Source organism: Phyllostomus discolor, chromosome 1, assembly GCF_004126475.2.
Source record: "Phyllostomus discolor isolate MPI-MPIP mPhyDis1 chromosome 1, mPhyDis1.pri.v3, whole genome shotgun sequence".
Lineage (NCBI taxonomy): Eukaryota > Metazoa > Chordata > Mammalia > Chiroptera > Phyllostomidae > Phyllostomus > Phyllostomus discolor.
Window position 1 is genome coordinate 201,821,084 of NC_040903.2, and position 121,896 is coordinate 201,942,979.

General features: G+C 39.4%; 2 protein-coding genes, 1 non-coding gene and 1 pseudogene across 6 annotated transcripts in view; 2 read left to right on the top strand and 2 right to left on the bottom strand.

The window, feature by feature from the left end:
* The window catches only part of TSHR (thyroid stimulating hormone receptor), a 92,253-nt gene extending 57,563 nt beyond the window's left edge, over positions 1–34,690 (top strand). For all 4 annotated transcript variants that reach the window (XM_036012807.1, XM_036012814.1, XM_028507167.2 and 1 more), the window contains 5 exons: positions 2,228–2,305; positions 5,867–5,935; positions 15,989–16,066; positions 30,534–30,722; positions 32,703–34,690. In XM_036012807.1, coding sequence (XP_035868700.1) covers positions 2,228–2,305; positions 5,867–5,935; positions 15,989–16,066; positions 30,534–30,722; positions 32,703–34,110 — 1,822 coding nt within the window. In that variant the 3' untranslated portion in view covers positions 34,111–34,690. The remainder of the gene's footprint in view (positions 1–2,227; positions 2,306–5,866; positions 5,936–15,988; positions 16,067–30,533; positions 30,723–32,702) is intronic.
* Positions 34,691–62,586: 27,896 nt separating this feature from the next.
* Positions 62,587–110,217, bottom strand: GTF2A1 (general transcription factor IIA subunit 1). The gene is made up of 9 exons (XM_028505582.2): positions 109,721–110,217; positions 105,168–105,269; positions 96,745–96,949; positions 92,800–92,864; positions 89,993–90,068; positions 88,538–88,671; positions 86,103–86,423; positions 80,310–80,399; positions 62,587–66,774 (listed from the first exon to the last, which is right to left on the bottom strand). The coding sequence occupies exons 1-9, from the start codon at positions 109,748–109,750 to the stop codon at positions 66,667–66,669; spliced, it is 1,131 nt and encodes a 376-aa protein (XP_028361383.1). The 5' UTR covers positions 109,751–110,217; the 3' UTR covers positions 62,587–66,666.
* Positions 95,356–95,499, bottom strand: LOC114493725. The gene has a single exon (XR_003684327.1). It is a non-coding gene; the product is annotated as a small nucleolar RNA SNORA79 (small nucleolar RNA).
* Positions 110,218–111,860: 1,643 nt separating the features above from the next.
* Positions 111,861–121,597, top strand: LOC114492142 (annotated as a pseudogene).
* The last annotated feature ends 299 nt before the right edge of the window (positions 121,598–121,896 follow it).

The following is a 121,896-nucleotide window of genomic DNA, read 5'->3' on the forward strand; positions in this document are numbered from 1 at the left end:
AAATGAGGAAACGGGAGAATAGAAAACCTAAGGATTTTGCTTGAGCAGAGTCCCAAGGAGCAGTCCCTAGAGGTGCTCAACCTACTTCCTATGGCTTCTGATCAGCTATGTACTCTTTACCAAAACCTGTGACGTGGTAATGTATCCTACCTAGATGTACAGAAGTGAAAGGATGCAGCAGCGATCACTGACTGGACAAGCCTCCACAACCGCTGGTGCTTCTACACACCCTTCCAGGGACCAGAGCACATCACCATCCCCTCCTGAGAACTTATAAAAAATTAAGTGGATGCACCAAGACAAAGAAACATGGCCCAAATGAAAGAACAGACCAAAACTCCAGAAAAGCAACTAAGTGACAAGGAGATAGCCAACCTATCAGATGCAGAGTTCAAAACACTGGCAATCAGGATGTTCACAGAAACTATTGAGTTCAGTCACAAAATGAAAGAAGAAATGAAGGCTATGCAAAGAGAAATAAAGGAACATACAGGGAACCAACAGTGAAGGGAAGGAAACCAGGACTCAAATCAACGATTTGGGAAAAAAGGAAGAAATGGTTTCATCCAAACTGGAACAGAATAAAGAAACAAGAACTTAACAAAATGAGGAGAGGCTGAGGAACCTCTGGGATAACTTTAAATATTCCAACATCTGACTCATGGGAGTGCCAGAAAAAGAAGAGGAAGAGCAAGAAATTGAAAACTTATTTGAACAAATAATCCAGGAAAACATCCCTAATCTGGTAAAGGAAATAGACATGCAAGTCCAGGATGCTCAGAGAGTCCCAAAGAAGTTGGATCCAAGAATCAACACACCAAGACACATCATCATTACATTACCCAATATTAAAGATAAGGAGAGGATCTTAAAATCAGCAAGAGAAAAGGAGACAGTTGCCTACAAAGGACTTCCCGTAAGACTATCAGCCAATTCCTCAAAAGACATCTTACAAGCAAGAAGGGGCTGGAAAGAAGTATTCAAGGTCATGAGAGGCAAGGACCTACATCCAAGATTACTCTATCCAGCAAAGCTATCATTTAGAATGGAAGGACAGATAAAGTTCTTCCCAGATAAGGTCAAGTTAAAGGAGTTCATCATCACCAAGCCCTTATTATATGAAATATTAAAGGGACTTATCTGAGGAAAAGAAGATAAAAAACTATGAACAGTAAAATAACAACAAACTCACAGCTATCAACAACTGAACCTGAAAAAACAAAAACAAAAACTAAGCAAACAACTAGAACAGGAACAGAATCACAGAAGTAGAGATCACATACGGTTATCAGTGAGGAGGTGGAGGGGGAGAAGTGGGGGAAAGGTACCAGGAATAAGAAGCATAATTGGTAGGCACAACATAGACAGGGGGTAGGTTAAGAGTAGTGCAGGAAATAGAAAAGCCAAAGAATTTATTTGTACAACCCATGGACATGAACTAAGGGATGGGGGAATTCAGGAGGGTGGGGGGATGCACTGAGGAGGGGGATAAAAGGGAGAAAAAAAATGGGACAACTGTAATAGCATAATCAATAAAATATACTTTGAAAAATTAAGTAGATATTAAAAAATATGAAAGGATGTATACAAAGAGAGTTACAGGTTGAGTTTAACCTACAGAGTCAGCAGAATGTGGAGTGATAGGATCCAAACTGTTGGGATTTTGCTAGGAAAAAATTGGCCATGCTTCTTTGCTGCAGAAGAGCTCAGTTCAAAACACAGACAGTCTCCCAGCAACTAGATTGGCATAGAAATGTTCTCTGGGAGCACCCTCCTAGCAGTGTTTTCCAAGTGGAGATCACTTACTCATGAAACGAAACCCATTGATCTCATTCTACCGACTCCTTGTAGAAGTGCCATATACTTAGAAAACTCTAGATGATATGGACAGCGTATTTGTCACAGATTCACAAGAAGTCTCTGAGACCCACCTGCTCCCCTTGCAAATAAAAACTGAGTCAGGGACTCCAGCCAAATCCAAAGCTCGCTCACTCGCTGGACATTTGGGGCCCTGCGTGCATATCTGTCCGAGATGGCTCTCATCACCTCACTTGACCTCTGAGCCACCAGCAGCTAAGTCAGTGAAGTACAAAAAGAAGTAAGGTTAAACCAAATTGTGTCAGGTTATTTATACTTAGATGCATATGTGCAGCAAGAGTCCAACTTCAAGAAATAAAAATACAATAAATTACTGTTTTCACCAAATGTTTTTATCTTTCTCTTTCAGGGAAATTACAGACAACCCATACATGACTTCGATCCCTGCAAATGCTTTTCAGGGACTGTGCAATGAAACCCTGACACTGTGAGTATTGTTATAATTTTTCATTCTACAATCGCTAACAACTGAATTTTGATATCCTACTTTCACAGGCCATCTAAGACCCACACTCCCTCAGAGTGAGTGCACTGTGGTCTACCAAGGGTTTTACATAATTAAACAAGAGCATTGCCTTATGGTTTGGTACTCCAAAGACGACAAAATGGCTTCGGTGACAAGACAAGAGGATGTCCTTGTAGAAACAACCAGCACGCTTTATCTATAAAAGGCCACTTAGGTTTTACAGACCACATGGCCTTAGTTGTAATGGCTAAACTACCATTTTAGGGCAAACACAGCCATGAACAATTTATAAACCAATGAGCATGGCTACATTCCAATAAAGTTTTTCTTTAAAGAACAGGCAGTGGGGTAGACTTGGCCTGCAGGTCTTGTAATGTTCCATGTTCTAGTACATTCCCTGTGCAAGGGGAGAACCCATGGCTAAAGCTAGTTTAAGTGACTTTCCCAAGGTCAGTGAGTTAGGAAATGGTGTCCCTGAGGGGTTTTTTACTCTCTGCATTCACACTTTACCACCATCATCACCAACTATTATTAAGCTCTTATAAAGGGATATTGAATAGAAAATACAGTGCTGCTCAACATCCTTTTTAGTTTGAATGGTTTCTACTCTGTCGATGTTCAAAAAGAGATGCTTTATCAGGGAAATTCACAAAATGTTCTAATAAGAAGATCAAACAGAGGTATTAAAAACAAGTTTACTCTCTAGCCTGGTAAAGAATTCCCCTCTTTTACTAAATGAGCCACAAAGTAGGGTTGGGACCATGTGGAAAAGGTCCTTCCTCTCTAGTTGTAGTATCATGCCCAAGTGCAGGCATGGTGGGTGAACTCTCTCAGGTCACACTACAGTTCAGGGACTCTTTATCATATACAGACCTCACTGAATTATTCCTCAGCAGAACTGCTTCAACCTTCCACACAAGTCTTTTAAGGAGCTGTCTCCAGGCCATTCTAAGCCTGTCAGTCTAGGCCCCATGACACTGCTGGGCCTCAACTGCTGGGCCTCCATCCACACTTACCCTTCTCAACTGCTGGGCCTCCATCCACACTTAGCTTTCTCCTTGAAACAGGAGGGCTCTCTTGAAAAGAAGAGACTCCTTCTCCACTGCCACTTCATTTGGCAGCACAGCAAGGACCTGGGGTCTTAGCCTTCTCACCCCCCAGACCTCAGGGTCTTTTACTTCCTCTGTAAAACTTTCCATTGCACCATTTACCACTCATCATACCTAAGAGCCGTTCAGTCTCTTCACAGAATGTTACCTTCCCCTTTGGGCATGTTTTCCCCTAAGGACCCCATATCCCAAGCAGCTCTCTCAAGTGAAGGCAGCTCATTGTCCCACAGCTAGTTTGGGGCCTGGTAGGTGTCTGATAAACATGGAAATGAGGATTTCCTGAAACCTAGAGGTGGGGATATCATGGGCTGTCCATTATCTTTTCAGATGATTATTTCTACATTCCTGCAAAAGTCCTTGCTTCTTTAAAGCTCATGCTCAAGAAACTGTAAACATGAGAGGATATGTGTCCCATGGCAGAGTTTGTGCCCAGATTCCTGGTAGAATAGGGCTTCAATGAAAGTTTGTTATCCTTTACCTTTCCTTATTATTTCTGTTCTTGCACTGTTTTCTCTTTTCAAGACCTACTTGTATAATACTTTCTTTTAATCTCTGAAATGTAATTCCAACAAAGAACATTTTCATCATGTAGGACCCTCAACAAAGTTCGGGTAAATTGAAATATCAAATGTGTCATTCTCACATCTTCATAAAAGAACTAGGGTTCACACACACACACACACACACAAGTAAATATCAGTGCTTTCTCAGCCTCTGTGCCCAGTGTCCCTGGGCATTGAAGTCTTCGCCTAGGATACCTTGGTAGCTGCAATCAGACTCATTGCATAGTTATTTAAAACAAGCAAAGATTACCTCTTAGTTCAACACATAGGATAAATCCAACTTTTCATGGCCATCTACCAAATTTTTCGGACTATAAGATGCACAGGACCATAAGACGCACCTGGGTTTTAGAGGAGGAAAATAGGGAAAAAAAACTTTGAAGCAAAAAATGTGGTAAAATATTTAATAACATAAATAACATAGGCTGCCCCCCCCCACCCAATAGCAAGCAAGATATGCTGTATTTGGACTATAAGATACACCCCCCTTTTCCCTCCCAAATTTGGTGGGCAGGGGGGGGCTGCATCTTATAATCCAAAAAATATGGGTAAGAGTTTCTCACAGTGTTGAACATACAGCTATTTCATTGTCCCAGCAAACTTTTGATTGGGTATTAGTATATTTTTACAGATAAGGAAAGTGAGGATAATAGAGGTTGAGAAATTCTCAGGATCACCTACTATGAAGTGCAGAGCCAGGTGTAATTGCAACTTTGGAGTCTCTTTTTGTACTTCGTGTGTTACCAGAGTGTACAGGTGGGACTACACTGGTGTTCAAAGTTCCCCCACAGCTGCCCCTCGCAGTGCCTGGCTGTGGCCACAGCTGCCTTCTCTTATTGCACAACAGTGTTTCCCAATAACCCCCACGCACCCTCTCACACACCAGACTCCCCACGGCTGGGGCTCCTTCTCCTGCCTGAAGGGTGTGTGTTTCTGCTGACTTGGAAGAATGGCTTTTGAGATCAAAAGTCCTGATTCCTGACAGCTCTGAGGCAGTGTCGTTTGGGCAAATAACCTCCACGTCACAGTACTTTCAGTAGGAAAGAGAGGTGATAACACCTCCGTCCAGCCCTGGAATCATTGTATAAATTAATCAGTTGAAGAAACACGGCAACAAATTAAAACATTAAAATTTCCACAATGACCTATCTACTTTCTTAAATTTACCCTATCTCCTATCTTATATTTGTCTTTCAAGTTCAATTTCGTTCAGCCCACACAATTAATCATTTAATCTGTGGTAAGTCCTGAGATAAAAAATATAGATAAAATACAAATTCAAAATAGCATTTTAAACAGAAAGATATAAAGCCTATGCATTCAGATGAATAATGTCTTTAAAAGTGTTGATCTTGGACAAGGACCATGGTGTGGGGACTGCCTGGGGCAGGGCTGGGAGGAAGCGGGCAAAGGGGAGAAAACTGGGGCAACTGTAATGGCATGAACAATAAAATATTTTTAGAAAAGAAAAAAAGTGTTGACCTTAAGGAACTGCAGTTATTCCTCCATTATTGATATTGGGTTAACTATTAACTAAAACCACTGTTTTTTGAGTGTATGTAAAATATTTTTTTAAATCCTTAATGGTGGCAAATCATCGTTCCTCCAAGTGAATTTGCTTCTGAGAAGCAATGTGAAGTTACTAGAAGCTAAGTCTGAAGAATAGGAATTCAAACTGAGAAGCATGATTCTATGTCCCAAGCAAGACGTATTGTAGTTTTCTTGTGGGCTCAGATGTGGGGCCTGAGAACCTTCGGGCACATTTCTGGCACTGAAGAATTGAAGCCCAACCTCTGAAAAGGGCCAGCACCACCTCTCGTGGGTCACTGATTTCTCCTCTCTGTTTGTAGGAAACTGTACAACAATGGCTTAACTTCAATCCAAGGACATGCTTTCAATGGGACAAAGCTGGATGCTGTGTAAGTCAAGGGTAGCCATGGAAACCACTATGCCCCCCCACAGTGCCGCCCCAAGAAGGCCCTTCCAATGTGTCAGACTTCTTCTTAGAGACAGTTTCTGCCAGAGCATTCCTTAAGTGCGGAGTTAGTAGGACCAAAGCTTGGAGATGACGTTAAGGATCTTGGCAAGAGCCAGCTTTAGTGGACACTTACAGGGACTCCAGTTCTAAATCCCAAAGCTTGCACCCTCATTAAAATGATAGCATTGGGTATGTAAGAGATTTTCATTAAGTAAGTTTTCTGAACTTAATTAAAATACCCCTTTACTTCCTGCACATAGCAGATAAACACTGACACACACACACACACACACACACACACACCTCCAGTTACCTTGTAGGACTGCATGTGTGTGAGGTTCATCTACTAAGTGCAGGAAGTAAAGGAGTATCTCTAATTAAGTCCAAAGCTGTTCTAAAAGTAAGCTTTTCTTTTAGTTTTTTTTTTTTCTGATATATTTTCAGGGAAGGTGTCAGTTTATATTTAATTTACTCAGAAAGAGCTGAGAAACCATACCCAACTTTTGCCTTCCCCGCCAAAAAATAATGCCTAAAACGGAATGTTGGCAAAGAGATAGCCATTGACATGGTTGTCTGTCTTTGCTGTACTTTTCAGTGGGGTCTTTGTGGTCCCCTCTGCCCAGGCCAGGGCCTGCTTTCTGTCTAAGAACTTGTGGGCAGGTTCCGTCACGCCGGTGTGTGTTTCCACCTAATACCTAGCAAATGAAAAATAGCTTTTGTAGAGTATGCTTCCCACAGTATGGTAAACTAGTTAATTTGTACAGCCTTCCTACTACAAAACAGCTAGATCACAAACTTTTTAGAACACAAACATGTTATTTTATAACTTCAAGACAGGCGAACAAAACAAACTAACAAACCAGGAGCTGAAACCAGAGAGGTGAGCATTCACAGAAGGTGTAGCTCCCAACATCAGTTCTGCTAGAAATGGCCATTGCAAAGTCTGAAGGCTTAGGATTCCAGATCTGTTGTGTCATACAGAGCTTCTCAGGCTATAACGAGCATATAAACCATCTTGGGAACCTTGTTAAAAATGGATTCTGATACAGTAGGTCTGGGGAGCCCCGGGGTTCTGCATTGCTAACAAGTTCCCAGGTGACACCTGATGCTTCTCATCTATTGCCACACTTGGAGTAGCAGGGTGAGGTAAATAACCTGCATGACCGCACGCAGGGGCCCTGCATGCAAACAAATGAAAACCCACACATGTAGACCAAATGGCATTGTTCTGGTTTAGGGGTTAAGTGATGGGTTCTGGTATGATTCCGTTTTTAAAGGATAAATGCTCATAAGTCTTGAAGTAATTACACCTCAAGATGGCTTTCTCAGTTCTGTTGGAAGTGGGGTCTTACCTTTGCCTGGCTTTGGGGCTCCCTAACGGTCTTTATCAAATGAAAAGTTACAGTGCCTTTCTCTAGATGGTCTGGTTGTGGACTCATTTAGGTTGATTTGAGTCATTTTTTAAAATACATAATTATAGAGGAAGTCTAAAAAGACTCATCAGAATACTATGAATACTTATATATCAAAATTTATTAACAGTATTGCAGAAATCCTACTTCTAATTTAATTTATGGTACATATCTCACATAATCCTACTTTTACTTCCAACATATTTATTGAGCACCTATAATGAGCCAGGCGCTGTGTTGATCATTGGTGATACAAAGATGAACAAGCTCTCTTCTCCCACTGAATTTTAGTGGGGTCAACTCGAGGGCAGCAGTATCAAGGGTCAAAGCACATTAGGGAGAAATGTACTGAAATCCAGATATGCATTTCATATGAAAAATAACTAAACACTAAATATTCAGTAGCATTGCTTCTTTGCTTGGAGATAATAAATATGATTTTCCATAGACTTATTATGTTTTTTAAATTATTAGCACTTGATTTTGATGTTACATGGATCTAACCAAATATTTTCCTCTTTGACTCAATTATTCCTAGAAAGCCCTGGTCTGAGGGAAATGATCCTCCTAACTCAATTTTTCTATGACAGAAGTAGGGTATTGGAACGTCTCAAAATAATGAAGACAGTTTGTAAATCCTTAGGGTATAAAGATTTCAGAAAACTGTCACGTTGTTCTAGACAGTGGGGACATCAGAAGATTATCGTTAAGGCAGCAGAGAGCCACATTAGCAACGGAAGGGGCAGGAACAGTGAAGAAGCCTTCAACCAGGGCTGATAGCGTGGCTCCTGAGTTCAGTGTCTCCAGCTGACCCTTGTCCGGACCAGCTCTGCCTCTCCAGAGTGCTGGATGAGAAAAAGGGCTTGAAACCAACCTTGGATATAGGATAACTCATTTCTAAAACTTGTTTCCCATAAGCAAAAGATTTTAAACCCAAGATTAGGATCTGTGCTTTAAATTATTTGCTCCTTTACTTTGCCATATTTTATCATTGGAAGGGATCACCCTCGATCATCCTCTGTTATCATTTTTTAAGGACAGACACTTGGGGTATAAAATTCAGGCTTTAAGGTCTACGGAGAAATGGTTCTCAATGCTGGCTGCAAATTCAAATCACCCGCAAAAAAGAATCGGAGGCACTCATGTCTAGGTATTACCAGTGCACATTCTAGTTTAATCAGTCTAGGTGTAGCCGAGGCATGGGGACTTTAAAACCTGCCCCGGGGTGCCCCATGGAAAAAGCCAACACCAAGAGCTGCTGCTATAGAGTACCTGTGTCAGTCTTCTTGCCCAGTGGGCACATTTTACATATGAAGCCCAAAGATGTGGCTTTTTTTTAACATGTTTTTTTTAACATGGCTTTTAAGTTTGATAGAGCTGCCTAGCTGCCAAGCCAAAGCGAAAACTGAGATCTCCTGGTTGAAGACTTTTCTCTGTGTCCTGCTGTGACTCGTCATTGCAGACTTACCAGCCACCACCAAGGCATGGACTCCCAACTCCTCCTCTGACCACTTGTTTCTTCCCTTAGGAGAAGGTTTAGATTTCTTTGCTCAGCCCAGGACAGGCATGAGACACAGAAGCTAAAACATTGTGACATAGGGAAGAGTGGACTCACGTGAGAAAAAGGAGGCTACTCAAGGCTCAAGACACAACCGGAAGTTTCAGAGGCCAGTCATTCCGAGCAATGGGACTATTAGTCAGTGAGGACCTGGCTTCACCCATGCGGCAGTCACCAACTCAGGGAGCTTCCAAATACGGCCTCTCAACCGTGACGAGCATGCTGGCGTGGCCAACTGTCATTAAGTTCAAAGAACTGGGTTTGAAGTTGGGCCACGTAGGCTGACCACTTTGCTTCAAAATCTCTCATACCTGCTCATAAGTGGCCTCTTGGTCATGTTTAGAGAATTCTGCAAAGACTTCGAGAGATTTCCAAAATGTATTTTCTGTAATTAGGAGGCTCTGCTGGGCTAAGTGGATATCAGTGTAACTTTCGTAGCCTACTTATTACTTTATGGCTTTGGCCCTAAAATCAGCTACAAAATATCAAAGGAGTTTAGAGGCATTTTCCCGTGAAAAGAGAAAAACTCGCAAGAGAACAACAATTTCTGTCCCCGATTCTCTCCTTGTGTGGTAAGAGACAGGCTCGGGTGGCAGGGAGTGTTTCCGAACTGTTGTTCCTTGAACTTGCCTTTCACAGTAAATGTATGAGTGTTGCTTTTAGAAAGCTATTCACAACCTTATAAAGTGAAAGTTCCCAGGTGGATGGACTACTCTGGTGTTTTAATAGAGCAAAACTGAGTGAGTCGTACTCGAGAGGGGGATATTGCATACAGAGTTTCCCAGGGAGTTCTTGGTACCAGGACCATTTCTCTCTTCTTTTGGGGTAATGCTACTCAAGAAGATCCTTTTAATACACCACCTTGTTGTGAGGCAGGTAAATTTCATAAGGTGTATTGTAGAGGGGGACTGCTCAGCATCTAGTAAGAGCTCATAAGAGTCTCGGATTATCTGGTGGTCTCTGAAATTAAACCTCTGAAGAGATTATGCAGGGAGACTCAACATTCCCACCCCCTTTCTCCTCAGACCATATGGAGGGCTCTGTGAGAGGCCTGGCTGGTGGCAGGGAGTTATTCCACTGGAGATGGCAGATTTTAACTCAGTGGCTCCCTGGATTACACTCTGTTCTAGTCGTTGTAACTATGCCTCGAAACACAGGAAAGATGTCTTCATCATACTTTCTTAGCGTTTTCCTATAAAATAGTAAAGTTATAGGGAGGTGTTTAACAAATGTGGGAAATATTTCTTAATAAAAAAATCATATGTTTCTTGATTTTGAAAGTCTAGATCAAAGAGTAGCAACCTTGTTCTGGAAAGGGCCAGAGAGCAAATATCTCTGGCTTTGGGGGGCAGCTACTCCACTCTGCCACCCGAGTGTGACAGCAGCCACCGACAATACATAAAAATGTGTGTGGCTGCGTTCCAACAAAACTTTATGCACACAAAGAGTCAGCCAGCACGATTTGACTGAGTGGTCACGGTCTGTGAACCTCTGGTCTAGATAAAGGTATCCAGTGAGAATGGCATTTGTGTGATGAAATATATAGTCCATTTCTCCCAGTTTCTGGTAAAGGTTAATGGGCAGACATGGGATAAAAATAAGAAGTGTCTGGATAAAAATATTTGGGGGGTTGAAAGTTCATATCCAATCATAATAGAAAACAAAGATCTTGTGTTTTTTTTCCCAATCAGTGTTTTGAATCCAAACACTGCTGCTGTTATAAAACAATGTCCCATGTATTCGTCATTCTACCCTAAGTTTCTGATTTCTGGTTGGTAGAAACTTATTTTTTTCTTAGCTTTGAGCACTGCAGCAAGAGGTATCATGTAAATCCAAGGTCAAATCCAGGTGATCATGATAAGGAGGCCTGGGTTAGAGGAAGATACAGGTGGACCTGTAGATGGAGAAAACAGAGGTCAGGTTTCCAAATAGTAATGAGATAGTGTTCATTTTGTGATTTTAACATAGGACAGATGTCTCTGGTCTGAAAGCTAATTATGATTCTGAACTAGTGTAAACACATCAACATCCTATAATTATCCTAATGTTGTTCAGGGATCACACATTTCACGTTAGAAAATTGGTAAATTCTCCAAAAGTATGTTCAAATATCTTTAGGTTCGAATTTAAGCAATATGTTATCAAAAAGAACAATTATTTCCCATCATTCGCCTCATGCCAATTTACTGAAATTAGCAGATCTGGCCTCGTTTAGACCGGTTTTTGTTAGTAAAACTGTAGAATACAATTGTAGCCAAGTTGGACAAATTCCACATTGGGAACTAGCTAGCGCTGATGGCTCCGCAGCAGTTGGGTAATTAGTTAAAAGTTCACGAAAACTATGGCAGATGTGTAAAAGCACGTGGTCCTATGATTTCATGTGGAACCAAGCACACTGTCATCACTCAGATGTGAAATTAATAAAAACACAGCATCCTTTGTTCAACAGAAGTTGAACCGAGTGCAGTCACAAGTCAAGTCACACATTCATTCTATGGAACCTCTTTCCATCCAATCTGGTGTGACAATATATACTGCTTATCTGAAAGTGTCTAATTCTCTGCATTGTATTTTCTAGTGTCAAATTCTAGTAACTAGCTACTATCTGACAGTAAACACTTGGCTGGGGGGGAATATCCTTTTGATATGCTAAGCATGTCCTGAAACGCTAATCATTATGAACAGATAAGTCAACACAATTCATGTCCTAATGAAGATCACATATTAGCTGATTAAAAGCAAAACATGGCATCTTGGGGCACTGGGGAAAGATGATGACAGAGAAGGTTATAGGACTAAGCAGGCCATTATTTCTCAGTAAGTACTTGAACAGCTTGTAGGATATATTCCAAGGCTGGCTTTCTCTGCCTATTGAACCTTGTGCATTTTCTCACCTGAGACCATTGACAGACAGGTAGCCTGATTTCTGCTACCCAAGGATTTCCATACAGCAGGGAGGGCTGGGAAGGAGTTCCCTTTAATTTTCCAAATAACAAATGCTGTGGCAGAGAACCACAGTTTCCCACAGAAGTGTTTCCATGGGGGTCTCACAGCATAAACAGGTGCCAGCCCACGTGTCCCCTAAAGGGATTATGGAGACATAGGCTGCAATTCCATCTTGGAGCTGAAATGCACCTAAAACTGCCCAGAGAGCAAAGCTGAACACCAGCCACAGCTTTCCTTGCCACAGTGTCATACTCCTCCCTCTTCCATGGGCCACCTCCTCATCTGAACGTAATATAGGGGATCCTCTAGCTAGGAATTACCCAGCAATTAGACTTTCATTTATTCATCCTGCATGTTTGCAATGAATGGCTTCTCTGTCCCAAGAATGAGTCCAGTGGGGAAGGATGTGAGCCATAATATTGTATCTGTTGTACTGAGTTCTTCTATTGGGTGTTCTTCCCCAACTCATGCCTGACCGTCTTCATTTTCCTGGCTGCAGGGTTCACATACACAGCACTCAAATCGGGGCACAGTTTCTCAACAACCTGCCACACCATAAAATCTGACTCATCTTTTCTAGGAAGTACTTCATATTTTTCTGAGAAATTCTCAAAGAGGCTTAGGTCCTCCAGAGAATGAAAAGGCATTGAAAACACATATGTAGTGTATCTATCTTATTTTTAAAGGCAATACCAGTTATTTTTCTCATAAGCCCTTCCCAGTATTTATATTCAGAAATCCTCAGTGTCAAGATCTTTCCTTTCAACTCTGACTCTAAGCCTTTCTACTCTGTTTTAAGTTCATTTATGTCCATCGCAAGAAATAGTTGAAATGATCACATACACCCTTATGAAATAATCATTGTCTGGAGTAGCTACCCATAGAGCCTACGAAGATTTGTGATTGATTTACCCTAGCCAGTTTACAGACTGTAGATTCCAGAGAAATCAGGGTAAATCATGGTCAAGGAGTCCCTTTAACTAGACTGACATTCTCAGTAAACATGATGTGATAAACAGTGCTGATGGGAGCACAGCTTTCCTGGCTAGTAAAGCTTCTCTAGATGTTTCCCCATCTCATCCCCTTAGATTCAGATGCAAGGTATATCAGCAATCCAAACCTACGGTTAAAAGCTAAATAAGGTAGCCCTCCGCATTGCTAAAGGCTGGCTGACGGTTTCCATTCCTAAGCACCTAAGAGGTAAAGCGCCCAAGCAACCATGTTGGTTTTAGAGAACACGGCCTCCTCCAAGACCCAGTTCATCTTCGTTCAAGTTGGCTGCGCCCTCTCTCATCCTCCTTCTCCCCTCCTGGACTCTGGCTGGCTTTCCCAGTTTGAAATCTTCTGCAGCGTTTCTGGTAAACTACAAGACTTATCAACTCGCCTCCTTATCCTTGGGGGCATATTGAATATCAGAGAAAACACTGTGGAATTGGACAAGCGATTATTTTGTTCTACAATCACTTCTAATTATTTCCAAGCCGATTTTTGCTTACAGCACTTGGAGGTGATGAGGACAGAATGAGATGAATTCACCAGTTGTTGCTTGATTTTCAGCAGCTTAGGAACAGAATGTGCTCTACAAGCTGCATGGTCCAAAGAATACAAAAAGAGACACAAATCAGGGAGGCGCTTGCGCTGAGCTGAGTTGTCTTTTTACGAAACCATGCTGTTCAAGATCTCTCCAGTCGTTTGCTCCAAGGTGGCTTTTTGCCTTCTCTGTCCCTGAGCAAAGGAACTCTGAGGTCACCGTGAGTTGAAGAAGAGTCAATGACCAAATGAAGCCTGTGGTTGAGAATCTTAGGTAATAGCCATTCATCCAGAAGGCCCATATTGGCTGCTGTAGCATCTTAGTTGGGCCCTATCTTCATATGTGATTAACTGACCACCTTCCATTTCAGACTTAATGCCCTGGAATCTTGGTGTCCATCCACTGCCTGAAGAGGTCATGTCTGAGCCATACCCTTGTGGCATTTGTAAACCAGCTGCCCGGTCACGGCCATCAAGAAAGTCAACTGGCCACCACACCATATGCTGAATCTCCTAATCTTTCATTTTCCATTATTTTTCTCCTAAGGCAACCATATGTATAGCACGAAGAGTTTAGCATCACCCATGTTACTATTTTGAATGACATGTGCATTGATTTTTTTTATTCATCCATTTATACATTCATTCAATAATAGTTATAGAGGCACTGAACTCAGCACTGATGATACAGCAGTCAATAAGACAGAGAGTTTCTATTCTGGTTGGGGAGACAGGTGATGAACAAATAAACAATAAAACATAAGATAGTCAGACATTTTGAAGATGCTATGAAGCAAATAAAGACACCAACAAGAAAAACCCGTGGCAGCTACTTAGCTTGGCAAGTTTACCACCTCAGTTTGAGAGGAAATGGGAAGGAGCACAAAGTCTATACCAGTTTAGGAGACTTTGTGGTCATGGGGTTCATCTCTCATCCTGCCCAGGAGAGGGAGATTTCACAGGTAAAGTTTGGTAAAACTCTTCTTCCGCCAGCTGCTCCAGTGAAGACCCGTGTCTGGCTCTGAGGCTGCCATCTCCTGTTTCAAGGAAGTTCCAGTCTCGACAGAAGACTGCAGCTGCTGGACCAGGAGGGGCTGAGGGCAAGGGCCTCGTGGAAGCTGTTCCTGCCTTTGCCCCTGAACAGTAACACAGGCTGCTCCCCTCGAGTCAGCCACAAATGAAGTCTCCCTCCTTCTCCAGAACTCTGATTCCACAAAAAGAGGAAGAGCCAATTCACCAAGAAGTTTGTCTGTGACGGCTCTGGAAAGGGATCCTCTCGACTGGAAATCCTCCTATCACACTAGTATTATTAGCCATCATCCTTGAGAATGTTCCATCATGAAGAGCAAATACCATAAACAGAATGATGGCAGCATTATCTGTATCGAGGCAGACCTCCTGAGGGCCGCTGCTGCATTCATTCTGCATTGACAGGGGACCGCTCACTAACTCTTCAATTGACTAGGCTATGGGGCATGTTATTCTTTCTAAATGTGTGTAAATTTAGATCACTTATAACAAGGATGGATATATATATATATATATATATATATATGCTTTGTTTCTTTTTAGACAATTTGTCCTCTAAAGAAAACCTAGGGGGAAAAAGCCAGTTTTAAAATCCTTGTAAGCTTTTATCCATTTCGAGGTAACTTTGTGTTTCAAACACACTTTTTGACTTAAATTGCTTCAAAACTATTTTACCCTCCAATGCGCAATGCGTTTTCAAAATAGAAAGATCAATGTGCCCATCAAACCTCTTCCATGAAAGGTACCCTCTGTAATCTGAACTGTATAAGCTAACCCCCCAAAATGGGATTGTTAAAGAAAATACAGGTTACCCAATTAAATTTGCATTTCAGATAAATAACAAATAACTTTTCACATGACTTTCAAAAACTGCACGGGGAATGCTTATGCTAAAAATGCATTCATTGTTCTTCTGGGCTGTATTTTTATTTGTCAAATCTGGCAACCCTGCCACAGAGGAAAGGTCTGACTCCCTGACAGTCCGCATCACCACTCACCGCTTTCACCACCTCCCTTCCATTCCTACTGAAGGCCCGTCTTTTGACTGGGGGTGGTGAACACACAATACGGTGCCCGCAGGTTATGGAATTGCACACCTGGAACCTATATAAGTTTGTTAACCAGTGTCTCCCCAATAAAATCAATAAAAAGGGGGGGAAGGAAATGAGAATATTGAATGATATTGAGAAAAAGTTTAAATCACTTGGTGTTGAAGAGGATTGAAAAACTCAGTTGCCACCGGCTGCATAAACAGGGGATTGAGCAACTCGTGTAAAATCTAAATATACAAACTGGATGATAAACATGCTCACTTTGAAAGATTTCTGCCATAATCAATGTGTATAAACAATTAAAATCTAGAATTTTTTGAGTGCTTAAGCCATAGAAGGTAATTCTTAAATTTCCAGGTTCTCAAAAACCAGTTAATAGCTACAAGAGAACACGCTCACAACTTACTTTGGTACTTCTATTCATTTGCTTAAACCCCACCTAATCTATTTTCTCTCTGTCCCTCTAGTTACCTGAACAAGAATAAATACCTGACAGTTATTGACAAAGATGCATTTGGAGGAGCATACAGTGGACCAACCTTGCTGTGAGTAAGACAAACAAAAGAATACGTAGACTAATTTTTCTTTTACTTCTTTTTCTGGATGGAAAGTAGGCATTAAGGGGAGCAGCCGATGTCATGGTATGGAATATTGTTTGCTTTGGGTAAAGACTTCTGATAGGACTTTTCTGCCCAGCTATACAGGCTACTGATGGAAAAGTCCTTGTTCTTTGAGACTCAGGAGGCCTGGTCGCCCACCATGTCACCATGATGCCCAATCAGGCAGCCACCTTGGTGTGGACGTTCATGGAGGCTCTCTTGTAGAAAAAAAAAAAAAACAGACATTTTTGAACAGTTGCTATTTGCAAAATTCTGAGACATGGGGTCTTGAAACAGGTGGCGAGCACTTCAGTTTGCACAGAAAACTCTGTGAACAATGCCTGGCACAAAGAGGGAAGAGTATAGATGATAGTTGTATTTACATCTGAAAGAACTTATCGTCATTGGGGAAGATGGGATATAAACCTTTTTAAAAACAGCACAGAAAGAAGTATCTACCTGTGCATTTGCTCTTATGTACACCTCCACGTCCAATCAATGATCAAGGTCTGTCAGTTCGGTCTCCCTCCAGCCTCTCTATCAGTGCCGTGTTCTCATCCCCTTGGATTGACCTTAGTTTAGAATCTCATCATTGAGTATCTCAGCCAACCCCTTGCCAGATTGGAGCACAGCATTCCAGGAGAAGCACAAGATAATCCAGTAGCGGCAAAAGGAAATATTAGAGGCTCTATGTATATTTATGCTTTTGAAAATAAGAACAAATTAAGTTTTACTGATATTTTATATACTGATGGCCACTATCACTCACCTGTCAGGTGGGGATGGATGCATCACCTGTCAGGTGGGGAAAGGAAACGGTGGGTGATCCAGTCTCAAGGACTTATCCTCATTCTCACTGTTAATGATTCTACTCTACTTTTGGATGACAGGCACCCACTTACTTGAGTATATGGCCTTATCCTCTTAATACATAGGCTCCATGTAAGAGAGCAGAGTGATCCTGAAAAATTACTCTTTCACATGGAGATTCATTGTAACTCATGGCAACTACTCTAAAATAGTGTTCCTTTTTCTTTTTACAAAAAGACAAGTGGAAAAAAAATGTGTTGACCCTCTCTGTCATTTCTTTAACATGAAATATATTTTTCAAAGACATCTGTACTACTTCAAGATAAAAGTCATAGTTCACCAATGAATAACGAAAATTGTTGCTTTTCTAAAGAAATTTGTGACTTGGAAAGCACCTTTACAAATAGGAATTTGAAAACTTTTCCATTTATGTAATTTTCCTGATGAAAATGGTGAATGTCACTCATAAAAACGGTTTTGTTAAAATCAGAAATTAAATGTTGACCTGGACTTAAACCTTCCCATGAGAGCGAAGTTGCTCAGACTGAGCTGTGTGCTCAGTGAAGTATTTGGCTAACACTCCAGTATGAGCTTCCTACCTAACCAAGGCCTTGAACGAAGCTAACTGCTTCGTACACCACACTTTAAGTAGCACTAGATTGGAGAACAAGAGTCTCCAGGTCTCCCCTTGCCCTCCCTCTTGGTCCCTCTCCATCCCACCAAGAAAGAGAAAAGTGAGGAATTCGGAAGCAGTAATCAACACAGGAGAGAAACAGATGTGATTCCCAGGAGGCCCAAAAAGGGAGGTCCTGAGAATCTTGAAACTAAGACATCTATACCAGAGCTAAGGGATGGAGGGCACCAAGAGAAAGTTCTAGAAATAAAAAGGATTAACAGATTATCTGACAAAGATTGACCATATGAAAAACTGGTCTGAGAGGTTTTTTTACGCAACTTTGGAGCAGGGGCAAGACTAAGCCAGAGGGCCACTCAAACCAAGAGAGGTTAATAAAAAGAGAGACAGACATCTCATAGAGAAACAAAAAAGTTTACAAGAAAGGAAATCAAATTATAATATGCAGAGTTCTATTGTGATAACTGAGGTACTGAATATGGGTTTAAGCAAATATGTCCTCAAACTATTTCAGGGGAGTACAGGGGCTAACAGGTAGGTGTGTGCAGGGTGATGAGAACTGAACCCTCATATCCATAATAGGGAGTTAGTGGGTGGATCAAGAACCAATAAATCAAGGTATATTTACAATTATGGAAAAATACCAGCTGAAAGTGGTTGCTTCTTTAAAAAGCAGAATGCAAGGAGGGGCGGCTCAGGAGGCAAGCTATGTGTGCTATCAAGCTTCCAGTGTAACTTTTTTTAAAAATAGGTCCATGCATAATTTTAATAGAAATAAAAATTAAGTGTAAAAAGAAAGCCACAAGCATAGGAGGAGAGGGCAATGCAGCTGGCAGCATCTGAGAGGCAAAGAGGAAAGTAAGAAATGAACAAAGGGGAGCCCAGAGTTGTCTTAAAATGCATTTGTTAACTAATCATGCACTGATATCACTTTAATTCTTACCTTGAACTTTTGTCAAAATCTTCATTACTTTATTTCCCACATATCTTCTCCTAACTAGATTTTAAGATTCTAGAGGAAATGGGCTACATCATATATTTTTGTAATCTCCCCCCTCCCACACATGCTTCAAAAGGAAAGACAGCATGTACTCAATAAATATTTGATAAATTGTAACTAGACATCAAACAGCCATGATTTGGTTGTGATTTGATGTAAAAGCCAAACTGGGGCAATATTAAACTCCATCTAAGAAGAGAATTGAATGGCATACATATTTCTGTCTCATAAAGCTACTTATGAAAAAATACAGTTGTCTCTAACAGTTGGCAAAAACAAACTTGCCCACTTAGTTTACCACCTTATTGCAGAGTGATTTCTCAAAAAAAAAAGAATCTAATTTTAAATAGGTGCCATGTCTAAAGTGAGATCTTTTCTCCAAACTTTGCTATTTTTAAAATAAGCCTTTTTCATTTTATTTAATGACATTTTATTTATTGAATTTTAATCAAGATATGCAACCTCATTTTCTATTTTTATACTTTCCATTTTTTATTATCTTCTTTTCTTTTCATCTTATTTTGAAAGAGAAGCTCTTGGTGTTTATAATCCCAGTGCAAAGAACACAGTGAAATGTAATGCCTTCCATAATAATCAGAGTTCTCTAAGGCCTAAATTATGTACCACACTGAGAAGCATTAACTTACTACTGGACATGACTATATTATTACAGTCCCCCTTACTATTATTAGTATCTCCTAAGAAGAGGAAATCTCTGTGACAGTATCCTTGTTTACATTATAAGTATCAATGAAAATAAACTTCAAAATTAAATTTTGTTCTTTTAGCTAATCAAACTAATTTTTGACAATCTAAGGGTCACAGCACTGCCAACTTGATTTACAGAAAAAAATAAATCTTCTATTTTTTTTTCTGATGTTTAATGGTTGTCACAAGATCATACTGTTAGATGGCTGGAAAATTGTAACAGGGTTCTCTTGGGTACTCCTAAAGTCCACACCTGTGTTTGAATACATGAGTTTCTAGGTCACTCATTTTATTGAGGTATAATTTATACATAGTAACACACAGAGTTTTCAAGTGTACAGTCTGATAGCAAAACTATCTTACCCTATCCCAGTTGAGGCTTAGAACAGTTTCATAACCCAGAAAGTTCCCTTATGCCCCACTGTTTCACAGACACCTGCATATCTTATCTAGTATGAGACTGTAAGAGAAAAATGACCAGGTCACAGGATAAATATGTATTTAACTTTATAAGAAACAGTGCCAAGCTTTTCCAGGATGGTTGTCCCATTTTCTGTTTGCACCTGTGAGGTACGGGAGTTGCGGGCTGGCCAGCTCTTCCATTTCACTGTCAATCTTCTGAGTCTAGCCATTAATGGGTATAAAGCGGTATATCATGCTGTGGCTTTACCTTGAGTTTCCCTGATTGTTAATGATGTTGAGCATCTTTTCCTGTACTTCGTAGCCATTTGTATATTTTCTTTTGTCAAATGTCTGTTCAGCTATTTTACCCACTTTTAAAATTGGGTCATTTGTCTTTTTATTGAATTGTGACCCTGGGTAAAATTTGTGGCCTAAATAAAATCAGCTTTAGTCCTAACTACCAGCTCTCCCCCCTCCTCTTTCCCTTTTCTCCTCCCTGTCTAAGAAGAAATGGCTAATTTGAAACAAACTCATGCAAGGTGTTCATTTACTCACTTATTCTACAGGCTTTTTACTGAGCACCTACTGAACGCCAGGAAAGTTAACAGGATAAGACACAACCTCTGCTTTTAAAGAGGTTGCAATCAAATTCAGGAGAAATGTGAGTAAGTAACTATACTATAAGCTTCATGTAAAAAGAGCCATAAGAGATATTAGAGAATCAAGATATCACTTCTCGCTAGGGTAACAAGTAAAGGCCTCATTGCAGGAGGTGGTATTGACGTGGTCTTCAGATGAGGGGTAGAATTACAACAGAGATAGAGTCAGGAGTGAAGGAACAAAAGGCGAGTCTGGGGATAATATAGGATGTGTTCAAAGAACAAGAGAGAGAGCGAGAGAACAAAAGAAAAACTGGCAGTGCCAAAGTAGTCACAGGGATGTAAAGTACAGCATAGGGAATATAGTCAATAATATTGCAATAACTGTGTAAGGTGCTCGGTAGACTACATGGGGGAATCACTTCATAAGTTATATTAATGTCTAACCGCTATGCTACATACCTGAAACTAATACAAGATTGAATGTCAACTGTAATTGGAGAAAAAGAAAAAGAAAAACACAGTTTGGGCCAAATGATAGTGTCTAAAAGTGTGTTATGCTGAAATCACACTGTGAGGAATATAACCTGACTCAGTAGGTAAGTTGACCCACTGAGGGTTACTGTGGAAGTATCAGTAATGGTTGCATAATGCACAGTGTGTAGCTCTCTTTGACTCGTCGCTGTGCCTTCTTTCCTTCACCTCCTCCCGCCCTCAGCCCTGACTCTATTAGTCCTGGATACTCGTCCCAGCCGCTGTTCCAGGCCTGCTCCTCTGCCCCTCCTGGCTATTTGGCAGGCACTGGACCTCCCTCAGTGGGAGGGGAATGGAGCCTAGAGACCTAATCAGTCTGGGATTCCTAGTTTTCCTGTGGGTGCTCAGGAGGTTTGTGGGCTAGGCTGCTCTGCTCATGGACAGTGAAGTGAGTGGCAAAGATAAAGAGATTTTGCAGTTCCCCTTCGGGCACCAAGCCACACTCATGCCAAAGGGCCAAGTTGCTGAGGTAGCAACTGAAGCGGGTTGTCCTTCCTAAGTCATACACACCCCCGTCTTCAAAGAAGAAGCCTGTTCCTGTTTGATGGCATCTCTGAGAGCTTCCAGGAGGGTCACAGAAGGATTTGAAGAGAGAAAAAAATGACCTTTCCAGAATTATGTGCATGCTGGTTTCTTGCTGGGAACAAGAGGATGGTCAATTTCAGCCCTAAGACTGTCAGGCCACCGAAGTTGTGTTGACAACTCAAGATAATTGATTTGTCCAAAAATTCAAATTTATTGATCAGTAACATCTTTTACCATAGCCACCAGTATGACAAAAACAATTAATACTCTAATGATAAGGTTTCTTTTTATAACTACTGAGAAATTTGCATAGCATTCCCCAACCAGGGGGCTTGCTCTTGGTGGGAGAGAGGTAATGGAGTTATTGCAAAGATCCTTGAAGTCACGCAAACCTTTGTAATTCTTCAATTGACTGATAGTGTGGCTACTATCATCCTCAAAACTTTTCTTACTTTCAAAAAGGAGATGTTTTCCAAAGCACAGAGAGCCACTGTCCTAGCGCGATGGCCTCAAATGATCACGTGTTTGGCATCAGGGGATTTGGTCTGAGTAAATGTTTTCATACCTATGCCAAGCCAAACAATAAACTAAAATGACTTTTCATCTTTAAAAAGAATAATTCACAAATCCATTCACTGTTTCTTGTGACATGGTTTTGCCCAAGTTAATTGTTTAAGAGCTTTTTGCCTTGATCAAAACTGGCAGAACATAGAGGAATATTTGCTGAATCTGAATCCTAGGAAAATAATATTTGTAAAATTTTCTAAGTGATATAACTTCTGAACAGTTTTATTAACCAATCATCACTCTTTAGCCAGGAACCTGTCAACAGTGATCAATCTTCAAAACAAAAAACAAGTAGGAGCACAATTTTTTTCTTTGCAACTTTAAATATAAAAAGATCTACCTGTTAGTGTATGTCTACTAGGCTCGCCGCTAAACATTTTTATTTACGTTGTTGTGTTTCATCCTATCAATCACAGAGTATTCTGACCTGTCCAACACTACTCCTCTCATAATTTCTATTGATTTCATCATATCAAGCTCTGGTTGTTTGTGTGATGAAAGAAGAGAAATCAGATTACATAGGGCCAAACAGATGAGGCAAAAATCATGTCTACTCTGTTGGGTAGCACGTTTTCCTCGTGACTTCACAATTAACTAAAAGATATGCTAACCAACAGGAGGGGATAAATCAACCTGCCATTACAATTTTCAATAAATAACCGACAATCTAAACACAAGAAGCAGTTTTCAATTTTTCCCAAGTAAAGGTTAGATGAGTACTAACTTCTCTGGTGCCTCTGGGATTTTTACTCTAGGAGCAGGTGGAAGGAAGGAAGGTAGTTAAGGGTTTTCATTCTGACCCACTGGCTCTGCCAAGTCTCTGAAATCCATTTTGTAAATTGTTCTGCTTCTGAGCACTTTTTTTTAAGTGCTGTTTCCATTTCTCACAGAATTGAAGCTGACCCTTTGTCACTATAGTGATGGTCATTTTGTATGTCTGTTGGGGGTGGGAAAGGAGAAGGGAGAGGATGTAACATTGGGGAGGACATACTTCTGTTTCAGCTTCTGACTATTGGTGATAAATTGGCATAGTTTCCTTTCGTCACTGCGTGGAGGAGCTCTGGCCTCACTGAGTTACAGCACACAGCATCCATTATGCTGCGACATTAAATCCCATGAGATTTCCAAATCTGTGATGGAAACTATAGGCTTAAAAGAAGCGTAATTATGCAAACTCAAGAGGGAGAAAAAAAGGGTAACAGTGATTACAAAGCAATCTGAGTAACAAAGCAATTTCATTTGTACACACACAGTTTGCGAAAAGACTCGTAACTTATGATCATCTGAATCTGTAGACAAGTATTTCTAAAAAATTTTAATAGCAGCTATTTTTGAGCTTCAGCTATGTGCTAGGTTTTTTTTTTCACCTCGAGCCTTTTTAACTGTTCAGTAGTGGATGTTATTATCCCTACTTAACAACTGAGAAGACTGAGGTGCACAGGTAACAGCACTGAGGGATCCTTATTTTAAGATGTGCTAATTATCAACTCGGGTCACAGGAGCATAAAATAGGTTCTATGAAATGGAGTTGCATCGGAGGTCCTCCCTCCTCATTGTCACCTTTGGATCATTATCCCTCCCTCCTCCTTGAAACCCTCCCCAACTCTGATCTCATGTCATCAGACAGTACCACTCAAATGTGGTTTTTATTTTGTTACCCATGAACTCCAAAGTAATTTTGTATAATTTCTAAAAGATTTTGGCCATTTATTCATGGTTAGTGACCTTTCTAACACTGCTGCTCCCATAATTTTTGGTGATTTCAATATCCATATGCATCATCTTCCCTATACTTTGGCCTCTGACCTTCATTCATCCAATAAACTTGCCCTCCACTCTCCCTCCAAGTTGCACTTCCACGGTCTGACCCTGGACCTGCTATTACCAGTGACTGTGAACCCTCCATAATCTCAACCTCAGACACCCTGCTGTCTTTCCATCTCTCTCCTTATAATATATCAATTCCTTCCATTTTTTTGTCCCACGAGGATCTACAAGCCATCACTAACACTGCACTACATTTTGCCTCTCTCATATCCTCTTTCCTTCTGAGTGAGCTTGGATTCCATGATCTGTCATTACAAACACTGACATGTACCCACAGCCAACTAACTGAATGCCCCTCTCTTTTATAATTCCTTCCTAGAAAAACACTACATTGGTTAAGTCCACCCACCCACTTTCTATGGGCTTGAACGTTTGCAGGTGGATGTGGCAAGTGGTCTCACTTTCAATCATTCACCCCGCAGGGTCCTCTGTGCCACAGAGCAGCAACATCCCATCTGCCCTCTTGCTCTCCCACTCACCTAGATGAGTTCTCTCTGGTGCTTTTCCCTCTTTCTCACACCCACTGGAGCATCTTGACTTCCATTCCATTGAGAACAAAATGAAAAGGGAATTCCAGATTCCCACCACCATATTCACCCATCTTCCTCCATCTACATCCACGTCCCCTGTCTTCTTGCCTGTGTTCTGAGTCGCTTTTTAAAGCTGGTTCCTTCACCATGACCTCCGTTCCATGCCCTCTTAGCAATTCAAGGGTATTTCTTCAGCGATCCTTGCCTTTCTGTAGTGTAGCACCTATATTTTCTTCTTTACCAGATGATTCCCCATCCGCACTTAAACCTGCTATAGTTTCTGCCATCTTAAAACAGTATTTCTTGAGCCTGTAGATTAAAATACACCTAGACTATATATCGATCAGCTATGACACCTAGGCCTCCTTGGGTCCTGACTCTGGTAAGACAACTCCCTTGTCTCTCTTGGAACACTGACTGAACATTTGATGGCTTTAAAGGGTTATTATTATGTTCAGGTGTTCTTTCATTTTAAAGAGATGATCTAGCCCTGGCTGGCATAGCTCAGTGGATTGAGCGTGGGCTGTGAACCAAAGCATCGCAGGTTCAATTCCCAGTAAGGGTACATGCCTGGGTTGCAGGCCATGACCCCCAGCAACCTCACATTGATGTTTCTCTCTTTCTCTCTTTCTCCCTCCCTTCCCTCTCTAAAAATAAATACTTAAAATCTTTAAAAATTTAAAAAAGAGAGATTACCTTTTAGAGCTACATATTGAAATATTTATAATTTTAAAATATCCCTTCAATTCCATATCTACTTCTGACCTATTTATTTGTGTCCTTTTACAGCAAGATGGCACAGAAAAGTTGGCTAGAGTTCAAATTCCTCTCCCTGCACCTCATGCTCACCCCAGTCAGGTTCTCACCACCCACCATGCTAGTGACACTGTGGACACTGTGGACCCACATAAAATGACCAGTTCTTAGTTGTTATCTCAGAAGCATTTGACTCAGATGACGACTCCAATCTCCTTGGAGTGCCTTCTTCTTTTGGCTTCCAAGACGCCAGTCTCTCGGTCTTTCTTCTTACTTCTGATTGCTCCTTCCCCATCTCCTTTTCTCCTGATCTCTTAATGTTAGAGCACCCCTAGGCTCCATCTTTGGTCTCCTTTTCCTATCTCCATTCACTTCTTTGGTGATCTCATCTTGTCATATGACTTTGCACAATGTCTATGCTACCCAAATAGAATGTTGCCATCCAAACAACTCTCTAAAATTCCAAACTTAAAATACACTCTCTCCTTGACATTGCCCTCTGAATGTCTAATAAGCATCTCAAACTTAATCTGTCTGAAACTGAATCCCCCTGATCATTTCTTCTAAACCTGCCTTGCCTGTGGGCTTCCCCATCTCAGGAAGTGGCAACTACATCCTTTTAACTGCAGACCAGAAATCACGGAGTCATTCTTGACTTTGCTCTTTCTCTCATACCCTATAGCCAAGCCATCAGTGCATCCCACTGGCTCTACCTGTTAAAGCCATACAAACTCCAACAATTCTCAGCATCTCCACTGCTCCCACTCTTGTCCAAGGCACCATCCTCTCTATTGTTGGTATCCTTGTTTCCACTCTGCGCTCCTTGGTTTACTTTCAAAGCAGTAGTCGGATTGATCCTTTTTTCTTATTTTAATTGTTGTTCAAGATTGATCCTTTTGAAATAAGTCAGTTTATACCATTCTGACGGCTTATGGTCCCACTCTGATGAAAAGATAGAGTACTTTTGATGACCTACAAGGCACACATGATATGGCCCCCCACTACCTCTCCGACTTGTCTCCCACATTTCCTATACTCTCACCCACACCCCAGACCACCGCTGTCTCAGCTCTAGACACAGTGGCCTTCTTGAATGCTTAAACACGCCAAGGTCCACTCTCACCTCAGGGCCTTTGCACTGGCTGGTGTCTCTGCTTACAATGCTCTTCCCCAGATATCAGCATGTCTCTCTTGTTCACCCCCTTCAGATCTTTTTGCTCAACTGTCTCTTCAGTGAGGCCTTCCTTGACAGCCTCCCTTACCTCTAATGGTGACCACGCTTCTGGGCTCTGCCTTCCTTCTTCTCTATATTTCTTTTCCCCATGGTCCTAATAGTTATCATCTAACATACTGCAAGTTTTACTTTTATTTTAAATTCTCTCTCTCCTCTAGAATGTAAGCATGAGAAGAACAGGAATTTCTGCCTGTTCAGCTTTCTGCTATAGCCCTAGCATCTAGAATTGTACCCAAGACACAGAAAGAATGAATACACACTTACTGAATAAATGCATATCATGTTTTTAAATTCTTTTAAACAAATAATTAGATAAGCTCCCTGTCTTGAACTTACAGCTTTTACACCCTCAAGTTATTTTTAACTTAATATTAATAAATTAATTAAATTGCCTTTTAAGCAGTATTTCATCTACCAACTTACAGAGTTGGCTACACACTTATAACAGATCAGCCTCTACACAACGACCATTAGAAAACTCACATCATTACAAGCAAACACAACAGAGACTCACATTGCTGCCGAAACATGGACAAGCCAATTAGTGCTTATTTAATTTGTAATTAAATTCATTAAAGGTTCCCTTTAAATAATCATGACAAAATATCTCACAAAAAAAAATGGAAACTGTTCCAATGTTTGGGGCTGCCACTGTACATAATTGCTTCTGAGGAGCAATCTGTTCTTCCTATGACATCAAATATCTATTGGCTCGTTTTTTAATTCCTAGCATCATAAACTCCAGTGATATTCTTGCTTTGTGTAGAACCCTGTGGGACTCACTCTCTCCCAATTCAGGCCCTGTTGCTTTCATCCAACACTTGCCTGGAGATGGTTCCCATGACCTAGGCAATTAGACTTCAGACTGTCTGCCAGGCTCAGCTCAGCTCAGCTGCATTCTGCTTTGTGAGTAAATACATGCTAGAGACAAATTCTCATGGAGCTTAGTGCCCATCGCTTAATGAACGCTTTGTGGAAAGTGCCAGAGTCAATAAGAGAGAGAGAGGCCCTCCAGCTTGTAGCTCTCCAGCCACATGACTCCATTCTCAGATTCAAGATCCCTTCACTGCCGGTAGCTACTCTCTATACTCTTTTCATTCTGAAAACAAAATTTGACTATATTTTGAAGATGTTATTGTATAAAAGAAGGTACATTATTTAGAAATTCTCGATTCAAGGGGTTCTAAAAATTCTAGATGAATGAGAAAAGATGCAGCTTCAAATAACTCAAAATTGTCCCTGCCTTCTTGAAGTTTAGAATTTGCCCAGACTGAGACTCTTCCTCCCGCAGTTCCAGGGTCGGGAGGATGTATAGTGTGGCTCAGTGCTAACCCATGTGACAGTTACGGCTCCACCCGTGGTTTGCTGCATCTCTGGGCAGAACATCCCCTGTTTCTTTGTCTTAACTTTAGCATCCACTTGTTTCATAAAAATGCTGAGAACTCAGATATGATTCTAAATTATCTACAGAGCGTTTTAGATAATGCCAATTCCTGGGTACCCCCATCAGAGATTCTAATTTGGTTGGCTTGGGGCAGCTCAGGAATCTGTATAGCAAGGTGGTTCTCATACTGCTCCTGGGTGGTGTCTGAACCAGAAACACTGATTTACAGAGCAGTGAGCTACCAGTTTTCACCAAATATCTGCCTCAGTGATATCCCCACCACTTGGATCCCTGTGGTGGTGTTAAAATTAGGCACCAAATTCTTTGACACTCCTCCCATTGAGAGATGGGTTCCATGTCCCCGGCCCTTGGATTTACCAGTTCTCTTGAAACACTTGCTCCAGATACTCCCTCTCAGAACCCAGCTGCCATGAGGCGAGAAACCCACGCCACCTGGAGAGCCACAGCAGCGGTCCCAGTTGAGTTCTGCTCTGAATCATCCCAGTGCTGGCACCAGACATTCAAGTGAAGGAGCCTGCAGATAACCCTGCCCCCAGCCACTGAGTCTCCCCAGCTGACCCCCAGACACCACAGAGCAGCGACCAGTCGCCCTCACCATGCGCTGCTCAGATCCCTGACCCATAAAAGCAATTCTGAGAACAAAGGATTGTTGCTTGATGCCACTTAATTTAGGGATGTTTTGCCCTGCAGTTACAGGAATGGTTATGAAAGTGTTTTCTCAAGAAATATCTACTGAATACAGAGAACAGACTGACAGCTGTCAGGGGTGGGTAGCAGAGCTGGGTGCAAAAGGTGAAGGGATTAAGAAGTACACGTAGGTAGTTACAGAATAGTCACAGAGACGTAGATTACAGCAAAGGGAATAGAGTCAGTAACATAGCGGTAACTGTGTGTGGGGGGGGGGCAGACGGGGGCTTCAAACATTAGGGGAACCATTTTGTAAAACACACGATTTGCTAACCACTGCACTGTGCATCTGAAACTAACACGAGAATAATGTTGAATGCAAACTATAACTAAAACATAAAAATTTTTTAAATTTAATTTAAGAAAAGAAAAGAAATACCTAGTAAAACACAAACACAGTACTTGGAAGGATAAACCGTTTCAAAGGAACACACAAGGTCAAGTGCACCCGGCACTGACACAAAGCATCACTGGGTAAAGAGACACACAAGTTGCTTCCAGGAAACTGGAGGCAGAAGGGTGGCCACACCTTGCCTAGGGCATGAGCCAAGAAAAAGGCATGCATCAGACAGACAGATGAGCAGAGCAAAGGCCAGTGTCATTCATTTCACAACTGTGCTTAAGGTTGGCTGCAAAATCCCTCAGCTCTCTCGCTAACTGCAGAGTTACTTGCGTATGACAGTTTTTCCCCCCAAAATGTACTTGCTTCATATTAAAAATCACCTGAGAATCAGACAGCAACAAGCACCAAAGGTAATTCTTACCACTAGGCAAGTGTAGGAAATACTGAATTACAGAAGTTTTAAATTAAATACAAAACAACATAGCAAATGTGGCACCCTTCTCTGAGAATCACAGTTCTATGGTGAATACATGAGCTTGTGTTTATAAAAGTCGTGTAACAAGTTTTTGCAGACTTGAACCCTGAGAATGTTAATCCCAGCGAAGTCCAATTACAGTGATGTACAGGAAGAAGTTGTAAATATTGTAATTCACTTGCTAATCAGACACTACAATTACATTAAATAGTTTAAAATGTAATTGTAAAGAATAGTAAAATATGTAAAATATATGGAATAATTAGCAAATATTTTAATTGATAAAATATAATATTAAGTTAAATATTCATGGTCTCATTCAAGCTATTATTCAATGCAACTGAAAATGATGGAGCAAGATCTGTAACCTGGACCCTCTGGCACTGAGAAAAGGACTGGAAATGTCACGCGGAAAGCCGTGCATTGATTCGGCTTTAGTAACTGACACACTCACATGCACATTGTTCCCAGCTTCCCACCTTCCCCATTGTTTTCAGAGAGACCTGAATCTTACTTCAGATTTTTAATGTAAATACTAGAGTTTTCTTTCCAGGAACACATTTACAGCCTTCTAAAGAAACTGTGGGGAAGCTGTTCTGAGTCATGAATTCCCCATGCGACTGGTATGACGCCCGAGTTCTGCATCTTCAGGAGATTTTCAGGATGCTGGTGTTGATCTGTATCATTGAGGAGTTTATTAACCCCAAAACCCTAGTTCCCACAGAGACTGAGAGCAATCTTGGCCTCTTTGAGCCTGTTCAAACAGATTTCACTCGCCTCTTGAGACACTATTAATAGTTAGAGGTGTAGTTTCCCAGAGTAGAATTGACATCTGTCTCTGACTCCAAGAGTTTGTATGTATTGTGATTGATAAAATAGCCCTGGCTGGTGTGGCTGAATGGATTGAGGGCTGGCCTGCGAACCAAAGGGTCACTGGTTCCATTCCCAGTCAGGGCACCTACCTGGGTTGTGGGCCAGGTCCCCAGTAGGGGGCGCGCAAGAGACAAGCACACATTGATGTTTCCCTCTCTTTCTCCCTCCCTTTCCCTCTCTAAAAGTAAATAAATAAAATCTTTTTAAAATTTTTTAAAAATAAAATAAAATGTCTGCTAAGCAGTTATTTGTATGGATGTTGATGGATATTGGAGCTCTAAGCAATAAAAGCAAGAGTCCCTTGTATCCTATCGTTTAGAAGCCTAATATCCTTTCATAGACCAGTGGCTGTACATAAAGAACTCAGAGTGTGTATTCAGTAGCAGAAAGGAGCCTGTGATCTCTCTGTTAATCTCAGTCCTGTTTGATTTCTGGCCACGAGCTAGAGGCTCTGGCTGCTCACCATGTCTCTATGTTATTCTGTTCTCTCCCCATCCCACCCAGGGACGTCTCGTATACCAGTGTTACTGCCCTGCCATCCAAAGGCCTGGAGCACCTCAGGGAACTGATAGCAAGAAACACTTGGACTCTAAAGAAACTTCCACTTTCCTTGAGCTTCCTTCACCTCACACGGGCTGACCTTTCTTATCCGAGCCACTGCTGTGCTTTTAAGAATCAGAAGAAGATCAGAGGGTAAGTGGCAGGTGTCAGGAATAAGTGACAAAAGGCCTCAGAAAAGGTTGAATTAATTTCTAGGTTTGGAGAAGAAGCTTTGTGGTTTGAAAAGCATGTGGGAAGAATTAGAAGCCTCTATAAGAAACATGAAATGCATGGGACACCATGACTGCAGACTCAAAGTGGTTGCAGGTAAGAAATAAGGCCAAGGTCAATGGACACAGCAGGGGAGGGGAGGAGAACAGAAGATGACGTAGGAAAGACAGGAATAACCTGATCATGTACAATCTTATCAAGATTACGCTACAGGATTCCTGGCCTTCAGATGCAACTCACATTAGATGCCACAGTTATGAAGACAAACTTAGAAACACAAGCAATTGGGTTACCTGGTCAATAAGGGCTTTGCAAAGGTTACAGCTTACTGGTTACATGTGTCTGCTGGGTCTATAGCCCATGTCTGCCTCTTCCTAGCTTCCAGCCTACTTACTTAACCTCCCCAAGCCTCTGTGAATGGAGATCATGATGCTATCATTCACAAAGGTTTTGAGAAGATTACATGCAAAACTGAAAACACCTATCACCTGGAATATTATAAGCCTTCAATGTATATCATGTTGCAATTAGACTGCTTGTGAGACTATAAAGGAGGGATGCCCTTTTTTTTCTCGCCATGCTTTCTCTGAATCTTCTCTTCATCTACACTCTGTCACTCTGCACTATTTCTTTCTGCCTTTGTCTCATGCATTCCGGTTCTCTTAACACCACCACCCATTTATAGCTTATTCACTCTCTCTGTCTCTACATAATACCTACTGGTTAACTTCTGCACTCATACCTGCATTGGGAAATAAAGTGGACCTAGTAGTGGGGCAGAAGCAAATGGGAAAGTTGAGCAGCTGTGCAGAGGCCAACGTGGACATAACACCTGCAAAAAACTAGGAGTGGGGTATGGAGGCGATGACAGTGATGCCATAGGAGAGGGCCAGGAATGTGTAAGAGGCTAAAATGGACCCCAAGGGCAGGGTCCTGATTTCCCATTAACCTCCAAGTGGGCTGGAATAGGCAGCCCACAGGGCATTTTAACGCAGTAGATGGAGCAACATCTGCTCAGCAGCTGCAGCAAGGTAAAGAATCACTTTTGAGGTCAGATGGGAAGGCTAATGGTAAACTAAGTCTCACTCCCATGAGTGTGCCTGCATGATAGTGTCCATTTATTCATTTGTTCAATAAATATTTATTGAAGACCTACTATGTGCCCGGCACTGTCCTATCCATGGCAATGAATAGGACAGACAAGAGTATTTTATTTACATTCTAGTAGGGGAAGTTAGAAAATAAACAAGCAAACAAATAAGGTATTAGATAATGCTATGAAGGAAATAAACACAAGGATAAGACAATTTATTTAAGGAGACCATGGAAGAACCCTCTGACAGAGGGACATGGAGTTTAAAACTGAATAAGGGGCAGAAGTGTGAGATTTTCAGGCAAAGGGAGCATGGCATTCCAAAGCTCTGAAGAGGAATAACAATAACCACACATACATGGCACTAACCACATTCTAGGTGCTGTAGAGGAGCTTGAAAAAGATGAACTCATCTATTTCTTTCATAGTCTTATATGAAATGGATACTTTCATGATTCCATTTTTAAATTGGGAGAAACCAAGGTTCACAGACCCACCCAAGGGGAAGCAGCTGGTAAATAAAAGAGCCACGTCCTAACGGAGGCAGACTGGCTCCAGCATCCACGCCTTTTTTCACACTGCTGTTCTGGAACTGCCTGCAGATGAGAAATTAGGGCCAATGTGACTGGGGCACAGCAGGGAAGGGGAGGGTAATAGGCAATGACATAAGAGAGAGGAGCCTGACCAGATCACGCAGGATCTCATAGAATCATGTAGGTCATAGTAAGCACTTCTCATATTTCACTAAGGGTTGTGGGGGCCCTTAGTGGGTTTTCAGGAAGCAGTGACTTATTTCTGTTGCCTTGCAGGATCCTTGAGTCCTTAATGTGTAACGAGAGCAGTATTCGAAGCCTGCGGCAGAGAAAGTCTGTGAATGCTTTGAATGATCCACTCTACCAGGATTACGAAGAGGATCCAGGTGACCACAGTGCTGGGTACCAGGAAAGCTCCAAGTTCCAGGATACCCACTCTCATTATTATGTCTTCTTTGAGGAACAAGAAGATGAGATCATTGGTTTTGGCCAGAAGCTCAAAAACCCACAGGAAGAGACCCTACAGGCCTTTGATAGCTATTATGACTACACAGTGTGTGGGGGCAATGAAGACATGGTGTGTACCCCCAAGTCAGATGAGTTCAACCCCTGTGAAGACATAATGGGCTACAAGTTCCTGAGAATCGCAGTGTGGTTTGTTAGTCTGCTGGCTCTCCTGGGCAATGTCTTTGTCCTGCTCATCCTCCTCACCAGCCACTACAAACTGACCGTCCCACGTTTTCTCATGTGCAACTTGGCCTTTGCAGACTTCTGCATGGGGATGTATCTACTCCTCATCGCCTCTGTAGACCTCTACACTCACTCTGAGTACTACAACCATGCCATCGACTGGCAGACAGGCCTCGGGTGCAACACAGCTGGTTTCTTCACTGTCTTTGCCAGTGAGTTGTCAGTGTATACACTGACCGTCATCACTTTAGAGCGCTGGTATGCCATCACCTTCGCCATGCGCCTGGACCGGAAAATCCGCCTCAGGCATGCATCTGCCATCATGGTTGGGGGCTGGGTTTGCTGCTTCCTGCTTGCCCTGCTCCCTTTGGTAGGAATAAGCAGCTACACCAAGGTTAGCATCTGCCTGCCCATGGACACCGAGACCCCTCTTGCCCTGGCATATATTATCCTTGTTTTGCTGCTCAACATAGTTGCCTTTTTCATCGTTTGCTTCTGTTACGTGAAGATCTACATCACAGTCCGAAGTCCCCAGTACAACCCAAGGGACAAAGACACCAAAATTGCCAAAAGGATGGCTGTCTTGATCTTCACTGACTTCATGTGCATGGCCCCCATCTCATTTTATGCTCTATCAGCACTTATGAACAAGCCTCTCATCACTGTTTCCAACTCCAAAATTTTGCTGGTTCTCTTCTATCCACTTAACTCATGTGCCAATCCATTCCTCTACGCTATTTTCACCAAGACCTTCCAGCGAGATGTATTTATTCTGCTCAGCAAGTTTGGCATCTGTAAACACCAGGCTCAGGCATACCGGGGCCAGAGGGTTTCTCCAAAGAATAGCACTGGTATTCAAGTCCCAAAGGTCACCCAAGACTTGAGGCAAAATCACCCCAACATGCAAGATGACTATGAACTGCTTGAAAAATCCCATCTAACCCCAAATAAGCAAAGCCAAATCTCAAAAGAGTATAAGCAAACAGTTGTATAAGCAAACAGTTTTGTAAGCTGACCCTACACTCACCACTTGCTGTTGTAGGGGGGCTTAAAACATGCTGGATTCTTGGACATGTATTCCAAACCCTCGACACACACGACAGCTCACTAACTCATGTGCAGGTGACATTTCACTAGGCAAGAATTCATCTCTTGAGAAGAACTAGCATTAACCTAATCATCAACCCCAAGAAGGAAGAGAGGCTACCAGCATGTCTGAACCCCTGGTAATATCAAAATAATCTATACTTTGGAAGGCTTTGCTTGATGCTAAGTGCAGAGATGACATTATGTAAGATGCTCAACAGCTGTCAATTCATCCACATCAACACCGACCTTCTTACTGTTATATGGCATTTCATACAAAAGATTCAGCAAATGGCAAAGGAGTATCTTGGTTGGCAGTCACAAAATAAATCAGCTATATGTTGGCTCAGTCCGAGTTCATGTCCTGATACAACCAAAGAGAGTTTGAGTTCCTTGAAAGTGAAAAGTCAAACAGGACATCACACAAGGAATGGTTATTTTGAGACCTGAATGAAGGAGGGGAAAGGCTTAGCTTTGAGTTGATTTTTTTAGACTCTGAAACTACTTTATTTTATTTAATTTTAATTGTTGTTCAAGTACAGTTTTCTGTCTTTTACTGCCATCCTAGACCACTCCCCCAACCCTCACCACCTCCCTCCCATTTCCACCTGCCCCCCCTAGTTTTTTTCCATGTGTCCTTTATACTTGCTCCTGTAAACCCTTCCCCTTTTCCCCTGAAATTCCCTCCCCTCTCCCCTCTGGTCATTGTCAGCTTGTTCAGTGTCTTTGGTTATATCTTGCTTGTTTGTTTGTTTTGTTGTTTAGGTTCCTGTTAAAGGTGATATCATGTGGTACTTGTCTTTCACTGCCTGGCTTAGTTCACTTAGCATAATACTTTCCAGTCCCATCCAAGCTGTCGCAAAGGGTAGGAGCTCCTTCTTTCTTTCTGCTGCATAGAATTCCATTGTGTAAATGTACCATAGTTTTTTGATCCATTCATTTACTGATGGGCACCTAGGTTGCTTCCAACACTTGGCTATTGTAAATTGTGCTGCTGCTATGAACATCAGGGTACATAGGTTCTTTTGGATTGGTGTTTCAGGGTTCTTAGGATATAATCCTAACAGTGGAATTGCTGGGTCAAAAGGCAGATCCATTTTTAATTTTCTAAGAAAATTCCATGCTGTTTTCAATAGTGGCTGTAACAGTCTGCAATCCCATTAACAGTGCACTAGGGTTCCCTTTTCTCCACAACCTCTCCAACACTTATTGTTTGTTGCTTTGTTTATGATGGCCATTCTGACCAGTGTGAAGTGGTATCTCATTGTGGTTTTAATTTGCATCTCTCTGATAGCTAGCAATACCAAGCATCTTTTCATGTGTCTCTGGATCCTCTATATGACCTGTATTCAGAAAACTACACAACACTGAAAAAAGAAATCAAGGAAGATACAAACAAATGGAAACATATATCATGTTCATGGATTGGAAGAATTAACATCATCAAAATATCCATACTACCCAAAGCAATTTACAGATTCAATGTAATACCTATTAAAGTACCAATGACATATTTCACAGACATAGAACAAACATTTCAAAAATGTATGTGGAACCATAAATGACCCCGAATAGCTGCTGCAATTTTGAGAAAGAAGATCAAAGTAGGAGGGATCACAATACCTGATACCAAACTGTATTACAAAGCCACTGTAATCAAAACAGCCTGGTACTGGCATAAAAACAAGCACATGGACCAATGGAAGAGAACAGAGAGCCCATACACAGAAATAAACCCAAGTCTCTATGGTCAGTTAATATTTGACAAAGGGGGCAGCAACATAAAATGGAGTAAAAATAGCCTCTTCAATAAATGGCGTTGGGAGAACTGGACAGCTATGTGCAAAAGAATGAAACTCAAACACCAACTTACACCATACACAAAAATAAATTCAAGGTGGATAGAAGATTTAAATATAAGCTGTGACACCATTAAAGTCCTAGAGGAGAACATAGGCAGGAAAATCTCAGATATTTAACACAGCAACATTTTTATTGATATGTCCCCTAGAGCAAGGGACATAAAGGAAAGAATAAACAGATTGGATCTCATCAGACTCTGAAACTATTAATCATCTCTTCACAAGGACCTACCTGATGTGACCCAACTGTAATATGCTGCCCAGAAAAACTGGCAGGAGTTCAGCTCATGTGGCCAAGCCAACAAAGAATTGCTCATCTTGGCTAGTCTGGTAGCCTAAACGATATGAACTCAAGAAATGTTTCTAAGTAGCAACAAGTGGGAATTATGAGCAGAGCACACTAAATCACCCACTGATTAATAAGGCAGGCTGGACACCAGGGAACTGTTGAACCTTGGGCAAGTCACTGGGCCTTGGAAGTCTGTAAAATGAAAAACTTGATGGCCTATTCCAGTTTTAAAACTTTACATAGATCTCTTTCCCTAAAAACATATGTTTCCATGACAAAGAGAAAGAAAATCATTAAGGAAACAGATTCTGTTGTTCTCTCCTGTAGGGCTGCTGTGTCCTTCTCTCTGGAGCCAAGACAGATGACCCAGGGAACATTTCATTGGTTTCATTTTTGGTTATGATATCTCTACCAAAAATTCTTTTGAATGATAATATGGGGCTGAATCTGAGTCACTCATCTAATTACTAGGTCTACACAGCTATAATTATCAGGCCAAAAACAGATTGGTATTCATATAATAGAATAAAAGGTAGTTCTGCACATTTTGGTTATTTAGAATTACTCTTTCACTGTGCAGATTCACTTGAAAACATTTAACTTGCCTTCAGGGATTGGTTACTTTACTTAGCTGTTTCCGACCCACAGTACAATACCAAAGCTAACAAGAGAGACTTCTCTCAGAAACTACCAGATCTCTCCAACCTTGTTGATCACTGGACATAGAATTTCTACTCCAACAGCGCTCCCTTACTTAGAATGGTCAGGATCTTTATCTGTGGATGTATTCTCCAAGTTATCTGTCAAGGCAGCCCCTAATTCCATCCCAAGCAGAGATGGCATTTAGTTCTCAGTGTTCACAAACCAACCACCCATGAATTAAAACCACACCATGAATCAAAAGATTTTGTTGTTTTAAGTATGTGGTGTAGGGTTGGTGGGCCCAGTGGGTCCCCTGAGGTGACCCCCCCCAATTCACCTGGAATCTGCAATAGCCATACACACTTCTGATTATCACTGCAACTGGGGTGTCTTCATAGGAATGTCATACATACCTAAAATCATGATTTATCCACCAGTTCACTTGCAACTAATAAAACTAAACAAATATGTTACCTTTTGGCAAGAGACTTCTCACCTGTGACCTTTTAAAATGTTACATCTTGATAAGAAATGTGTTTTATCTTGAGAAGTTGAAATAGGGCTTTGATAACAGTCCTAGAAAAGTAACTTCAACAGAATTGTTACTAAAATTTGCATTAACAACATGAAATAAATTTTCTTCCTAGGAAATGACTGTGTTGGGTCCTAGAGTATTGATTTTTTGGAATTCATGGGCTTTTTTCAGGGTTACCATTATATGTGTTAAAACTAAAAATAGGAAAAGACAATTGGCACATTTACTAATAAATCCACTTTAATAAATAACTTACTAACTATCAATAACTTCATTACAACATTTTATACCGATGATAATGGTCTTTATATGAAAAAAAAAATTATGATATATTGACAGGCAGTGATGGCTAAGGGAAAAATATGACTAGTATTAATGCTAGGAATACAAATAGCACCTAACTGAATATAATAAATCTATAAGACCTGGTCAGAGTTCACTTTATCTGGTGGCTTTTAACTATCTGAAAATAGACCCAAATCGGTGAGGACAAATGAGCTCAGACCTGTCATAACAGATGTCACAAAATGCATGTCCTAAAGTATATGCATCACTCCAAAGAATGTCTCTCAAAACACTCTCAAAGTTTATTGACTCTTGCTTTACAGATAATCTGCTACATACCACCAGCAGCCAGTGGGAGGAAGAGAATGTACTTCAGGGCAGTACTTTGAGAGTAGCAATAAGGTAACTGTGAGGGCCAAAGATGAAAACTATAGTCATGAGAATTCAAAACAACAGCAGTTTGAGAACAAATATTCTTAACTGCTTGAAGTCTTTGGGGGGAAACAATGTATTATAACACAGTAGAGTGATTCTTCTCTAGTCTGATACCTAAGGGGACAAGGAAAACTTGGGGGTAGAAAAGCATTCTGTTTTGAAAGATATAAAAGTTCCATCTCAAAGCAGTGGACTGAGTCCCAGCATCTACCAGCCTTCCTCTTTCAAATTCCTCAGAAGTGACAGTGAAGAAGTACAAAATGGGATCAAGACAAAAGTACGCTCTTTGCAGGGGGAACAGTTCCAACAACAGACTGAAGTCTGTGATGGCCTGAAAGATGGAGAGTCTATGGCGCTGAGTAGATGGATAACTTTGGGCCAAAAAGGCTGCAGCCTAGAACACGCATAGAGTAAGGCTACAGCTGTGGATGGGTCCTCTCTGAAGATTCCCAGAGAAACCCAAGCATGAAAGTCACAAGACTGAGGGGCTAATTAGGGTAAGTACTTACAAGTCTACCTCACTTGGACCCACCCATCCCCTCTCACTCCATTCAGTTAGAACAACTGACACACGTTAGTGTTAGCCCCAGGCTGAAATCAGAAACTGATCTTAAAAACCGGGATGGTTGATGTAGATAGAGCTAAGTTCCTGGTCTGGAGCAGAGGACAGGGGGCAGGAAACCAGCCCACTTTCCCATTTCCTGTTCTCACAACATAAAAGGAGGCCTGGACGCAGGCACAGAGGCATCAGCACCGGCCCCCTGTCAGAAAAGGTGTGCTGGGGGAGAAGGTACACACCATCTGCTCACATTAACCATCCTCATTCTTCACTCACAAATATAAATGAACCACAAGAATTACCAGATACTTGAAGAAAATGAACCTCACATCAAAGGCACACACTAAAAAGAACAACTTGAACAACAGAAAATTTTACCAGAAAAAAAAACATATGGTCCAAAAACAGAGTATTTTTTTTAATTCTAATTAGTAACGTGAGAGAAATTTGAGAAATACTCAGCCCTAAAACAAAAGTGAGCTATTATTTTTTAAAAGTAGTAATCTGTTGGGAACCACATTGCCTGGTTTCAGAAGGTACAACTCCCCCATGGCTAAGGCTGAGTGAGTGACCTTCAGACCATAAGCCACTAAGGAGTCAAAGCTTATCTCCCTGGCAGGGGCACCACCTCTGCTCCTTTTACTTCACCCTGCCTGGCCCCCAGTGCTTGATCTGTTAGTCAATGACAGGTAAGATTCCACAAAGGAGGGACGATCTAAGACAGGCATGATCATGGGGGGGGGGGGCCCAAGGGAAGGACTTGGGGGCTACAGAAAAAGGGGGTGATGGACCCTCGCCCCTGGGCTTTGACATAGCATGAGCCCTCATTCTGTCTGCAAGAAGTCTCCTAATCTCTTGGCTGCCTTACTTCCCCTGCCTGACTTAAGCCTGAAATAATGCCTTAAGCCTGAAACAATGCTGGAGGTGGGTGCCATCTTGTCCTAGAAAGGGCGGGTTCCCTAGGGTGATCAGGCCTAAGAAAGAATGCATAAAATCCTACTATACCTATTTTGCTAATACCCTCAATTTAATGATAAGGGTCCAAGCAGGAAGTGAGTTTGTTCCCCAAAGTTTTATGGACATTTAACTATCTGACCCTGAATAAGCCCTCAGAGTTCTTTGAATGTCATCTATTATTTAATCATTTCTGCCTGACAATGATTGATGAGCTTTACCTATATACCCTGTATTCTTATGCAAATTGAATCCAATAAAAGCCTGTCCAGGTAAGGGTAGGGGCTCTCTCCTCTTGGGAGAGTGGCCGAGGTGCTCTGAGGCTTGCTCTCCCCTTGAGAGAGAAGCCATGCCGTCCCTTTTCCTCCACGAGACTTGGTAGTCCGTGTCAATTTTTCTCGTATCTCATACATAAGGCCACAGACACTGTGGGCTGGTATACGTGTCAATAATCAAAAATGAAATAGAATTTTGGCAAATTTAAAACTGAATTGCCAAAGCAAGAGCTTTAATAGAGGATTGGGAATTAGAGTACAATAAAATAAATCTCCTGGAATGTTGAACAACTAAACAAAGATGTAAATTTGAGATAAAAATGGAAAGATATAGAGGATTATTCTCCAAGTCCATCATCTAGCTAAGGAGTTCTAGAGCAAATGTAGAAAACAATAATCAGGGAAACAGAAAGAAAGACATACTTCTTGAGTTGACAAAGATTGACAGTGTCTCCTGTATGCAAAGGGGAATGAATGAAAAAGACTCACTTGTAAAACAGTTCTTATACCATGGACACAGACTAAAGTGTGGTGGTGGCTGGAGGGAATGAGGAGGAGGTGCTGAGAGGAGGGGTGAAGGGGAGGAAAAGGGGACATCTGCAATAGTGTCAAAAATAAGAATAAAGGAAAAAATAAAAGAGTTCTTAAAAAATGTCAGAACACCAAAAGTAAAGGGAGATCTAAAATGCTAAGAGAGTAGCAAGAGAGAAAGAACACTCAGGTATTGGAAGAGATAAACAAGCAGGTTGATCTATAACTTTGCATTAACAACACCGTACACTAGATGACAATGGAGCACATTTTGAAAGCCTTAGAGAAAGAGTACTATACACACAAGATTCTATACCCAGCCAAATTATCATCCAAGTATAAGGTGAAATAATGACATGTTTATATATGTATGTAAGTACTTGGAAAGCTTACTTTGTCAGACAAATTATTCAAAACTTGGAAATAAGCATAAAGATAACCAGGTGTTTTGTGGGACTGTTGGGCATTTTTTGGTGTGGTGCTGGGCTTGACTTCCTATTGTCTGGGTCACTTTACGACTCTGTAGGAACAGAGGTTAGCTCATCCAGAGGTTGTCTATCTGAGAGAGACTCAAATAACCTCTGCACTGTTTGTGGCCGCATCAGATGCTAACCGGTTTGTATTTAACCCAGCAGTCTACCACTAACACTTGTAAAACTGCGCACCAATACCTAGCTTCTGAAGTGCTCTTGGACCAATTTTGCTGGTTTCTTCATTAAATTATAAGTTAAATAAAATATTTGACAAGTGTTTATTTTATATTTGCATGAGAGTCATTTTTTTAAGTTCCCTATATTCCCCTTTCTGAAAAATTACTTGAAATTCAGCCCTGGCTGCTGTGACTCAGGGGACTGAGGACCAGCCTGTGAACCAAAGTGTACCAGTTCGATTACCAGTCAAGACAAATGCCTGGGTTGTGGGCCGGGTCCCTAGTTGGGGGCACACAAGAGGCAACCACACATTAAAGTTTCTCTCCTTTTCTTTCTAAAAATAAATAAATAAAATCTTTCTAAAAATTACTTGAAATTGTACTTCAGATAAAATGTAATTTCCTTCTCAAAGAATGCTAACATACTACCAGTTCGTATTAATAATATTTGTATGCCACAATACTGCAAATACTGTTGGTCTTTCGTTTTTAAATCAAATCATGTGAGATACCAATACAGTGATATTACAAACCCTAAGAAGTCACACAAGTCAGGAGCAAGAGGGGGGCACAGAGAGGGGCAGAACACGGTCAAGGGGCTAATGTCCTCTCTCACATGGGGGAAGAGAAGGAAGACCACCACAGTTAATGGGATAAAAAATGGAAATTTGTTACCTAAGGTTACAAAGTCAACCAGTAGAAAAAATTAAAATTAATACTGGCAAAAACTTTTAAGCTGGGAGCTAGGAGATAATGTTAAGTTAACTAATTTCCTAGTCATCATTATATGATGCCAAAAGATAAACTGTCTAAATAGCTATAATTCAAAAAATAAGTGCATAAGTGCACAACAGAATTACAGTACAAACCATCACAACTAAAGGCAGAAAACGGCTGAAAGTGGTCTTCTCTGGAGATCAGGACGATGGATTGAGTGGTGTTTTGGACAGAACTGTGTACCAGTCAAACTCACACATTGAAGTCCAAACCTCTAAGGGGACCATATTTGGGGATACGGACTTTACGGAGGTAATTAGGTTCTCATGGTGAGGCCCTAATACCGCAGGACCAATGTCCTTGTAAGAAGAGGAAGAGACACCAGAGACTCTCTCCATACACGCACAGAGAAAGGGTCACGTGAGGATGGACACAGCAAGAAGGTGGCTGTCAGCCAGCTGGCAAGAGTGCCCTTTACCAGAAATTGAATCCGCCAGCACCTCCACGTTGGACCTCCAGCCTCCGGAAATGTGAGAAAACGAGTGTCTGTTGTTTCGATACCACTCGGTCGGTGGTATTATGTTACGGCAGCCCAGGCAGGCTGACACAGATGGAAACTCTTCCAAAGGTGCTCTAATGTACTGGTGCTTTTTTCCATCATGTACATATTTTTTATATATATTCAAATGCAAACTATTCTAATATTAGACTTTAAGATAATTAATAATTACAAATGTGACATTGAAAAAAAGGGAGAGAACAGATCATTTTACCAGGTAACTGACTACTAGGCCTTGGAGTGATAAGAGGGGGAGGCCAATACCACATTGAAGGCAACTTGAACGATTACTTAGCTATTATGACACTGAGATTCTTAGAATGTACTAAATCTAAGCCAGTGAGTTTTAAAGTGCTTACTCTGTTAACAACATCTGGTAAGCTAAACAAAAAGGAAGTAAAATCCCTTTATAATGTATTCTATTTTCCAGCCTAATCATATTAAATCAGAATTTTTGTTTCTTATATACAAGGGAGGGGGGGACAAAAACCTGAAATGTATTTTTTTTTAATTTGTATTTATTCTTATGTGTTTAAACTTTAGTCACCTTCAAAGTATTCTCCATTGATGCAATACACCCACAGAGATATTTTTTCCACTGCTCGAAACAGCTTTTGAACACATCGTTTTTTATGCCTTTTAGTACTTTTGCTGTTTTTGTTTCACCTCTTCCACATCAGCGAAATGTTTCCCTTCGAGGACTTTTTCATCTGGGGAAACAAAGACAGTCACTCCGGGCAAGGTCAGGTGAATAGGGAGGGTGGGGCAAAGGGGTCATGCCGTTTTCGCTCAAAAACTGCTGAACACTGAACATGGTGTGGGCAGGTGCGCTCATAAATCACCCATCACGAAATGGGTGCATTGAGATTCTTCAAAAAAAAATTCAATGGAGCTAAACACAGCATCTCACAATGCCAGCTGGTACACTGGTACGGAGTGGTTCCTAGAACACTCGCCTAGCGAGGGAAGCCTGAACTACAAGGGGCCCGCCCTCCAGAAGGGCATTTTGGGTGTTTTGGGTCTCCCCTAGTATACACTGGGAGACTGCACAATTCACAGTCAAAAACAGCATTACAGATCTGCCCATTACATGGGAAGTAATATTTTGACAAAAGCCTATTTACAAGGTATTCCTGTGACTCAGTTTTCCATCCCTACAGGCGTTGTAACGTAAGGACTAACCCCAAAGGGAGTTGCAAAACGGTCTGAAGGAGCCTGGCTCTCCGGGATGCTTTTCAAGTTTCTCAGTGAGGGCCATATTAAAGAGATGAGGAAAAAGTTTGAGAAAAACAAGACTAGCATAGAGTCATCCCAGGGTTTGGTTTTGTTCTTTTTTTTTTTTTTTAAAGCAAACCCCAGGCTTAAATTTCATTACATGCCACTCGAGTTCTCCAGACAGCGTGTGGAAAACGCTCCTGGAGTGATAGCAGACAAATTTAAATATTGCCAAACTAGATATTGGCAAAGGATTTGTGGATCTGGGAATACAGGGTGCCTAGGGTTTGTGGTGAACGACACATAGAGCCATTTCATTAGTCCCTCTCAGCTCTTTCTCTGACTTCTCGGTATGTTCCTTAAGCAGTCTCACCGAAGAACTAGGGGAAGTATTAATAGCTTCAGCACATGTTGGAGAAACGAGATCCCCTGGCCAAACTGATGCCACTGTCCAGATGAAAGAGGAGATGCCTGACATCATACCTGTTTTCCCCATCTGCGGGCCAGCGGAGAGAGGGAAAAAGTGAGCACACACCTCTGGCTCTCACAGCCCTTCCCAGACATCCAAGTTGCTACTTGATGTCATTTTAATTAGTGCAGCTGAGCCACTAGTGGGAGCACTACTTGGAGGAAGTTAAAAGTATTTTCTTCTGCTTCTTTAACTGACCATCCAGCTTACATGGCACTAATGAGTTGTCTGCATACCCGCGCACCCTGTAGCCACACACTCCCTACCACCTGGAAGACCCTCAACCTACACCAACCCTTCCAACCTATCCTAGTCCCAAAACCCTCTCTCTAAGCATTCATGTTCTTCTCTCTCTCTCTCTGAATCCTAAAAATGACATGACTATTCCCCTCATGCCATCATAAAAAGGGAGAAAGGGGCAGTGTGGTTGATACTGCATCTAGGATATATTCAGAAACTTGTCAAGAACCAGGTTCACAGACCGGCCATGGAAAAGGTGAGAAGGTGCAAAGTATAGTATCAGGAATGGTACAATGGTTCAGGAGTAGAGATGATAATTGTATATGAGAAAGAAAACTGTGGCTAGTGCAACTTATCATGTGCCCCATATAGCTGAAAAGGAAATGCAGGGGCTAATAATTTCACACTTACATGGCTGCCTCTTAGAGTATTAGTATTGTCCACCAAATCTAGGGAAAGATTCTTTAACTTTTGATGTGTTACTAACAACCACAACAAAATCAATGGTTGGAAGATATGTCCAGAAGCATCGAATCCACCTACTTGCTTTAAGGTTTTATTGAATGAACCTTCTCAAAAATGCCTAAATCAACCCTCAGCTTTGTCTTCCACAAAGTACTCTTATTTACTAAGAGACGTCCATATGTAAATGATAATTAATTGAAAGACAAGGATCAATTTGTTCATTTATTCAAAGAATGAGTTTAGGGAGACACCAACAGGCTGGAAAATAAGATTATCTAATGAGCTTAATTCCACGGTGATGTTTGGAAACTAATTTTGATAAATTTCAGCTCATCCTGATAACTGCTTCTGTGACTTTGGCTTTCCAATGACAAAGCTCCCGGAGAGCTGTCCACTAAGTGTTCAATGGAAACTTGGAAGTTGATAACCACTGATTTGTTTTCCTAGTAGACTGTATTTCCTCTAAGTGTGCCTGCTCTGAATTAACTGACAAGGAAGGGGAGGGCAAAGGGAAGAAATTGGTATTGACCTTAACATATAGAAATATTTTTCAGGGAAAGAAACCATCATCAGCTTTGTTGATAATAAAGTTACTGATAAGTAAAGCTAATGATGATAGTTCTATGGTCAGTGAAATAATATCAAATGCTTCTGTTACAGGAAAATTTCACGAAGAGGAAAACTAGGTACCAGCTCAGCTTCTTTAACAAAATTGGGTCATACAATTTATTACAAAAGAAAAAGTTCTAAATTCTAAAGGGGCAAATGAAATAGTCAATTAAACATCAAAAGGTTTTACAGGTAGTTTATTCAACTAACTTAGAGCATTTTCATGTAATCTGTATATTGTAAACCTGGTATAATCACAGACAAGGATGCCAATTTTCTAAGAAATGGAGTATAGATTTTCCTTTTTGAGGTAAATAAAGTTACCATACTTTGGATTCTCCTCTATTGTTAGCTGATCAGCCTAGAAATATGACATTGTTTTTCCCATATTAAAAAAAAAATCTCTTGACTCCACTTCTCCCCCATTTCTTTGGTTCCTTCCGCCCTACCCCATCCCCTCACCTCGGCTCCCTTGTCACAAGACTAGGAAATAAAAGAGTTACCCTTACTCACTGCTGCAAATTGCTTCCCTCCCATTCTCTGTTAAATTCACTCTAACTAGGTTTTCCATCCCACAGCACCATGAAAACTGATTGAACTAAGGTCACGTATGAGCCCATGTTGCTAAATTCAGTGGCCGTATTTCTGTCCTCATCTTACGTGACCTATCAGAAGTACTTGATACATCATTCACTACCAATGGCCTTTCTTCCCTTTGCTTCCAGGGAAAGCACCATAATCACCTCACCGATCGCTCCTTTTCAGTGGCCTTTGCTGCTTTTACTCTTTGTATCAGCCTCTCAATGTTGTGACACCCACAGGTTTAGACTTCAGCTCTTCTGTCTTTTTGATCAACACTTGTTCCCTATATGATTTCATGCAGACTATAAAGGCTGTCTCTTTGTGATCATTCCCCAAAGCATATCTTTATATCAAATGTTTCTCCAAACTCCAAACGTGTATATCCATCTGCCTCCTTACCATCTCTGTTTCGATGTCTCAAAGTCAACATGTCTGCAACTAAACTCCCAACCTTCTACCCCAAAACCCACTTCACCTCCAGCCTTCTCCATCTCATGCTTAAGGCAATGCATCCCACAAGGTGCTCAGACCCAACTTGTGATATTTTCCTTGATTCTTCTCTTTCTCTCACACCCCACATCCAAATCATCAAATCTTTCTGGCTTAACCTGCAAAGTATGTTTAGAATGTGACCGCTCCTTAGACCATTACGGCTGACATCTTGGTCTGGATTATCATCACCTCTCTTCCCTGGGTCACTAAATGGTCTCCATGTTTCTTCTCTTGTCCCCTTACAGTCTATTTAAGGGGGTGACAAACTACTGCCCACTGGCCACATTGAGCCCACCATCAGGTTTTGTGCCTCCTAAGAGCTAAATGATCGAAGAAATCAAAAGAAGAGCATTTTGAGGCACATAAAAATTATACAAAATTCCAATGTTGACATCCATAAAGTTTTAATGAAACACAGCCACACTCGTTTATTTACATATCGTCAGTGGCTACTTTTGCGCTACAACAACAGAGTTGAGTGACTGTGATATAAAGCGCATGGCCCACAGAGCCTAAAATATCTAGTCTTCAGCCCATCATAGAACAATTTGCCAACCCCTGATATATTCTCAACAGACCAGGCTAGAGTGGTCCTTTTAAAACTTAAGTCAGATTAGGTCATTGCTCTGCACAACATCCCTTAAGTGGCTCTCCAGTTGTCTCAAAGCAGAAGCCAAAGTCCTCCCAGTAGCCAACAAGGCCCATATGATCTGGCCCCGATTGCCTCACTGTTTTCATTTCCTACAACTCCCCTCCTGTTGACTTTGTTCCCGCTGCTCTGCCTTCCTGCTACCCCTTAATCACAGCACCAGATTCCCTAACCAGACCCCCGGCATTGGCTCCTCACTGTCTGGGCTGCTTTTCCCCCAGATAGCTCTATGGATAAATCCCTCCCCTCCCTCAGGCCTTTGCCCAAATGGCATCTTTTTAGTGAGTCCTGCACTGACCACCCTACTTAAGATTCTAACCTGTTTCTTGTTGTAAGCTCTTATCCTGCTGTTTTTTTTCTATTGCACTTATCACCTTAAAACACACTGTATAATTTTTTTATCATGTTCTAATAAACATAACAGGACAGACATTTTTCTTGGGTTTATTCACAGAACTATTCCAAAAGTCTAGAACAATCCCTGGCACCTCGTAGATGCTCACTAAATATTTGTTGGATTTAAATTACTTTTCTGATATATTATTGTTCATGTCTATGTCACAGATATATGCTAAGCCCTTAAAATGCATCCTCCCAAATATAATAGCATACCCGTAGTAGCTTAACTATTTGGCAATTACCTGCTTTACGATGTAGTTAGGCATCCTTTTGGTTAAAAATTAGAAATGGCTTTATATATTCTTAGTAACTATGAGAAAAGTTTCCACAACACACCTTTTCCTCTGTAAGAAGTCTATCTTTTGAGGCATCAATCTTACAGGAAGGATGTACTTGTGGTCACAAAGCTAAAAACCCTGAAGATCACTGAGATTCAGTGTAAGCTTCCCTTTTAAAAACCTAGAGTTCTGGTCACCCACATCCAATAAGAAGTGTTTGAATGAAATTTTTTTTTGTTCAACTCATGCAGTTATTGAGTACTGATCACCTGCAAGACATGTACATCAGAGACTTTTTTGTTTGTTTCCAAAAGGTGTTTATTGGGATGGTTCCCCCTCCTTTTGATTTGGGGAGCTTTCAGTGCTGCTTCCTTCTGAAGGAGCACCCTTCTGTAAGCCTTGCTTTTCCTCCTATAGGCCTGTAGGCAGAGGACCATGGAACAGCCAAAACACAAAACTACCTCTATGCATGGCTAAAGATGGTGGCGATTTTATAGCATCCGGGGCATTTCACATCCAGGAAGTAGGAACTGGGGCTCTGCACCAGGCGCTTCTTCTTGTGTTTCCTCTCCCCTCTTCTGGAGAGGGATGAAGGAGGTCCTTATTGAGAGGCATGGTGTCGTGGGGAGGACGCCACCACCAAAAAGGGCAGGGGTTTTTAACTACATCCCAGTCTTTAAAAAACTAAACATCTAGAGAGGGAGACAGGTGTGTTCACAGCAGTATAAAAATTACTACAAAGAATTTCTGAATGTTAGTATAGAACAGTGCTACCCAAAAGGAATATAAGGCAAGTCACCACATCATTGTAAATTTTCCAGTAGCCACATTAAAGAAAGGTAAAGTGGAACAGGTCAAATTACTTTTAATAACATACTTTATTATGTTACTTATTATTATTATACTTAACCTAATATATATATACATATATATATATATAAAATATGGTCATTTTGACACATAATATAAAAATTATTGAGATAGTTTACAGTCTTTTTTCTTATTACTAAGTCTTCAAAAGTCAATGTGTAATTACAACACTTTGAAATTTGGAGACTAAATTTTCTTCAGAAAAAAATTGATCTATATTCGAAGTTCATGAAACGTACAGTTGAAAAACAGATTTGCATGCCCAAGTTGTTCTAAAAGGACTTTTAAAACTTTTCCCATAACCAACTGAATGTTGGTTTTTTAACTTGAAATTCAGTTACTGTATTTTGCCATGTATAATGTACAACCACGTTTTGGGGCACATTATACACAGGATTATTATACCCATGTATAATGCACGTCTTTATTCTTGCCTCAAAAATTTAGGCAAAAACCGGTGCACACCATATATGGCAAAATATGGTAATTAATATTTAAAATTATGGTTTTGAGTGGCACTGGCCACCTTTCACCTGTGCAACAGCCACCTGTGGCTAATGGCTCCGCATTGGACAGGGTTTACAGCAGGGATTGCCGAGCTTTCCTGTGAAGGGTTGGAGAGTAAGTGTGTTAGGTTTTGCTAGACATACATACCCCTGACCTAGAAGGTTAGGTTTGGGGGAGAGAGAAATCTTTAAGAAGGTCAACCTTTACGATGTTCCCTCAATCATACGCATCACTCTGTAAAAAGTCTGTTCATTAAATTCTCAGCTAATCTCTCTGAGTGGGCGTCTGTTTCCTGCCATCACCTTCACTGATTCAGGTGGATTAAAAGCAGATAATGGAGAGTCTTGTGTGCCAGACTGTAACGTTGGACCTCTGTTCAGCAGGTGATGGAGAGCATCAAGGATCTTCACATGGAGTTGTGTGGGTTGTGTGTTGTGCTATACAACCACATGTGGAAGCTCTTCCTCTTTTAAGAAAGGGATGACAGGATTGAGAATACAAAGAAGGAGGTTGGCTGGGGAGGTAGTTCAAGAAGAGAATGAACATGATGAAGTCATCAACAGCCCAGATTAGCATGGGTGCACACTACCACTCCAAGGAGGAGTGAGAGCCCTCTGTCGGTTCTCAGCAGAGACTGTCGAGGCTACTTCACTCTGAGTTAGGCAGTTTGCATTCACTCCCATGTTCCAGAGTTCAGCCCACGGCGGCACTTCTGGCTCATGACTGGTTGTAGCCCAAGCTTCCCACATCACCATTTGCTGATATTAGTCTGTGGTGGTTCTGGGAACCAGGTAACCCAGTATAAGAATGACTAGACATTTCCTTCAAGGTGTTAGTTAAATTCTCATCCTCTGACGAGCGGCACTTTCCAGCAGAGTTCCCCAAATGTGCTCCTGGAACACTGAGAATATAGCTGTACTCCATGCACACTAGCTAAATGGATGAGGCCACTCTCAGCCACAGGCGACTGATACAGAGACTCTGGTTACTCCAGACCCAGCCGGCTTCCCTGAGGGTGAAGTGGTTCAATACAGAGACACAATAGCAGCATGCCTGAGACACACTAGTTGTGCAGCTCTGCTTCAGAGCGCCAACTCCACCTGCACAAGAGTCTCTTCCTCTCGGGGGTCTCTCATGAATTACTGTCAAGCTCATGCAAGGTGCCTGATCTCATCACAGACACAGGACTCCTCCCTTGAACCTCTGAAGCACAGCCGGAGCCACAGCCAGCCCACAGTGGACACTAATGCAAATTAGAAAAAGGTGCCTTTGCCCTGGCAGGACATTGCTGAGCACCAGGGTGTGACAGCAGCCAGTTGAGATCAGGAATATTTAAATAAGGTTTTATTAAAAACTCATGGGATTATAAAAATAAGAAGTGACATCCCTCAGTAACTGGCCTTATGAAATGCTGCTTACTCGTGCTTAACTCAACTTGGGGCCCACAAGAAGTCTTGCCTCCTACCTTGCTGGGGAATTTTCTAGCTCTCCTGCCACTCGCTCTGTCCTTGCGACCCTTTTAGCTAGGAGACTGACTGTTCCTATTGACTGGCTCTTCCCTAGGTAACTTGAACTCCAGTGAAAGCCACATTTGCATAGCAAATATTGTAATATATTTTCAACCTCCAATGTTGTACTGAGCTTTAGGATCTATCTTGACATCCCAAGGACCTCATGGAAGCTGGGCCAGTTATCTGATCTTTCCTGAAGCTGCTACTCCTGTTTCTGAATCTGGGCCACCCAGTAGCTAGGCTAATCCCATTAATCCAATAGTGTAATCCACTAACAATAATGTATAATATCAACTCCTTGATATTATATTTTCCTTTAAGAAAATCAATCATCTGCCATTCAAGATTGGCAATAGAAAAGACAAGGAGAGGAAGAATGGAAGTTGAAGCTTTAGAGTTGAGGTACCCTCTCCCGTGCAAGGTCTTACTCCTTGGCCAACTTGAATTTAGGCTTGATTTTATTAGGAATTGACAGAGAAGTTGAGTTTTTACTTTGTATAAAGTAAGCATAAGAGGGTCTCCCATGAGTCAAATACACACTGGGGTCAAAAGCCCCCTCAACTAGTTACATGTCGGATTTGTGTTCACCTAAGTTCCCACCTGTGTCCTAGGTAACTCCAGTTGCTGGATAGACAGACTCTTCAAGAGCAGCCCAAAATGGATCCAGCAGACCAAGCCGCAGAGAGAAAACGTGGCAAGTAGTGAGCTTTTTTCCAAGTGTGGGGAAGGTTAACTTGACCTAAAAGCAAAGCTCCTCTGTTCCTTGCCAGATATGAACGACCTTTTTGTGAGGAATAAAAGAGAACCTTAGTGAAACATGCCTGCGTCACGACACTCAGCCAGTCTGTCAGTTAGATCAGTGGACGAGGTCAAGAACTTGCCCAACTGAAGGGTCATTGTCAACCAGTGGAACAAAGGAAAGGAGGAGGAGGAGGAAGAAAATGAAGCACTTTGGAGCTGAGACTTGAGGCACAATCTCCTACCTAGAGCTGCTTTAACGTATGCTTCTCTCCTATCCTCTTGCCAAAGAATTGGGGAGGGGGGCCTCTCAATGTACTCACAGCTGACTGGTGTCAGACACCGAATTCTCAGCAGGATAGCACTCCTCCCTCTGAAGGCTGCACCTCGGAGGCACAAGGAAGGCACCACTCCTTGGCTGTCCCCAAGCGTGACTGACAGGAGTCCTGTGCCCCTCACCCTTAGATGTGTTCTCTCAGCCAGCATATTACTGTAAAGGCTAACGGCTCTGCTGCTGATTCATGACCAGGGAGCAGAAAACCACGGCCACACGATGTGTGGGACCGAACTTTGGTTCTGTTCTTTACCTTCTGAAACCTACTTTTTGACATCTGAAATGCATTCCAGTGCTTCAAAATTAAAGGGCCATCCATTTTTTCCCCTATTTCCTAGCCACAGCCCCAACACAGTAGAGGCTGTGACTTCAGTTGTAATAGGGTCACACTCCTAAAAGTGGCTCCCTCGCCCGTCAACGCCTTTAAGGAGATGGCAGCAGTTCAAAGACTCATCATTCCTACATGTGAATTATGCCACGTCCTCCTGCCATCTCCTTTGAAGAACTGAAGACAGTCCATTTTTTGTTTTAATAGCAATGTTTCCCCTCCTGCTGCAGGGAATGAGCCTTGCTCTCCAGTGGAGGTGAGGCCTATTCAAACCGCCAGGCCTGTGCTAAGTGTAGGTAGGGACATTGTGATTGCTATGATTTTTGCCTGGTATTATTCCCGCCCCTTTCCTTTTGGAAATAGTGATTTTTTAAAAAATGGAAATACATCGTGTTATCCTCTGCTTAAAAGTCTCCCACTGTACTCAGAATACAACACAATGTCTTTATCCCCAGGGCCTACTTTCTAGCCCTTTCCTAATTCTCCAACCTCCTCTTCTGTCACTCTTCCTCCTGTTTATGACATTCCAGCCACACCGGTCTTCCTTCAATGCTTTCATTCAAGAAATGTGCATTGAGCCCTGACTGCTGTGGCTCAGTGGGTTAGGCATTATCCGGCAAGCCAAGGGATCACAGGTTCAATTCCCAGTCAGGGCACGTGCCTAGGCTATAGGCCAACACCCTGGGTAGGGACAGGGGTGCAAGAGGAGGTTGATCAATGTTTCTCTCACACATTGATGTTTCTCTCTCTTTTTCTCCCTCCTTCCCCTTTCTAAAATTAAAAAAAAAAAAAAAAAAAAAAAAAAAAAAAAACAAGGTAGAGACCACAGTTTTGCAGCTCTAGGTCAAAAAACGCCTTGAGCCAAGAAAGATTTCTCCCCCTAGCACCTTCAAAAGGAACACAGCCCTGCTAACACCTTGACTTCAAACTCCTCACCTCCAGATCTATGAGGACAAGTTTCTGTTACTTTAACCCACCTGGTTGTTGGTAAATTGCTATGACAGCCCTAGGAGACTAATACACTAGCCCACAGCATGCTTACTCTGTGCCAATACTTGTGCTAGGCACTTTGCATTCATTTTCTCCTTTATTCTTGGGAAAACATCCTTGCAAGGGAGGTACTGCAATCCCCCTTAATGAGACAAAGGGTTTAAATGCCTTGTCCAAAGTCTGCCAAGGAAAGGTGAAGCTATATTCAAATTCAGATCTATCCAACTCTGAAGCCCATGCTCTTTCCACCAAGCCACTACTTCTGCTTTTAATGAAGTGTTTTCGAATCATTAAAGAATAGGGTCTGTCTTGGCTGGTGTAGCTTAGTGGTTCGGGCACAGGCCTGTGAACCAAAGGGTTGCTGGTTCAATTCCCAGTCAGGGCGCATGCCTGGGTTGCGGGCCAGGTCCCCAGTAAGGGGGCACTTGAGAGGCAACCACACATTGATGTTTCTCTCCCTCTCTCCTTCCCTTATCCTCTCTCTAAAAATAAATAAAATAAAATCTTTAAAACAAATTATCTATTTAAAAAGATAGCGTCTGATTCTGCTGTCCTGTTTTGAGCATATTTGACAGACAGAGATTTTCATTTTGTTAACTCCTCCTCCTCCCGTGTGTGACAATTATTTTCAGCAATAGTCACGAAATGAAATTATTGTGTTTATGAACTAAAATTTCCATTTACCAAACAAACGACTGCACTTCGCACTTTGCACCCTTTCACCCTTGTATATTTAAACACAAATAAAAATTCCTAGTGGTCCCATCCAAGGCCATAATTAAATAACTAAATTCTGTACCTTCCAATTGTGCTCCAACTGTATCTTTCTAATCTCTCTTTAAGTGCAGAAATATATACTAGCACAAGAGCTGGATGCATGAGCTGAGCCCTAATATGATGAGCACAATTCTGAACCCATGGGAACTTCCTCTTGAAACAAATGAGTATGGCTGTGACCTGGGTGCCAGGGTCGAACTGTATAACTGAGCGTTGTCCAAATGAATTTCCATACTAAATGCAGTGTGTGCTAGATGATATGTATGCTTTTTTTTTTATCGTGTTAGAAACATACAACATAAAATTTACCTTCTTAACCATGTTTAAGCATACAGTTCAATAATGTTCTATTAGTATATTCATTCACGCTGTTGTGCATCTAAGCTCCAGAACTTTTCATCCTGCAAAACTGAAACTCTCTGTCAATTCAACAATAACTCCCATTTCTCCCGGGCCCCCGGCCTCTGGCAACCACCATTCTGCTTTCTGTTTGTATGAATGGGACTCCTTTTGATACCTTGTATCAGTGGAATCATGAAGTCTTTGCATTTTTGTGATTGCTTTATTTCACTTACATGAAATGTAGAAAATATAAAAATGTTTTTTAAAAATATATGTAGTATAAGTGAAGCTAGCAAACATATTATTATGAAAACTGAACACAAATTGTGGTCTTTAGGCCAATTAGGATTACACCGAAAGTTACCTCTTGTAGGAAGCGTTTTATCGTTGACATTGTTCAGGATTGCTGGCACATGGTAAGAATGGAAACACAGAATTTAATCAGCTTTACTATCGTGTTAAACTCTCTGCCAATAGGTCTCCCCTTTTCGCCTGCTCTGCTGCAAAGTGTGCCAAGGAGCACCGCACCTGACAGCTTTCCCCGGGGACAGTCGGGAAACAAGGGCTTTTATGCCCATATACTTCTTCAATTACAAAATGAAAGTGGGGCTTTTCAAGGATCTCAGGGCATCAGCCCCTGGGTTTCTACTTCCCTGCCGCACCCTGCTGTGAAACTCTCAAAGCCTACTTCAGTTGCATTAGGGAGCTCTCTTAGGAGCAAACTTCCAGAAGACAAGTGGCATGAGCTGAGGAGAGGCAACCCTCCCTCAGGCAAACAAAAAATAATTTTTTTCTGAAAACACACTCTTTTCCTTTCACTCATTTAACTTCACACTCTTAGTAGAAGGGGACGCCAGAACTGACCCCTTTGCGGATGATCCCCAAGCCAGCACCCAATCGCTCACCAGAGTGACTTCACGGTCGGTCGTGCCCCTGGTGGGTGCATTCATCTGTCTCCCTGTCCCTTTAGAGCAGTGAGTGCAGGCAGTGCTGAATCAAGCAGTGTTCCTAGAATGGCTCCTCTGAGCAGAAACAGGAGCCCAGGCTGCTGCGAGTACCATGACCTCTGTCAACAGAGGTGGAGACCATTTGTTCCTGCAATCCGAGGGGAAGGGGAGACCTAGTTCGTCCTAAGTACCACCTTGACTTCATTCTACCAACCAGCCCTAGTTTCACTGCACGATCTTAGGCACATTACCTGACCTCCGTAAAGTGCAGTCAGCCACTGGTAAAAGGAAGATAAAATTAAACACTCTCAAGGCGATTTAAAGAACTGAAAGATCAGGCAAAGCATCTGGCACTCAAGAAACATTTACTCCTAGCCTCTTTCCCTTCACCAAAACCTGTACTTCCAAACTCTTCTTTCTGCCCCACGAAGAGCTGTGGCTATAAAATCTGCCGGACACCTCTGCTTCCATTTTAAATGCCCTCCTTATTTGAGAAGAGAACTCCCCACACCAGGTCTCCTGACTGTGGGAAGTAGAATTCCATGGGGAGGCTGTAGAGTATACAGAACATGTTGAAAAGAGGGTTTTAAAAGCGTGGAAATAACTGCAGTACAAGACACACACTGTTCTTATAATGTAGGACATACAAACTAAGTGCCATCTCAGGACAGGGCACAGGGTGCTGGTATACATACTTTGGGAGCTGAGGGGCCCAATGCAGGCAGACTTGGGGTAGAACAGGCTTGTGGGGGGGGGGGGTATCAGCAGACTATAGGACCTTCAGCTCCTTCAGCTCCTACAAGTGGGCCTCCAGCCGCCTCACCCAGGCAAACCCCAGCCTGACCAACAGGGAGCAGCTATGCTAAGGATGAGGCAGCTTCACCTTGACTCTGCCAACCCTCCCAACCAGTTGCTCCGCCAAGACGGCACTGGGTTAGACTTTGGGTCTAGCTCTCATGGTACTCATAGTAGGTACTCAGTACCTGAGTGCCACAGTAAATAAAGAACTGAAATGTAGTTGAAACTCTATGCTCAAGGATAATTAGTCTTCCAACCACAATTGTAACTAATAAATAATAATAATAATAAATAATAATAATAATAATGTAAAGATACCACTACTTTACGTATCTAGTGAAGATTATAGGCTATTAACTATCTAACAGGAAGAAGGGGTTAAAATGAAGGTAGAAGACTTCCTGCAAGAAACAGGTGATTCTTAAAACATGCCACATTGCTTCCACCATCTTGCTGAATCGAACCTTGTTTACCCTAGCTTCCCAAGAGGTAAGCATGGAAGCCTTTGAATACCATACAGATGTGCAACCAAGGATGAACCTTGCTGTTAAGCCACACAACTGACTGATTTGCATGCTTAATAAAGATTTTCATCTTTATTGCTCAATGCTCAAAGTGGCTCAACCTTAGGTGAACTGAATTGCGCTATCAAGTTCTTGGTTGCAAACCTTTAAACCGCTTTTGGTTAACAAAGACAGAAAAGGAATTGATTGGAAGGGTAGTCTGCCAATCAATGGGAAGCCTAGGAAACCAAGCTCAGGCAGGAATCAAGCAAGGGCAGACAAAACCACAGCCCTGCCCCAGCAGAAGGGTGCCACTGTCACCCCAGCCTAGTCACTGCCACATGCTGGACTTCAACTTCATTGCAACTTCATTCTATGCCCTCAAATTCAAAGTCCTCTGATTTGAAAATTTACTACAAAGATACAATAATTAAAAGTGTGGCATGAAATAAAGACAAAATACATGTATCGGTGGGATAGAGAGTCCAGAAACAAACCCTCACATGTATGGTCATTTTTAAAAATGGTTTTCTTTTATTGATTCCAGAAAGAGGGGAAGGGAGGGGGAAAGAGAAGAGAAACATCAACGTGTGAGAGAAACATCGATCGGTTGTCTCTTCCACGCGCCCCAACCAGGTAGCTGGCCTGTAACACATGCATGTTCCCTGACCAGGAATCGAAGTGGTGATTTTTCACTTTGTGATCAACTGAACCACACCAGTCAGGGCTACAATTTACTCTTATTTTGAAAAGGCAACAAGGCTTTCAGCAGCTTCTCACTGATAAGCAACCCTGTCCTAAAAAACAAACAAACAAAAAAAAAAAAACAAAAAAACCCAACAACCAGAAAGGTCTAGAATTCAAATTGAATGGAATCTTTTTATAAACCATTTTGCCTTTGTTCTTAAAACCAAAAGGAGGAGTTGACCGGCTGCCACATGGGACCGCGGCCTCAGCGCCAAAGAATACATGCAGTTAGCATGAGTATGCAGGCTGGGCGTAGGAAAAGGAGAAGTGCTACCCTTGTGTTGCAACCAAGCATAAAAAACAGCCATTGTGTATGTTAACACAAGTTCAACAAAACATGGCCATGGAACGCACTGCCTGTAGGCTGCCAGTCTTAAGAAATGAGAAGGGAATTCATCCAGGTCTCAGGGACCGTCTGTCTACACCTTTTATTAGTTGCACAGCGTTGGCCAATCCCCATCACTTCTTCGGGCTTTAAAGTCCTCAACTGTGGAATATGAAGGTCAAACCAGAAGACACCTAAGAACTATTTTGCTAACATAGTAAAATATATTCTGAGTTCAGTATGTGCCATACACGCTATACACGCTCTACCTTACCCTAAGCATGCAAGATAACTGTTATTGTATCCATTTTACAGATGAGGGATTTGAGGCTCAGAGAGAGCAGGCACGGCTGGCGCTCACCCCAGCTCAGTCTGGTTTCAAAGCCCGTGCTGCGTCACGCTACACTGTTCCCCACTCGGTGTCTGAGCGCCATGCGGCAGGCCTCTGCAGCTCTAGGGAAGCAGGAGTTTACAGACACAGACTCACAGCCTGGGCCTAAACCAAGCGACCAAATCAGCAGGGAAAAATGCAGAAACTTACAGACAACTAAAAGAAGGCGGAGAGAGTGCAAGAAATAAGAAAAACAAGAGTAAACAGAAAATACAAAATCAATTTCTATGATAAATGAGATAGATTACCTGTTAACAAGACTATTTATAAGATGTCATTAAGGGACCCTGTTTCTTTCCATCTTGTGCTCTGCCTCTTTGTGTCTCCTTTACTACGGGCTTGGTTCTCCCAAGGTCAGAGAATAGTGGCTAAAGCCATAGGAGCTACATACTTCCTCATTCAGTCTGAGGAAGAGATCTTTTGTCTGAGCATCTCAAGTAAGAGTCCTGAAACTCACTGAGTAAGACTTCTTAAGTCACACTCCCACCCGCTCCACCAATGACCATAGCCAGTGAAGTAACTGGCTTAAGCCAACCAGGGCCTAATCCTTACTCAAGTAGCCCTCTTTGACAGCTTCTCCCCTTTCTTCTGACTTCACTGGCCTTGCTTGCTCATTCTCCCTTCCTGATTCCCAAGGCCAGCTTTCAGAGTGTGTGACAAGTGCAGTCAGTCACACAGGGCTCCACTCCTCTGATTAACGGCCTGCTGTCACCATCCTGAAATTCTTGAGTTTGGAACACGGGGCCCCACGTTTTCATTGTGCACTAGGTTCTGTGCAGTCCTGTTAACTACTCCGCTTCCCAATCTTTCTCCGGAGTGAGTGCCTTTACAGTAGGTTCTGGACTTTCTTCCTTTCTCTGTGCTCTTGCTCAGGTGAATCACTTCTATGGCTTTAAATGCTCTCCCTCCAATAATAAATCCTGAAGATGCTCTTCAGCTCAGACATTCCCCGCTGAGCTCCACCCACTCATACTCATCTCGTCACCTTAATACCTCAACCTGGGTGTCTAAAGGGCACCACAAACTTAATATATCAAATATGGATCTTTTTATCTTGTCCCCCAAATATCGGTCCTCTCTCAGGCTCATTCCACTCGAGCCTCTTGGGTAACCTTTGGTATCTTGTGCACACCTTCTCCCTTTCCTGACTTGAAGCATCTGCACTTCTTGTTCCCATGGTCCACCAGGAAGTTTGTATCAGCTTACACTCTAACAAACAACCTAGTGGAAGGCCCATTTACCCACAGCCTACCCATGACGAGGTCTTTTCCCTAGTTATCTGATAGATGGAAAAATGGTTTCTTATGATCTTTTTTTGTATTCCTTCAATTATTAAAAAGGTCAATTATTTGACATTTGCCTTTCTTTTTTGATGAACTGACTTCCTTGTTCTATGGATCCATTTCCCCTAGTGGAATATCTTATTAATTTGTAAGAGTCCACTATATATTAAAAATATCAAACACTAGTCTCAGTAAGTTACCACACACCTGAGACAGGGAAGCAAAAATCACTGAGGGCTCAGTGTGAGATAATCATGGTACAAGCAAGAGAAACGTCCTTGATCTGGGAATATAATGATCTAAAAGGAAAGTACTGCAGGCAAAGGAAAAACTCAGGTGCAAATGCTTTGCTTAGGAACTGAATTTTGGGTGTGTTACCAGGTGGGTGCCTATGTGGTTGCCACTTGTGCACTGTGACTTTGTAAAAAAGTTCACATGGACGTGAGTTAAGAAATGGGCTTCGGGGAGACAAATCTATGAAGGCAGGTCAGCAAAAACAGTCGGGGACTGTCACAGGGAGGCACGCCGTGGCCAGGGACTCTGATGAGCACAGCTGAAATCCAGCTGCGAGAGCCTGCCCCACTGTTTCTCTCTTCACATGAAAGGTCAAGTTTAACAAAGCAGCTCTGTCAGACCGGTTGATGCCGGTCTGGTTTGGGCTTGACCTAGACTAATGAAAATAAATAGAAGTTGTCACAACAGTGTAGTGATCGTGGCAGGGGTTTGGATGGAGGAGGAAGAGGGTATAGGGGGGATAAATGGTAATGGAAAAAATACAGTAAAAATAGTTTAAAAAAATTTTTTTTAAAAGTCAATATATGTAATGTCAGTAGACCCAGCAACACTTGGTGATTGGATGCAGTAAAAATAAGGAACGGAAGGGGAATCAGGGATGACTCCTGGAGCTTGTTTTGAGCATGTGGTAGACAGTGAAGAATTTGACTAGGGCTGGGGAAGACGAGGGAAGCCACAGATTTAGATGACACTAGGCTTCAACTCCCAGTGACTGGGGGAACAGCAGTCACAGCTATGCTAGGTTTAGAAAAGAGAAATAAGGAGTAAATTTTATTTCTATCATATCGTTTAAGAAAGTGGGGTATTCCACAGTGCTCGGGAGGTAACTAGTATTATTTTAAGCCAACAACTTTCAGAAAGGTGAAGTTTGAAGGTAGGTAAAGATTCAGAACATTCTTGATCCAAGAACACAAAATACATCTCAAATGTGAAAATGACAACTACAATGAAGCTTCTAGAATTGTGTTTCCACTAACAAAGTCAGCGCTCTCTATAATCGCTAGTATTAAGTCCTCTGACCCCTCATTTCAATGTGCAGATACACCATCACAGTCTGTGAACCCATCGCTGTTAAGATACAGGAAAACTCAACATAAGCAACCTGGCAAATCTAAGATCTTTTCTGTGACCATCATTCCTAACTAAAATGCATTTACTGATCAGTTACCATGTACCAAGGATTTACCAAATGCAACCTATGCATTATCTCATTATCTTCATGACAATCCTATGAAGTAGGCTGGTTTGGTAAACACACCCAAACACACACTGCTATTAATCCAGTTCTCACTGAGATTAGAACTCAGACAATCAATCTGGCGGCTCCCCCCTCTTTGTATGTATTTAACAGCTGTCACAGAGGAGGGGGAGGTTGGGGGCTGGGTGAGAAGGGTAAAGGGATTAAGCACAGAAAAATAATAAACAAAAAAAAAAAAACAAAAAAAAGGCTCATGGACACTAACTGCTTTTTAAAGACAGCAACTGTCTTATTCACCTCTGGGTCCTCCAACAGCACTAATTACAATTCCTGGCCCAGGGTAGACTGCAGAGTTGAGTTAACACACACTCTGCTCCATTTCCTCTTAACCTAAGAACTGTACTTCAGAACAGAAACTAAGGTAACCAACTACTTCTTTTTGTCTTTTCCTCCTTGGCTGGCGAGGAGGGTTGACACAAAGCCAGCTGCCTCCAGAAAGAAATAGGGCTGCCAACAATCACTAGGATTCAGGTCAGTGCAGAGTGAGGTAACCACGGCTTCAATGTCTTTTAATAACAGCATTTCAACACCTCTGTTTTTCTCCATAAACAAATAGAGAGAACCCATTGATATTTGGGAAAATCCTATAATTATTAAAAGGCTCTAATTCCACAGTTTTAGATTTGGGGAAATTCAACCTATTTTAGGCATACTATAGGAAGTATTTATTTCAGGGGCAAAAGAGCTTCGAGGCTGCTCGCTGGGTTGCATTATCCCCCCGTGCTGCTACAGCCAGATGAACTGCTTCTCTAACTCAACCTCCCAGGCTGTTTGTTTGGTTGTAACCAAACCTTTCACTGACTCTTCTTAACCAGACCACATTCTCCTTTGCTATTTTTGATCATTGAAACTTTTTTCAGTTCCACTAGTTATTTTAAATTATGCAAGTAATTAAGAATTAGTAATTTAATTGTGGCATCTGAGTGCTTAAGTGTATACCAAAAACCATTCTAAGAGCTCTACACATCTTACCTTACTCAATCCTCAAAACCATATACATTACAGATGTAAAAACTGAGGCCAAAAAGGTTAAGATTGTCAACACAGGAGCCTGTATTAAACTGCAAAATGACAAGGTTTTTTCTGGCAATAAAATATCTTTATTACAATTGCTTTAATGGTTAAAATTTGCATGTTTCCTAGATAAAGTAGTCTGTAACAGGATAAAAAATTACAAAAAAGCAAGCTTCTTAACGTTTCATCTGAATTAACTATAAAATTAAAATACTTGCTAATTATTTAATACCTTCAAAAATAACACAAAATATATTCAATATGTAATATAGACCTCAGAAATCCAATTCTCCTATTATGCAATTATTTACAAACTGAACTAAAAGATTTAGCTAACCAGAGAAATTAAAAAACAAGTATGTTCTCAAAAAATTTTATCCTAAGTAATCTATTCTTTGGAGTAGAAATACTCATTTAATACAGTATGTTAATTACATCAATTCTAGTTACACTTTGTTGGTGTCGATTTAGCCCAACTTAAAATTCCTGTGTGCCTGGGCAATACTTTTTTTTTAAAAACTATTAAGAATTCCTAACATGGTTCAATAATTCAGACTGATATCCCACCCCACTTAATTTTAAAGTACAAGAGTATAATGATACCCCCTTTTTGTTTTTGATAAATGGAACTTATTCTCATTAATAGTATATAGCATTTTCCTTTCTAAACTGCATAATTTTATTCAGTTATCTATATAACAATGTTATATATTAGTAAGCAAAGCAAGCAACATTACTTTTTTAAATAACATCTTTAATTAAAGTTTTTGCAAAGGTAAAATATTAAACTTAAAATAGGTCTTAGTACATCAAAATACTAAGTTCTCTAATTGTATTCCAAGATGGTCTTTAAAACATAATATTCCGTATATCACAGAAGAGCGATCTTGATCTGCAATTGTACAGAATGAATTATACAAACATAATAAATATATTTACGCCCTTACACATAACAGTATGTACAACAGCAGTTGACAATAGTAGCTCAGAACAGCAAAAAGGATCAGTCCCACCCCCAAATTGTAGCCCTGGAGCATACTGGACCAATTTAAGGAACCTTAACTGAAAGAGTTACTTACTAATAGCGGTAACTAACTCAATGAGCTCCTCCCTTAAAAGAGAAGGAAAGTTTCTCTTGTTCCTCAAAATAAACAAAAATATTAAGCTTGGTGTGTTCTTCCTTAAGCCATAAAAAATGGAAAATTTAGACTAAGATTTAAAAGGGAAATATAAACTTCAGAATAATTTCCATAGCATAATAGATTAAAATGCAAAACTTTTTAACATAAACCCATGAAGAAATGTATAAAGTAACTATTTTTTTAACCAATGAATTCAACGTCTGAAAGAGCTGATTCAGACAGACAGGTGGAAGACAGACAAATGAAATAAAATGAAAATGTACAAAGATGGAGCAATAAAATATAACATTGCACAAAATCTCAAAAATGTTCAAGATGAAATAATCTGAAAAAATAGGAATTTTCTAAGTGGAAGAAAACGGAGAAAATTATGTCTGTTTTCCTGCACAAGGCATATTTACCTTCTGAAAAAGAATGGTGACATTATTGCTATAAGATAATTAAAAATTACTCTTAAACAACTCTTTCCATTCCTCCATAAGAAGCAAAACCAAATCCTTGATTTTCACTATAGCAAAAGAAAATCTTTATACAAAAGCTATTATATTTTCATGTTCTTGATGTCTAAAACCAGATCTATTAGAATATGCTCTTCAAAAACACATTTTAATCACTATACACACGGCTCAAATATTGATGTATTCCGAGAAGAAAAACATCAAGGTGGCTTTGATTTTAAGATCGGCAACAATATAAACGTGATATTGTGATGGCATTTAATTAACAGAAAGAAACGTGAACATTTAAAAAATATAAAAGCCCAATATAAAGATCCCCCTCATACAACAGACATTTTACTCTAGAAACTAATTGCACATTAAGAGTTGTTTTAGCCAAACATGGCTCTCCACAGAAATTAAACGTGCTCTCAGGCATTCATATGGTATGGTTATCCCAATGACCACCAAAAAAAAGAGTAAATATACTGAAAGGCACACATTTCCACACTTGATATGTCAAGTAATTCTGTGTAAATTTTCCTCAGCACTGTTGATTAACATTAGCTTTCTTTTTAACAAAAGGTGCCATCACCATCTGTGCAAATCTAAATAAATCCTCTTCTGAGTGAAACCTTTACCTATTTTCATAAAAACAAGTCTGAACTATTTTCCCTCTTTGAATAAACATTTTCACTTTAAAATTCTGAAGTGGGAATCCCTGCCTTTTCAAAGGAATGACATGTTTACAGAATCTAAAGAAATGGTTTGTTAAATACGTTAAAAGCATGATTAAGAATTCAAGTACAATAAAAGATAAGCAAGTGGCACTCTTATAGCAAGCCACCATAATACAACTAAAACATGCTATCTGATTAAAAAGGAACACAAATGCAGTAATATATAAGAGCACAATTTGGTATGCAGTGTTGTTTGGACTGGCTTTCAGAATATTCACAGGTAAATGAAAAGCATTTGCCAAGTATACCATAATTAATATGCAATACACAGGTGCAAATACAAATAGTTATCTCCTGCTTCCAAATGACCCTAGTGAATCATTCAGAAAGCAGTGGCTTTTCATGTTTGAAAACATTATAAAAATAGGCCAGTATACAATTCTACTATGAATATGAATGTTTGCGTACATAGAGGGCCCAAACACGAGCTGAGTATATGATAATAATACACGGTCCAGTAGCCTAGGAACTACTAGATAGCCGAAAGGTTTCAATCAACACCGCAGCACTGCTACACTTTCATAGGTAGTTCAGGTCGTTGACTCTTCATTGGGCAAATACACAGCCATCAACTACACTGAAGGACAACTGAAGGACAGGATGTCTGGGATTTCAGTCCTCCTTTCTCATCTCCCAGCCTCAATCAACAACAACAAAAAAACCCTGTGTGTGCTTTGAGAGTAGTGGGGTAAACAAATGAATCTCCCCTCCAAAAAACTAAACTAACATAAAATAAAAACCGTATTACCAGTTATGGCATCTAAATAAAACCTAACTACTAGCATGCTAGAAACCACCACTTACACCCAAGTTCAGAACATAAGTTAAAGGGACCATGTTGGTATGTGGGGTGAGAAGTAGGCAAAAGAAAAAAAAAAAGAGTTAGCCTTTCTGAGAAATTTAAAGATTTGTTAAAAAAAAAGAAAAAAACAATATATAATAAGCTCACAGTTTTTCTTTGCAATGTACTTTAAAGTGTTTCTATGTTACTTCTGGAAACACAAAAACAAAAGGAAGACAAAAATGGAAGACTTAAAAAAATTGATATACAAAAGTAACTTAAACACATGTGAACTCTGTCAATATAAACCACAAAAAGAATTTGCTGTAAAAACACAGGCGAAGACAAGCGTTCCTACAGTTCTCCCAGGCAACTAGTTCGCACTGAACACAGAACTGCCATGTTGTACTTCAGAGCCCCTTAGAGGATACACAGCTATGCATTCTTAATATACATATTAAGTTTCTATTATTTTTAATATAAGTCAAATTTATATGCTTTCTTCCTGATGTGCAAACTGGAGCCCATGTCTACACTACCAATGGCCTGGAAGGACCACCAAATGAAAGAGGTAAATATGTACTTTCAGTGGCCCACCCCCTCTAGCCCCAAAATTGCCTCTCAAATTACAAAGTCGCATTTTTAAAAATTTGTTCAATTAAAATAATGGTTTTAAAATTCTTTACTAAGTAAACACAAGAAACTTTTATAATTACTAAGTTGTTTAATAAAAATCCAGGTCCTCACCACCTGCCCCACGCTTCAGTCAATGCACAGAATGTTACCTTCATGTTTGTTTGGCTTGGAGACTAAACACATATCAGCATACACTTCAGCCCAACAGGAGAAAATCTTTATCTATCTATTCATGTGTATATAATTTCAACTAGATGGTACCTCTGTGAAATGAGCCACTTTGGGGGTTCTTTTTAAAGGTATAGGACTAAAAGAAATAATTACAAATTTTCTGTAAGGAAACTGAAGGTGCCATTTTAATTATGCTCAACTCAGACAAGACCCAAGTTTAATGACTATGAAAATCTAATTAAAATTAAGTGTCCATTCCTGGGTCAAATTCTGTCTCCAAATTGTGACCACTGATTACTTCCCTTAACTCTTAAATAGATGTTTCATAAAGCAGGGAAGAAAAGAGGTATATTTTACTTAGGCAGAATAGCAAGTAAAAATAGTTAAGACCTATTATAAGAGATCTAAATTGTTTCCTTACACAAGTGAATTAAAATTCAACACCATAATTCTTACCCTTTTGTAAAAAGCTCACACGCAATTTTTACCAAATATAACCACATACAATAAGCAGTTTCATTTCAATCTATCAAAAGGGAAATTTCTTCAGTTCATTCTAACAAGTATTTTCTGATTAAAACCAAGTTGAAGGAAGGAATATAGACAAGGCTTTACATGCTAATTACCGGTGGCAGGTACCTGTATTGAAAATGGACAATTAATGGTTTTCCTACACAAAACCCCAAGCCCCCCTCCCCAACAAACCCAGGTGCTACAGTTCCATGGCTTGCCAGTTAGAAGTAGTGTCTAGGTTGTCAAGGTCTCTTTGTTCCAGTAGCTTTGCTTCTACTGCACTTTTTTCTGACATGCAGAAGTTAAGTTTTGGTTGGAGTATTGTCCCAAGTTTCAAACTGTTCACTTTAAATTTTTTAAAAGTCTCTTTTATTTATAAAAGAAAAGAACCAACTCTTCACCATTCTGCATCTCCAATGGCTTTGGAAAATATATAATCTCTTCCATTAAGATTCATAATGCCATCCTTTAGATGAAATTTCCATTTGTTTTTACTTCTGTGTATCTAAATAAACAAATAAAAAAAGAATGTAAGAGATACAATCAGACACAAAGGAAACAATGAAGACCCACTCACACACCAACTTTGTTGTACATTTCTGCATTTACCAATTTGTATTTTATTTTTTATTTCTATTGCTGACACTATTGCAGATGTCCCCCATTTGCCCCACTTTGTGCCCTGCCCCCTCCTCCCAGCCCTTACTCTGGCCATTCCTTCTGGCCATCAGCACACTCTTGTCTGTGTTCGTAAGTTATACACATACATGTTGTTTGGCTAATCTTTTCATCTTCTTCCATCCAGCACCCCCTTTCCAAACCCTCTGACAGCTGTCATTCTGTTTCATCAACACTGTCGCAAAAGATTTCCTTCCTTTTTACAGCTGCATAGTATTCCACTGTGTGCATGTACCACCACTTGTTTTAGATGAGCACCACTCATCTACTGATGTACGTATCTGGGCTGTTTCTAGATCTTTGCTATTGACAATAACGCTGCTACACACATAGTGCATATATTCTTTCAAATTGGTGTTCCAGGATTCTTAGTATATATTCTCGGAAGTGGGATCACTGGGTCACAACATAGCTTCATTTTTTAATTTTCTGAGGAAACTCCATACTGTTTTCCACAGTGGCTGTGCCAGTCTGCACTGCACCAACGGTGCACTGAAGTTACCTTTTCTCCACATCCCCGCCAGCACTTTTTTTTTTAAATCATCTCCCACAGATGTTCATTGATTTTAGAGGAGGAGGAAGGAGGGGGTAAGGGCGGCAGGGGGAGAGTAACATCAATCAGTTTCCTCCCATACATGCCTGGGCCCTAACCAGGAAGCGAACTGGCAACCTTTTGGTGCATATGACAATCCAAATAACTAAGCTGTTGTCTGTTGATTTATTGACGGTAGCCATTTTGGAAGGTGTGAGGTGATATATCCCATTGTAGTTTTAATCTGCACCTCTCTAATCATTAGTGATGTTGAGAATTCTTTCATACATCGTTTGGCCAACTGTATTTTCCTATATGGAAAAGTGTCTATTCAGGTCCTTGACCCACTTTCTAACTGGACCGTTTGCCTTACTGGTACTAAGTTCACATAGTGGGTTCCCTTTTCATTTTGTTGATGGTTTCTTTTCCTGTGCACAAGCTTTTTAGTTTGATATTGTGCTATTTATGATCTCCTTTGTTTCCCTTGCCCTATAAGACATGTCAGCAAAAATACTGCTCTAAGAGATGTCTGAGATTTCACTGCCTATGCTTTCTTGCAGGATTTTTATGGTTTCACAATTTACATTTAAGTCTTTCATCCATTTTGAGTTTATTCCTGTATATGGTATAGTTGGTGGTTTCATTTTTCTCTTGCATGTAACTGCCCAATTTTAAGTTTACTGAATACACTGTATTTACCCCATTGTTACATTCCTGCCTCCTCTGTCAAATATTAATTTACCATATAGGCATGAGTTTATTTCTGGGCTCTCTGCTCTACTCCAGTTATCTATATACTTGTTCTCATGCCAGTACCAGGCTGTTTTGATTACAGTGGCCTTGAAGTACAGTTTGATATCAGGTATTGTGAACCACCAACTTTGTTCTTCTCTTTCAAGATTGCTGAGGATATTTGGGGTCTTTTTGTTTCCACATACATTTTTGGACTATTTGTTCTATATTTATCCTATTAAAATACCAACATGCATTGATATTTTAATAGGAATTGTGTTGAATCTATAGACTACCTTCAATAGTATGGACACTTTCATGATGTTAAATTTTTCCAATCCATGAACACGGTATATACACTTCCACTTATTTTTATCTCCCACAATTTCTTTCTTCAATGTCCTACAGTTTTCTGAGTGTATGTCTTTTACACCTCCTTGGCTAAATTTATTTGTAGTTACCTTCGTTTTTGTCACAATAGTAAATGGGATTGCTTTCTTGGTTTCTCTGAGAGCTCACTGTTCGTGTTCATAAATTTTTTAAGAATATTTTATTGATTATACTATTACAGTTGTCCCATTTTTCTCTCCCCTTTCATTCCCCTGTGCCCTGCACCCCCATTCCCACCAGCATTTCCCCCACACCTTAGTTCATGTCCATGGGACATACATGTAAGTTCTTTGGCTTCTCCATTTCCTGTACTCTTATAATCTCTCCCTATTTTGTGCCTACCAGTTATGCTTTTTATTCCCTGTACCTTTTTACTCCAACCTCCCCACACCCCCTACCTACTGATAACCCTCTATGTAATCTCTATTTCTGTGATTCTGTCCCTGTTCTAGTTGTTTGCTTAGTCTGTTTTGGGGTTTAGTTGTTGACAGTTGTGAGACTGTTGTCATTTTAATATTCAGTTTTTATTTTTTCTTAGATATGTCCCTTTAACATTTCATATAAGAAGAGTTTGGTGATGATGAACTCCTTTAACTTGACCTTATTTGGGAAGCGCTTTACCTGCCCTTCCGTTCTAAAGGATAGCTTTGCTGGGTAGAGTAATCTTGGATGTAGATCCTTGCCTTTTATGACTTTAAATACTTCTTTCCAGTTCCTTCTTGCCTGTAAGGTTTTTTTTTTTTTTTTTTTTTTGAGAAATCAGCTGATAGTCATGGGCGCTCCTTTGTAGGTAACTGTTTAATTTCCTTTTGCTGCTTTTAAGATTCTCTCATCTTTAATCTTAGGTAATATAACCATGATGTGCCTTGGTATATGCTTCCTTGGGTCCAATTTCTTTGGGTCTCTCTGAGCTTCCTGGACTTTCTTGAAGCCTTATATCCTTATATCCTTTGCCAGATTGGGGAAGTTTTTCTTCCTTATTTGTTCAAATAAGTTTTTGATTTCTCGCTCTTCCTCTTCTCCTTCTGGCACCCCCATGATTCGGATGTTGGAATGTTTCAAGTTGTCCTGGAGGTTCCTAAGCCTCTCCTCATTTTTTCGAACTCTTGTCTCTTCACTCTGTTCTGGTTGAATGTTTACTTCTTCTTTCTGCTCGAAATTGTCAATTTGAGTCCGTTTCCTTCCTGTCATTATTGATTCCCTGTATATTTTTCTTTATTTCACTTTTCATAGCCTTCACTTCTTCCTCTATTTTGTGACCATACTCAACCATTTCTGTGAGCATCCTAATTTCCACTGTTTTGAACTCTGCATTTATTGGTTAGCTATCTCTTCATTGCTTAGTTTGTTTTTCTGGAACTTTGATCTGTTCTTTCATTTGGGCCACATTTGTCTTGGTGCTCCTGTTACACTGTAAGGGGCAGAGCCTTCAATATTCAGCAGGGAGGGGCAACCCACGTTGCTGCACTGTGGCACTATGTGTGGGAGAGGACTCAGAGAGGGAACAATGCTGTTCTCAGCTGCCTTACAGTCACTCCCCCTGCTAGCCACAAGTAAACTGGGCCCTTCTGGTGCTGATTCCTGGGTGTGTGGGTCTGTGTACATTCTAGGACCCTGTGGGTCTCTCCAATGAACTCTCCTGTGAGGCTGGGAGTGTCTCCCACTGCCATAACATCTACAGGTTTTTACAGCCAGAGGTTTTGAAGCTTTAGTTTCCCACACCGAAACTCTGAGTTGTATGGTCTTCTTGCTCCCCAGTTGTCCCTCCCAGTCTGCCAGCCACCACCATGCCACACACCCTGTCTGCTCGTCTTCACCCCTCCTATGGGTCTGGGTGAATGTTTCTTCTTTAACTCTTTGATTGTCGGACCTCCATATACAGTTCGATTTTCTAGCAGTTCTGGTTGTTTTTTTGTCTTTAAATTGGTTGTTGTCCTTCTTTTGGTTCTGTGAGGAGGCACAGTGTGTCTGTCCACACCTCCATCTTGGCAGGAAGTCTCTTTTTCTTTTTAACTAAGATAAAACTAAGAATGTTACATTGACATGTTAATGTAACACCTAACATTGATGCACTGTAACATTAACTCATTACATTAGTTAAAATACATGTGATGTAATATGTTACATTAATGTAATGTCACACTGACATGTAACATTCTATTAATTTCAGGTGTACAACATGACTCAATATTTTTATATACTGAGAAATAATCACAATAAGTCTAGTTAACATTCATCACTACACAGTTACAACTTTTTTTCTTGTGATGAGAACTTTTAAGATCTACTGTTAGCAACTTTCAAATATACAGCATAATATTAACTTTAGTCATGATGTTGTATATTATATCCCTTGGCTTATAACTGGAAGTTTGTATCTTTAACCACCTTCACCCATCCCCCACCACTTGCCTCTGGCAATCATCAACCTGTCCTCCATACTATGAGTTTAATTTGTTTTAGATGCCACATATGAGAGAGATCAATGGTGTCTGTCTCTCTTACTTCAGTTAGCATGATACCCTCAAAGCCCATCCATGCAGTCACAAATGGCAAAATTTCATTTTTTTATGGCTGAATAGTATTCCATTTAATATATAGGGTCCAGAAGAGGTATGGCTTGCTTGAGTGTGGTTCGTAGGGTAATAGTATGGGTGTAATAATTTATAGTTTTAATCTGAACATTTCACTTAGAATGTCATATGGTGTGCTTAGGTGCTATATTGTTATGTCACCAAATTACATGCTTATAATTTTGTAATAAAAGAGTTTGCAATAAAAAGGTGCCATTATTTATGCTGGACCCTGTATATGGCGTGTGTGTGTGTGTAAAATAACACTGTTTCTTTATCCATTCCCACATTGATGCACACTTAGGTTACTTTCTGGACTATCATAAATAATGCTGCAGTGAACGTGGGGTTCTATATCCTTTCCAGTGTTTCATTTCCTTTGAATAAATACTCGTAAGTGGAATTGTGCAATATATGTGGTAGTTCTATTTTCAGTTTTCTGAGGAACCTCCATACTGTTTACTGTAGTAGCTGTAAACAGTCCTACCAACCATGCACAAGGGTTCCCTTTCCTCCACATCCTTTCAAACACTTCTTGCTTCTTTTCACCAAATTGATAACAGCTATTCTAACATGTAATATTACTGAGGTAATGCTCACTATGGTTTTGATTTGTATTTCCCTGATAATTAGTCATGTTGAACAGCTTTTTGTATACAGGTTGGCCATTTGTATTTTGTGTATCTTCTTTGAAAATCTGCTTATTGAGATCTTCTGCCCATTTCCAAAATCAGACTGTTTTTTGCTGTTGAATTGTATGAGTTCTTTATATATTTTGGATATTAATCCCTTATCATCTATGGTTTTTAATATTTCTTCCATTCAGTAGGTTGCCTTTTCACTTTGTTGACTGTTTCCTTCACTGTGCAGAAGCTTCTTAGTGTGAAATAGTCCTAACTTGATGAATCTTTTGGCTTTTGTTGTCTATGCTTCTGATGTCAAATTAAAAAAAAAAAAAAATGAGACCAGTGTTCAAGAGCTTACCACCTATGTGTTCTTCCAGGAATTTTACAGCCTCAGGTCTTAACAGTCAAGTCTTCTTTCATTTTGAATTGATTTTTGTGCATAGTGTGACAGTGGTCCAGGTTTCCCAATACCATTTACTGAAGAAATTGTTGTTTACCCATTGTGTATCCTTGGCTCTTTTGTCCTAACATATATGCATGGGTTTATTTCTGGGCTGTCTTTTCTATAATATTGATCTATGTGTCTGTTTACATGGCAATATCATACAGTTTTGATTACTCTGTGTAACATGATTTAAAATCAGGGAGTGTGATGAGAGCAGCTTTGTTGTCCTTTCTCAAGATTGCTTTGGCTGAAGGGTCCTTTGTGGTTCACACAAATTTCAGGTTTGTTTTTTCTATATGTATGAAAAAATGTCACTAAAATTTTAGTAGGAACTGCACTGAACAGTGTGGACTTAGTAACAATATTAATTTTTCCAATCCATAAGCATAAAGTATCTTATTTATTTGTGTCTTCAATTTCTTTCACGAAGTCTTTATAGGTTTGGTGTACAGGTCTTTTATCTCCTTGGTTGAATTTACTCCTTGGTATATTCTTTTTGACGCTATTGTAAATGGGGTTGTTTTCCTAATTCTTTATAACAGTTCATTATTAATGTATAAAAATGTAACCAATTTTTTATTTTGATTTTGTGTCCTGCAACTTTACTAAATTTCATAGGTCTAACAGTATTGTGTGGAGTTTTTAGGGTATTCTATACATGTCATCTGCTAATAGCAACAGTTTTTTTATCTCTTCCTTTCTAATCTGCGTAAGTTTTCTTCTTTCTTGACTAACTGCTTTTGGCTCAGACTTTCCAATGTTATACTGAAAGAAGTGGTGACAGTGGGCATCTGCGTCTTGTTCCTAATCTTAACAGAAAAGCTTTCCGTTGTAGGCTTGTCTTATATGCTCTTTATTTTTAAAGTTGAGGTACCTCTGGACCAACTCTCTAGAGTTTTTATCATAAAGGGACATTGAATTTTGTCAAATGCTTTTTCTGCATCTGTTGAGATAATCATATGCCTTTTTCCCTTCCTTTGTTAATGTGTTGTATTACTTTGATTTATTTGAGAATACTGAACCATCCTTGTATCCCTGAAATAACTCCCACTAAGAGGTATATGATCCTGTTAGTGCATTGCTGAATTCAGTTTGCCAATATCTTATTCAGAATTTTTGAATCTCTGTTCACAAGGGATTTTGGCATGTAACTTTCTTTTCCTGTGGTGTCCTTGTCTAGTTTTATTAAATACGTTTTGACGTATTCCCTTCCATTCTATTATTTTTGGAAGACTTTCAGAAAAATTGGTATTAATTCCACTTTAGATGTTTGGTAGAATTCACCACTGAAGCTGTCTGAACCTAGACTTTTGTTTATTGGGAAGTTCCTAATTACTGGTTCAATCTCCTTTAGGATATCAGTCTGTTCAGATTTTCTATTTCATGATTCAGTTTTCAAAGGCTTTATGTTTCTAGATATTTAATCCATTTCTTCTAGGTTGCCCAATATGTTGGCATGTAATTGTTCACAGTAGTTGCTTATGATCCTTTGTATTTTTGTGTTATCAGTTGTAATTATCTCCTTTCTGGTTTTATTTGATTCCTCTCTCTTCTCTTGGTGAACCACTGGAAGGTTAATCAAGTTATCTTTTCAAGGAACAAGCTCTTAGTTTTATTAATCCTTTCTATTGTCTTTTAATCTCCATTTCATTTATTTCTGCTCTGATCTTTATTATTTCCTTCCATTAACTGGGCTTTATTTGTTCCTCTTTCTAGTTAGTTCCTGGAGATGTAAAGTTAGTTTGAGATCTTTCTTATTTTTTAATGTAGGCATTTATCTTTATGAACTTCTCTCTTAAATTTGCTTTTGCTGCATCCATAACTTTTAGTGTATTTTCATTTGTCAAGGTATTTTTTTTATTGCTGTTCAGATTTCTTCACTGACCCCTTGGTTGTTTGTTCAGTAGCATATTCTTTAATCTCCAAATACTTGTGAATTTTGCAGTTTTCTTCTTGTAACAGATTGCTAATTTTACACCACTGTGGTTGGACATACTGGTTTTTAAATAAAGTTTAATTTAATCTAAAGCAAACAAACTATTCACTCACTAGGTTAATTTAAAAAAATAAATAACCTATAGTATTTTTTTACAACACTTAGTGTTTATATTAAAGCAGTTAGTAGTCTTTTTCTGTAAAATATCTCTACCAGGTTGTATATACATGTGTTCTTTTTTCACAGGAAATTTTATACTGGCAAATACTTAAAACAGGAACACCCCTTATTCTCCCTGATGCTTCTAGATTAGTTTTACCTTTGCTATAAAAATTCCTTTCATGCCTATACCATTCGCTTAACCTTAGGCTTTTCTTCATTCTCTTATCTACTTGTCCCCCAGGACACCACCTTTCTTCAGTATTGGCATTTTATTTACAACCATTTCCTTCCTCTTCCTCACAAATAACAACAACTGCCACAGGCTTGACCCTTCTAAATACCACACCTTCATGGTATCAGTATTCATACTAAATATCAGTATTTTAAACTGCTATTTACTTTATCTCTAATTCTACTTTGTCATCAGCACACCTGGCAACTGTTTTCTCCAAGGCCACCAATAATCTTCTAGTTTCCACATAACAGACTCCTGTCATCTGATTTGTTGCAATAACCATCTGATTTTTATGCCTTCACGCTCCCCTTCCTTCCAATCATCTTATAAACATTGCTGTAAGAAGCACAATTCTAACCAATCACCTCTTCTTGACTATTTCTATTTCTAAATGACCAGGAAATAACTCACCTTTCCAAGGTTACTTCCTACTTTCACGTTACTCAAGGGCTGTTACTTCAAAGGAAGTATCATGCCTTGCTCCCACTTTTACGTTCAATTCTTAGTTCAAGATCCATCTCAAAATACTGTGTTCTCCATAAAGTTTTCCCTAATCTCATCAGCTGAAAGTACTCTTTCCTACTCATTAATTCCCAATGGCATTCCCCAAGACATTTCTAGTATTATTTCTAAAGTATATGCAAGTATGTACTGACTTCTTCTAACAAAATAAAACTCCTTTACAGTTTAGTTTTCAAGACTTAAATACATGGCAGTTTTTAACAAATACAACTGAAGGCATGCTAATCATCCCTTCACTCAATGTACATTTCAAAAACTATATACCTCCTACAGTTAAGACAAAGAAGGGCGGAGTTCAAACTGGACCAGGCCCTGGGCACTCCTAGCTTTGCCTCCATTTACAATTTTTAGTTATTTGCAATTCCAAGGACTTAGGGGGAAAAGAAGCTGTAAAATTTAATGAACTAAAATGACCTTTCTTCGTCTTCCACTAAGCCCCATTCATTATTAAAAGTCCAGTTCAAGCTCTCCCTCCCCTCTCTAAAAATAAATAAATAAAATCTTTAAAAAAGAAAAAAAAAAAGGAATGCACAAATGCTTACTATGTACACATAATTTGATGTCCCATTCCTAAAATTCCAGTCTAACTTCCCAGTGCAACTACTCTCCATGGCATATTCTTGAAAAATTATTCAGTGTTTGCTTTTATTAGTTAAAAGTTCGGGGTAAAGAACTGCAAATTATGTTATTCCTTTCTGGGACAACTTTTATAAGCTTTCACCCTTTACCCCTTTACTGAAATATACTTCCTCCAAACTTGTACTTACTGATCCTAGCTCTGCCTCTTGGGACTTAAATTTTTTTTAAAAGTCAAAGAACATTTCATGTATTTGAAAACAACTCTCATGCTCTTCCTCTAGATCAATGACTACAACTCTGAGTTTATTCAATTTTTCTTATCCATTAAAACAGAATAGAACACACACACAAATTAAAATAGTAGTCTGGAAAGAGAGTCTTACATTAACTGGTCTTCTAGCTCTGGTCTAAATATACTATGTAAACATTAAACTATGTTAAGATGAATGTCTAACAGACATTCCAAACTTAACATGTCCAAAACTGATCTCGTCTCCCGAACCTGATCCATCTTCAGACTCTTCCTTTTCAGTTGATGGCATCTCCATTCTTCTTTCTGGTTACTCATCAAAAGATCTTGGAGCCATTTTTTCATTGAATTTATTGGGGTCACATTGGTTCACAAAACCACACAGGCTTTAAGTGCACAACTCAATAAAACATCACCTGCACACTGCATTGTGCATAGTCATTCTTGATTTCTCTTTTCCTTCTCTATCACACATCTAAAGAAAGTCAAGAATTCCTGCTGATTCTTCTTCAAAACATACCCAAGAGCCAACTACTTTGCACCATTTCCAATATTATCATCCTAGCCTGAGTCAACATTATCTCTCACTTGGATTACTATAATATCCTTCCATCAGTCTCCTTGTTTCAACCTCTGCTTTCTCCACACACTCTAACTTTAACAAAGGAAAAGTAATCCTTTTAAAATTAAAATGTGACATCACATTTGTCTATCTGAAACCTTCCAATAGCTTCCCAATCCACACAAGAGCCCCTGTCCCCACAAAGTTCCACACCCTCTGCCCTCACTTACCCTGGATTAAGTCTACTACTATAGAACACCCCTCCCCACAGCCCAGCCACACTAGCTTTCTTGCTGCCACTCACACATAACAGGTAGCCTCTGCCACCAGATGATGATTGATTGGGTTAACCCTCCTTAAGTCTGTTTAAATGCCATATTCTCAAATGATCTAACATAACTATCCTATTTAAAACTGTAACCTGTCACTTTCCCCCTCTTTATTTTCTGTAACAATTATCAACTTCTAACAAGTTGTATTAATTGTTTTAGCATATGTCTCCCTCCACTGCAGTAAGTTTCCCAATGGCAGGGATTATTTTGTTTGCTCACTAGTGTGTCTGAAGCTCTTAGAACAGTGTCCTGGGACATTATAGACACTCAGTAAGTATTTGTTGCATGAAACAGGTATGAATAGATCTTGACTTCCTCTTTTCTTGTTTGGCACCTTGTAGAGCAAGTATTAACTCTCCTAAAATAGGTATACAAATTTATTTTCCAGCATGAACCAAGTGGATGCAACCTGAAAGACAATGGCATTATATAAACAAGAAAGTGGTAAGTAGCTAGGGAAAAGGAAATTCCACAGGTAAATACAAAAACTCATTGCATTCTGCGGCAACACAAGTTACAAAAATGCAAATGTAGAAAAATTTCATGGACCTAACAGTAGTCCATATATTCAGTATGAAGTCTTACTGGGTAATGAATAATAAATATTTGTATTTAAATAAAATCACAACATACAACCTGAAAAGCAATTATTGGCCCTAAGCTCTTCATGAAGGAATATCCTGAATGCAGGAAAAAGGACTCTTAAATTTCCTAACGACAAACATATTAAGTAAAATTACCTATATATGAGGCTGACGCCTCAATATCCAATGCCATCATACTTATCTACCCATACTTAAGGGAGAAATCTGCCTCTTATTGGGCTGAATCAGATTCTGATCTGATCAGCAACACAAACTTCATTATTCTTTCTATGATCACTTCCAGTACTGACTCATTACTGAAACTCTAAAATCTAGGCTTCAAAAATAAATTCCCAAACTTCAAGTTGGTTCAAAACATACTCAACCCCATTTTAACCAGTCATAGAACACCCTCCCCGCAAAATCAATCCCCTATCACTCCAATCTCCAGAATTCATTTAATTCTAAAACTTAGATTTCTGCAAACTTGAAAACTATTTATCATTCAACACTTATTTATCAACACTATTTATCATTCAAATAAATTAAAATATTATGTGTACAATTTTTACCGAAAGAGAATACATCCGTCCTCTTATAATATGAAAATACTAAAAAGTATATTTTTCAGTCAGGCTAAGGCAAAAGTCCCCCCTTGCCTGAAAAATCTGGTATCTTGTTATCATGAAATTGTGTTCTGGATAATCTGGTTTCAAGAGGTTCCCTTGAGACTTCTTGACAATGAAAGTTTATCGTTATCTCCTGTTTTAACCTAAATATTCTTCTCTACATGAATGCAACAAGAAATTACATCTATCACAATGTGCCTGGTATTGGGTGTTAAGAATACTCACTTGTAAGTCATAATCTACAAAAGTGAATGTTCTCATAACTCTGAATCAATGACCTCACTGAGTTTATTCTGTAATTTCACTGATACATAAATGGCTTGACTTTACCTTTTCTTTAGGAAATGACAAGATCCACTGTCTTGACATTTTCCCTATAGATCTGTTTGCAATAAGCATAGTTATCGATAATATTCATTCCTATAAAAGCAACACAAATTTCAGATTTTCATCATTACTGAAGGAAACTCATTCAGGGAATAAACTTTGTATGATCGTGACAACTGCTCCAGTGCCTGGCAAATGTAGGTGCTTATTAAATATTCATTTACAGAACAAGTAGTACTTACAAACAAAACCCAACTGCTTTTTTTAAAAGAATTTATTTATTTTTAGAGAGAGAGAAAGAGAGGGAGAGAAACATCAATGTGAAAATCAATCTGTTGCCTCTTGCATGCACCCCAACTGGGGACTGAACTGATAACCCAACTGCTGTTTTTAGAGCTTTCAGTATTTGCTAAAGACCTCTGCTACAAGTGAATTATAAATGAAATATAATTTGTAGATTTATTATAAATTTAATTATTGTAGTCAGAGAACAAATTTTAAGTTAACTATTTCAATAAATAACAAAAATCTCAACAGTGCCAATAACTACAACAAAAATACTTGGAAAGTAGCACCCTTTTTAAGAATTAAGAAGAAAAGGATTCAAGAGCTAATTCTCCTAGAACTTAGTTTAAAAATCCCTTAATGATACCAAACTATAGCAAAGGTAAATAATTTAAAAAATAATTTTCATTAAAAATGTATCTGTTAGTTACCAGTCTTATTTATTGCCCTAGTTCTCTCCTTAAGTAATTATAAAAGTTGCAGAGATCCAATTAAACCCTTTTTAGTTTTGAGGTAACTGAGGCTAAAGGAAAGATACGATTATCCCACTAAGTTATTACTGATATTAAAGGATAACTAAAAGGTAGTTGTTTAATTTGTTAACTAGTCAGGACTTAACAACTCTCCTCCCGATTTCATCAATAACTAATTTTTTAAATGTAAAGCTACACAGATTAATTTCTCATTTTATTAAAATAATCTACTAAACTATAACCATGTCTTCATTCACATTATTTATACTAAATAGACGCGTCTCCATAGAGGACATACAGATGGCCAATACACATTTGAAAACATGCTTGATGTCACTAATTATCAGAAAATGCAAATTAAACCTAAAATAAGGTATCTCACACTTGGCAAGGATATGGAAAAAGGGGAACCCTTCTGCACTATTGGTGAGAATGCAGACTGATGTAGCCACTGTGCAAAGCGGTATGGAGATACCTCAGAAAAGTAAAAGGATCTGCCTTTTGACACATCAATCCCATGTGTGGGAATATCCGAAGGAACCCAAAACACTAATTCAAAAGAACGTAAGCACCCCTATCTATCTACACTGCAGTATTACTTACAATCACCAAGATATGGAAGCAGCCCAAGCAGCCCAGTAAGTTAAGTGAATAAAACAACTATGGGGCATTTACACAATGGAATACTATTTGACCATAAAAAAGAAGAAAATTTTACCCTTTGCGACAGTATGGACAGACCTGGAGAACATTATGCTAAGTGAAACAAGCCACTCAGAGAAAGACAAAACCACATGATTTCACTCAAATGTGGAATCTAATGAACAAACTGAACTAACAAGGAAAATGGGGAGAAACTCACAGATGAGAGAGCTGCTGGAGAGACAGAACTAGCAGAGGGCGGAGAAACTCATAGATGAGACGGCTAGTGGACAGGAGACGTGAGGGGGAGAGGGACTAAGCAAAAAGGAAAAAGCATGCATGGGCAGGGACAACAGTGTGGTGATAGATGGAGTGAGGGCAATGTAAGGGGACTAAATGGTAATGGGAAAAAAAACGAATCAAGATTAAATTTTTTTAAAAAGGCACTAATCAGCTGCCCAAATATTTGAACAAGGCAGAAAGGATGTTTTAGAAAAGAAGCTAAAAACAAAAAAAATGCTGGAAATCTGATGATAAAATCCTTACCTTATCATACTGACATACAACAACATTTTCTGTATCAAAGAGTTCTTGTCCTTCCTCATCACTCACATCATCTTCACTGTTGAGGGGCTCCTATAAATAAAAAGGGAGAATTTATTTTTTATGCTTCATGCATTATTAGAAAAGGGCCCTTCTAATAATCAATGAAGATAAACACAATGACCTTGATGTTCTTTAAGAACCAAGGTCCTGATGATACACATATGTTTACCATAAACATACTGGCTGCACTGACTTAGCCAGGGTTACTGAAATTCCAACAAGAAATTAAATACATCAATTACAATAGTTAAGCTATGACCTATAAATCTGAAATGATGTTTAACTTTATTTCCTTTATTCTTTCAGAAGAGCACAGGAAGATAATTCTCAGCAATAACTGTGGAAGATGTCTAGACATAGACCTCTCTTAGGTTGGAAAATGGGAGCATTTAACGACATTATGGTCCCATGCACCACCAAAAGCTGCAGTGTAAAGGGGAAACAATGCTGAAGCAGTAGCAGAAAGTGCTAACACAGGCTAGCAGTCTGGCTTCTCTTAACATTAGGGACTAGGACTCTGACTACCAATTAGCATAATTCCACTGTGACGGTGATGGCTTACAGTATAATTAATTAAGCCATTAGATTTAAAGTGAATGTGCACTCAATGGGGTAGAATAGGGGAGCAGTCTCACCCAAAAAGAATCAAAAACCAACACCATAAAATAACCAATTATGTTAAACTTGACCACAACTGTAGCAGAAAATAAAAGGTATAACTCAGATTTCTAAATAAGATGTTATTAAGTCTGGGCCTGTACCTACTCACACATGTGTATGTATACATGTTCTTTAATTAAAAATAGATGATCAGCCCTGGCTGGTGTGGCTCAGTGGACTGAGCACTGGCCTGGGAACCAAAGGGTCGCAGGCCAGGTCCCCAGTAGAGGGTATGAGAGAGACAACCACACATTGGTATATCTATCTCTCCCTCCCTTCCCCTCTGTCTAAATATAAATAAAATTTTTTTAAAAAGGATGATCACCCATATAAATGTTAAAAATAAGTATAGAAGTAAAATTCACGTGATATAAAACTCACCATTTTAAAGTGTACAATTCAGTTGCAATTCATTACATGTGTAACCACCGCCGCTATCCAGTCCCAGAATCATCTCATCACCTTTACCATTAAGTGGACACTTCCCATACCCACCTCTTCACACCCCTGGCAACCACTAATCTATCTGGTTTCTGTCTCTCTAGATTTACCTACTCTTCTAGACACTTCATGTAAATAGAATGAGACAATACACATATACAATATGTGGTCTGGCTTCTTTAACTTAGCATAATGGTTAAGATTCATTCATATTGTAGCATATCCCAAAACTGTTCCCTTTCATAGCTAAATAATATTCCACTGCACAGACATACCAACTTTTGTTTTTCCATCCACCGATTCATGGGCATTTGGGTTGCTTACATCTTTAAGATTTTGTGAGCAGTGCAGTTATAAACATTCATACACAAGCTCTTGTTTTAACACCTGTTTCAATTCTCTTATACATAGGAGTGAAATTACTAGGTCACATGATTTAATTCCATGCTTAACTTTTTGAGCAACCACCAATTCATTTTCCATAGCAGCTACACCATTTTATATCCCCACCAACAATACAGACTTCCAATTTCTCCACATTCTCACCAATATTTTTTTATGATAGCCATTCTAGTAGATGTGAAGTATCTCTTTGCAGTTTTGATTTGCATTTCTCTAAGTGAATAATGATGTTAAGCATCTTTTCACATGCTTATTGGCTATTTGTATATCTTCTTTAAAGAAATGTCTATTAAGCCCTTTGTCCATTTTTGAATAGGTTGTTTTTTTGGTGAGTTTTAAGAGTTCTCAGTGTAGCCTGGATGTTAATCCCTTATCGCGTATGTGATTTGCAAATATCTTCGCCTATTTTGTAGATTGTGTTTCAGTTGGTATATATTGTCCTCTGAATATGAGTTCACCTTTATGTTTACTTTGATTGCTTGTGCTTTGGTGTCATATCTAAGAAACTAAAGCTAAGTCCAAAATAGTGAAGCTTTTACCCTGTTTTCTTCTAAGAGTTCTAGAGTTTTAGATGTTATATTTAGGTCTCTGATCCATTTTTAGTTAATTTTTGTATATGGTGTGAGGCATGGGTCCAACTTTATTCTTTTGCTCGTGTACGTTCAGTTGTCCAAGAACCATTTGTTGAAAAGACTATTCTTTCCCTACTGAATATCCCTGGCCCATGTAAACATTTTGTAACATGAGAGCATACAGAGCAGTGTTCTGCTCTGCACATAAAAAAGATATATTAAAGCTTAAGAATACACAACATTCGAAAGAGAAAGAGCTACACCAGGCAAATTCTAACTGAAATAAAGCTGGTATGGCCCTGTTAGTATCACACAAAACAAACTTTATGGCAAAAATAAAATAAAATTACTGAAGATAAAGTAGGATACTATTTAATCATAAGTGGTTCAGCTCACTGTGAAAAAAACAATTTTAAGCTTACGTGCACACATTTTCAGGGTCAAAATATAAAAAGCAAAAATGACACACACACAAAAAGAAGTAAATCTACCATTATAGTAAGAGGTTTGAACATATCTCTCTCACTCAGTGAAGTCAAGGATGGAGCAAGCACAGAAAATATATCAATAAGGATATAAACTATTCCCCCCACCCGAATACTGACAATATAACAGATATATATAATGGAACAAAACAAGCACAGAAAACATTCTCTTCAAATACATAGGAAGCATATGTAAGCACTGACCACATAAAGCAATTGTCAAACAATTTCAAAGGATGTACACATCACAGAGATTGTATTCTCTACAAATAAAACAGTGAAGTCAGAACAGAAATTAATAAAATAAGAAAAAACACACTAAAGAGAATAAACAAAGCTGTATGTTGATTCTTTGAAACAATATACAATCAACATACCTCTAGCAATATTAAAAAAGAAAAAAGGAACAAGAAAGCACAGACAGTAATATCAGGAATGAGAAAATAAAAAAAGAAATGACTACAAAATGACTCGACATAAAAAAGAAACAGTATACTTGAACAGAGTAAAGATTACTCCTAGAACCAGGTATTTTTAGCAGCATATTTAGCAAATATTCACAGAAGAATTAAGTATAATCTTAAGAAAAAAAAGAGTCAAATGTAGAGAGAACACTCCCCAAAAATCATTTTATAATACTACTGCTACCATAAACCTGAAAACCCAGTAAGTGTGAGAACAGAAAAATTGTAGATTGTATCATTCATAAATATACACGCAGAAGTCCTGAACAAAGGGAATTTGGCAATTCATAAAAAGGTTAATATATAATGATCAAGTTGTGCATGCCAGAAATACAAAACTGGTTCACAAATAGAAAACCAATTAATGAATGCAATTCATCATAATCAATAGATAAATAATAAAAAATCATCTGATTACCTAATAGCTACAGAAAATGTTTAATAAAATCAACTCATCTATAGTTTAGAAAATAAAGCAAAGCTCTTAGTTTGAATATAAGGGAACTTCCTTAACCTGATAAAGGAACCCCATAAAAATCCTGTAATAAACATTATACTTAAGAGTGAACCATAGCCCTGGCTGGGCGGTTCAGTTGGTTAGAGCGTCATCCTGATACACCAAGGTGGTGGGTTTGATCCCATCAGAGCACATATAAGCATCAACCAATGAATGCAGCAGAACAACAAAAAGTAATGTCTCTCTCTCTCTCTAAAAATCAATAAATTTAAAAAGACAAAAAAGTGATCCATAGAAAGTATTCCTTTCTGATTAACATAGGGGTGACTGCCCTGGCTGGTGGGGCTCAGTTGGTTGGAGCACTGTTCCATAAACCAAAAGGTTGAGGGTTCGGTCCCCGATCAGGGCACATATGAGGCAAATGACTGAAGTTTCTGTCACACTGATGTTTCTCTCCTCTACCTTCCCTCTTTAAAAATCAATAAGCATGTCCCCCGGTGAGGGGGAGAAAAGATAAGGGTGCCTGTTATCATCATTCCTAGTAAATATTATTCTGGAAGGTTAGCCAACAAGTCAAGAAAAATTATCGTTTTTCATTTGATTGTCTACAAAGAACACATGAATGAATTAAAAAGGATACACCTCATTAGTAATCAAGAAAATGCAAATTAAAACCAAAATGAAACACTATTTTCTACCTATCAGACGGGCAAAATAAGAAGTCTGACACAACACTGAGTATGGTGAAGGCATGTAGACATATGTACCATTATATAATGAATTGTAGGAGTTATTAGTAGAATAGTTTGGCATTTTATTGTAAAGTTGAGGATGTTCATACCTTAGGATCCAACAATTCAGTGTTCGGGTATAAAACCTAGATAAACTCTTGCTGTGTGTCCCCAGAAGACACACACGAGAACATTTTAAAACTTTACAGTGAACAAGAAGACACAACTCTAATGCCCATCACATGAAAAGTGGATAAATTATGGTATATTCAACAGTGAAAATAATTACAGGTACGTGAAACAGCTTAGATGAACCTCAGGGAAAAAAACTTTCAGAATAATACATACTTATTCCACTTATGTTATAAATTGGTATGCAAAAGTAAACAATATGCTGTTTAGAAATATACAAGTAAATGCACATGGTAAAACGTAAGGCACATTAACGATAGACACAAAATTTATGAGCATGGTTACTCCGATGGTAAAAGGCACAGGACTAGGGAGAGGCACCCGGGGGACTTTAATTAAGAAATGGAATTTTTTTTAACTAGATATGAACACTGAGGTGTTTCTATTTTAAAATATTTTTATTCATTTGTATCTATTAAATATTTAATTTAAAAGTATATTAAAAATATTACTTAGGTAATTTAGAAGAACTTTGTATTAAGACAACCAAGAAAGTTACATCTTAGGTTGCAGAAGGCAATTAACAATTAAAATTGTGGAACACAAGTAACTAAGCTGACACACAGAAAAAAAAGATTTACATGCTTCCAATGAATAATTAAAAATGGCTCTGGATTGAGCGCGGGCTGAGAACCAAAGTGTCGCAGGTTCAATTCCCAGTCAGGGCACATGCCTGGGTTTCAGGCCACGGCCCCCAGCAACTGCACATTGATGTTTCTCTCTCTCTCTTTCTTCCTCCCTTCCCTCTCTAAAAATAAATAAACAAAATCTTTAAAAAAAATAATTAAAAATGAGTAAGAAAGGATGTTCAACTGAGGATAGACACTAAAAGTAGATAAGGTTGTCAAAGGAAATGGTATGGAACATGGATAAAAAGAAGGTTCTAAAAAAAACCTGCCATATTTAGTTTTTTCCTAGAATATCCTCTCTTCCCAAATGTTGCTGTCCCTTTTTAATTACTGAAGCAAAAGATTAACCACATCTATCTGTTCTTCCAATGTCTTACGATTAAGCTAAATCATGAATGCACAAGCTAAAGAAATAGAATCACTTGCACTATCTCCATCACCTCTATAAATATAATTTAGTATACATTTTTATTAACAGCTATATGAACAATATTTTATGAAGGTAAACAAACTAGAAAAATCTAAAAACCTTACTACGTTAGAACAATCTAACTTTATATTTGAAATCCTACATTGTATGGTACCCTAACAGCCTCTGAAATATAGGATGTAATTCAAATTGGGCACCAAGTAAAAAAAGAAATGATTGAGTAACTTCTCAAGTTTTGTTGTTTTGTTTTGTTTTTTACCAGAAACTTACCTCTTCTACCTGCCCATCTTCAGCTCCATCTTTCTCTTTGTCTTCCTCCTCATCATCATCATAGTCTTCTTCTTCATCTTCATCTTCTTCAGATGATGTATCCCCAGTTCCATCAACTTGTAACACCAATGGAGCTTGCTGTTGAGCAGGCTGGGCCTGTGGCTGCTGCTGGCCAGTTGCAGTTATCTGTGCTTGTGCTGGTGTAGGTGCTGCCACTGTTGTAGGTATAACTTGAGTCTTATTTCCTGTAAATAAGATTTGCTGAGGCTGGATAATGACACCTGTCTGTGGAGAAATCCCTCCAGGAAGAGGAGCCAGTACCTAAGGCAAAGGAAAACCAAATATTAGAAACTAGTTAAAAGGATCAAGTAGTTCAGTTTCATTACCTGGTACACAGAAACAGGCCTGAATGCTGAAGGAACACCAAAAATGGCCATCTCATACAACTTAAAACTATCAAAGCAAAAGAAATGTTTAACTATTGTACTGATTCACTAAATTTCCATTTTACCATTCAAATTTCTAAGAAAAAAAAAAAGACTTTCTAAAGAGAACTCCTCCATTTGTCCAGCATATGCTATGTATATGCTAGACTGCAGGCCAAGTTATGCAAATTAGTAGTTTTTTTTTTAATGTATGGGGAAGTTTAGTAATTTTCCAGACTGTATTCACCAAAAAGCAAAATTTGAACCTAGGCTATCTAATTCTGCTCTTATTTTAATGCTACACTGCCTCCCTATGAGGAACACGGCACTGAAAATCCGAACTTCTAAGTTCTAGTTTTATGTAAGATAATGCATACAGATGTAGCAGAAGCAAACTGTTTAACGTCTCTTGGCTTTGGTCACCTTACTGTTAGACTAGGATCAAGGGCATTCAACACTGGCTACAAGTTATAACCACCTGGTTGCTTAAAAAACACTGACACATAGGGTCAACTCCTAATGTGCTAATTTAATTGGTGGTAAGATGAAATCTTTTCACCTTATCTAAAGCTCCCCATCCGATTCTAATCATGCATCCACAACTGAGAACCACCAGATCAGATGATTTCTAAAGTTCCTCCTAACATCTGTATTCTAGGGTTCTAGGGTAAACCACAACTTAAAAAAATTAACAAATATTAATCATGTTAAAATAAACATACTTGTAACTATAGTTAATAAATAAAAGGCAGATAATAAAAAGCATTGAATGGCAATTACTTGCCGTTAGGTTCAAAGAATGCAAAAATAATGAAATAGTATTTCCTGTAAGTTTACAGATTAGTGGTGCAATGGACAAAAAAAAAAAAAAAAAACCCTCAAAAAGAGAGAAGATGCAATAGAAATATGACAACAGTGTTAGGAGAACACAGAACAGATTACGAAGTTCAGCTTGGGGAACAAGGCATGGTCAAGGAAGCCTTCCTCGTAGATAATACTTGACTGTGTATTTGTGCTTTGGGAGATTAGCCAGGCTTTTCTGTTTGGTTTGTTTGGTGGGAAGTAACAGGCATCACTAGAAGGAAGGCCAAAGGCAGCATTCTAAACTGAAAAATAACATCAACTGAAACCCAGAAGTAACAGCAGGACAAAATTTGGAAAGCTATAAATAGGCTGGATTAACGCTCCCCTCTGATCTGACCTCTATCATGGTACTTTTAGTATTGACACTATGTGTTTATTGTCTCTTTTTTAAAGTATCTACATTCCTTAAGATAATAACCATTTCTCTTTCATCTTTGTCCTAACAGTAATACCAGGAACACAAAAATACCAGGTATTTTTTAACAGCAGCTGAAGCAGCTAACAACTGCAAGTGTGGGAAAAATTAAACCTGAGATCAAAACACAAGATAAAAAAAAAATCTTATAAACCATGCTGAGGAGTTTGTACTTTTCCCAATAGACAATGAAAAGCCATTAAAAGATTTTAAGACTTTTTTTTAGAACAATGACTATAAATATAAAGTAGTAGGGTCAGATTAGGAGGGCACAAGATTGGAGGCAGAGAAATTAAGAGGATAATACAGTATTTTAAGTGAGAAATTATGAGAGCATGAACTAAATAAATAACAGCCTGAGAAAACTAGTTCCAAATATCAAGGACCTATAAATATGTTAAATCTGCAGTCTCAAAAAAGGAACTACAAAGAATTGATACTTCAGATATTGGAGGTAAAGGAAAGAAAGGATTCCACACACCTCCCTCCAGGAAATAACACAGTATCGTGAAACTAGATTCATGCCTGCCTTGTTCACTTTTGTATCTCCAGTCCTTCGCAGAAACCTTAATATATAGCCACAGAGTAAATGCTTGTTGAATGTATGCTGAATAACTAGCTTAGGAGGCTGGCTGGAGACTAGTGAGTAGGGCTAACATCAATTAAGTCTTAAACATATTGAATGTAAATCAAGGTGTGAGTTATACAAGGGTTTATAATGATTCTTTTACCTGCTGTATAACAGGAGCCTGCACTCCACCAGGCTGCATTTGTGGTATAACCTGTTGCTGTAGAACCACTGACTGCTGAGGCTGAAAGATATACTGAGCACCATTGGCTGCTCTGACCACTTGAAGAAGCTGGCCTAAAACAAAAAGGATGTATTGCAAGTTACCATTTTAGCAGTTACCCTTCAAATAAATGAATTCATAGTGAAGGTCTAACCACCGAAGACGATAGAAATTATCACATCAAAAGTCTATGAGTTTTATAGGCTGTCATCCGTATACAGTGAAATACAATCCTTAACTTCTCTGACTTTCATCCATGTTAAAATATATCCTCATTTATCCTTCTTACAAAGCTATTTTCCAACAGAAGTTTTAACAACAGATTATGAAAGGTGATTAAAAGCTTACATTATCTTTGCTAACGTGTTAAGTCATAAGTGAGCAATATGTCAGATTGGGGCTGTTAATTCTTAAATCTTTAATGATGAAAAATATAAAGTTCATTAATACCTTAAACTAAAACACCATAGTCCTTAGCTTCAAAATTGTTTAAAAACTATACAAGTTTACTGAACCAATTGTCACTGACACTTAACATTAATTGTATGACTGATTTATGCAGATAGAACTGAATCCCTCTAATACATTGTTTTAAATGACACAATCCTGAATTAACTAAAAAGTGAACTATTTTATTAAAATATGTAGCAAGATAAGCCCCTAGTTTATTCCTCACAAATTTAGAAATTAACAAAATAACAAGAAATTATATTATTAAGATTACAGAGAAAATACTTAAAAAATCCATATAAATTCTTCAAACATTAATATGCCAAAAACCCAGTAAATTTTGTCATTCTACACAGGTACTATGTGAAATAGAATGCAATAAACTTGCTCTTAAGAAACTATTAAGGACTATTTAGTTTGTATCACAAATTAGTTCAAATGATTCAAGTTTAATTTTGGCAGGTTGAATATGTTTATCAGAAACCTAAGTAGCCCTGGCTGAGTAGCTCAGTTGGTTAGCGGCATCGTCCCAATATACCAAGGGTATGGTTTGATCCCATCAGGGCATATGTAAGAATCAACCAATGAATGCATTAAATAAGTGGAACAAATGGATGTTTCTCTTTCTCTATAAAAAATCAATTTAAAAAAAGTTTTTAAACTAAATAAATAAGCATTTCTATATAATCATAATTCATTCAATAATATAATTCTCATTCGTGGATCAAAAGCTCAAATGTAAGCCTTATCTTCTCTACTGTACCCTTAGCAATTATTATAATTTAATGTGCTACAGCCCTCAAATATTATTTTAATAACCTAAGCCAAATGGGTTAAAAATACATTAATTAAGGTATTCTGTCTTTCAATGAAGACAAAACCAAAGGCTAGATGGTACAATTTTTTTAGTTATATAGGTATAATGGTTCCATTATTTCTAATCACCTGAATTTGTTAATATCTGTTGAACAGGAGTCACACCTGCAGGGAGTGCCAAGGTAGCAGCTGTAGCAGCAGCACTCTGAAAAAACAAAACAAAACAAAACAAATCAAAACCACCTATCTGCATAACACGACCTCAGTTTATCTCTGGCATATTTTAGCAGTATGTGAAGTTCACTGGTTAGTTTATACTAAAATGAAAAGTTCTAACATGAGACTAAATCCCATTTTATAAAGTAGTACAATAAAGACCATCTACTCTAAAATGTCCTACTTAATTATTTCAAGCAATTAAGTTGAAAAATATAATTGGTTTGCTTTTTCCTGGAAAATGTGCTCTAAAAAAATCTTACCCACACTAATAGTACTATACAATATATGAAATATCCATTTCCTTATTTCCTTTCCTACTGATTCTTTACTCCCAAAACCTTATTCTAAATTAACATACTTGAGGCAAAAGTGTAAATATTGTTATTTTAGAAACTTCAGTATGTTTAACTTCACGAGAATCAACAGGTCTCTATACAACATTTATACCAGAAGATTATACTTGGAGTATGACTAGCAATTCTAACATGCCATTAGGTGACACAACACTGGCATTACATCTAGGTAAAACATAGTAATAGTTTTATTAATTTAAAAAACCTTAGCCCTGGCTGGTGTGGCTCAGTGGACTGAGTGCCAGCTTGCGAACCAAAGAGTCGCCAGTTTGATTCCCAGTCAGGGCACATGCCTGGGTTGTGGGCCAAGTCCCCAGTGCGGGAGGCATGTGAGAAGCATATACATTGATGTTTCTCTCCCTCTCCATCCCTTTCTCTAAAAATAAATAAAATATTTTTATAAAATAAAAAAACTTAAAATCTTTTAAAAACCCACAAAGTTTAATTTCTACATTTTAAAAGTTAGTATCTGACATTAAAGTTACAAAAATGTACATAGGATTTTACTCTGGATTTCTTTAAAGCCATAAATTCTTGATTTACTGCTCCTGGAGACTTCTCCCCTCCTTCCAAAAGAATCACACCACATTCTTGCTGTGTTTTAATCTCGTGCTCAAAGCATTTCCATGTATCTCACTATAACTATATATGCCATGTTTTACGGACTTTAAGACCCACTTCCCCACCCGCCCCCACCGCCCAATTTGGGAGGAATAACGGTTGTTAATGCTGCTGTTGTGTTCTGTTTACCTTTACATTGGTGAAATACGTTACTTATGTTATTAAATATTTTACCACATTTTTTGCTTCAAAATTTTTTTCCTATTTCCTTCTAAAACCTAGGTGCGTCTTATGGTCCAAAAATACGGTAGGTAGTTTTCCTCTCCCCTGTCAATCTTTTTTAAGGTACCAAGCCTTCATATAACTCAGTCTAATCTGTACATTTTTTAGAAACACCTCTATTTGAATAAGCTTTAAGAAATAAATATAACTGTGCCTAAGAGATGTTAAGTCAGAAGTCAACAAAACTTGGAAAATTTACTCAAGTACATTAATGATACAACTATGATCTAGTCTAGGCTCTAGGTATAACTTTCCAAGAAAATATGTTTCTTTTGCCACTTGACAAGCCAAAGTAATTTTGATATCTTAAGCCTAAAATTCCCACTTGTCCCCAGAATCCAGCTATAGACCTCCAGGCTCTCTCTATGAAATGCAGAATACCCAACTACTCAATTTCCAATAAACCTAGCCTATAAAGGCAAATAAAAGGTATTATATATTATAAGAACATATTAACAACCACTTATTATTAGGAAATATTATTTAGAAATATTAATTGCCTACAATTCATATTTTATAAGAATATGTCACCATTTACAGGCAAATTGACGTAATAGTTTCTACACACCACATGGCAGAATCACCACCTGCACATGTCTGCACATTCAACCTGCCATTAATATTTGTTGAGTGATTGTGCAATACAGAAGATGTCTTTTATTAACGTCTACTGAAAATAGCCATACCATAAATAATGCATTAGAGTGATTTCATTAAAAAAAAGAAAAAACCATTGCAAAACTGATGTCAGAGCTGAGACATCAGTAACAGTCTACATAACTAGCACACAGAAAAGCTATTTATGTGAAAGTGCTAGACCAACTGTCCTACTGGGTTTTTGTTTTAATCTTTAAGGATATAGGTAAAGATTTTCTAAGAATCTGAAGAGGGTCTTTCGGTTTTACTGTTATATTATACTATATTTGATAGGAAATAATACATTCCTGAAGTAAAATTTGAAAACTTTGCTACTATGAAGTCAATGGACATCCCTTAGAAAAATCTAAAGTATAATATATAATAAATTAAACTGGTTAAATGCATTTTAAATAAAACTTATTAGGCTACGCTACTGTTAAATCTTGGCAAAATTTTTTAAATGTCTGATCTTAAAAACAGTTATCTTGAACTACCTAAAAAGATGTTTGAAGTTTTTAATTTTTAGCACTCCTGATCTCTTTAATTAATGAATCTTAAGGGATATTTTGCAAATAAACTACATTTTTATAATCAGTTTGGTTAAGTCCTCTGTTCCAAAAATACTAAGGACCTAAATAGGTCCCACAAAGCATCATTGTTTTGGTATTTTTAACAGAAAATTGCATAATTTTATGAACCTCAACATCTAAGTGTCAAGCTAAACTTTAGATTTGCTTCTAAATCAATATTCAGGAAAACAAATGTAACCACCATTTGCTCAAGCCTTGCATAAACTTTGCTAATACACAATCTACCCAGGAACAGTCACAATTTGAGTTAGAGTAAGTCGAGCCAAACACACTGCTTTGTCCTGAATCTTACCATGTTTGATGCATTCATATGCTGTATCAACTTAGAATCAGGAACAATAACTTGTGGCGCTGCAGCTATTAAAAATACAAGCACACATGCAAATAAGAAATCATGAGGATATTTTATAATCACAAGAATGGCAGACAATGCTGCAAACGTTTTTCATTTTTTTTTTCACATTTTCTGCATTTAATTGCACTTAACCATTAGATATCCCAGATTATTATAAATTTCTATGGTAAATAACAGCTGTGATAATACCCATCTTCTACTGGAAAACACCATTTTAAAAACGATTTGAGTAACAATACCTAAGGACGCAAGGGAACCCAGGAACAAGAACTACTGAGATACCAACTTCTGGCCAAGATGGTGGTATAAGTAGATACATTTTGCCTCCTCACACAACCAAAAGAAGAACCACCACCAATTTAAAAATAAAAAACAACCAGAACTGCCAGAAAATCAAAGTGGATGGAAGTCTGACAACCACTGAGTTAAAGAAGAAACATTCATTCAGACTGGTAGGAGGGGTGGAGACGGGCAGCAGGGGCAGAGAGGACCCACAGCAAGGTGGAGCTGGAGGGCCCAGTCGGCAAGGCAGTGGCTTGTAGACGGGGCAGTCCCACATTCGTGTACAGAAAAACCAGCAGGAACAACTAGGGAGCGAGACAGACCACATAAACCAGAGTTCTTGTGCAGGAAATAAAGCTACAAAACCTCTGGCTGTAAAAACCTGTGGAAATTGCAGCAGCAAGAGAAGCTCCCAGTCTCACAGGAGAGTTCATTGGAGAGAACCACAAGGTCCTAGAACATATACAAACCCACCCACCCAGGAATCAGCATAAGAAGGGCCCAATTTACTTGTGGGAAGAAGACAAAGTGGCTGAAGGCCTCCCAGAGCCGAGCAGGTGGCATTATTCCCTCCTGGACCTCTCCCCAAATACAGCACTACAATGCAGCACAGAGGGTTGCCCTACCCAGGTGAATACCTAAAGCCCCGCCACTTAGAACGTAAGAGGCACGTAGAGACAAAAAAAAATATGGCCCAAATGAAAGAACAGATCAAAACTCCAGAAAAAATACAACTAAGCAATGAAGAGATAGCCAACCTATCAGATGCACAGTTCAAAACACTGGTAATCAGGATGCTCACAGAAAGGGTTGAGTATGGTCACAAAATAGAGGAAGAAGTGAAGGCTATGAAAAGTAAAATAAAGAAAATATACAGGGAACCAACAGTGAAATGAAGAAAACCAGGTCCCAAATCAACGATTTGGAGCAGAAGGAAGAAGTAAACATTCAGCCAGAACAGAATGAAGAAATAAGAATTCACAAAAATGAGACTTAGGAACCTCTGGGACAACTTAAAACATTCCAACATCCGAATCATAGGGGTGCCAGAAGGAAAAGAGGAAGAGCAAGAAATCAAAAACTTATTTCAACAAATAATGAAGGAAAACTTCCCCAATCTGGCAAAGGATATAAGACTTCAAGGAAGTCCAGGAAGCTCAGAGAGACCCAAAGAAGTTGAACCCAAAGGAAGCATATACCAAGGCACATCATGATTATATTACCCAAGGTTAAAGATAAGGAGAGAATCTTAAAAGCAGCAAGAGGAAATTAAACAGTTACCTACAAAGGAGCGCCCATGACTATCAGATGATTTCTAAAAAAAAAAACAAAACAAACCAAAAACCAAAAACTTACAGGCAAGAAGGGGCTGAAAAGAGGTATTTAAAGTCATAAAAGGCAAGGACCTACATCCAAGATTACTCTACCCAGCAAAGCTATCCTTTAGAATGGAAGGGCAGGTAAAGTGCTTCCCAGATTAAGGTCAAGTTAAAGGAGTTCATCATCACCAAACTCTTCTTATATGAAATGTTAAAGGGACTTCTCCAAGAAAAAGAAGATCAAAACTATGAACAGTAAAAAAAATGACAACAAACACAACTATCAACTGAACCAAAAACAAAAACAAAGCAAGCAACTAGAACAGAAAAAGAACCACAGATATGGAGATCACATGGAGGGTTATCAGAGGGATGGGGAGGGGGAATGGGGGAAAAGGTACAGGGAATAAGAAGCATAAATGGTGGGTATAAAATAAGGGGAGAAAGAACAGCATAGGAAATGGAGAAGCCAAAAAATATACGTGTATGGCCCATGGACATGAACTAAGGGGTGAGGGAAATGCTGGTGGGAGTTGGGGTGCAGGACAGAGGGTAATAAAGAATAATAGAATATCAATAAAATATATTTTTTTAAAAAGTAGTGAGATACCTATCACCTAAACATATACATTTCTGTGCATTCTTAAACTGCAAATTGCCCTGCTCACTTAGCATTAACAAGTTTATTGACATTGTTTTATTTTATTATTACTATTGGAATGAGTTATTAACACATTAAGAGTAAGCTCAAAAAGTTAAAGTTATTTTTTTAATTTATATACTGTAGCCCTTCTCTCTCAATGACACTTGTTAGAATCTTAAATAACTTCCATCAACTTTTTAAGCATACAAGTCAAAAATAATGGCAACATTACTTAAGTGTAAGAGGAATAAGTGTTTGATTCCGCAAATTTCAGAAAATAAACAGATAATCCCATTATCCTAATATTTTCTGAGTGAAGAAAATCAAATTTTATTTTATGATGACCTAAAATCCTAGTGCCAAGCCTGAAGGCAATAGGAGGAACAGTCATCAATACAGACCGAACGGATAATTATTTGATACAAAGTATAGAATAAAAGCAAGTATTAGAAGTCTTGTTAATATAAACAGTAAAATAACCCAAACAGATATTTCTACTATGCATTGCCATCTATATACTCTCAAATGAGACAAATAGATAATTAAGCAGTTACCTTAAAAGAATTGTTTCATTTACCTTCATTGCCCTCTCCAATAACAAGATTCACAAAACTCAAACGCCCAGAAAGAGTTATAACTGAATACAGTAGTCCGCCCTTACTGGCAGGGAATACAGTCTGATAACCAAGAATGCTACTACATACACAGCATATACAGCATGGATCACTGGGCAAAGTAACGATTCACGTCCCAGACAGGACGAAGCTGGACAGCTTGACATTTCATCACGCTACTCAAAGACTTATAAATTATTTATTTCTGGACTTCTCCATTTAATATTTTCAAACCAGAGTTGACCGCAGGTAACTGAAACTGTGGAAAGCAATACTGCTCATAAAGGTAAGGTTACTCTTAATTTGTCATGACAAAACACTTACTATATGTAATGGATCAAACATCTTGGCCTTTTCAGGGCCCAAATATCCCTCAGCTTTGAAATGTTCTAAGAGCTATTCACAAAGCCTTTGTAAGGCTTCGAAGAAACAAAATCTATAAAATGACTTGCAGAATACAAAGCAGTACGAACACAGTTTTTAAATACTTGCTTTTTCTTATCTTAAAACCAAGTAATATAAAGATATATTACATGTTCACTCTTCACTTAAAATAAATCTAATTCAATTTAGAATGACATAAATTACTAGTGAATGGAAATTTCAGACTGCCAAAGTATAGTTACAAAAATTCTCCCATGTTTACGGTATTTTTATACAGATTAAACTCAAATTATGTCTTCAAAGGAATAAATCAGTTTCATAAAGAAAGCAGACAATGATTTTACTATATAAAACAGTGAAATCCTTAGTAAGTAAACCTTTATAGATCTGACTTACTTTAGAAAATCCACCATTATGTAGCCTTTTCCAAAGAAAGTATCAATAGACTTAAGAGTATGTTAGGCTTTCAAGTAATGGCTAACTTGTTTATCATTACTATAATAAACAGAATCCACATTTTATGCAAATTTATATGTTAATACAAACAGAGATACCTTCCTCAAAACCCAGAATATTTCTCTTCTCTGAAAATGACAAACTTGATTTCCAAGTTCTAAACAGGAAAGCGTATCAGTCTTACCTTGCTGTGCGGCAGGAATAAGGACCTGCTGAGTCTGCGCTTGCTGAGGTACCGTAGGCTGTGGCTGAGCTTGCTGGTGGTGATGGTGGTGGTGATGCTGCTGCTGCTGGGTCTGATGCTGCTGCTGAACTTGCAACAAAAGCTGCTGTTCTTCTGAGTGAAATCCGTCTACTGCCCTAGACTGCATTAGTTTATTCTCCCATAACTAAAGCAAAGAACATTTAAAGATTTCTAAGTGAAAGTCAGGGAAGATAACTCTGGGCATATGCATTTAACATTTTGTTCATTAGTCTGATTATAAAATCCATTTTCAAAACTGATACAACCACAAAAATCAACCAATCTCTGATTCTCACACCCAAGTGTATGCAGTAATAAAACCTAATGTTTTTAAGTATCAAATCTCAAAAAAGGTTTAAGTATCAAACCTTGCTACCTTAGAGTACTGAAGAATTTTTTGTTTCTTTTTATATCTTCAACAAACTTTCTACAGTAACTCCTCAGTTACGAAGCAGATTTTTATATCAGCAAATTTTTAGTAATCACAGAAAATCTTTTTTGTAACAAATCTATTATTATTTTTATATAAGTCTTTCCTTAATACAATGTTTTCTAACTTTTTAAATATAACTTTTTTAATTCAAGAAAATACTCATTGATGAGAGAGAGAAACATCGATGTGAGAGAAGAAATATCGACTGGCGCACTCTCCTGCACATGCCCTGACCGGGGATCAAACCCGCAACGTAGGTATGCACCCTGACCACAATCAAACCCGCAGCCTTTTGGTGTACAGGACAAACACTCCAACCAAATGACCCACCTGACCAGGGCCAATGTATTCTGTTAAATGACATACAAAGCATAAATACATCCTCTCTTGATCTGAACAATAAGAAACATTATAGAGGCAAACCTCAAATTAGAAAAACCCAACTTTCAGTCTATCTAATCCTACATAAAAAACAAAAATGCCTAATACTGCCCTGGCCAGCACACAGTACCCAACAGGCACTTAATGTGTTTCATAAAACCTAGTTTTTGTGAACCAAAAATCAATGTGTAAAAAAGAAACAGTTTTTAACCCATAATTTTCTAAATTTAATGCTTCAGTTTTATCACCTCCAACTGGTCTACCCACTGCAATATAACCATCACGTGAAGCATCCATGGAAATGGCAAATTCAAAATGAATACATATTATGTGCTAAGTGCTGGGCACCACCACTTACTTAAGCTTCCAAGTCAATGACCTATGAGTCAGAATCCACCCTAAAACCCATCATCACTGTCAATTTCCATTCCAAAGAATTGTTCCAATTTACCTCTGCTACTATGGCTATTATTCAAGTCCTTTCCTCCCACCAGGACTACTACAAAGTAATGACTGAGCTCACTGAGCTCCCCACATTCTAAAGTCACACATGCTAAAAATAATTACAGAGTATCTCCTATATGCTAGATACTGTAAGTAGCATTGCGAATAGACCGTGAACATATTGAACAAAAATCCTTGTCCTCACTAGACTCTACATTCTTGTGGACATTTGTCCTTCCAGTCGATCCTTGGTCCTCAAAATGCAATCCTGGAGCCAATCGTACCTGAAAACTTGGTAGACATACTAACTCTCAGGTGCCACCCCAGACCTACTGAATCAGCAGCTCTGGGAATGGAGCCAGGAATCTCTTTTAATAATCTGTCCAGGTTATTCTGATGCAAACTAAAGTGAGAACTGCTGTTTTGAAGTCTATGCTTTTCAAACTTCAGATTACACCGCTTTAATGGATTATTAAAAGTCAATTTGGATTTTCTGTTGTTGTTGTAAATTCAAGCAAATAAAAAGAAAATATCAGACTGTACACCCTTACCAAGTCAGACTCTGGAACAGTAGTCCAAAAACCTGCATTTCAACTAGCACCGCAGAAAAATCTTTCTCACTCTAAAGACCAAGTTCCACATGGTATGCATTAACTCTCCGACTGCTACTATAATTTGCATTCTATTTCCTAATGGTGCCACACTACTAGCAATTCCCTGAATATATCTCCTATCCAAACATTAGTAAACTACTCCTTATGACTGACAGTCTTCCCTCATAACGCTCAAAACAATGCAAATGTCAGAGATACATAGCCTCAAAGTAATCTCTCACTGTCTCTATACTTTAGAAATATTTCTCATTTTAAAAAAATACTGTTATACTTTTCAAGTGAAGTCTACCATCTCTATTAAAGAATCCTTCAGGGTAGAGATATGTCTTGCTCAGGAGCTAATAAAATGACCAAGAATTTACCAGACAGTTAATATTAATTCAAAGTAAAGAAAAGAAAACAAATTATTGTTTTTTAGCATAGTGTTTCTCTGTAAGATGCTAATTGACATTTGGAGCAAGACAGTTCTTTACTGTACAGGGCAGAATCGCTGGGAAGTGTACAGAAAATGCAACATTCCTAGCTCTAACCTACTAAATGCCAAAGGTGTCCTGTTGTCTCCTTTTTACAGAAGCAAGAACCCAAGGAACACGAAGTTATGTAAGCTATCCAACATCACCAATAGCACGCAAAACTGGGACACAATTCAGGCAATCTGACTCCACTGTTTGCAGTCAGGGCTGGAGTTGGAGAGTGAAGACTGCAGGTCCTTTAAATTTTGAATCCTAGGCATCTCTCCCTTGCCTCACCCTAATCCCAACTCTGGTTCAAGTCTCTGGTCTCTAAATTGTGCTGATGCTTTCAGGACTGATCTAGTCACAACTCTGGTACCTTTCTCTTTTCTGAGAAATACTGGTAACAAAAGGCCTAAGTTCAACTTTCTATGACTTGCTAAATGACCCTGTCAAAGCATACTCTCTCGGAGTCTGTTTTTTGACCTATTAAAATGTGATTAGATCTATTGCTTCCTGGCAGTATGCTTGGCTAGAAATTCTGAAGGATTCTCCTAATTTCACAAAACATGTAGCTCCTGGATAAAACAGAAAAGAACTCCGTTTCTTGACTCCTTAGAAATGGTGTTTGGGAACACAGCTTTCCCCAAAGGCAAATGAAGCGCAATAGATTATTCAATCTATGGTCCAAGTACTTATACATAACTAGAGTATATTTAGAACAGCGGTTCTCCGTCAGGGATCATTTTGCCCCCCAGGGACACTGGGCAATGTCTGGAGACACTTTTGGTTGTCAGAACTGAGGGGTGCTACTGGCATCTAGTGGACAGAGGCCAGTTATGCTGCTAACATCCTACAACAAATAGAACAGCCCTCTCCAATAAAGAATGAACAAGTTCAAAATGTCAGTAATGTCAAGGTTGAGAAACCTGATCTAGAGGCAGATAAACTGAATTTCAGATTTGTCTGCAACTGAGGAAATACTTCTCACTTTGTTTTACTGAGAAAAAGGGCTATTTATATTTTATATCTTCCATAGTGACTGCTGTTTGGGTATGGGTAGGTCTGACAGAAATCAGGATGATTTTATAATTTACTTTAAACAGGATTTCTACACTACCACTCCCACCCATAGTTACTCAACAATCCAAAACACAATTTACATCCAAATAAAGATTTACTGCAAATGAAAACTATGCTTTATGTCTTTTCTATCTCCCATGCTTCACACACTAAAGTAGGCACACAGTGTTTCAAGAGAAAATGCTGAGACCGAGGCTGAATTTTTTAATTTCCTCCCTTCCTGCATTATCTAGATAAACTTCAAATTACATATACTCTCATTACTCACTTTACTTCATAATCTAATTCACCACTGTATCCTTCAAAGCCACATGGAAGCTTTTGATGAAAGTTCATGAAATGGCCAAAAAGGACAAAGGGGCTGGGGCTAATGACAAAGTCCTTTATAAACCATAAAATATGAAATTAATGTTAGTTTTTAACAGCAAGAATGTCTAAACCTGCAGGGTCCAGGACAGTAGCCACTAACCACACATGGCAATTTAAATTGAAATTAATTATAATTAAATAAAAATTCACTTAGTTCCACTAACCATATTTCAAGTGCTTAAATAGCCACACATGGCTAATAGCCACCATAATGGAGAGCACAAATATAGAACATTACCATCACCACAGAAAGTTCTAATAATGCTGTCAAAATGTTAAAATTAGACCTTCTTACACCACACACAAGAATAAATTCAAAATGGATCAAAGACTTAAAGTGTTAGACCCGAAATCATAAAAATACTAGAAGAAAACATAGGCAGCAAAATCTCAGACATTGTTCGTGGCAATATTTTATCAGATGTATCACCTCAGGCAAAGGAAACAAAAGAAAAAAAATAAATGGGACTGTATCAAACTACGAAGTTTTTGCACAGCAAAGAAAATAATCAACAAAATAAAAAGACAACCCATGGAATAGAAGAACATATTCACCAATACATCTGCTAAGGATTTAATATCGAAAATTTATAAAGAACTTACAAAACACACCAAAAAAAACAACCCAATTAAAAAATGGGTAAAAAACTGGAATAGAACCTCTCCAAAGAGGACATACAGATGGCCAACAGACATATGAAAAGATGCTCAACACCACTTATCATCAGAGAAATTCAAATTAAAACAACAATATATCATTTCACACCTGTCAGAATGGCTATCATCAATAAATCAACAAACAAATGCTGGCCAGGATGTGGAGAAAAGGGAACCCTTTTGCACTCTTGGTGGGAATGCAGACTGATAGCCACTGTAGAAAGCAGTATGGAGATACTAAAAAAATTAAAACTGAATATGCCTTCTGACCCAGTGACCCCACTTCTGGGAATAGACCTAAAGGAACCCAAAACACTAATTTGAAAGAACCTAAGCACCCCTATCTACACTGCAGTGTTACTTACAATCACCAAGATATGGAAGCAGCCCAAGCATCCATCAGCAGATGAGTGAATAAAACAACTATGGGACGTTTACACAATGAAATACTATTTGACCATAAAAAAAGAAGAAAATTTTACCCTTTACACAGCATGGATGGACCTGGAGAATATTATGCTAAGTGAAATAAGCCAGTCAGAGAAAGACAAATATTGTATGATTTCACTCATATGTGGAATCTAATGAATTGAACAAACTGAACAAACAAGGAAAATAGGGACCAACTCATACATGAGAAACCTGGATGACAGCTTGTGGGGGTGGGGGCAGTTACAGAGTGGAGAAATTGAGCAAACATGAAAAAGGACTAGGGGACATATACAACAATGCAGAGAATGCTGTGGAGGAAGGGGATGTAAGGGGACTAAAACGCAATGGAAAAAAAATACAACTAAGACTAAATTAAAAAAGAAAAAAAACTAGGACACATTCTGGAAATTCTAATGAGATCCTGAAGAAATTAGTGCAGAGAATTAAAATAACAACTCATTTTAGTCTAACAGTTTTATTTTTAATCCACTTACAACCCAGAATAGAAAAGTTGTCCCATTTAAAAAACAACAAAAATATTAATCTACTTTGTTGAGTTAGATTCTGGAGTCACATTTGTTATTAAACAGTTGAATTAAATATTCACTGAATACCAATCACATATGCCAGGCACTGTGGTAGAGCTGGAGATTTGAAGTAGAGTAAATCACAATTTGTGTTATTAAAGTAAAACTAACCAATAAACAGAAAATCGGCACATAACCTACAAAATATATACAATTATTTGCATATTATATATTGTATATATAATATACAATATATATATTGTATGTGTGTATGCACCTGTATATATACCATACATATTTTTAAAGTCAAATGTAATAAAAAATGCAGGTAGAGCTATTTTGTCTCAAACACAACTTACTCCCTTTGGAGAAAATGCCTCAATTCCATGGGGACCAGTAGGAGAAATCAATTCCCCAGACTTTGTGAAAAGTTAAGAAGAGACAACAAACAATCTGGATTGACCACTAGTTTGACCTGGGGTAAATTAAAGTCTTTAGAATTAATTTTTCTACACCTAAAAGTGATATACCTTCTACATTAAGGTCACAAACAAGGACAACTTCAAAAATTGTAGAGTAGTAACATAAATTGTAAAATATGTACTCCATGTAACACAAAGGAGTCTAATTAAGGTTATTCTCTTCTTACTCATTTCCCCAAGACACTTTCTGTTACTGAAGCAGTTTCCAGTGTTCTTCCAAATTGTATCTCAAAGTTGGCACTTTTCCATTTTCAGATCCCTACTCTTCAGTTTAAACAACCATTTCTCTCAAGATAATTTAGCTTCATCTCACTTAAACCTATGTATTTTTCTTTTTCTTTCTTCATATGGACAGGTTCTTATTGAAAACTCTATAGAAATTGCCCAGAATAAGTTGCCTAAGCACTCTATCATGTATTTCATCACCACAATAAAGGTGAGATTTGTTTACAAGTTTCTAAATTACAGCCTCTACATTTCCATTGAATGTATTAAAAAGATGACAACAGAGGTTCCTTAGCATTCGTTAACTGTGATAACTTATTTGTACATAGCCCTAAATGAGCTCAATGCCCAATTTCTAAGCCAGCAGTTTTAAAATGTTTTGGTCTCTTTATAACTTTCAAAAATTACTGAGGACCTCAAAAGAAGTTTTATAAAATTGTAACTAAGATCTTTATTTATTTTTATTTTTTTAGAATTTTATTTATTTATCTTTAAAGAGAGGGGAAGGGAGGGGGGAAAGAGAGGGACAGAAACTCAATGTGTACTTGCCTCTCATATGCCCCCAACTGGGGACCTGGCCAGCAACCCAGGCAAGTGGTCTGACTAGGAATCGAACTGGCGACCTTTCAGTTAATCCACTAAGCCACATCAGCCAGGGCTATAACTACGATTTTTTAAAATTTATTAATTCATTTAAAAATAATGTAGCCATTACATGTTGACATAAATAATATATTTTTAATGAAAATAACCATATATGCGAAATAAAATTTAGTGAGAAATGGCTTAAAGGAAAAAAGCTGGAGTTGCGTGTCTGTTTCTGCATTCACTTGGTCATTCTGGTTAACCTGTACGAAGAAAAAAAAATCTGCCTTCCCACACTAAGTAAAAGGGAAAGGGAAAAGTATGTAAGTGACAATTTCTTAAAAGTTAGCTGCAATACAGGATCTGAAACCATATACCAATGAACTTGACGTATTCCTTGATTAAAAATCATTAATTTATCTTTTACTTTGAACAGATTCTGCAATATCATGCATTGGTCATTTGGAAATATGAATTCAGTGAATTATGCAGATATTCCCAGTGTTAACACATTTCATTACAGAATATCAAACACTTGCACTTCTCACTCATCTTGACCCATAAATAGACGTCTTTTTAATATTCAGTACATGAAAATGGGGAGCATCCACAAACAGCCCACTGCATATGGACTAGTTATCTCAAGGAAAAGTACACATGCATTTGACCTGAAAGCTGAACTGATCACTTTTTCACAGAACACCACTTTTACTGAAAATATGACAAAACTGTAAGACTTGGACTTGGGCATTTATTTGGTCAACCTAATGGACCCCTCAAAGAGCTGGTGGGGAAACCCAAAGAGTCCACAGGCCATACATTTAGGACCAATGTCCTGAACAATAAGGCAAAAATATTCCACAATTTATGAGCCACTACACCACCAAAAAACCACAAATAAAAGTATCTAAATATTTCTGCTTAAATCCAAGGAAGTCCAAAAGACAGAAAACTAGCTCCCAAAGTAAAATATATGATAAACCTTATCATTTGGCCAATATAAAGAATCAGATTCAGCCCTGGCTGGCGTAGCTCAGTGGATTGAGCGCGGGCTGGGAACCAAAGAATCAGATTCAAGGACATAAAATTCTTTTTTAGAATATAGTACACTAGGCCCGGCTGGTGGGGCTTAGTGGATTGAGCGCCAATCTGTGAACCAAAGGGTTGCTGGCTTGATTCCCTGTTGGGGCACATGACTAGGCTGGGGGTGTGTGAGAGGCAACCAACCGATGCTTCTCTCTCTCCCTTGCCTTCTCTGTATGTATGTATGTACATATGTATATATAAATAAATAAATAAAGTGTGCTAAGACCATTAAAAAAATAAAGCATAGATATGTCAAATAATTAGACCGTAAATATAGAATATTAATATCCATTAGTAATGGCTGTTATTGCCATTCACTGTGCTAAGCTTTATATATGGTCATTACATTTAACCCTCAAAGCAAACCTGTATAATAAGTACCACTAATGTCCATCTCACATATAAGGAAACTGAAATATAGACAGTTTGCCTAAGAGCAGAAGAAGGAGGATGGTAGAATTAGGATTTAAAACAAGCACTATTCACTTAACTATAGTCCACCTGTAAGAAAGTCCAATGTCCATCTATGGAAAAATTATGGATTTATTTCTGGTTATATAGAATATTTTTAAAAAGGAGGGGAGTAAACTCACAGTTTTTAATTCCATCAGAACTTGTTCATCGACTCCATCATCCAAAAAGATGTCTCTCACATCATTAATAACATCTTCAATCACAGATCTGTATAATTTAGGCTTTAAATGAAAAATAAAACACTGTTGGAAAAATTTATTTTTCACACATTAAAATGTGTAACACATTTTCACAAATCCAGTGGGATACAATAGTAATTTTTCCAACTATCTATACCTTATTTTAGAAAATACAAAGAAATGACCATACTAGAAATATTACTTGCCTTAGTTAAATTGAGTTATTTGATGACTACCTATTTTGGTTAAATTTTTAAGACTATTTAGTGCAATTCATATACAGAAAAGGTTCTTGTTCATACAAGGATGTACAATTTCCAGCTATAATTCCCTATGTTGTTGAAGTCAAAACACCTAATGTGATCCAATGTTTTATGGGTTCCTATTACTCCTTACTTGGTTTGACCCCTATTATATCTCATAACCTTGTTACCAAGCCTTAGACTTTAGAGAACCTTATACACTACAGTCATTTGCCTGGATATAATCTGAACCCAGTGAATACTCAAAGTTTAAAATCACCTAACTTCTATTTGTTACCCAGTCTTTACTTTTAAGATTATTCCATTAAACTGTTCATATACCCACAATAACAGGCCTCAAAATCCCAGAGGAACAAGGCACGCTGATCTTGTTCCCAAAATTTCTCCCATTCCACTGCTGCTCAGTTAATGCTATGGAACAGAACCATGAATAACCTTGATATTTAGTCTTTAAATTATTATCGTTACTATTTTATTGTTGGTATTGGAGGGAGAAGCTGGCTTCTAGAAGGTTGCCAGAAGGCTAAAATGAGAATAATGTGAAAACACTTTCAAAAGCGTAATGTACAGCAGGCTCCCTTATCCACTGGGGATATGATCCAAGACCCCCCACTGAATGCCGAAGATTGTGGATAATACTTAATCCTACATGTACTATGTATTCTCCTGCACATACATACCTATGATGAAGTTTAATACATACTATATTTTGCCAGGTATAATGCGCTCCCGTGAATAATGCACACCCATGTTTTTGTGCGCATTATACATAGAATCATCGTACCCATGTTACGTAATTATTATAACCATGTATAATGTGCATCCTTATTTTTCCCTCAAAAATTTGGGCAAAAAGGTGTGCATTATACACAGCAAAATATGGTGAGTTAGGGGAAGAGATTAACTAACAATAAAATAATACAATTACAATATACTATAATGAAACATGAATGTGACCTCTCTCCCCCCGAAATTTTGAAAATTTTCCCAAAAATTTCATCCACAAATTTGATGCCTTTTCCATCTTCACTACGTACTCATCACGTACTGTGGCAGTAACTTTTGCAGTCTGAGGTACAACAGCAAAACTAGCACAAATTTCTTTTTCCATCTCCAGAATTTCAGGGAGAAGATTCATTCTTACCATACATAGGTCTTGGCAACCTTGCCATACAATTTTTTTTCTTGAGAACTTTCACCTTTTCACTAAAGGAAGCACTTTGCAACTTCTCTTTGGCATGTCAAAGCTGCCCACAGCACTCTTCTTTCATTTTATGGCCATTAGTAAAATGAGGGTTACTTAAACACAAGTACTGCGATACTGGGCCAGTCAATAATGGGAGGGTTGTGTACACAGCATGGATACTGGACGATGGGATGATGCATATCTCTGGCAGGGCAGAGTGGCAGGAGATTTCAACCTTATTAATTGTTGATTTCTAAAATTTTCCAGTTAATTATTTTGAACTAGATTGACCACTGGTAACAGAAATCAAAGATGGGGGAGTGGAAGCTAAGTGGGAGAATTCCTGTATTTTTTTAAAAACCAAATGTTGGAAAACAAAAATTTGCTCACATCCTAATTTTAAATGTTAGACAAAAGGAAGTTTGCATGTCAAAGTGATAAAACTAAAGCTGCCTCATTATAAATCCTATCCATTATCATGCAGTTAAGGTCAACAGCTTTTTTTTAATTCTCTGCCATTCCTTGTGTCTATATCTTGCTTAAGGTAAAAGTTACTGGCTACCCAATAAAACCAAGGGTTTGCTCTTATAAGCAAACCTGAAACAGAAATAAATGTTTCATTAGCATCTCCATCAGCAATACTGTTATCACAAGGGAATCCTCTAAGAAAATGTGTCCCTGTCTAGCCAAGAACACAAATAGTAAGTTTCTCCATACAACTTACCTGAACCATTGAAAACTACTTGTTCCTTTTCATTACAACCAGAAAAACAATTCATATCCGTATCTGGGTTCTCACCTTTACTGTTCCACTTACTAGCTTGCTTTATTTTGCTAAGTCTGCAACTGTGAACTTTCAATTGTTCATGTAAAAACTGCATCTCTACAGTGCCTCCCTATTTAACATTCTGATTCTATACATAAGAAAAGTGTATCTGACTATGGGGTACCACCTTATCTACAGCTATATAAATACTAAATTGCAAAAATACATTTATAAAGTAATTACTCAAGAGGTTACCCACAACTTGACCACTTACTGGATCCATAAGCACTATAGTTGAAGGGTGAATGAATGTGTATTCTTCATGAAGCATATGCACAAAAGTAATTCAGCAGAATTGTTCCTAAGTTGAAAAGCCCTCAAAATATTTATGTTTTTGAAAGCATGTGGGTACACTGGCGCTATTTGAAATAAGTAATTTCCAAATTAGTATTTAAAATGCTAAACCTCACTTGAGCCAGTGTCTGCATTTTAAGAAATAAAAAGTAATTGCGGATGTTTGTCCTCATTTTCAGTACAGACATTTCAAGCCTATAGGGCCATAGTGCATTAGCTAATGATCAATAGGAGGGTTCCTCTCACAAGTGTTGGTCCCTGGTGCAATATCAGAAAATAACTGGATTATTTTTATAGCATATTACATTAATATCAGATGCAATAAAAATCACAATCTACTTAGAATTTCTTAAAATTCAGTTTGTACACAATCTATTTGAAAAGTTCATGTCTTCGATATTACAGAAAAGTGTAATGAAATACTGGAAGTTATATTTACAATGTATTTCCTGAACACTTGGTTAACAAAATACTACCCAAGTCCTCTGCAGCTAAGAGTTAATAATGCCCGACAATAATGCACACATCCTCTAATACAAAGACGATTAGACACAAGCTGAAAACTCTCCTTAAAAAATAAAAATAAAATACAAAGGGACAGCAATTCTATTTTCCCCTAACAAAGCCAGCAAATCCCAGCTGCTGCTTCAAAACAAAAACTTGGGGCTCTGAAAGCAGCCCCCGCTGGGTGCAAAATTACAGTATAAGGATCTAGAAATAAACTGAGCTCCACACGCGCCTGCCTCTCGCCTAGGGAGCACGCACCTCCCAGCCCTGCTCTCAGCAGCTCTCACTATTTAAAGCCGGATCTGGTGTTTAAATGGAGAGGCGGTGACGTAGGCCTGAAAAGCACCTTCCCATCCTGGCAGAGTCTATATTAGAGAGCGGCAATGGCTCTATATAAACAGGGCAGCCAAAGGGAGGAGAACCACAAGGCTCAGGGACTGAAAAGCAGGGTAAGCGGCCGCAGCCATGATGGATCGACCCGAGTCGCCAACGGTATGGAGTCGGGCGGCCGCGGGCTTGTCTGCGGCATTTGGGACCGGGCAAAAACGTGTTTTATTGTCACAATAAAAATAAGAGTGGGATGGACTAGTGATCACATTGCGTTGGTGACTGAAAAGGTAATTTATGTGACTGCTTTTTGCAAACCTACGTGATCGCAAGTAACCAAAAAGGGATAAACAGGGAGAAGTAGGCAAATTTCAAGGCGAAAGCGGGGGCACTTTGACCACTGTAGGCTTTTTTTGTTTGCTTTGGTGCTTTGCTAGTCGGAGATACGATTGGGGGTTTTGCTTCCCCTTCGCCATTTTACCGATTCCGAAGGAACCGAGATAAGTGCTTCTCAACCTTCGTCCTTTTTTAAAAAACATAAAATGGCCCCAGAAGGCTCCCTAAGCACGATCGCTAGAAACACCCAAAGTAACCCCCAAAGTAGACACGAGCCTTCCACCGCATTAAAGTGGATCACGGTGGTCTTGGGGAATTCACCGAATTCCCCAGGCGCGGTTTTTGTTTTAACGCTACTGGGGGAGCCCTTCTCGAGCCAGCGCGGCCGGGCCCATTTCGGGGGGAAGCGGCGGCTCCCCTCCCGCCCTCCCTACAGGCGGCCGGGGTCTGGGGCCAGAGCCGCGCACTCACCCCGGCCCAACGGCCTCCGCAGCCCGGACCGCCCCGCAGCGGCCCCAGGCCCCGCCGACGCCCCCCGCCCTCCCCGCCGCCGCGAGCCCTCGGCGCCCCCCCTCCGCGCCCGCCGCCCCGGCCCGCTCTGCCCGAGGCAGGAGGCGGGAAGCGGCGGCGGCGGCCGCGCGGGCGGCTGGGGAAGAGTCGAGGCCGGGAGTCGCCACGGTCCCCACCCCCGCCCGGTCCGGCCGTTGCTGCCGCCTGAACGAAGCCCCCGCCGGCCACCGAACCAAGTCCTTACCACGGTGTTTGTATTTGCCGAGTTCGCCATTTCCAACACACAACACAAACAAGAGGGGGGCAACCCCAAGAAAACAAGATAAAAACAAAACCAAAAAAAAAAACCAAACCCCAAAACGCTGGAGGGTGACCCAAGCAAGCCACCGCAAGATTGGGGGGAAAATTTTAAAACAAAATCGGATCCTGAAGGAGTAAAGGGGAGCGGTGAGAGGAGGAGGAGGAGGGGGCAGTCCTCCCGAAGCTTAAAAAACCTCGAGAATCGCCCTTTAAAAAAAAAAAAAAATGCCACGACCCTTAGGGGGTCGGGGGGGCGTTGCCCGCTCGCCACCCCGCGCCAAAGAGGGAAACCACCACCAGTCGCCGCTCCCCGCACCGCCGCTGCCGCCACCGGCTGCAGCTCCAGCCGTCCGGTTCTCCTGCTTCTTTCCTTTATATAGTGAGCCAACGAGCTGCGCGAGCCGCCGCCGCCGCCGCTGCCGCCGAGAGACAGGGCGGAGGGGGAGGGAGGGGCGGAAAGGGCGGGGGCAGAGGTGGGCGGGGCTGAGCGCGAGGCACCGCGAGAGCTGCGTCGTCGCGCGCCGTGGAGGGTGCTGGGCGGGCGGAGTTCGGGGACCGGAGTAGTGAAGTCCGACCGTCGCCTCCCGCCTTAGTCTCGTGATCGCTAGGTAGGCACACAGAGTGGAGTCATCGGCAGTTCTTTCGGTTCGGGGAGCTTGCAAACTCCTCCGGAAAAAAGCGTGAATTTTAGTGACACTGGAGTTCAAAGCAGCTGGGACCGCCTCCTGTCCAGCGTTTTTGCACCTTCCCGCGCGGAAAGAGCTAGGAAATGAAGAGACGGTAGCGGCTGCCCCTGCAGGAATGGCTGCGGAGGATAGGTCACGTGGCCCAGCTTCCGGCCGGTGGCGCGCTCGGACTTCGGGCAGAGTGCGAAATGCGGAGTCATCATCGCCTGGGCTGGCATCTGGGTTTGGACTCAGCGGTTCGAGGCGTTCTCGTCACTCGCCCAATATGGACCTTTGACTTGCAAAGTTGTGTGCGTGTTCCTAAGTGGGGTGACAGCTGATTTGGGTCCACTGTTAACACATTCCAGAAGTCATAAACCCGGAAATCGGCTGAGTTTTTTTTTTATCTCCACCAGTACACGTTAAAAAGTCTTTGGGTTTAAGTTCTCCCAAGGTCTGGCCCTTGCTTTCTCTGATTTCTCTCAGTGATGCAAATGCCAAGAAAACAAACCAAAACACCCGCTACCAGATTATGACAACATGATAACTCTTCCTAGTTTTTAAAAAATGCTGCAAAAATTCTATGGCTCTACGTGGCCAGCGTGTAGTGACTAAAGTCTGAAATACTCCAACCCACCGACTCACATGGTCTCTCACTGCAAGACAGCTGGCAGAAAAATGTCCATAAATTGGAGTGAATTTGACCTACTTTGCCCAAGCAAATCCCACCTTTATGTCAACATTTCACGCAGAAAAGAATGTTTAGAAGGCACAATTCATAGTACCTAATTTTCTTGTCCTTAGGAATTTTGAAAGACATGGAATGTAGTCTGGATGAGTGACGGAGTTTATCCTCAAAAGACAAAAGGAAAGTGTCAAAGTTCTATGCCGCTGAAAGCAGATTTTAATACCAGATATGCTTTTAGAGAGAAGAGCAGATGTAACCTGCTAGGACATGAACGGAAGAGATTCGAGAAAGCAGAGGCCAGTAATACTCTGAAATGAGAAGTTGTGGATAGGTTTATGAACAGATTTAGAGAATATCTATTAACCTTGAGATTTAACGCCATCTGAGCTTCCTACTCTTTAAACACTCAGTTGCTTCTTGGTTGCCTGCACAGCTGCCTCTTTGGAAGCACTTCTTAAAAATACACAGGAAATCATAGTATTCCTGATAAACAAAATTGTGATTCTATTTAACATTCAACTGACTATCAGCTTGTAAGGTTATATCATTCCTGGTCAATTTCACTGCAGTATTTTATGAGGACTTCGTGTTATCTCCTTATATACATGCTACCAACTGTTTTCACATGGAATCCCTCACCTTCCACTTTGTTTTGTTCCCTACCACTTGGTATTCTTAACTAAATGATCCAGTGTTTTTTGCCGTTAAGATAAGACCACTGCAGACAGGACATGGGAACAATTATGAGATTTACTGTCCACAGAATTATTGGTGGAGGGATTGATGACAGGTATGCTTTGATTGGGTCTTGACCTAAGAAATAATGGAATATAGTTACTGGATTTAAAAAGTAGAAAACCCAACCCTGACCTGCATGGCTCAGTGGGTTGAGTGTCATCCTGCAAACCAGAGGCAACCTATCAAACTTCCTCTCTTCCCCTCTCTAAAAACAAATAAAATCTTTTTAAAAAAGCAGAAAACCCAGTCCTGGCATCCTGAAGACCCTCAGACTACATGGGGGTCCTGTCTGAGTTTGCCTGTCTCTTTACACACTGTAAATTGCAACATTGCTTAAATACTATATTAATATTTTCTCAGATATCTTCCCTAGTGTGCCTGGCATCTAAGTAACCATCATGGATTCCATTCCAATTCATCGTTTCTCAATCCTCATTTTGCTATGACATGCCTTCAATCAAAACAGGTGTGCCAGCCAATTTAGTTTCAGAAAGAGACATTCTCTGATCTTTTGCCAAAATAGTGGGTCTGCACAATTTGGAGGCTACAGCCCTTTAATTCAGAAAACTGAAAATCTGTAAATGGAAAACTCCCATGTAGGGCTGGATTTAGCATTGTATTTAAATTGTTTTTATTCTAACTTTCTCTTCTTTCTGCCCAGAAGCTTGATGAACCCTTCTAAGTTTAGCAATTCCATGTACTATATGAAATATTTATACTGGATTTCCTTCATGAATTCATACATTGTAACAGCCATATACTTAAAAAGATAAATACATGATAGTGCTATTTCTTTGTGATGAATCCCTTTTTTTAATTTCAAAATGTTTTCATTTGGCAGATGAAAAGTTACTTCTATCTTTTAATACTAATATTCTGCCTAAACACTGGGTAACTGCCAAACAAAAGAAGAAAAGGGGAAAAAAATCAATGCATAAATTTTAATATACTGTAAACAAACACCAAACCTTACATGTCCAAACATTTAAATGTTTTACTGTCCAAATGACTTTTTAAACAATGCCAAGACAGAAGAAAATTTACCTGCAGATATGAAGGCATGTTCTATGTGGAAGGATAAGATCTACTTCTGAGGTGGCTATGAGAATATTTTAAGTTTTGTTTTGTGGGGGGTTTTTTTGTTTTCTTGTTTTAACCTAAAAGTTTCTCCAGGTTTTTGTTTTGTTTTGTTTTTTAAAAGGAGCTGAATTTTGTGTCTCTTTTTGAATCATAATCCATGTTTCAGGGATAACACTCCCCAAGGGCTGCTTTGACCCCGTTGTATAACGAACATTGAGGATTTGAGGGGTGGAGGATATGAATAACAAGGAGAGGATGTGACTACCTAGTGATGTTTTTGTTATTAAATTTAACACCTCCTCACCCCCCAAGAAAGGTAAATCTAAAAGTCTGCTCATGGAAATTAGCTTCAACTAAAATCACCTTATATGATTTCCCTTCACCTTCCATATTCTTAAATAATAATAAATAAATAATAAAGCTAATTATTTAGCATGTTTAGGCATCATGCACCCTTTATATGCTCAGAAGTGTTAGGCATTTTTGGAAGATACAGTAGTGAAGAGGAACGATCTTATTTCTCAAACTTATTAATCCTGGTGGAAATCCCTGTTGTAAAGCAGTAGTTCATAATTACAACATTTATTCGAGATATTAAAACACTGATGTATTTAGTCCTAACCCCCAAAATTATACTACATTCAGATTTCACCTAATTTTAGGTCTTTACCAAAAAAAAAAAAAAAACCCCAAACCACATTGATTTCTACATGTAGCAATTTTTGATGCATTGTATAAGAATAAATTGCTGCCCTGGCTGGCGTAGCTCAGTGAATTGAGCATGGGCTGCGAACCAAAGTGTCGCAGGTTCGATTCCCAGTCAGGATACATGCCTGGGTTGCAGGCCATGACCCCCAGCAACTGCTCATTGATGTTTCTCTCTCTCTCTTTTTCTCCCTCCCTTCCCTCTCTGGAAATAAATAAATAAAATCTTAAAAAGAAAAAAAAGAATAAATTGCTGACCACACAAATTACTTCTAAGGTTTTTTAAAATGTCCACTTCCTCCCATCTAACATAATTTGAAATTGCTTTTCCATGTCTTAAAACAGCAACTAACTTGCAGTTATTTTCTGTATACCAAAATGTAAGCCAGTTTCTGGTGGTTTTGTAAAAATAAATTACCTTAGAGTGCAGAGTCTTTGTGGAATAAAGCTTGACTCTAACATTAACTCTGCTGTGTGACCTGCAGTAACTAAACCTCTGTGTATTGATAAGGTGGAATAAAAACCACTACATATGATTGTTGGGAAGATCAGAGTTACTAGGAAGTGCTTTAATTTGGTGGATGTTTTTATTATTTATGGTAAATATACAATAGCTACATCGACATCATCAAAACAAGGGAGAGGTCTTTCAAACTCATTTTGTAGAAAACTATAATTAGATTTTAATGATGATGCCAAATGGTCAGTGATTTATTTATCCACAAGAAGTTTGGCCAAAGTTTGATACCTCAAGTGGTAAGTACACCACTTTTGTATGTAAATGTAATAGTTATATGCTGTCATGAGAGCAGACTTCTTAAACTGAATACTGATATATCAGTTGGAATTCAACTATTTATCAAGTTGCTTAGTAATACATGTGCCCAATTACATTTAGCAAAATTACCTATAAATTTGGCCATTGACTCAGCAATACCAGTTTCAGGACTCTGTCCCGCAGATATAGTGGCAAAAATATGAACAGATTTATGCTCCAGGACTATTCTTTGTGGGACTAATTGTTAACACTAAAATAATAGAAACATACCCTACATGTGCATGTAGGGAGATTGGCTGAGTAAACTATGGTATTTGCAAACATTGGAGTTCTGTGCAACTGTAACAAGGGGTGAGGAATATCTGTATAGACCACTAGTGAATGATCTTCACGATACAGTGTTCAGTGAAAAAAGCAAAGTAGAAAAAATTGTTATTTGCATTCTGTTTAAGAAAAGGGGAATAATAAAAATGTGTACACATACCCTTGCTTACATATCTTTTTAAAAAAAGGAAAGATAAAAGAAGGAAACAAGCTAAATATAACCAGAGACATTGGAATTAAGAAAAATCTGACAGTAACCAGAGGAGAGGTGGGAGGGGATAATGGAGAGAAGAGGGAAAGGGCTTTCAGGAATGACTAGAAAGGACACACGGACAAAACCAAGGAGGAGTGGAAGCAAGGGAGGGAGGTGGGTTTGCCTGGTGAGGGGAGTGGTGGTGGGTAAACACAGACAACTGTAATTGAGCAACAATAAAATAATTTAAATAAAATAAATAAATAGGAAAGATAAACTACTTTTCTAAAAAAGTTACTAGAAGTAGAAAATATTGTGACAGGACAGAAATAGAAGCTAGACTTACTTAACTATATTTTTTTAGAGTAGATTCTGAAAACAAATATTTCACTTAATTATAAAACAAAATTATCTTTTGAAAAAAAAATCCCAAAACTGAAAATAAAATGAATCAAATCAACCTAATGGTATATTCCATAACATCCATGAAGAAGAACTTTCCCAAGCAACTTTAAAACACTGTAATTTTACCATATTAAGTAAACATGTAGTGTGATATTCTCTAAGGACAAAAATAAGAAAAATATCTTTTCACTGTCCTCAGTATTGGTGCCATTAGTATTTGCTTATGTATTCTGTTTTGTTTTGTTTTGAATATGAAGTGTATGATAAAGAAAGTGAGCAATTAAGCCCTGGCTGGTGTAGCTCAGTGGATTGAGCGCGGGCTGCAAACCAAAGGGTCAATTCCTAGTCAGAGCACATACCTGGGTTGCACTCCAGGTCCCCAGTGGGGGGCATGAAAGAGGCAACCACTCATTGATGTTTCTCTCCCTCTCTCTCCCCCTTCCCCTCTGTCTAAAAATAAATAAATAAATAAATTGATTGCCTCTATAAAGACTGTATTTCCAAATAAAGTCATTTTTCTGAAGGACTGTGGTTAGGGCTTTAACACATCTTTTTAGGGGGACACAATTCAACTCATAACAGAAGATATCAAGGACTACTAGAATCACATCAAAGAAGAAGGTCCTACTTGTCAAAGGTGAGACACATTTGAATATCAGTAGGATAGCACTTGCAGCAAGTTGAACCACATCAAATATTTAAATCTATTCATTGATAATGCTAAAAAAACAACATGAAAATTCTAATTAGCCACCATCAGAGGATGCTAAGGAAACAACTCATTACTTTGAAGACTGGTAAATAAAGAAAAATAATCAAGCATTTATTCAGCCTTTCCTACATGAACTGTACCATCAAGTACCAAATAGTAGATGTGCTAAGTTAAATGATGGCCCCCAAAAGATGTGTCCCTGTCCTAATCCCCAGAACCTGTGAATGTTACCTTATTTGGGAAACGGGACTTTGGTAGTGTAATTAGGTTAAGGATTTTGTGATGAGCTCATCCTAGTATATACACTGGTAGGCCCTAAATCCAATGACAAATTATATTTATAAAGGACACACAGAGGTGAACAGACAGAAGAGGAAGAAGAAATGTATCCAGAGTGGTAGAAATCGGTGTGATGCAGACACAAGGAGTGCCAGCAGCCACCACAAGTTGAAAGGGGCAAAGAACATTCTCCCCTAGAGCCTGTGAAAGGATAAATCTCTGTTGTTTTTAAGTCCTGAAGTTTGTGGTTGCTTTTTACGACGTCCTCAGGGAACTAATACAGTAGATGAGATAAAGTTTCTCTTTGAAAAAGTATGGCAGCTAATAAGTGAATGAGGAATGAGAGGTTACCACCATTTTGCAACCTCTAGTAAATTAAGAAATGGAGGCATTAAGCCCTGACACCTGCCAACACCAGAGAAGGAAACCACCAAATATTATGTGCTCTCTGACGAAGAACGTGCTGCCACCCATAAGTTAGTCTTACTCCCACCCCTACCACTCAAAAATATAAATCCTGAACGCGATTAAACTTCTAGATCCAACTAACAACTTATAAAAATTATATGAGATGCAGGGACATGGTAAACTGTTGGGAGCTGCCCTGCCTGGTTTCAGGAGATGTAACCCCCCCATGGCTAAGGCTGAGTGAGCAACCTTCCAACTATAAGCCACTAAGGAGACAAAGCTTATGTCCCTGGCAGGAGTGCCGCTTCTGCTCCTTTTTCCATAACTGGCCCCCAATGCTTGATCAGTTAGCCAATGACGGGTAAGATTCCCCAAGAGGGGAATGATCTAAGACAGGCATGATCACGTGGAGGTCCCAGGGAAGGACTTGGGGGGCTATAGAGAAAGGGGGTGATGTACCCTCACCCTTCAGCTTTGACAAAGCCTGAGTCCTCATTCTGCCTGTGAGAAGTCTCTTAATCTCTTGGCTGCCTTACTTCTCCTGCCTGACTTAATCCTGAAACAATGACAGAGGGCAGTGAGGACCTATGCTGGAAAGGGCAGGTTTCCCTGGGTGATCAGGACTGAGAAAGAATAGTAAACTCCTGTGAAACCTGCTTTGCTAAGAATGCTCTCCATTAAAGGATAAAGGTGGAACAGGAAATGAGTTTGTTTCTCCAAGTTTTGTAGCCCTTTAGCTAACAGACCCTAACTTAGAATAAGCCCTCGTAGTTCTTTGTATGTTATCTATTTGATCCTTATTGCCTGACAATGATTAATGAACTTTGCCTGTATTCCTGTGCAACTTAAAAGCCAATAAAAACCCTGTGGAGGGAAGGATCAGGGCACTCTCCCCTAGAGAGAGTGGCCAGGCCGCTCTGAGGCACCAGCCCCTTGAGAGGGTAGCTGTGCTGTCCCTTTTCCTCCACAGGACTTGGTAGTCCACATGAATTTGTCTCATGTTTCATCCATAATGCCGCGGACACTGTGGGCTGGTGTCTTTGTCAGTAAACTACCTATCAAGAATGCAACCAACAAAATCCAGACCCTGGGAAGCTATAAGACCCAGTGAGGCCTGGGGCTCACTGAGGCCAGCTGCTGCTTGTGTGAGAGGATTTAGGAAGTTGTAAAGCCTGAGCCAAGACCAGCCATTCATATGGAAAAGCAGGTTGGGTGGGCCTGTAAAATGGGTGGGGCGGAGTCTCTGGGAATGTCCAAGACAGATCAAACAATGTTAGCCAGGTTGATGGACTCTTCCATACAGGACTAGTCTGCTGGCTCTGTTGGGGAAGGGTCCTGAAAAGGTACAATGGCCTCTTCTCACTTTGATGCTGAGGCAAGAGATAATCAGGAAAAAGGAAATTCTGGAGGTGCCCCAGGGCTAAGACAAAGGACATTGATACAGAACAGAGACCCTGTTTTGCTTTCTGGAAAAGCACTGAATCATGGTAGATCTTGAATGCTCCTGCACAGAAGACGCTACATGACCTTTGCTTCATTATAATAGCATTATAATAAATTAACATTTTTTGACCATCTTGCCCAATGGCCAATCAAGGAAAATCATGGGAGACCACATGTGCAGTAGCTTTAAAGTAATATAATTTCATGTACATATGCAATAAAGCCCCGCCAAAACTAGTCAGGAATATCTGCCCTATAAGAATAAAATCCCTCCAGCCCCTGAGGTCAGTCTCTGCTTGGAGTTGGCCCATTCCCATGCTCTGTGGAGTGAACTATTGCTTAATAAATCTGCTCTCTCTCTCTCTCTCTTTCTTTCTGCTATAAACTCTCTTGTGTGTTCAGTTCAATTCTTTGTGCACAATCACCAAGAACCTGGTTACCTGTGCCCACCTGCAACAATGCCAGACACCTCAGTATCCCCCTGCACACCACTGGTGCCCCTCAAGCTGCCTTCCCTGCCCCGGTGCCCAGAGGGAGTGAGTCTGAGCAGGTGAGTCCATGTGTGGTTTCTTTAAGAACTGCTTGGGCCAGAGTTTCGTCCACCAACTCAATCCCTGCTGGTTTTTCCAGCCAGAAATTGTGGAGACTTATCTTCCTGGCACTGGAACCCTGTGCTGGGGGGTGGGGGTGCTGGTGTGAGGCTGGGACTCCTCACTCCTGAGATATCCTTCCTGAATTTTTATCCACCACACGTGGATGTGGGACCAAACTGCTCTGTGTCTGCACCCCTCCTACCAGTCTGGGTGGGTGTAGTTTTTTAATCCCATAGTTGTCAGACTTTTCAACTTGAATTCTGTCAGTTCTGAGCGATGGTTGTTCTATATTTTAGTTATAATTTTGTGGTTGTTGAATAGGTGAGCCCTGTCTGCCTATGCCACCATCTCGACCAGAAGTCCCCAGGATCTAATTTCTTGAACAAATAAATTTAGAGAGATAGAATCTACAGATTAAAAGTCACTTAAAAGACCTATCAAAGACCTATCACAATCTGGGGAACTTATTCGGATCCTAATTCAAGTAAACTGTAAAAAAAGATGACAATTAGAAATTGGAACATTATTGAATATTTGATGAAATTAAAGTTCTTGAATTAAATGAAATTTTTCATTAAAAATTTAAGAATTAACCCAGTGAAGTCTTATTTTACAATCAGTAATGATTCTTTATCCACACAGCTTATCTTCTTTTTTTTTTAAAGATTTATTTATTTATTTTTTGGAGAGGGGAAGGGAGGGAGAAAGAGAGAGAGAGAAACATTAATGTGTGGTTGCCTCTCATGTGGCCTGCAACCCAGGCATGTGCCCTGACTGGGAATTGAACCCGCGATGCTTTGGTTTGCAGCCCAAGCTCAAACCACTGAGCTACGCCAGCCAGGGCACAGCTTATCTTCTAATTGTAGACAGTTGGTGTCCCCAAGAAGGCTCGGTGTTGTGTTATAAATGTAATTACAATCAAACATGGTGTTTAATTACATGGTTTCCTCTTTCTCTCATTCTTGGCTGTCAACTATATATGCCTTATCTTGATTCACAAGTTGAACAGCTGTGATTTGGGACAGTTAAAAATGGGGAAAATTAACGTGCTGGCTCAGATTTAGTCAGAATATTATTGTTCTAGAATAATCTTAGAGAATTATTACTGAAACTGGAACTAGACAGACTAATTTCATTTTTTTTCTCCAGAACCTACCTTCCACTGGTAGTAGAAACAATAGAGGTTATAAAAAGTGAGGTGACACAAACATGATTAGATTCCAGACCAGAATGGAAGTAAGGGGTCTGCATAAATACCAAGGGGCTAACCTTTGTTTAAACAAAGGTTTCTGTGACAAAATCAAGGGGTGCAATTCAAACACTTTCTTGAGAACAAGGCTCTGGATTAATGTTGTAGGATGGTTCGTCCAATAAATGAAAGAACCAGTAGGAAACAAGAATGGATATTTAGCCCTCGCTGTGTTGCTAAGTTGGTTGGAGCCATCATCCCCATAAGCCAAGGCTGTGGTTCTATCCCTAGTCAGGGCACATATGAGAATCAACCAGTGAATGGACAGATAGATGAAACAACAAATCGATGTTTCTCTCCCTCTCTTTCTCTCTCTCTCTAAAATCAATAAATTAAAAAAATTAAAGACTTGACTTATTTTTAGAGAGAGGGGAAAGGAGAGAGAAAGACAGGGAGGGAAACCTGATGTGTGAGAGAAACAGCAATTGGTTGCCTCTCTCGTGCCCCCATCTGAGGACCTGGCCCACAACCAAGGCATGGGTCTTGACTGGGAATCGAACAGGTGCTCAGTCCACTGAGATACACCAATCAGGGCTAAAATCAATAAGTAAAATTTTTAAAAAGAAATTATTTTAAAAATAATGGATATTTAAATAGGAAAAATGGAGATTTAAAAAATGAGCTCTTTTCCGGTTTTTGCAGCGTGAGCAGCACAGTCTCCCGTGACACCCTCCATGCGGTGGTGCTGGATGTGCTGCCTGGGAACCAGGGCAAGCACCACAGGTTTTGGGGTCGGAGGAGCTGCAGATCAGCTTGAAGAATTATGACCCTCAGAAGGACATATGCTTCTCAGGCATCATCGGCTTAAGGCCCCCTCCACCTCAAGTTCTCCATCTGTGTTCCGGGGGACCAGCAGCACTGTCAGGAGGCCAAGAGTGTGAATATCCCTCAGGGGTGTGGAACCCGAGGCCTGTGGGCTGCTTGCAGCCCAAGATGGCTATGAATGTGCAGCCATCACAAAACCGTAAATTTACTTAAAACCTTGTGTTGCTCATCAGTTTTTGTTAGCGTTTGTGTATTTAATCTGTGGCCCAATACAATTCCTCTCTCACTGTGGCCCATAAACGCCAAAAGGTTGGACACCCCTTACCCCACATGGACACTGAGGTGCTGAAGAAACTCAACAAGAATAAGAAACTGGTCAGGAAGCTGGCCAAGAAGGATGATGCCTTTTTAGCTTCAGAGTCTCTCATCAAGCAGATCCCATGAATCCTGCACCCAGCTTGAAGAAGGCTAGCAAGTTCCCTTCCTTCTTGACCTGCAGTGAGATCATGGTGGCCGAAGTCCATGAAGTGAAATCTACAATCACGTTCCAGATGAAGAAGGTGCTGTGTCTGGTGGCTGTTGGCCACGGGAAGATGACAGGTGATGAGCTGGTGTACAATAGCCACTTGGCTGTCAATTTCCTGGTGTCACTGTTCAAAAAGAACTGGCAGAACAGTCCGGGCTTTGTATACCAAGAGCACCACAGGCAAGCCCCAGCGCCTGTGCTAAGGTACAGCTTAATAAACCAATCCTGTTTCTATTAAAAAAAAAGGGGGAGTAATTTGCCATTTTGTATTACCTGCCCAGTTGAGAAATAATAATAATAATAATACACTTACAGCTTTAATCCCGTGGTATCTCCTTTGAAGCTTATAACAGTCAAATGAGATAAGTAATATTATCCATTTATTATGCATAGAAAACTGAGACTCAGTTTAAGCAGTGACTTGTCCAAAGTCTTATTGCTATTTGTGAAATTGTAGAGGTTAAAGTTCAAGTGTCTTTCCACTTGTCTAAGAAGCTAAGAAGCTTAGAAAATAAGAAGCTATCAATTCAAGATAGTGTGAAACTTTTGAGTCAAATGTTGCTCCTTAA

What these genes read in the sequence shown, in the direction of transcription:
- GTF2A1 (XM_028505582.2), bottom strand. Translation starts at nt 109,750, where the DNA reads ATGGCGAACTCGGCAAATACAAACACCGTG. An exon ending in ACAGATATTAACAAATTCAG is followed by an intron (nt 88,672 to 89,992) that starts GTGATTAGAAAT and finishes TTTTTGTTTTAG; the next exon opens with GCCAGCTTCTTCAAGTGGTC. An exon ending in TTGTATGTCAGTATGATAAG is followed by an intron (nt 66,775 to 80,309) that starts GTAAGGATTTTA and finishes TTGTTTATTTAG; the next exon opens with ATACACAGAAGTAAAAACAA.